Source organism: Molossus molossus, unplaced genomic scaffold (assembly GCF_014108415.1).
Source record: "Molossus molossus isolate mMolMol1 unplaced genomic scaffold, mMolMol1.p scaffold_m16_p_1, whole genome shotgun sequence".
NCBI classification, from domain to species: Eukaryota; Metazoa; Chordata; class Mammalia; order Chiroptera; family Molossidae; genus Molossus; species Molossus molossus.
The window spans coordinates 146337808-146481168 of NW_023425344.1; the positions used below are offsets into that span (position 1 = coordinate 146337808).

Below are 143361 nucleotides of genomic sequence, written 5' to 3' on the forward strand. Positions count from 1 at the left end.
TAGCATAGTCTGAATAATGAAGAGGAAGGCTTTTTGTGAAAGCAGTCTCCAGGTGACAGATCTGCACACAAGGGTCAAGAGGCTGACAGGACAAAGGTTACAGGTTAGATCTATAGCAGGACAGTCATAATTACTCTTTAAAGGGCCACAGACTACATTCCAAATCCTGTCAAACTCTTAAAATCAAGGTATTATGGGTGGAAAAGTATGCATTTATCAAAACTCCTGATAATACACTAAAAAAAATCTATCTATCATCTATCTATCTATCTATCTATCTATCTATCTATCTATCTATCTATCATCTATCTATCGAGAGATGTATGAATATATGTATATATCATTAGTGGTGAGATTATAGTTTTTTTCTCTGAAAGCTCATGTTCATGGTATTATTATAACTCATGATATAATAATCTTTGTTTCTGATTAGAATAATGAGAAAAGTAAATATAGCTTGAAAGTGTGCATTGAATTAGAATCAATTACTAGAATGAATGCTATTTTGGTAATAATGAGTAAGTCCCTTAATCACTTGGAATGCCAGTATATTCATCAAAAAAATAGGGATAATACTTGTACTATAAACATCATAGTGTTATTGTAGTCATGAGTCCCAGGGCTTGGGATAGTCCTAAGCACCTCTAGACACACTTGGACAAGCGTGCCATGGTAGTCTGTAAATCAAGTTCCCAGGCCACAGCTTTTAGATCAGTGAGCTAGATGATGCCAAACAAGGTGGCCAGTGTGCTGTAATGACAGGTTCCTGAGACTGTGAGGGCCATGCAGAGGATTACAAGGTTTAGCCCCAGCTACTCCAGCCTCCCATTGCTCCTGAAATAGGGATGTGGGTTCATCTGGATTCCAGCTGTGGCCAAAGCATTTAGGGAGTTAGAGGTCTGCTAACTATATAGCAGCTTGACTCATCACCATAGGCAATCCGAGCCCCTGTGCAAACTTTTCAAGCAAATTGTCACTAATGAAAGCCAACTCACTCATAACAAAGTAAAAACTGCTTGTTTGGGGTTACAGCTAACACTGTTTAAGTGTTTGCTATGTGCCAGGCAGTAAGCTAAGTGCTTTATATACATTATCTTATTTAAACACCAATACAACCTATAAAAGTGGGTGCTATTATTATCCAATTTACAGATAAGAAAAACGGAAGCTTAGAGAAATGAATTTACTCACCCAGGGTCACACAGTTTGTAAATGTTGAGCATGTATTTAAACTCAGGTAGAAGGACCTCAGAGCCTGCTTTCTTTTTTTTTTATGCCACCTCTCCAGTGTAGATCCACCTCCATGAAGTGGTGGTCTTAATTCATCAGACTCATACTTAGAAACTCATACACGTGGGAGCAATTAAAGGATGTAAATGGCATCAGAGGCTTAGAGATATGGTCTTGAGGAGTCTAACATCCAACTGCTATAACATACTAGCTGTGAATTTCAAAGAAGCTCATACAGAGCAAGGGGTTCTTCTTTCCAATAGTTTTTCTTTATTAGACTATGTTGAGCCAGGGGTTGTTATGAATATGATACATGAGGTAAACTTTTTAAATGAATGATCTTGACTGGCCCCTCTACTCTATGAGTATCATCTGATCTTACGGCAGACTCGGGACCAGTCTCTTGCTCCATTCAGGGCTTATTAAATTATCTACCTTATTTTCTTCTGCAGCCTAGCATTACACAGCTCAGCAATAGCAGAACAGGATGTAAACACAGATTGGTTGGACTCCAGAGTGCATACTTAACTACTAGGCTATATTATACCATCTCTACTCCCATTTTAGATTACTCTAACATGGTGGCCAAGTATTCCAGTCCTCCTGGGACTATCCTAATCTACATGGTTTGTTTCATTAGTCCCACCAGCCATTAAAATGTTCCCAAGACTACTATTTTGATATACAAAGTTTACTTTGAAATGTCCTGTCCACCCAAGAGGCAGCACTCAAATCCTATGTGATAGCAGGTACCTTGATCATGTTTCTAGTATGATTACTTTTTTGACATAAGTCTGTACTCCTTAGGAAGACCCTATCTTCCAAGACTTGTGAACTATTGACATTCTTTTTATGTGTTCATGAAAAAGGCCTCCAGGGCAACAGCTCATTTTAACAGTGGCTTTCTGTAGGCAATAATGTTTAACCCCGCCCCCCCCCCAAAAAAAACCCCAAAGGAAACAGGTACTACTGTGGCCACACACTACACAATGCGAATCAAGAGGCTTATGTTCTAGTCCTAGATCCATCTCTGACTGGCTGTTCAACCTGGGCAAGTCATTTGAACACTTTGGACTAACTGTCCAGTGAGAAATGAATGAGCAGGTAGTAGAGTGATAACAGCTATTTGTCTCCAACTGCTAAAATGTGACTAGAAAACTATGGGCAGGATTCTTCAGGCTCTGTTTAGAGCCTTTCAGAATCATTAGTCCACAGAATAGAGCTCCTCTTCTTAGGACCCCACAAGAGGCAGTGCTAAGAGATTATCTGTAAATATGTGTTCTAGTCCCTCCTCTATTGACCAGTTTGACTTTCTCTTCATGAATTTTCTAAAAGCTAAAGTAACAACACCAGCCCCTCATCACCTAAATGACTGCATAGGTCCAGCAGGTCTCACAGCAGCCTCCAGACTGTACCTAAGGAAGGGAGCTCAGAGAGCAGGGCTCTGACAATGAGGTTGGCTAGAATGCCTGGCTAGTAACTTGTGCAGTTAATTTAGGTAAATTTCTATTGTGGCTACAAATCTTGAATGTTGCCACCCAAAATGGCCTCTGACCACTTTGTCTGTTCAAATATGTTGTATTTGCTAACATGCAACAAGCAAGTGCTGGAGTTACTTATTGACTGAGTTTTAGACAGCAAGGGTTATTATGTCAAGAAGGTATGAAAGTCAATATTAAAATTTTATGCAAAAGACAGAAGAATATATGGGAATGATATATTAAAACTGTTCATTGTCTTGTGTCAAGAGCTCTTCCCAATACCTCTGTAGACTGAAGAACAGGGCCGTTTCTCTGGGTATGAAGACCAGATATTAGGACACAAAGGTGGTCAAGAGTCCTGAACCTTGTATATCATCACAGTGTTTCTTCTTACTTGTTGACCCTAACCTGGGGCTGTACAGCTATTAGGGAAATGTAACTTCACTGCATACATCCTAGGAGTTGGTTTGGATGTTAATTAATTTGACAAAACCAATTAATAAATATTTGTTGAATGAATGATGAGGTAGTATAATCAGTTTCATGGATACGAGTCTCCTTGTCCAGATACATTTGTGACATAGGTTGGTATCTATTTCAGCTAACCCACCTCCCAAAATGAGCAATTCCACTACATGTAACTATTGCACAGGACCAATGTGTTAGGAATTCGGTGACTTAAAATGTTTAAGGAGAGTAAGATGACAGCAATGTAACCTGATGTAAATTAGCGTTAAACATTGCAGGTCTGGTGTGACAGTTATCTAATGCTGCATAACAAACCGCCCCAAGATTTAGTGACTTAAAACAAGAGCCATTTTACTGTACAGGGTTCAGGTAGATGATTCTTTTGTTTCATGTTCATTGATGAAAATTATTTGGTTGTACTGAGCTGGTAGATGGCCTGGTCTGGAGGGCCCAAGACAGCTATGTTCATATGTCTGAAGCCCTGGTGGGGATGGCTGGAAAGCTGAGCTCAGCTGAGACTGTAAACTGAAGCACCTATATGTGATCTCTTCAGCATGGCAATCTAAGTAGTTGAACTTACTTGGCAACTCAGGGCTCTCAGAGGAGTTTTCTAGCGTCCTGGGTAGAAGGTTCAAGAAGCTCCTTTGATTTACCCTCGGAAGTCCCAGAATGTCACTTCTGCCACAAATATTGGTTAAGCAAGTCACTAGGTCAGTCCTGTTTCAAGAAATGAGAAATCAGACTTCACTTTTCAATGGGAAGAGAAGAAAAGAATTTGTGACCTGCTTTAATCTACCACATCTGGTAAAAGAGACTAGTCAGGAAAGACATGGCTCACAGAGGAACATAACCCTTGAAGGGAGGTGAAAGGAGAAGTTAGTAAATGTCAACAGGCCAGAGAACAAATACAGGGTTGTTTTGAGCCAGAGGAGTCAGAAGGGAGAAGACCTTAAAGTTCATGTAACATGCTCATTGGCTTCTTGGGTTTTCAGATGGCCCAGAGGGCTCTTCTAGATGTCAAGTACTACTGAGTAAGTATCACAAATTGTGCAATGCTCTGAAGTTAGCAGTGGTTAGACTGAACAAAAATACAAGCTGTGAATCTAAACGTAATTATTCACAAAGGGGAGACAACTCTGGTGCAACCAATGGCATTTATATTCCCTCTCTCCTCTCCACTTTCTATCAGAAGCCTGCCCTTCCCAGTTCAAAGTCTACCTCTCAGGAAGTTGCTCAGGATCCCTCCCTCACATAACCCAGTAGTTTCTTCCTTAGTGGAATATAGCACTTCCTAGAACCCATCTTGTATTTTTGTGACTTCTACATATGCCTGTCTCCTTCATGAGACCATGAAGACTTCAGCAAGAGGCATGTTTTATACATTCAACACACTGTCCTTCACATTTGATAGGTACTTAACAGATGTTTGTGGAATCAAAGTGTGTAATAAACTGACTAGAAGAGGTGAGCAATTTTAATCAGCAGTAGGGACCTCAATAAAGGAGCCTCTAAGGGCTGAGGGGATGGCACTCCTTAGCCCTAGAAAGGAACCAGTCTGAACACTACACTCATCAGTCGGACATTGCAGCTCAATGCCACTGATCAACGATTAGGGGTGTAGGCTGTATATGGAGGAGAAAGCGAGTTTAATAACTTGGAAATAAGAAAAATAAGCTCCAGGACAGTTACTTCAGTGGGGAACAGGATGTCTCCTCGACTCTGGTATAGTTATTTGATTGGCAAAACTCCCTGATTGACTCATGACAGTAATCTTTAGAAAGGTTGCTTCAACTCAAGAGAGTGGCTAGTTTAGAAAAGAAGGATTAAAAGGAACAAATATTGGCAATGCACCTTTAGCACTGTCCATGGGAAAGAAAAGCTGACTTTGGACTTTGTAAACATCTTGCCAGTAGAGAGATTTTCTGTTGCAAGGCAAAGATAGTTTATCTGGCTCCCTTAAAATCCAACTGAAATATTCTTTAGGGATGTCCACATAAGAACACCCAAACCTGTAAAAAATTTTTATAAGGTTTTGTTTGAGCCAAACTAATGACAATGCCAGAAATCAAGACCTCAAATGCTCCTGAGAGTTTTATACATCTGGAATTAAGGAGGGTAGTAAGGGAGATTATATGAAAGTTGAGGAAAGCAGAGTATTGGATAGTTAACAATATTATGTGCTCTATTGAGGGTGGTTACCCCTTCAGGGGGTCTGGAAAAAGAAGATTACTCTGACATTTCAAAGGCATGTTAACCTAAATGCACAAGAACAATGAACAGGGATTGCTTAAGGCAAAGATAAATCTTTTATTGAAGAAGAGTCCAGGCTTTAGATCTAATTTCCAGTTTCAGGAAATACATGAGGTAGAAGAACACGCTGAAGACACTGAAGAGGCAATTAGGCAAATCCAAAGGTGGAGCATTTTATAAGACAATGGCAAGGCAATGTCATTAAAAGAGGACTGTTTAATTTGAAAAAATATATGCATCCCTGTGTTCATTGCAGCATTATTTACAGTAGCCAAAATATGGAAGCAACCCAAGTGTTCATCAGTAGACAACTGGATAAAAAAGTTGTGGTGCATATATACAATGGACTATTACTCGGCCAGGAAAAATGAGATTTTACCATTTGCAACAGCATGGATGGATCTAGAGAGTATCATGCAAAGTGAAATAAGTCTGAGAAAAAGACAAATACCATTGGATTTCACTTATATGTGGAATCTAAAGAACACAATATACAAACAAACAAATAGAAGTAGACTCATAGCTACAGCGACTGATGGCTGGGTGTTGGGTGAAAAAAGTGAAAGGATTAAAAAGTACTAATTGGTAGTAGTTACAAAACAATCATGGGGATGTGGAGGACAGCATGGGGAGTATGGTCAATAATATTGCAATAACTGTATAGTGCCAGGTGGGTACTTGAAATATTGGGGGGAGGGAATCAACTCTGTAAAATGTATGATTATCTGGCCACTATGCCATATACCTGAAACTAATACAAAATAGTGTTGAATGTAAACTAGTGACTGAAAAATAAAATTTTTAAATAAGAATTAAATTTTTAAAAAGTTGGGGCGTGACCACCCACCATGTCCACTTAGAAATTTATGATCAAATCACTTTGTGAGGTTACTTGCAGTTAGATTTATTTTGTCTACAGAGATTAGTCAGTGGTTCTCTGACTGGAATAAGATCTCTGGAATTGGGCCCAATTATTTATATAGATACATATATGAAATTGAGGTGTGGCAGGGGCATTCTTTATTAAACTGCAGTGGGGTAGGTAGTTACCGTCTGTCTGGGGGATCATTCTAGACCAGTGGTTTCAAAATGTCCCCAGATCAGAGGACAGAATCACCATTATCATGAATGAAATGCAACTACTTTGAATATCAAGGGATGATCATAACTTGTTTTGTTAGAAAATCTGCCAAAAATTATTTATCATTTTGGAAAATCATGCCAAATGAGCATCTATCTAATCTAGTCATGGTATTTAAATGACCATCATAACACCCCTGTATCATGCTACCTTTTCTTCACCTTTTCATCCATTCCCCCAACCCCTTTCCCAACTGGCAACCAACAAAATATTCTCTGTATCTATGAGAATGTTCCTGTTCTTCCTGTTCATTTTGTTTGTAGATTCCATTGTTGATAGATATGTATTCATTGCCATTTTGTTTGTTCCTACATTTTATCTTTTTCTTTAAAAGACCCTTCATCATTTCATATAATAACGGTTTGGTAGTAATGAACTCCTTAGCTTTTTCTTGTCTGGGAAAGTTTTTATATGTCCATCGATTCTAAAATGACAGCTTTGCAGGATAGAGTAATTTTGGTTGAAGGTTCTTGGTTTTCATCACTCTGAATATTTCTTGCCACTCCCTTCTGGCCTGCAAAGTTTCTTTTGAGAAATCAGCTGACAGCCTAATGGGAACTCCCTTGTAGGTAACTAGCTGCCTTCTCTTGCTGCTTTTAGGATTCTCTCTTGTCTTGAACCTTTTGCATTTTGATGATGATGTGTCTTGGTGTGGGCCTCTTGGGGTTCATCTTGTTGGGACTCTCTGTGCTTCCTGACTTGTATGTCTGTTTCCTTCACCAAGTTAGGAAAGTTTTCTGCCATTATTGTTTCAAACAGGTTTCGATTTCTTGTTCTCTCTCTTCTCCTTCCGGCACCCCCAAGATGCGAATGTTGGCACGCTTGAAGTTGTCCCAGAGGCTCCTTACACTATCCTCATTTTTTTGGATTCTTTTTTCTTTTTGCTGTTCTGGTTGGGCGTTTTTTGCTTCCTCATATTCCAAATCGATGGTTTGCTCCTTGGATTTACGTACTCTATTATTGAAGCTATGTAAATTATTCTTTATTCAGTTAAAGCCTCCTTCGTTCTAACTGTGCAGCGATCGTTTCTGACTGGTACTTTTTATGCTCTTGAGGCCCTCACTGAGTTCATTGAGCATCCTTATAAGCAGTATTTTGAACTCAGCATCTGTTAGGTTGCTTATCTCCATTTCGCTTAGTTCTTTTCTTGGGGTTTGTTCTGTTCTTTCATTTGGGACCTGTTTCTTTGTATCCTCATTTTGCTGGCCTCCCTGTGTTTGTTTCTGTGTAGTACTTAACGAGAGGTATGGGGCTCGCTGAGACCCGATCTGCTCGTTTGAAAGAATTTAGAAAAACCTGAAGCAGGATCCAAGACAGGCCAATCCTATGGTTAAGCAAGTAGCAACAGCTTGGGTGAGCCTAAAAGTTGGGGGGGGCGGGGCCTCAGGGAGTCAGCAGGGCGGGGCTACCAGTGTGAGCCAGGTTGCTGGAGTCCCAGATATGGCCACTGTCTGCCGCCCCAGGGAAGGGCTCACCAAAGAAACAAAGGCCTCTGACAGCACGTTTGTCCCCGAGAAAAGCACCCTCTCCAGCCTCGCTCCAGTGCCAAACAGCTCAGTTCCTCCCTGTATTTCTCTGGTGCCCCTGGAGCTGCCTCCCCTCCGAGCTTAGAGGGAGAGAGTCCGACAAGTCCGTGCGCGGGCCCTTTAAGGAGCTGCCTGTGGCTCCAGCCAGGTCAGCTTCCCTGAGCCTCAGTTCCCGCTGGTTTTTCCAGCCAGAAGTTATGGGGACTTCTCTTCCTGGCACTGGAAACCTGAGCGGAGCACCTGGTGTGGGACGGGGACCCCTCAGTCCTCAGGAAGGACCTTCCCAGCCTCGGGAGCCTCCTGATTTTTATCCGCCACACTTGGGTGTGGGACCAGCCCGTCGTGCCGCCGCCGTGCCGCTGCCGCCACCCCTCGCGCCGCCGCCCCTCCTACCAGTCTGGATGTAGCTGCCTTTTTTTTTTTAATTCCGTAGTTGTAGGACTTCCATTCAGCTTGATTTCAGGCGGTTTTGGATGATGGTTGTTCTGTAGTTTTGTTGTAACTTGGATGTGGTTGTGGGAGAACGCGATACTGCGATTCCCTACGCCGCCATCTTGACCGGAAGCTCTATCATGCTACCTTTATAACTGTAACTTTTGAAGTAGTTCTCTATAGAGATGCGTTCATCTGAGTACCACATGGTGTCCTCGTTAATGTCATGCCCAAATATTTACATATCTAAACACATAGTATTTTATAATAAATAACCTTCCTTTTACAATTCATTTCTATCTCTTTAGGATATTATATTATTTTTAAAAATTGTATGTATAGGTAAATTATATTATTTATGAACTGTAGTTCAGGAGGATAAAGAGTACATAAAAAGGGAGTGTTGGGACTGATTGGGTGGGTAGTAAGGGAGGCATCTAAGGAAGGAAGGTGGAATCTGGCTCAATACATTGTGAAGATAGGATGGCCCTAATTCTGAGCTTCAGCTCAGTTGTCACCTGAGAATGAAGGGTACCTTCCTAAGCAAAGGGATATTTCTCAGATGACAGATAATGTTTTACACGAGGTAAGCACATTTCTCCTGCTACTCTCTGTTTGGCCCTGCTCTTTATGGAATAGCACTAGCATTGCCATCCTATAGGTCACTTGTCTCTTTCCTGAACCTGGTTCCACCTTCTGGGAAACAGTTCGCATTAGCCAATCAGGATGACTCCAAATAGAGTCTTTGTCACCCACGGCCCTCCTCCAGATGGACTGGGGCTGCAGTTCACCCTGCCATAATTATTCCATATTCCGTCTCCTTTCATTTCTATTTTCACGAAGTTAACTTTTCGATGAATTAAGAGTGCAAATATCTTTGAAACTAGGAAACGAGTGTCCGTCCAGACAGGCAGCGAACATGTCAAAATATTTTTCAAGAAACAGTGTTCGAAGATATAACAGGAGAAGGGAGAGGAAATTTAGCAAAAGAGGGGACCTTGGTACAGGAGGAAGACTGACCAGAAAGGGAAAGGGCGGGGGGAGGGAGCAAACCCGGGCCCCAGAAAAGGCTGCAAAGTCCTCGGTGCCTCCGCACCGCCAGCCGGGCACCTGCCCTTCGGGCGGGCGGCGCCGGCTCCGGGCTCCCGGCTCCCGACTCCCGGCTCGAGGGCCCCTCCCGGCCCCTCCCCGCCCGGCCCGGCCCCTCCCCCCACTCCCATTTTTCCGCCCCGCAGAGCAGAGAGCCCGCCTCCTGCTTCCTGCTGCCGAGAACCCAGAGGACCGGCTTCTGCAGCCCCGGGTGGCTCCGGGGACGGTCCGAGCCCAGGTAGAAGCCGCCCTGGCCCGCGGTCTGGGTGCGGGGGGCTCGGCACCGAGAGCCGGTGGGAAGGGCCGAGCGCGGCCCAGACCCGGGTGCGGCGACGCCGGTGGGTGCGTGTGCCCGCGGCTCGGGGCAGCGCCGGAAGGGTGTGTGCGAGGGTGGCAGGGCCTGGGAGACGCGCCGCAGGGAGGCCCCGGGGAGGCCGAGGGCCGGGAGGGGCCGGGTGCAGAGGGGCGCAGCAGAGGGAGGAGGAGCCCCAGTGGAGCGAGTGGTCCTTGGCTGGAGAGTCGCTGCCACAGACCAGCTGGTATGAGCACTGTTTGCAATAACAGAAATGCGGCCGTGCTTGGACAGGATAAAGTATCATACGGCCAACTTTTGTAAAAGCGAAGTGGGTGTTAATGTGTTACCATAACAAGGTCTCCAAGACAAACCGAGTGCAGAATAGTATCTAAAGTATGACCCTCTTTGTGTAAAGCAAAGAGATAAAGGGGGTGGGTGGAGGAGGCATGTGCATATATTTCTATATGCAAAGAAAGTGTCTGAAACTAATTATATAAACTTTAGCAGTGGTTATCCCTGGAGAATGGAACTACAGGTGGGGTTGGGGCAGGGACTTTTCATTTATAGTTCACAGCTGAATCTCCCTTCACCAGCTCCAAGGTGCAAACAATATTTAACTGTATTTTTCTGTTAATTTTGTTTTGAGACTTAAAAAAAAATTCTTGAGGTAATTTTTAGATTCCTCTCACTCCTTTCCCTGGGAGCTTCTATGAGGGACGTGAACAGGGCACAGAGGCCATCATTCTGATGTAATTTGCCCACACTGTTCAGTGAGCCATTCATTGTCCTTTCTGGTCCTGGATTGTTTGTCCATTCAAATCTTCCTGGAAGTATTCTATGTTCCTGTCCGTAAGCTCTTGCATTTTAAGGTTTAAGTGATTGACTTAATAACATACTTATTCTTAAAATACTTAAATGTAAATTGGAGATAAGCATTTGTCCAAATAAGTAAATACATTCCTAATAATATAAGTTCAAGCATTCTGTCAAGCAAAGATTCTTAATTTGCAGTTAATGGAGAGTCTAAGAGATCCACGGATGAGCTCTGAAAATTGACTGCAAAACAGTATACATTCATGTTTTTTCTGAGAAAAATCTCCATAGCTTTCACCAGCTTGTCAAAAGTCTCAGAATCCCACTGACTAGGGCATTGTAGAAACAAAGGCTAAAAGGGTCTTTGCTCTCAGGAATTTATAATCTGGTAGGATGAAAGACAAACAGGCAATGATAATACAGAGGATATGTTCCATGATAGAGGAGGTACGATGTTGTGAAAACATAGGGCCACCTAAGACTGGAGCTGGGGGGTCAGCAAAGTCTCCTTGGAGGAACTATTAAATTGAAGCCTGCAGCCCTGGCCAGTTTGGCTCAGCGGTTAGAGCGTTGGCCTGCGGTCTGGAGAGACCCGGGTTCGGTTCCCGCTAAGGGCACGTACCTCGGTTGCAGTTTGTCCCCGGCCCTGGTTGGTCATGCGGGTGGCAGCCACTCGATGTGTCCCTTTCACATTGATGTTTCTCTCTCTCTCTCTCTCTTCCTCTCTCTCCCTCTACTCTATCTGTACAAAAAATGGAAAAATGTCCTCGGGTGAGGATAAAAAAAAATAAAATAAAATAAAAATAAATTGAAGCCTGCAGAGTGAGAGGAAATTACAGTTTGGCCTGGTAAAGGAGGGATTGGGGAAAGGGTGGTCTTAGTAGAAGGAAGAGTGTTCCAAGCATATGCCCGAGTAAAAGTCTAGAGTCAAGAGATAACTTGGTGATTTGATAAGCTAAAAAGAGTTTGTATGGTTGAAGCTTTGAGTTAGATGGGAGTAGGAGCAGTAAGAGATGAGGCTAGGAGATGATCAGAAGCCAGATTATATGTGTGATGTTGGACATGCAGAGGCAAAGAAGACAAAGGAATCCTCAGGGAGTTCTATTGTAGTAAGAAAAAACAGAGAACAAATAGGCACATAAACAAACAAGATAATATTTTACCATGATAAAATAAACAAAGCGATGTAGTGAACAGTGGCTGGGGGATGTATTGGTTAGCTCTTTACACAGATTACATACTGAGTGCCACATGGATTGCAGGGTTTCAACAAAGGTGGTGGCAGGCAGAATATAGAGAACTGGATGGATTTGAGAGATACTGAGGGAGTAGAATCAATGGGATTTGGTAGTTCCTGGGTGAAAATAACAATAGATTCCATTTAATGGACACTTACTAAGCATTGCTCTAAGTCAGCGGTTCTGAACCTATGGGTCACGACCCCTTTGGGGGTCGAACAACCCCTTCACAAGGATTGCCTAAGACATAACAGTAGCAAATTACAGTTATGAAGTAGCAACAAAAATAATTTTATGGTTGGGGGTCACCACAACATGAGGAACTGTATTAAAGGGTCACGGCATTAGGAAGGTTGAAAACCATTGCTCTAAGTGCTTAATATACTTTTTCTCACTTATTCCTATAACAACTCTGTGGCAGAAACATCTTAATTTTGTAGATGATGAAACTAAGGCACAAAGAGTGTAAGTAAGCCCAAGGTCCCAAGTGGATTCAAGGTCCCATAAGGATTTAAACTCGAGTCTGTTCCACTCCAAACCTCTATAAGTAGAGGTGGCAAAGGAGGGGGATGGATTTGGAGAAGAGGTAGGAATGGGAGAAAGTAGATACATTTGGGATCTGTGGAGCTTTGCTCCCAAGTGGGGATGTCTAATAGTCAAATGGGTAAAATGAGTATAAAGTTCGGACGAGATCTAGGTCAAGAAATAAATCTGTGAGTTGCCAGCATAGAAATGTTATTTGGAGACACAGAATAGGTGAGAGAATGTTGGGAAAGGATACAGAATGATTAGAACTCTAAGGAGCATTAACATTCAAGGAAAGGCAGAGAAGGAACCCCCAAGAAGGTGCGGTTAGAGTTGGAAGAGAAAAACCAGGACAGTAATACCATGGAGACCAAACGAAGAGTTTCAATGAGAAAGGGATCAACAGTATCATACTGTACTTGAGAGTTGAAGTAAGATAAGTTCCCAGATGTGTCTGTTCTTGTGTAACAGGAATTCCATTAGTTACCTAGGAGGACAGCCTTGCAGAATAGTGGGGACAGAATCCCATTTAGTTGGTTGAAGAATGAGTAGGAGGCAAGGAAGTTGAGATGTGAATGTAGATAACTTGATCAAAGTGTTTGTTTCTCTGGAGCTAAGAATCCAGAGTCCAGAATACAAGTGTGGACCCTGTACTAAGTTGAGATCATACCAATGGCCTGGTGGATCTCTTCAGACTTGTTCTTTTTTAAAAAACCAAAAACTTCCTGCTTTCAAGCCTCTGCCTTACCTTTCCCTACTGTTCTCCCTTAGAATACTCCCTGTATTCTCTCTGTAGAACACTCCCTGAGTACACCGTATAATGAACCCAGTCCTGGAAAAAGAAATATTGGTTATTTTCTGCCTGAATATCACTGGCATTACCAGGAGGGCTATAGGAAACATATATTCCCAGTGCAGTCTGGTGTTCATCACCTGTCTTTCTCTCCTTCTAGGATATACTGGTTGGGATCCAGCCATGGAGAAACTTTATAGGCATGTGTCTGCCCAACCCGACATCCTTTCCTTGGAGAACCAATGCCTGGCCATGCTCCCTGATTTGCAGCCCACGGAGAAACCACGTGGGCATATGTCCACCCATCTAGACATCCTCTCCTTGGAGAACCGGTGCTTGACCACACTTCCTGACCTGAAGACCATGGAGAAATCACATGGGCATGTGTCTGCCCACCCAGACATCCTCTCCCTGGAGAACCGGTGCCTGGCCACACTTCCCGAGCTGAAGACCTTGGAGAAACCACATGGGCACGTATCTGCCCACCCAGACATCCTCTCTTTGGAGAACCGGTGCCTGGCCACACTTCCTGAGCTGAAGACCATAGAGAAACCACATGGGCATGTGTCTGCCCACCCAGACATCCTCTCCGTGGAGAACCGGTGCCTGGCTACACTCCCCATTCTAAAGAACACTATGTCTGCCAGCCCCTTGCTCCACCATATCCAGACGTCTCAGCTGGTGCCAGTTGATCTGTGCAGTCTGAACACCAGCAACCACCTGCTCTCTCAGCCTCCAACCTGGAGGCTGTCTGAGGGACTAGGCCTTCTGACCTGCACCAGGGCTCTGAACTCCATCTCTGATGCACAGAGAGCTCAGGAAGCAGCTTTGGTAATAGCCCCAGGCACCCGGCTTGCTGCAGCCATGTCTGTTGGATGCTCCAGTCCCTAGCTTTCACTGCCATCGTGCCTCTCTGCTGCTCCATGTCTGTGTACCTTATCTCCTCAAAGCCTCTTCCTGAGGAGGCCTTTACCCCCGGGCTGTCTACATCAGCACCATTACCCTCATTACATATCTAGTTCAGACATTCTGGACAATAGAGCAAAAACAGGCCCTGTCTTTAGAAAGCCTCTGATTAGGAAGGGAGCCACCATGATGTTGCAGTGACATAGTCAATTGAGTGCTTTTAAGATCCTGTATCAGGCATGAAACACATCTGCTGTATGTCCTGTATGTGCACGTACAAACACATCTCCACTTATACATGTATATATGAATACATTTAGTATACAGGTCAGAATCAGTATACAAATACATATTCTTCTGTATACCCTTGGGATTTGGACTAAGGGAGACTAATCTGAGCCCTGTACTGTCTCTGCCTATGACAAGACCAACCTTGGGCAAGACCCTTAACCTTCTGAAGCTTTAATTTCATCACCTTTAAAATGAGGTCAAGCCCTGATGGATGTGGCTCAGTGGTTAGAGTGTCGGCCTGTGGACTGAAGGGTCTCAGGTTTGATTCCCAGTCAAGGGCACCTACCTAGGTTGCAGGTTTGATTTCTGGGGTTGGGAGGCAACCCATCTATGTGTCTCTCTCTCACATTGATGTTTCTCTCTCCCTCCCTCCCTTCCACTCTATCTAAAAATCATTGGAAAATATCCTCGGGTGAGAATTAACAAAAAATAAGGTCGGTGAAAATCTACCTCGCAGGGTCATTATCAGAATCACTACTACTGCCCTCTTGCATTTATTTAGGGCTTTGCAATTTGCTAAGAGTCATTCATGCATGTTCCCATTTAATCTAACGGCCCCATCAGGTAGGTGGTAGGGGATAAGGAAGCTGAGATTCAGAGGATAAGCAGCCCAAGGTTGCTGGGGGATTGACCTGGGATGTGGCCCTTTTTCTTCCGACTCTAAAATACTTTATTTATTTATTTATTTTTTATCCTCACCCGAGGATATTTTTCCATTTTTTGTACAGATAGAGTGGGAGGGAGAGAGAGGAAGGGAGAGAGAGAGAGAAACATCGACGTGAAGGGACACATCGAGTGGCTGCCACCCGCACGACCAACCAGGGCCGGGGACAAACTGCAACCGAAGTACGTGCCCTTGCGGGAACCGAACCCGGGTCTCTCCGGACCGCAGGCCGACGCTCTAACCGCTGAGCCAAACTGGCCAGGGCCGACTCTAAAATACTTTAATAGCATCATAGGAGGTATGTTGCAGTGGGGTCCAGGCTCCTAGGCTGTGACATCAATAACGAGGTAAAAGGGTGATCATGAAGCACCTGAGCAAAGGCCCAAAAGGTTGAGTCAGGAAAGGTGGTGTGTGTGTGACAGTGAGAGGTCTCTACCTTAGGACAGACTGGTGCTGGGTGTGAAGGGAGAGGAGTTGAGGGGCTAGAAGATTCACGTGGACGTTTCCTATCCCTGGGAGCTGCCTTCAGATCTGTGTTTGAGGGAGGGGCTATGATTAATAACTGCCACTATTCCCAGGGTCGTTCATCTTCAGAAAAGAAAAACCCAGAAGAGAAATTGGCAGAGGCTCCAATGCCTTTTTATAGTCTAAGCTTGGGAAAGGAGGAGGAGGTGGAGGAGCTGGCCTTGAAGCTCACCGCTGGGGACTCTGAATCTTGGTCTGAGCCCACTGACCAGGTTCTTCAGGAAAAGAAGGTAAACATTCCAGAATGGGGAAGAAGTTAATGGTGATGGAGGAAAAGGGTGTGGGGTAGGTAGAAGGAGTGGTGCCCAAAGACTGAACCAAATCTCCTCCATAAATAGAAGAGGAGGGAGGGGGCATCGCCTAGTTCTTATTTCTCATGTCCTCATCACTTTTTCTAACCTCTTGGTTGAACAAATATCTTCTGAACCTGGGGTCCATTCTCTCTGTACATGATTTTGTAAGTTGGCCTAAGGGATGCTTAAGTTGGTCTTATTACCTTTTTCCTCTTTCCTTCCCTCCTTCTCAATTCCCAGATGGCTCTAATGAGCTTGCTGTGCTCCACTGTGGCATCAAAGGTGAACATGAAAGATGCAGCTGACCCTACCAAGACTTCCCTCCTTGAAATCTGTGGTGAACTTGCCCCCTTGGAGCCCGAGTTTATCCTTAAGGTACTGTGTGAGAGAGTGGGTGGGAGTGGGACGCTGGGAGCTAGAGAGTGTGCTTCTGGTGTGTGAGGGGGTGCTGACCACGTTTGTGCTGTGGGTGGAAGGAGCTTCACTTAGAAATGGAATAGGATCTCTGGGTGAGTCTGTGGCCTGGTCCTTGGGGTTCTCTAAGGAATAGGGAAGGTGGGATTGGGAAGGAGTGTGCTAAGGTTCATTTGTTTAGGAAGTACACAGGTTAAGCATGCAGTGTCTTGAGGGTCATAGCCACAGAATGAAACACAATCTGGCTGTTAAGGATCTTATGGTATTGTTAGGTCAGCAAAACACTCCCAAATATGTAAATGAAAATGATGTAGTAGATAAGTGACTGTTTCAGAAGTAGAGAAAAGGGGGAAATGTTTTCTGTGAGACTTTGGAAGATGTCAAGTTTAATCAGCACTTTGAACCTGGGATAAGTCTTTGAAAGACATTGACGATGGGAGGTCTTCCAAAGAGGGAAAGGGCCTGGTTGACTCCAGAGGTGATCGGTAGACCCAGGAGAAGACATGCTGCAAAGGTGGATATGGACTAGATTACAGAGGACTTAGGATGCAAAGCTAAGAGGCTTGAACTTAGTATTTTGTAGACAGTATGGAGGGCTCAGGAAAGGTTTTATGCAGATAGATTAAATATGCAAGTTAGTTTAGGGCATGCAGCTGTAGGAGAAGTAGCTGAGATGCCAACCCTCCCCACCCTGTTCCCTAGGCATCTCTGTATGCCAGGCAGCAGCTGAACATCCGGGATGTGGCCAATCAAGTCTTGGCCATTGCTGCCTTCCTTCCAGTCTGCCGTCCCCACCTGCGACGATATTTCTGTGCCATTGTCCAGCTGCCATCTGATTGGATCCAGGTAGCTGAGTTCTACCAGGTATGACGCTCACGTCCCTGAACTTTGGCCTTCATGTGGCCTCTCTTGCTCATTGTATCCCTGGACAAAGTTCTCAGACAGTTTGTGCTCCCCTCTGCTGTCCTCAACCTTGGTGCCCAGACAGGACAGCATCTCCCTGTACCAGGCTGGGTTGCCCAAAAGGGAGAATATAATTGAAAAGGGCTGGACCACAGTTTGAGAAAAATTGGTCTTATTCTGGACCTTGTATTTACGCTGAAGAGAACAAGACCCTTAGAAGTTTGCTGACTGGCCCAGTACCACAGAAACTAATTTTAGAGCTGCGCTGAGATATGCATTCAGTCCTGTGAAGGGTCTTATTTTGTTTTGAAGGGTTTATTTGGGTCTCACTCCTGGTGGTCTCTTCTCTCACTGACAGAGCCTGGCCGAAGGAGAGGGGAACAAGCTGGTGCCTCTGCCTGCGTGCCTGCGTGCTGCTATGACGGACAAATTCACCCAGTTTGATGAGTACCAGCTGGCTAAGTACAACCCTCGGAAGCACCGGGCCAAGAGACGCCCCCTCCGACCCCCCCACCCTCCGGTCAGTCCCTGTCTCACCCCTGGTCATTCACAGCCCAGGTCCCTTTTCTCTGGAAAAGGAAGGATGAAGGAACATGTTGACCCTGGAGGATCCCACACTAAGTATCTGGCATGTTCCTACCACCAGGAACAAACAGTCCAAAAAATGCAGAGGAGCTGGGTAGAGCTCAGGGGGCAGAGAGGGCAGGACCTGCTTCTTTCTGTGCTGGCTCCCTTTTTGGTAGAGATAGGCCTTTGAGGCGACTGGAATGCTTCTCTGCAAGGACAGCCTCCATTTCCCTTTTTGAAACTGCTTTTCCTGTCCCTACAGAAGGTGAAGCGTCCATTTTCTAAGACACAGCAATATTTGCCAAAGTACCTTAAGCCTCTTGAAGATGAACAGGTGAAGGTGAGTGCCTTGTTCTGGGGTGCTATATGTGCATGTACAACCTTTCCTCAATTGGTATTTAGAAATGGGATTCCATTTGGTTTAGAAACACTCATAGTGGGTGTGGTAAGCACATGCCAATGCCCTACCTGGGGAATTCTCAGCAGTGGTTATGGGGTCAGGTTTTGAGAGCAGTGGGAAAGGCATCTTTTTTCCCCCCATTTCTTTACTGACAGGTGGCATGTCCAACTGGATAAATTAGTTAAAGACATGAAATATTTGCCTTCCATATGGAGTTTTAGAAACAAACCAAACAAATTTTTTTCGCATTAATGACAAATAAGTCATTGCACTTAGTGGTTAAAAGCACAGAATCTGGATTCTGACCTGGGTTTGAATCACACCGTTACCAGCACTTTGTGATTCCTGACTTTGGCCAAATGATTCACCCTCTCTTGCCTCAGTTTCCTCAGATATAAAGTGGGGATAATGCCCTGGCCGGTTTGGCTCAGCGGTTAGAGCGTCGGCCTGCGGTCCAGAGCGACCCGGGTTCGGTTCCCGCTAAGGGCATGTACCTCGGTTGCAGTTTGTCCCCGGCCCTGGTTGGGTTGTGTGGGTGGCAGCCACTCGATGTGCCCCTTTCACGTCGATGTTTCTCTCTCTCTTCCTCTCTTTCCCTTCTACTCTATGTGAACAAAAAAATGGAAAAATGTCCTTGGGTGAGGATAAAAAATAAATAAATAAATAAATAAAAGAAATGGGGATAATAGTAGTAGTACCTACTTCATTGGGTTGTTGTGAGTATTCAATCAGTTACTGTATTTCCAGTATTTCTAATGACACCTGGCACAAATAAGTGTGAGCTATCACCATCATCATCATTAAAACAGAATATTAGGAAAATGTGAGCTTTATGAGAAAACACCATTCTCAGTTGGTCAGCTGGTCTTTTCTCTTCATGCTATTAATACATCCCAAACTTACTTATTCCACCATAGAAGGCTCTGAAAGGCAACTTCTTTCAGTGTTTTGATTCCTCACAGTCTGCATTGTTCTGATGCCTCCATTTACCTGTTCCAAGTCTCAGTGATTTAGAGAAGAGCTGCTTTTCTCCCTCCTCCCTCGAGAGTAAGGTGCTCTCTGTTCTATCCCCATCTTGCTTTTCACAATCCAGCCACGCCTTTTACCACTGATAGTTCAATCTCGTGTAAATAAGACATAGTGACCCGAAAACACTGCTATTTTGTTGCTAGAGATTTTTACCCCCTATTCCTACTTTTGCCCAAATCTGCTTTGGAGATGGCCTTAGGCTCTGCTTTCTGAGGAAAGCAACCATGGTTATAGATTAAATGACCCCTGTGGGATTTGGGGATATTTCCACAGTTTGAGGAGAGCTACAATGCAGTGCCAGAGAAGAAGAATCCACCAAGGTTCACCCTGAAGAAGTTGGTACAGCAACTGCACATCCAGGAGCCTGCTCAGCATGTACACGCCCTGCTGGGTTACAGGTGACAAGATATACCCAGAATGTACATTCCATCTGGGTGACCCTGTGACTTTTCAACATCCATGGCCCCAGTTCCTGTAGTTCTGACTCTAGCACCATTAGTTTGGGCAGACATGGCCTGTAAACATGACTGACTATCTTTGACTGGTTCGCCTTTCCTTCCCTGAGTTATTTTCAGCTGGCTTTTGAAATGATAAGCTTTTCCTCCTCTGTTCCAGATACCCCTCCAACCTACAGGCCTTTTCTCGAAGTCGCCTTCCTGGGCCATGGGATTCTAGCCGAGCTGGGAAACGGATGAAGCTATCTCGGCCTGAGACCTGGGAACGGGAGCTGAGTTTGCGGGGGAACAAAGCTTCTGTCTGGGAGGAACTCATCGGTACAGTAACATTGACCATCACCCCCTTCCCACTCTTCCCCATTTATGCCTCTCCATTTTGGCCTAGAGGATTTGCATGGCATGATGCATTTATTCTGTTGCTTGGTAGTTGCATCACTGAAAATAACTGTCATTATAAGGTCTGCCGTTGACCATACCCAAGTGGACAGGGGTGTCTGCTTTGAGTAACATTGGCATTGTAGGTAGATCATTATTCCAGATGTGGTTAGGTGATATACAAGTCTTTATCAACACTTGACAGAAGTGGTACCTTCTTTCTCATTTCACTTGTATCAACATCTGTGTAAAACATCCAAATAAGGTAGAGCTTTCTGGCACAGGGCATAGTGGAATCTCCACAGAAACTCATATTTAGGACATGGACGTTTTAGGTAATTTGCCCAATTTGATTTAAAATGCTTCAAATCAGGGAGGGCCAAGTTCCTCTCAATCTTCTTTTTCTGTTTCTTTTTTATTTTTTTGTTTTGTTTGCGGGGCAACAAAGCTTCTGTCTGGGAGGAACTCATTGGTACAGTTTATTTATTTATTTAGTTAGTTATTTAATTTATTTTTTTATCCTCACTCGAGGACATTTTTCCATTTTTTGTCCAGAAATAGTGGGAGGGAGTGAGAAGGAGAGAGAGAGAGAAACATTGACGTGAAAGAGACACATTGAGTGGCTGCCACCCGCACAGGCCGGGGACAAACTGCAACTAAGCAAGGTACATGCCCTTAGCGGGAACCGAACCTGGGTCTCTCCGGACTGCAGGCCAACCGCTCTTACTGCTGAACCAAATAGGCCAGGGTGGTACAGTTTATTTTTAACTGTAGAAATCTCTTTCTATTCTATTTTGTTTTCTTTAACTTCCTCTTTTATAGTTCAAAATTTAAAGTCAACTTCTTTCTGTTGAGAAATATCTAAGTAAACCTTTTGTCTGCTTGAGTTTTGTAGACCTCACGTTTTAGAGCGTTAGAAGTTCAAGCTGGCTTTCACCTAAGTATTTCTCCATGAACTGCTGTTTATATGTTATACTCAGGGCAGCCGAATTGCCCAGCTGTTTCACATTCTTCTCTCTCTGGTCTTCACTCCTGTGTACGCATCAGAATTACACGGGAATCAAAGCACACATGCACACACATGCCTGACAACCTCTTCCCCAGTACTGATTAAACTTTGGGTGGAGTAGAATAAGGAGGCCTGGATGGCAGCCATTATGTGTGGATGATTCTTGTATCATCTCAACCTCCATTCTCTACCTCTGAAAATCAAAACTCATTATCCTTGTTTGAGACAAATGCCTATAGACTAACCCACTGGTATCCAGAGTTTTTTTTTAATCATATATTGTAAAAAAAGTTTTGGAATACAGCATAATATATGTATATATAGAGGGTGGGGCAAAAGGAGGCTTGCAGTTGTGAGTATGAAAAACAGTTTATTCTTGTATTAGTATTTAGCAATTATTGTATTATTTGCCATATGAAAAACTGTAAACCTACTTTTGCCCCAACCTGTATTTATAAAAATTTTGTACATGTACTAATAAAATGTACTTTAATAATATGTAAAATATAATTATTTTAAATAAAATATGAAAATAAATATCAGTAAATAAAAGAAAATATTGCCCAGCCGATGTAGCTCAGTGGTTGAGCATTGACCCATGCATCAATAGATCGCCAGTTTAATTCCCAGTCATGGCACATGCCCAGGTTGTGGGCCAAATTCCCAGTAAGGGGCATGCAGGGGACGGCTAATTGATGTTCTCTCATCAATGTTTCTATCTCTCTCTCCCTCTCCCTTTCTTTCTTTCTAAAATCAATAAAGAAGAAAAGAAAATATTAAAATATATAAACATAAGTATAAAATATAAAGTAAAATGTAATTAGCTGTACAGACCCCTCTTTGGAGATCATTAACTGGTTCATTAACAATAATTTCTTTAGAATGAAATCAGTAAATTTCTCAGTCTATAGGATAAATACTCAATTTATTTTCTAGCATCTTAAATATATATTGGACTTAAATTCTTACCAAAATGATCTAGAAAACCTTTCATACATAGCAACAGTTGAGAACAATTGACTTTACAAAGGATACAATAGTTCATCAGCTGTCACACATCACTTACACTGTATGTACAACCTTATCTTCCTGTTCTCCTGATGAAAGCTGCTGAGAAGTGTACACGAGAGCACAGGATGTGGGTTTGGGGCGGACAGGCCTGGTCTCTAAAGTGGGGGTACCCAGGAAAGATCTCACACTTCCTACTTATGTTTACCTTTATATAAAAGATAGAAGGATGCCCTGGCCCGTTTGGCTCAGCGGTTAGAGAGATGGTCCACAGACCAAAAGACTGCAGGTTCGATTCCCAGTCAGGGGCTCGCACCTAGGTTGCAGGTTTGATTCCCCGGTCCTGACCAGGTCCTATGGGAGGCAGTCAATCATGTATCTCTCTCACATGGATGTTCTCTCTCTCTACCCCTCCCTTCCTTCTACACTATCTAAAAATCAGTGGAAAAATATTCTCAGGTGAGGATTAAAAATAGAAAATGGAATAAATTTTTCTCATATTGACTATACTAGTCACTTAGTTCATATGGTGTATGGTTATGCTATGTATGATGGTTGAAGTTTGTTGAAGAGGAGGAGTTCCACAATATGAGGGCATTGATGGCGCCTTTTCACTGTTTCTGGTTTCTACATAATGTGACGTCACAACTTATCTTTGAATCATAAATGGTTTAGAATTATTATTCATTATTAACCAAACCAACTCTCTAACATTGACATGTATATTAAAAAGGTTATTATTAAGAAAGTATGACTTGAAGATAATACTAATATCACAGGGACGAGTGAACAATAAGAGAGTGAGAGGTGAAATTCTGCTTCATTGCAAGTCTTTGTCACCTTTACGTAAGTGAAAAATAATTACTATTTAGTCAGTTCTTACAAAAAGTTTGCCAGAAAACTTAAGAAGTATCCAGAAGACTATCTGAAATAGGGGTTTACACTCACTATCATGATGATGAACCTTACCCTAAGTGTATACTACTGTATACAATTTATAAATAAACTTACACTAGGAAATTTCTCTTTTAGCTATCTAAGAAGTTTGGAAATCATTACTCTTTAAATTTTTTTTTTCTTTATTGATTTTAGAGAGAGGAAGGGAGAGATAGAAACATTGATGAGAGAGAACCTTGATCGTCCGCCTCCTGTACAGCCACAACCTGGGCATGTGCCCTGATGGGGAATTGAACCAGTGACCTTTTGGTTCATGGGTCAGGTCAACATTCAACCACTGAGCCATACCCACTGGGCTGAAATCATTACTCTTGATTAGAGAATATATTTTGCCAGTTGAGCTCAGTATCAGGGCTGGAGCCAACAGACAAAGTGATAACATAAGTTTTTTATTGAAACAGCCATCCCATAGACAGTGTTGTATAATTTTGCTCCAAACTTCAGGCCAACCATGGTATTTTTTTCTACGCAGACATTTTGAGTAGGATAGATCGTATTTTAATACCTTACTCCCGCCATTCTGAATTTTCTACATGGCTCTGAACTTCCTGCTCTGGTCTCTGACTTCTCTCACTTATCCTTTGTTTTTCTCGCCCTATGCCTGACCTTCCACAGACAATGGGAAGCTTCCCTTCATGGCCATGCTTCGGAATCTGTGCAACCTGCTGCGGGTTGGGATCAGTGCCCACCACCATGAACTTGTCCTGCAGAGACTCCAGCACACGGTATTTGTGAGAGTCAGGGAACCTGGTGGCCCAGCCACCAGAGGTGGGTGTGGAGATGGTGCTACAGCTTTGGAAACTGGGCTTTTCTTAGTGGCTGGGGACGGTCATGGCCGCCAAGCTATTTCCATGTGGGCTGAAAGCAGGTATGGAGATACAAAGAGGTTGGGGGAGATAGGTCTGGGGGTTCATCAACCCTTAGAGAAATTACAGCAGAAGAACTTCCCTTTTTCTCTGGCTGGGTAACTTAGTTGGTTAGAGTATCATCCTTGTATGCCAAGGTTGTGGGTACGATCTTCAGTCAGGGCACATACAAGAATCAACCAATGAATACATAAATTAGTGCAACAATAAATCAATGCCCCTCTCTCTCTACTCCCTGCTTCCTCTCTCTAAAATAAAAAGAAAAAATTTTTTTAAAGAACTTTCCTTTTTATTTTCTGAGACCAGTGACTTACCAGGAGGAGGCACTTCTGTGATTTTAGTGACTTCAGAAGGAGTCTGATATAAAACAAAGAGAGCTCCTTCTGTTACTTCCTTACCTTTCTTCTTTACCTCTTCTCATATTCTCACATAATGATTTTTATTTGTCTTTAATCCCCCCCCCCCTTTCTCTGTATCTCTTTTCTAATATTCATCTTGTCTTTCCTCACCTTCCCACAAGTCTAGAGTGGTTATCTCAAGTCCTTGGTCCCTAAGGCCCCTAATGCTTCCCATATTGATGACCCTTCCCTTGCTTTGCAGAAGTCTGTGATCCATAGTCGGCAGTTTCCATTCAGATTCCTTAATGCCCATGATTCCATCAATGCCCTTGAGGCTCAACTAAAAATGAAAGGTATTCTCTCTCTTATTCTAATTCCTGTTTGTCTCTCCTGTCTGAGAATAGATGAGGCAGCAGCACTGGTGTTTTTCAGCCTCTTGCCTTCTAATCTCAGGGTTTGGTGTGGACAGCTTGCCAGCCCCAAGTGTTGGGGCGCAGGACAGATATTGATGGAAAGACAAGATGAGGGAATAGAAACTGCCTGACTCAGATACTTACCTGTTACCCCACAGCTTTGCCATTTCCTTCTAACACACAACTGATGAAGAAGATAATGATTAGAAACTCAAGAAATGTCCAGAGGCATGCCTGTCGGAGGAAGCTTTGCAACCTAAGTCACCAGGAACTTCGGACAGCAATGATGATGCCTGTGTTGTATGAGCAACTCAAGCGAGAGAAGCTGAAAATACACAGGACCAGGTGTGTGTGTGTGTGTGTGTGTCTGTGTGTTATGTAGAAGCAAAGGTGGTTAACAAAAGGTACCCTAACAAGACTTGAGAGTCATCTGGGAACCCCAACTTTTATTCTGTAAAGACATGCTTGTCAGTCATCCCAATGGCTTAGACTTGTCTGGTTCCAGTTGTCTCTTGCACAGCAAAACTTGTCTTTAACGTTGTCCTATGGAGAGATCATGAAACAAAATTTATGTCCGGGCCTCTGCTCTATTCTTTGTGATTGTTTCATTGGTTTCCATGGATTTTGTGAGTCTGTAGCAATCTCCCTTTCTCTTTGTGCATGCTAGTGTCTCCTCTGCTTCTGCACTTGTTCATGGTTTTCTTTCTTTTTCTTCTCTGTGATATCTGTTTGTTTTTCTTTTTGTTTGTGTGTATTTTCTGATCCATTTGCTTTCCCTTTTCTCTTGACACATATATTATTATCATTAAACAGGCTCAAATACAGACATGAAACCTGTTCAAAGTTTCAGCACTCTGTTCTTTCAGATACTTCAATAGTGTCTTCATTCACTTTCATTCAAGGCAAAGGCAGGGATCATTTAACTTTCTGGTAGAACTCAGTGGCCAGGAATATCCTGAATCAGTGACCAGTGGTTGAACACAGTTCATTAGGAATAAGCCTAGTGTATAGTCTGAACAGTATAACTTTGCTGGCCATTAAGGTAGCCACTAGCCACATGTGGCTTTAGAGCACTTGAAATGTGGCGTTCTGGAACTGAGATGTGCTGGATTTTAAGGACAGTACAACAAAAGGGATGTTAAATATTTTACTCATAATTTTTGTATTAATTGCGGGTTGAAATGAAAATATTTTTATATATTAGGGTAAAGATAATATTAAATTAATCTCTTCTGTTTCTTTTTTTTTTTTAATCCTTACCCGAGGATATTTTTTTTTTCCATTTATCTTCAGATAGAGTGGGAGGGAGGGAGTAAGAGACAGAAACATCGATGTAAGAGAGACACATCAACTGGTTGCCTCCCACACGACCCCAACCAGGGCCGGAGACCAAACCGCAACCAAGGTACGTGCCCTTGACTAGAAATGAACCCATGACTCTTTGGTCCACAGGCCAACACTCTAACCACTGAGACAAACTGGCCAGGGCGCTTCTGTTTCTTTTTTAATATGACTACTAGAAAATTTAAAATTACATGTGTAATTTTAATTTAATTTCATTACTTGTAAATTAATTGTATTGGATAATACTGATAGAAACTACTGAATTCTATAGATTAAAAAAATTATTATGAAAAATTTAAATGTACACAAATAAGGAGAGTAGTATATGGACTCCTATAAAACTATTGGCCATAATCATTCATTATCTACATTTTACCACAGTTCCTTTTCCTGATCCCTCTCTTCTTTTTCTTTTTCCATTTTTTTGGAAGATTTAAAAAAAATGTCAAATAATATGATGCATTTTATTTCACCCTTCCATATTTCTCATGTGTCTCTTAAAGCAGACATTTTCTTATATACCCAGAATGTCATTAATATACTTATCAAAACTAAAAAAAAAATGTCCTTGGTATTGTCATTTACTATCTAGTCCATATTAAGATTTTTCACTTGTCTCAAAAATATTTCACAGACCTGGATGGTGTGCTCAGTGGTTAGAGCATTGGCCCCAGCATTGAAGAAGGGTTATGGGTTTGATTCCCAGTCCAGGGCACATACCTAGGTTGCAGGTTCAATCCCTGACCTTGGTCAGGGTGCATGCAAGAGGTAACCAATCGATGTGTCTCTCTCACATTGATGTTTCTTTCTCTCCCTCCCTCTCTCCTTTCCACTCCTTCTAAAAAACAAACAAATAAATTTTCATAGTGTTATTCAAATCAGGATCCAAACAAGGCATAACCAGGTTCAGGGGACCCATGGAATGTTCCACATTCTAGATTTTTGTACTTCCTTGTGATGTCACTTAACTTGTTCCTCTATTGCATGCACTCTAGCCATTAACTCCAAAGGCTTGAATAATTCAGATTTAACCTTTTTTTAAAAAAAAAAAAAATATTTCATAGGTGATCCTTTGTATACTATATGATAAGACCGTCAGACTTAAAAAAAAAAAAAAGACCATCAGACTTTTTTGCTTCCTAATAGGATACAGGATCTGGAGGCACAAAAAGTCTGGTGGTCCCAGTCATAGTGATGCTAAGATTGACCAGTGCTCTTAGGTGATGATAGTCTGGTCTCTCCACTTTGAAGTTAATGGTTCATCCATTGATGATTTTTACCTGAACCAATTGTTTCATTAGCAGTTGCAAATGGAGGTTTTCTGTCATTTCTTATATTTATTAGTTGGAATTCAAAAAAGAACCTCCCTCATCAACTTAAGGTATTTAGTTATCCTGTAATAGAGATTGCATTGGAAAGGTGGAATGAGTGCTCAATTCTTTCCTCTTTAGCTGCCAGTTTTCAGAGTAAGGAAGTAGTATTTGTTCTTTAAAATGCAATTTAAAAATACGTAGCAGTTAAATCTTGCCTCATGATGCCACTATGAATTGGTGTGTTAAGTGTGGCAAGTGATTTCAGAGAGTGGGTCTATAGATGTCTTCTCTGCAGCCATGAGAATGGATTAGGAGGGTCCTGTAGAATGTGAGCAGAGGGAAGCTCTGTCTGTCTTCTACTGGCAGAGGATGTGAGCTCTGGAAGGTGTGGGTGGGAAGACTCAGTACTTTGGCAAGTTCTCATCTTCCCATTTGCCTTAAAGTGGCAAACAAAATCCCCTGAGTCCTCCTGTTTGTGCCTTTCCTGCCTGCAGACAGTGGAAATATGACAGCGAGATGCTGGTTCGGTATCGACGGGCCCTGGAGACAGCCATGAACATCTCCGTGAAGCACAGCCTGCCCCCGCTTCCAGGCCGCACCCTCCTGGTTTATCTGACAGATGCTGATGCAGACAAGCTCTGTCCCAAGAGCAACCCACAAGGGGTAAAAACATTTAAAAAGGGGTTAATAGCATGCTGGGACTCCTGAGAAGTATCCTGTTTGCAGACCTGGTTCTCACATGCAAGCATGCATAAGCATGCAAGCAACTGAAATAAATGACTTGCATTTGCTTCCCAGTGTCAGACATTGGTCTCGGGGACAGTTCCTAGAATGTAGTCTCAAGCCATGTGGTCTCAAGCCTGTTCATGGATTATAATACTAACCTTTCACATTTGACTGGTACATAATTTCTAAATTTCTGCCACCAAAATATTCAGTTTTACCTCTACATCCGAGTGCTGGATCTGGGCAGGGATCCTGGCCTCTCTCCACTTCCTTCCCCGACAGCTCTTTCTGAGGGTTGCAGAAGCAGTCCCCTCCTAACCTGGGGATTTTGTCCCTTTCCCCAAGCAGTGGAAGTGTTTGGCCTTCAGGACTGAATAGACAAAGAGTGGATCTGAAAGTAGGGGAGCCTTATTTCACCCTGACGCTTGTCCTGTCAGCCTCCCCTGAACTATGTGTTGCTGTTGATTGGCATGATGATTGCGCGGGCGGAGCACGCCGATCTGCTGCTGTGCGGAGGAGGCGCTGTGAAGACTGCTGTGATAAATGCAGAAGATGGGATCCTGAAGACTGCGGTGGAACTCCAGGCTCAAGTCCAGGTCAGTCCCCAACCTCCACCGTGTAAAAATATATGAATGGACACAGGCCTGGGATAAACCTGCACAGTTAAGAAAGGCCTGGATATGCACAGTTCTGAAGATTTCCCAAGCCGACTATGGTGTTTGTTGCTTGCTGATCATTTCCCAGGCAACCAGGTAACATGAGCCTTTTTCCTTCAGGAGTTAGGTGGCGTGTATGAATGGTCCCTGCATACTCTTGGGAAATACCTGCTGTCTCTGGCTGCCCAGAGGGTTCCTGTGAGTACTGCCCAGTCTCTGAGAAACCCTCCCCACCCGCACATTTCCCTCCACAACTGATGTATCTCATTCCTCAAAGGTAACCTTTCAAACTATGTGCAGTACCCAGATCAGCTCTCTGCTGGCTGCAACCCCCTAGTCAGTGGTATGCTGGTGAATGTTGACAACCAGCAATCTGGGGAAATAAGTGTTTAGTAGCGTTTGCTAATTTCCATGGTGTAAATACTCCTTCCATAGCTGATTTTAAGCTGATTTCATGTCAATGGACTCAGAGTTGGGAAGAAATGGTAGGCATCACACCATTGTGTAGTTTTTCTACAATACAGATAAAATACATGTAAATAAGATCAAGATTAGATCATGGTAAGATGTAGTAAAATAATTAGGAAGTGATGAGTTTTTATTTATTTTTGTTTTTAATATAATTTACTTAATTGTAAGTTCATATCATTTAATATTTAATAGTGGCCATGTTTTACAGCTGGCTCACAAAATTCCTAAATATTTGGCAATCGGCTCTTGGGAACCTGAATGAACCAGCTACCTCACACCACTGCCCCTCCCCCAACCTCCACTTGGATCCCCGCCCAGTCAGGGTATAATGGCTACCTGGTCCTAAGTGCTCTCAGGAGAGGCAGTTTCCTTTCATGCTCAGAATTCTCCTGATTCCCCTGCTGCTCAGAGATCTCTTGATATCCTGAACTCTTTGACCTGTCTTCTGTTCCTTTGTTCCTTGATCTCACTCCCTCCCCTTTTATCTTACAGTTGGACAGGGTCATCGTCTTCGGCCAAACTATGAATGAGACACTGATAAATAAGGCGAAACAACTTTTCTGGCAGCATGTGAATTCCAAGTGCCTGTTTGTTGGTGTTCTCCTAAGAAGGACATGTTACATGTAAGGGTGCTCACACTCATTGCCCAGTGCTAGAAGATAGTGATCCCTATTTCATCTTCACTGTAATAAGTTTAGGACCCACCCACTCGCAGGCACCTCCCTAGATCTTCCTCTTTGTCTGTTGTACTTAAGGTATGAGAACCAGCTCTGAAGTTTTCAGCCTAGCTCATACCCTTTTGTGAGGGTCCACCCTATCCCCAGCCTAGCACATAACCCTATTAAAAGTACAGAGGTGGGGTATCTGTCCTGGGGTGTTAGGGGGCAGTGACTGTGTTTCTAGCCCTGTTTCTGACAGGTAGTGGCTTCTTCTTTCTTTACCAGATTACAAAATTTGAATCCCAATGACGTGACACTCTCAGGCTGTACTGACGGGATACTGAAGTGAGTACAGGATGGGCACTGAAGGGGTTGGGGATTTGTTAGAGCATTTTTCAGAGATATCTGTGGTCTCTACTGTATTTACTTCTTTTTTTCAAGTTAGATAGTAGTGTATTCCTCTTTTGCAGCTGTCTAGGTATAGCAGCAACACAGCGTTACAGAGACCCGGGCACCTTCTGTCTTAACACTCCACCATTATCAAATACTCTGCTTCCACCTCATGATACAAAATGACTGATCCAGCTCCATTTTTGTATTATATCCAGTAGGAAAGAGGAAAAGGGGACATGGGAAATTGCACTGTTTGCTTTTAAGGGAACAACTCAAGAGTTGGTCACATCACTTCTGTTTGTTCCTTTCTTGATCCAGAGGAAATCCCATGCTAAAGTTATTTATTTATGACAAATTTACAGAAATCTTTTTACTTTGTGTTTTTTTCTCCATGCTTAGCCTTCTCATTTACATGTTTTCTTCTCTGCCTTTTCCTTTGGATGCCAGCCATTGCCCCAACTCCTATTCTTTCTACCTTCACACAGCCCAGTTTCCCCTGGCCCAACAGAAAGCCTATGATAATCATGCACAACAGGAGAGGCTAGAACTGGGTTTTTCTCTTTTCCTTCATTCTTGTTGGTTCTGCACCCTCATTTATTTAAGTCTACATTCACTGCTTACGGTCCTCTTCTTAAGGAGCTCCAGTGAACTGGGAGAACTAACCTAGCCATATCTTTGTCCTTTGTTACCTTAGAAGACCTTACTGATTCTGACTGTGGTGTTCCGCCCTCATTTTGTGGGTCACCATTCATTTCAGGTTCATTGCAGAGCGTGGGGCCTCCCGTCTTCTAGAACATGTGGGCCAAATGGACAAAATATTCAAGATTCCACCTCCCCCAGGAAAGACAGAAGCCCTGTCTCTCCGGCCACTGGAAGAGAATACTCTAAGTCCTTTGTCTCCTATTTCCCAGCCTGGGTCAGTCTATATCTTTTTGCCTTTTTGAATTGGGAAGGGCTGCCTTCAAAACCTGAAGAGGCTCAGGTGACTGAAATTCTGGCTGTTGAGATGCTACTTGCTCTACTCCCTGATGTGGCTGCTTTCCCAGGCAGGGGTTGCTCTAACATGGAACTGACAGGTTGTGAGCATGCCCATTTCTCTACTGGTGAAAGGGACTCAGAATGTGGTCTGGGCAGCATACAGCCCCGGCTCAGGCAGAGGGCTTAGGAACTTGGTTTCTGGCTTTCTCATCCTGGCTTTGCCAAATAGTAGCTTGAATCTTGGGCTTGTTGCTTAATTTTTTAAGCTTCAGTTTCTTGACCAGTAAACCAGAGATAATGATTGTTCTTCCCTCACCGTGTTGTCATGAGCCTTCCCTGGGGAGATAGTAAGTGCATAATAATTATTATCTGACAAAGTAGAGGTGCATGAGAAATGGCAAGTGAGGTTTAATTTCCAGGGCTCTGAAGCTGGGGCTATGAGCAGCTTATTCTCTGGAGGCCTGCTGGGCACACCCCTGCTGTCTGTTGCACCTGGCTTGTGCTCTCTGCTGAAGGGTGATCATAGCTGTGTGTGGGGAATGGGGTTGTGGGGCTGGTCCCTAGATCGAGCCCAGCCCTCTGCTTACCCCCAGATGGCGCAGAATCCGGCTTTTCATTTCCTCCACTTTCCGGGACATGCACGGGGAGCGGGACCTGCTGCTGAGGTCTGTGCTACCAGCATTGCAGGCCCGAGCGGCCCCCCACCACATTAGCCTTCACGCCATTGACCTGCGCTGGGGTATCACTGAGGAGGAGACCCGCAGAAACAGGTGTGGAGACCGCAGAGAAGAGGGTCAGGGTGAAACAAGTGGGCAGGCTTGGGGCTACAAGGAGGCCCGAGGCTGAGAGCAGTGGATTGCTCCTTGAATTCCAGCAGGAGCAGCCTGCCTTCATGTGCTCAGTTGTGAGCCAGGGCCCCGGCTCCCCATTTGTGCCTGTGTTCTCTGATATGACACCCCATAACCATGCCTGCAGACAACTGGAAGTGTGCCTCGGGGAAGTGGAGAATTCACAGCTGTTCATGGGGATTCTGGGCTCCCGCTATGGCTATGTTCCCTCCACCTACAGTCTCCCTGACCATCCTCACTTCCTCTGGGTAAGGCAGACAAGGTTGGAGCAGGGTCTGGGGAGGAAGCAAAGGTTGGGGCTGGAGTGGGGAGAAACCTTGGTTTGTCAAGAACCCTGGGATTACGCATAGGCAGGTCCTTGAGACTTGAAGTGAAACACAGGCAGAAGGTCTATGAGTGGCCAAGTCCTGGATAAAGGAATTCCTTTGAGAAGTACCTCTGGGTTGACTATGGGATGCAAACCTAAGAGGGCAGGTTTGTTTAGGTTTTGCCGTCAGATAGATCTGGGTTCTGATCTCCCCTCAGTCATTGTGTGGCTTTGTGGGAAATACCATATCCTAATCTGGCCTAGGTTCCCCATTTACTAAAGAGAAACAGTGACATCCACATTGCAGTGTTACTATGAGAATAAGAAATCTATAAAAAATACTCAATATATTTTGGGCATTCAATAAACATTAGCTGTTAGTTATATTTTATTGGCTTTTGTCTGGAGGGAGGGAGGAACGTTCCTGAGGTGAAGGAGCTCTGGGGTCTTGGCAGGTCTCAAGGGAGCGTTTCGTGTGATGTTGAACTGGACCCGCCTGTTCTCTTCCCTCTCCCTCAGGCCCAGCAGTATCCTCCAGGTCGCTCTGTAACAGAGATGGAGGTGATGCAGTTCCTGAATCGGGGCCTCCGCCTGCAGCCCTCTGCCCAAGTGCTTATCTATTTCCGGGATCCCAGCTTCCTCAGGTGCTTTCTTTGGTCTCCAGGCCTTGGTCTTCACAGAAGGCCAGACAGGCTTGGTGGTCATGTCTTTTCTTCCCATAGGCAGTAGAGGAGGGGGAGTTAGAAGAGAGAGAACCAGGGCTCGGAGGGCTTGCCTTTGCAGCGCCAGATCAACCTTGGAGCTGAAGTCAGGAGAGCTCCACTGGAGACCTTTCAGGGACCCGCAGCCAGATCTGATGCATAGGGGTGGAGAGAGGCTGGGGTCTGAGTCCAGGAGCATTCTTGGGGTTTCTTTGGTCAGCTCTGTGCCAGATGCGTGGAAACCTGACTTTGCTGCTGAGTCTGAAGAGGCTGCACATCGGATCTCAGAACTGAAGAGCTACCTGAGCAAACATAACGGGGTTACCTGTCGCAGGTGAGCTGGGGGAGGTAGAGCCCCTGCCCAGTGAGATGTAGTGAGGGGCCTGCTCTAGCTGCCTGTGCTTGCTTTGCCTGTAGATACCCCTGTGAGTGGGGCGGTGTGGCAGCCGGCCGGCCCTATGTCGGGGGGCTGGAGGAGTTTGGGCAGTTGGTTCTGCAGGATGTATGGAGTATGATCCAGAAGATTTACCTACAGGTCAGCAGGAGCACTGGTGGCCAGGGGAGTGGATAGGGGCTAGGGTGGTCTGGATACTCCTGAGGGGAAGTAACTTTGTGGGAGCTCTGTGAGTTTTAGGCCTGGGTCCTGAGGAGCATGGAGATAGTCACTGCCCCGTGTACCCTCAGCCTGGGGCGCAGCTGGAGCAGCCAGTACCCATCCCAGATGATGACTTGGTCCAGGCCACCTTTCAGCAGCTGCAGAACCCACCGAGTTCTGCCCGACCTCGCCTTCTTCGGGACACGGTGCAGCAGCTGCTACTGCGTGGAGGGAGGCTGAGCCTGGTGACCGGGCAGTCAGGACAGGGCAAGACCGCTTTCCTGGTACAGTCTCAGAGGCCTGGGTAGGAGGGAGGGAGGGCCGTGTGGGCCAAGGAGGGCCAGAGCAGTGGGGCCAGGGAGCTTTTCATGTAAAATGTGACCATGTTTTGTGTTCCCTTCCTACACAGGCGTCCCTCGTGTCTGCCTTGCAGGTTCCTGATGGGGCCAAGGTGGCCCCCTTAGTCTTCTTCCACTTCTCAGGAGCCCGCCCTGACCAGGGTCTTGCCCTCACCCTGCTTAGACGCCTCTGTGCCTATCTGCACAGCCAACTGCAAGAGCCCAGTGCCCTCCCCAGTACCTATCGGTGTGTATCTTCCCCATTAGCCCTGCCTTGTTGATGCCGCATGACACCACCCCCGCATCTCCATCTCCGGCTGACCCTGGTTCTTCCCCTCCACATAAGGGGCCTGGTGTGGGAGCTGCAGCAGAGGCTCCTGCCCAAGTCTGCTCAGTCCCTGCAGTCTGGCCAGACCCTGGTGCTGATCGTCGATGGGGCTGACAGGTTGGTGGACCAGCATGGGCAGCTGATCTCAGACTGGATCCCAAAGACCCTTCCCCGGGTGAGTGTGAGAATGAGGGGGGATGGGATGCAGGAGGGAGGAAGAGGCCTATCCAACTTTGTTCTCCTCTTCCTTCTACCTCCATACCCTTTTGCCAAAACTTCACAGCGGGTGCACCTGGTGCTGAGTGTGTCTAGTGATGCGAACCTGGGGGAGACCCTTGAGCAGCGCCAAGGTGCCCATGTGGTGGCCTTGGGGCCTCTGGAGCCATCTGCCCGGGCCCAGCTGGTGAGAGAGGAGCTGGCTCTGTACGGGAAGCGGCTGGAGGAGACACCTTTTAACAACCAGGTTGGCTGAGGCCAGGGCTGGTGGGCGTGTGGGGGAATCTGGGAACTGTGAGGACCAGGGTGCTGAGGCAGCCAGCTGCCCCACACAGGCCAGCTGCTTCTTCGTGTTCTCAGGAACTCTGTGCCAGGGGAAGTTGTTAGTGAGAGAACTGATTTCCCCAGCGTTTGCCCTGGTGAATGGTCTCTCCGGGGTCCATCCGGGTGAAGGGAAGAGTGAAGCTGTGGTTATTGGGTGGGGTCGACAGGGAATTCCCAGAAAAGGGGCTGGCTGGGCAGAGCAGCGTAGGGAAGGGATGGCTGTGTCCCGAGGTGATGCTGTGGATCTTCCCACTGCTGGGGATTCCCAGAGGAGGAGCTCCCTTGCAGTGGGCTCTGTGCTGGACCAGAGAGCCGGGGGTGGAGGAGTGGCCGTGGGCAGGCTCTCTGGTCCTCACATTGAGTCCTCTGAGTCTCATCAGATGCGGCTGCTGCTGGTGAAGCGGGGGTCAGCCCTGCCCCTCTACCTGCGCTTGGTCACCGATCACCTGAGGCTCTTCACACTCTACGAGCAGGTTGGTTGAGGGTGTAAACCCCCAATCCTCATCCTCTAAGTCCTAATCACACCTCTTAGTCTCCATTCAGCTTTTTTCGTTCCCGTCCCTTGCCTTCTCGCACCCTCATCTGTTGCCCTCTTCGCTCACTCATTCCCCGTCCTCACGTCATCCCAACCCTGCTTTTCTCCCACCTGTTTTTCTTTCCTTTTCATCCCTTCCCATGGTTTCTCCTGCTGCCCCCTTCGCTCCCTACAACCAAAGCTCCCTCTCCCTTCACTCATGGAAGCCTGTCTCTTTCCTCTCCCAGGTGTCTGAGAGACTTCGGGCCCTGCCCGCCACTGTCCCCCTGCTGCTGCAGCACATCCTGGGCACCCTGGAGCAAGAGCATGGCCCTGATGTCCTTTCCCAAGCCTTGGCCACCCTTGGGGTCACACGTAGTGGTCAGTGCTTGGGGTGGTGTGGGAGGCTGAGGTCTTAGAGGTTGGATGACCTTGGTTCAGCTGGCGTCTTCGTGAGCAGTGCAAGGAGGGACTAGGTTTCCTGGGGATGGGTACACTGTGTGGTTGGGTGGGGGCCTCAGAGAGCTTGCGTTTTCAGGTCTCACTGTGGACCAGCTGCATGGAGTGCTGAGTGCATGGCAGGTTCTTCCCAGAGGGACCAAGACCTGGGAAGAAGCAGTGGCTGCTGGTAACAGTAGGGATCCCTTCCCCATGGGCCGGTTTGCCTACCTCGTCCAGAGTCTGCGCAGGTACAGGTGCCCCCAGCTGACTTCCTGTGTCTTCCCGTCTTTGAACCAGGGCCCTATGTGATCTTCTCTTCACCCAACCCTTCCTCTGCTTAGCCACTGACACCTGTCTCCCAGACCCTCTGGCCCTCTAGGCTCCAGACCCTGAATGGCTGCCACTTAACTTGCCGCTATTTGAGGTGGGAATGGGAGCCCACAGCTGTGCCAGGATCCTCACTGATGGGACTCCTCCCTCTCTTCTTCCTTCTCTCTCTCTCACGAGCACAGTTTGCTAGGGGAGGGCCCCCTGGAGCGGCCCGGTGCCCGGCTCTGCCTCCCTGACGGGCCCCTGAGGACTGTAGCTAAATGTCGATACGGGAAGAGGCTGGAGCTGGAGAGCACAGCACATGTCCTCATAGTAGGTAACTGTAGCCCAAGTCAGCCCAGGGCACTGAGTGTGGGCCTGAGCCCGAACATCAGCGGGCCTGCGGGATGTGGTCTTCGGAAAGGCTTCAGGGTTGAATCCATCTCAGTATCTGTTCCTCTGACCCATACTTCCAGCTCAGCTCTGGAAGACCTGTGACCCTGATGCCTCAGGCACCTTCCGAAGTTGCCCCCCTGAGGCTCTGGAAGACCTGCCTTACCACCTGGTCAGTCCCCACATCCCACAGGCACTTTCTCCAAGCACTTCTTTGACTGTTCTGAGACCCCTCTCTCCCTTGACCACCCGTTGCCACTGCTATTGCCCTTCTCAAACCCCCTCTGTTTTTCTCCTTTTGGTTTTCCTGTCCTCCTTTTTCAGGTCCTTTGTCCCAGCTCCTAGGTCTAGGTTCCAGCTGCACAGGCAGGTCTAAGACTAGATAGTCCCTCCTCACCAGCCTCTTCACATCCCTGACGAATCCACTCTGGCCCTCTCAGCTCCAGAGCGGGAACCGCAGCCTTCTGGCAAAGTTCCTCACCAGTCTCCATGTCCTGGCTGCACACCTGGAACTGGGCTTGATCTCTCGGCTTCTGGAAGCCCATGCCCTTTATGGTGAGATGAGTCACTGGGCGGCTTCGTCTTTGACAGGGGCTCCTGGGTGTGTTCACGGTGGGCCTGCTCAGAGGGAGGTGTGATGGAAAGAGCAGTCTAGTTTCCCTTCCAAGCTGGAAATGCCAAGAGGGCAAGCAAATGAGTCTCAAGAGACTTTTGCCTAGATCTCTTAGATTAGAGGTTCTCAAACTTTATTTACTGGGTATAAAATTACCTGGGAAACTTGTTCAGATTGAAGAACTCTGGGTCCACAGAATCTGGTTGACTAATTCTGGAGTGGGGTCCAGAGATTTGTACTTTTTTCCCCCTTTTCCAGTGATTTTTAGAGAGAGTGGAAGAGAGGTGGGGTGAGGGGGGCAGAGAAAGAGACATCGATATGAGAGAGACGCATTGATTAGTTGCCTCCTGGGATTGAACATGCAACCCAGGTACATGCCCTTGACTGGGAATTGAACCTGAAACCCTTTGGTCTGCAGGCCGATGCTCTAACCACTGAGCAATGCCGGCCAGGGCAAGAGATTTGTACTTTTATTTTTTTATTTTTATTTTTTTTATCCTCAGCCGAGGACATTTTTTTGTTTGTTTTTTGTTCAGATAGAGTGGGAGGGAGAGAGAGGAAGAGAGAAACATCAATGTGAAAGGGACACATCGAGTGGTTGCCACCCGCATGACCCAACCAGGGCTGGGGACAAACTGCAACCGAGGTATGTGCCCTTAGTGGAAACCGAACCCGGGTCTCTCTGGACCACAGGCCGATGCTCTAACTGCTGAGCCAAACCGGCCAGGGCGAGACTTGTACTTTTAACAGATGTTCCTGATGTGGGGCCAGAGGGCCACATTTTGAGACTTAACCATTTTAGATACACACATTGGTGCTGGGGTTCATGGGGTCCAGGCTGGCAACCTAGTGACCCTCTGCATCTCTTCCATAGCTTCCTCAGTCTCTGAAGAGGAACAAAAGCTTCCTGAGGCTGACATTGCTGTGTTTCACACCTTCCTGAAGCAGCAAGCTCCAGTCCTCAGTCAGTACCCCCTGCTCCTGCCTCAGCAGGCAGCCAACCAGCCTCTGGACTCGCCTCTTTGCCGCCAGGCCCCCCAGCTCTGCCAGCGATGGCACCTCCAGCACATGTTACGATGGCTTAATAAACCCCACACCATGAGGGGCCAGCAAAGGTAAGATACTTAATCCCAGGCCCTGGCAAGCCCACCAAAGAGTAAGCTGTAGCCCTTCCTGAAACTGAAGAATAAAGGAGAAATCAGACAGAGTCACCGTGGAGAGGGGAATTCAGGCATAGAAATGCAGAAATGAATTCCCATTTGCTTTCTTCTCTTCCATTCCTAATTTTCTCCCTTTCTTCTTGCTCTTTCTCTAGCTCCAGTCTGTCCCTGGCAGTTTCCTCGTCCCCCACAGCCGTGGCCTTCTCCCCCAGTGGGCAAAGAGCCGCTGTGGGCACTGCCAGTGGGACAGTTCACCTGTTGGACCTGAGAACCTGGCAGGTATGACCCTCAAGGTGGGGCATTTTTCCTTCAGAAAAGCCACACAGACTGCCCTAGACGGGCCAAGCCCACCTGCTGTCATTCTGTTTGATTCAGTAATTTTACTTCCTTGCCATCAGATCAAAAGGGCTTGGGCAGAAATCAGTCACACAGCAAATATTTGCCACATACCTTCCTTATAAGTGCTTGCCACTTACAAGCACTGCCAGGAACACAGGGCTTAGGGCATTGTCTTTGCCTGCCAAGTGGTCAGTTTTATTGAAAGACGAGACGAAGCGGGTAAAAAGGAACCCAAACATAGCCATGTCTCATAGATCAGAGCTGAGTAAATTGTAGAGTGACTGTAGGAATCAGGACAGAGAAGGGCAGGCCTTCAGGTGAGTGAGGAGGTGTTTTGGCAGAGACATGGGAGAAGAAGGTTTCCTGTAAATTGCTAGAGTGATTGCAGCAGAGGTACTTAAAGGCTGGAGAGGTGGATCTCATCTTTCTACCCGTATCATACCTCCCATATGTATGCATGCATGTAACCTCATTCCCTACGCAGACCCATCAAAGTCCTCTCTGATTTGGGGATATGTATGGGATTTGGAATGGGGGACAAGGTGTGACCCCACTTGGATCACAAGGCCCTACTTGGATCTTAGCTTGGCCTAGTGCTGGAGTGGGCCCAAAGCTTTGTACCTCTAACCGGTATTCCTGATGTGGGGCCAGAGAGCCACACTTGGAGACTGATGCAGAGAATGTAGAGAGCCAGGGGTTCCAGCCCTCTTGCTATGGCCTCTTTTTTGCTTGGGGCTTAGAGGGGCTGAACATGGCGGGGTCAAGGGAGTGTTCTGAGCACGCCTCCTGCTCGCCTTTACAGGAGGAGAAGTCCGTGGTGAGTGGCTGTGATGGGGTCTCCTCGTGTTCGTTCCTCTCGGACAATGCCCTCTTTCTTACTGCCTCTGATGGGCTCCTGGAGCTCTGGGACCTGCAGCATGGTTGTCGGTAAGGGGTCTCCCATGTTTCCGAGTGAGGGTCGTCCCTATCTGAGAAGCCCAGGGAGAGGAGAATGAGGGGAAGCCTGGAGCCAGAGAGCCCCGGGGGCCTGTCTCTGTATCTCTGGGATAGGGTGCTCCAGACCAAGGCTCACCAGTACCAAATCACCGGCTGCTGCTTGAGCCCAGACCGCCGGCTGCTGGCCACTGTGTGCCTAGGGGGATGCTTAAAGGTAATGACTGGGGTCTGTGAAAGTTAAAGTTGCCCTAAGCATCAAGTCAGCCTGGGAGGTTGTTTTGTTAGTATGGCAGAGGCTGCTAATTGCTTGGCTTGGGGGTGCCGTCCCTGCTGAGGATGGGGCCTGGACAAGGTGGTCCCTGGAGCTGTGGAACCGAGGGGCTCAGGCATCTGTCTCCAGCACTGATTCCTCTTGTTGTCTCTCCTCCAGCTGTGGGACACAGTCCACGGGCAGCTGGCCTTCCAGCACACCTCTCCCAGGCCTGTGAACTGTGTTGCTTTCCACCCAGAGGGGCAGGTGATAGCCATAGGCAGCTGGGCTGGCAGCTTCAGCTTCTTGACAGTGGATGGACTCGAAGTCACCAAGGTGAGAAGGTCCTGTGTAGCCCTGGGTGGGAGTGGAAGGTGGGGAATGCAGGATGCCCACATTTTGTATCACTTTGGGCTGTGTTGAGAGCAGGCCCTGACATTTCCATTTCTACTTCCCCGTGTAGGAACTGGGAGCTCCTGGAGCCTCTGTCTGTACCTTGGCCTTCAATGTGCCTGGGCGGGTTGTGGCCGTGGGCCGGCTGGATAGGATGGTGGAGCTGTGGGCTTGGCAGGAGGGGGCACGGCTGGCTGCCTTCCCTGCCCACCATGGCTTTGTGGCTACTGCCCTCTTCCTGCGTGCTGGGCGCCAGTTATTGACGGCTGGAGAGGATGGCAAGGTCAGGTGACAGGGAGCTGGTACCTGGGTGAGGGTGGGCCTCTGTTGAGGGGACTGTGGAGATAACTGGGCTGGGGTGAGCTTCAGGAAGAAGGGTGCGGGTGTGCGTACAGGCAGCTCTTGGGAGAAGTGTCTGGAAGGAGGACTTGAACAGGGTGGCTATAACTCTGGGGTGGAAGTGAGGTAACTTTAAGCCCCTTTATTGGCCCTCAGGTTCAGGTGTGGTCCGGGTCTCTGGGTCGGCCCCGTGGGTGCCTAGGTTCCCTTTCTCTCTCTCCTGCCCTCTCCGTGGCTCTCAGCCCAGATGGTGATCGGGTGGCTGTTGGGTACCGAGCCGATGGCATCAGGATCTACAGAATAACTTCAGGTACAAAGAGAGAAAGGATGGGTTGTTTGAGGCTTTGGGAAGAGGCCACCTCCTTTGTAAGTGTCTTCCTCTTGTCTCCTGTCATTCTCCAGGCTCCCAGGGGGCCCAGTGTCAGGCACTAGATGTGGCAGTGTCCGCAGTGGCCTGGCTGAGCCCTACGGTGTTGGTGAGCGGTGCAGAGGATGGGTCCCTGCAGGGCTGGGCACTCCAGGAAAGCTCCCTTCAGTCCCTCTGGCTCCTGTCCAGACACCAGAAACCCGTGCTGGGCCTGGCCGTCTCCCAGGAACTCTTGGCATCTGCCTCAGGTACTGCTGGGCTGTGGGTAGGGTTGTGAATCATCGAAAATTCACACACATAAACATTTTCTTTAGAACTTTAAAAGTTCTTTTAAATGCATTTATCTTGCACAATTATTCTAGACTGTTTCTTCTTGTTCTGTAAGTCTGATTCTGGGACCTCTTTGCAATTCCTATGATCCTTTGAGTTTCTGCCCAGTGGGAGACTTTGCTGTGTACAGGGATGGGCCTCTCTCAGGTGAGAAAGATATGGAGGTGAAAATGCAGAGTGGCCTCAGTCCTCTCTAGGAAGGAGGCTTGGTCCAAAGGACACTGGGCACTTGGGAAGGGAAGGGTCTGGGTGCGATAGGGAGTTAGAGAGACAGCTGCAGAGGCGGGCTGGGAGTGCCTGGCATCCTGTCCTGTGTACTCAAGTGATAACTGATCCTTGTCCAGGGCCTCTTCACAGCCTGTGACTTACTGCTTCCCTCCCTTGGAGCTGGGCCCTTAGACCTCGCCCTCAGCCCATGATTGCCTTTGTCTCTGGCCTTGGAGTCTGTCTCGCTTCCTCTCTCAGGGAATCTTCCTCTCTCTCTATTTCCAATGTAGAGGATTTCACAGTGAGGCTATGGCCAAAGCCATTGCTGACACTGCCACAAAAGGCAGAAGACCTTCCCTGTGGCACTGAACTCAGGGGACATATGGGCCCCGTAAACTGCTGCAGCTTCAGCACTGATGGATGCAGACTGGCCACCGGGGGCCGGGATCGGGTGAGCTGCAGAAGGATGCAACCCTGGGCCTTCCTTCCGCTGGGTCCCCAGCCCCTCTGCCTCCTAGATTCCTGAACAGCCCAATTCCTGTTGCTTCCTCTGGCTTTTTGCTTTGCCAAACCTATGCTACATCTGCCCACCGTCCCTTCCTTGATACTCCCCTTCCTTGAAACTTCTTTCCTGTAAAGACCCTGGTGTTCCTCCCTCCCTCCCATGGACCTAACTCCTGCGTCTTTTGGGACCTATCCAGAGTCTCCTCTGCTGGGATGTGAGGACACCCACAGCCCCTGTTCTGATTTGCTCCTTCTCTGCCTGCCACCGTGACTGGGTCACTGGCTGTGCCTGGACCAAAGACAGCCTACTGGTGAGTGAAGAGTAGGAGTTGTGCAGAGCTCAGCTGGGTTCCTGGGGGAGGCCACACTCCCTACTGATTCTTTCCTGACACCCCTTATAATAGTAATAGCTAACATTTATTGAGCAGTGAGTATGTGCCAGGCACTGGTCTAAGCTCTTTGCATATATTGTCTCATTTAATATTTACAACGCCCTGTAAAGTAGCTACTGCTATCTTTTCTGTTTCAAAGACAAGGACATTGAGCTCAGATAGATTGAAGAACATTTCCAAGGCCATGTAGGTGATAAAGCTGAGCCAGTAAACTTTCTGATAAGAAAGCTAATGCTCTTGACAGGAGCACAGAACTGTCTCCCAAGGGCTGGGGATGCCCCATCCCTGCAGGAAAGGGTACTCCCATTATTTCTTTGTTCTAAGGCAAAAATGAGTCTCATGTTATGCCCTCAAGGTTGGTGAGGCCTAGTTTTCCACTGGATCGTCCCCACTTGTTCTCAAAAAGAGAGGTGAGAAAGGAGCGAGAGTTAGTTGAATAGACTTGTCATAGTTTGTCCTTCCCCTGCCTTCTAGGCAGCAGATCTTTCCTTGGCACTGCAGACTTACCAACTTTGTCTGGGTTTGTTGACTGACATTATATTAAGAACAAGGACAATAGCTACTGCCAGTACTCACTGCATACCGGCAGCTGTGCTAAATCCTTTATCCATAGATGCATCAGCCCCGCAGCAGCCACGTCAGACAGGTGCACTGTCATTTTCCTGGTTGAATAGAAACCTAAGGCTCAGAGAGATGGACTTGCCCCAGGTCACAAAGTAATGCATGGTGGAGTGAGGATTTGAACCTGGGCCAGCCATGCTGGCAGTCACAAAGCATACTGCCCTGCATTATAAGCATATAAAAATGCTGGTGGGCCCCGGACGGTGTAGCTCACTGGTTGAGCGTCGACCCATGCACCAGGAAGCTGCCAGTTTGGTTCCTGGTCGGGGCACATGCCCAGGTTGTGGCACATGCTCAGGTTGTGTGCCCAATCCCCAGTGGGGGGCATGCAGGAGGCAGCCAGTCAATGTCTTCTCTCATCAATATTTCTATCTCTCTCTCTAAAAATAAAGAAAAAATATTTTTAAAAAAATGCTGGAGGAGTGCTGATAATGCCACTCCTCTGACCTCTGACTCTGCAGATCTCCTGCTCCACTGATGGCTCTGTGGGGCTGTGGGACCCAGGGCTGGGACAGCAGCTTGATCAGTTCCTGGGTCATCAGAGTGCCGTGAGCGCCGTGGTGGCCGTGGTGAGAAGGCGACACAGAGTTCGCCGGGGGTCTCTGGGAAGGCTAGGGTGCTTTGGGAGACTGGACGCACTGGGTATCTAATCCCAAAGGCAAAGAGGTGAACTGCTTGGGTCTGGATTAGAGTAGGTTTAGGGTGTTGAGGCTGAGGGTTGGTGTGAAGGGAAAACACAGCATCTTAGATTTATGAACTCATGGGAGGATTGCAACCCCGAGCCCCCGGCATTGTGTCCCCAGTTCTCCTTACTCTTTAACATCTTCTGAGCCCCTGATGCTTAGCCCACAGCGCTGTGGTGGGAGTTGTGCTTCTCATGTCTTGCTTTGTGTGACTGCTCTGGGCAGGAGGAGCACGTGGTGTCTGTGGGTCGGGATGGAACCTTGAAAGTGTGGGACCTTCAGGGTGTGGAGCTGACCAGCATCCCTGCTCACTCAGGGCCCATCAGCCATTGTGCAGCTGTCCTGGAGCCCCGTGCAGGTGATGAGACATCAGCCCCCTTCCCCGCTACCTCTTTCCTTCTCGCCGCTTCTCTTCTTCTCACTCGTTCTCTGTGTCTTATCAGCTGGCCAGCCTGGGTCAGAGCTTCTGGTGGTGACCGTTGGACTGGATGGGGTCACACGGTTGTGGCATCCACTTTTGGTGAGTTTCCTGAAAGGATGGGGTAGGGAGGTGGAAAGGCACAGTGAGATAACCTTCTGTGTGTCAACCCCCATTGTCCCATCGCCATCCTTTCTTCCCAGGTGTTTCAAACACACACCCTCCTGGGACACAGTGGCCCAGTCAGTGCAGCTGCTGTTTCAGAGGCCTCAGGCCTCCTGCTGACCTCCTCAGAGGATGGTTCCATACGGCTCTGGCAGGTACCTAAGGAAGCAGGTGAGTGAGGTGTGGAGAGAGGCAAAGTGTGAAAGGTTGTGTAACTGGGACCAAGAAGGTCAAGGGTAGCCCAATATCTCCTCTTGTATCCCCGCAGTGGTCCAGCTCCTAACGAATATCACTTCTCTCTTCTCCAGATGAGACAGATATACCCAGGAGTCCTGCGGCCATCACAGCTGTGGCCTGGGCCCCAGATGGTTCTGTGGCAGTGTCTGGGAATCAAGCTGGGGAACTAACCTTATGGCAGGAAGCTAAGGCGGTGTCCACAGTACAGGTGAGTTGGGCACCCTCAGTTCCTTGTCTATGCAAATTCTGCCTCGGCTGTGTAATTAATGGTATGTGCCGGGGTTGGAGGTTGCATAGAGACGCCTGGGAGAGGAAAGAGGGTTAATCCTGGTTTCTCAGAAATACTGAAATGAACTTTTCTGCACCAGACTCCAGGCCGCATCAGTGCTCTCATCTGGTACTCAGCACACACCTTGGTTGTTGTCAATGCTGATGAAAAAGTCAGTGAGTGGCAAGTGGAACTACAGAAGGATTCAACACCCCAAAATTTCAGGTGAAATGAAGCAGCTGGGTTAACGTGATAGGAACGGTAGTCTCCTTACAGCCAGGATTTTACTCAAATCACTGCACCTCTACTTCTGAACTAGGTCAATAAGATGTTAGTTACTAGGCAGAAAAAAGTCCTTGGGGAACTGTTTTCTGCTCCTTGTCATCTCAATTTAAAGAATTATCAAGTGTCTGCTCTGTGCCAAGCTCTGGGTCAAGCAGTGTGAAGTTACTGTTGGTTAAGAGAGCTCACAGTAGAGGAATGTGCACATAAGGACACTGTCAACAGTATTCAGAGTGATTAGTGCCACAATAAAGATACATATATAAAATTCCCAGGGCTGCAGAATTTGAGAAATTTACAGTTTACAAAAGAGGTGCTATTTGAGGTTGAGCTTAAAGGATGAGGCGTTTTCTGGACCAGTCAGGGAAGGGAGTGGAGTTGCGGGAAGAGGAAGTAGCATTAAGGAATGGCATGCGGCATGAGCGTGCATGCTGCATCCTGAGTACATGCAGCCAAGACTTTGGGTTCTTGGTGGGAAGTGGGGGTGGGGAATTAGATTGAAAAGATAAACTGGGGCCGGCCTTGTGAGGGCACAGTGCTAAGAATTTTGAGCAGAAAATTTATCTGGATTTTAGAAAGAAAACTTGAGGGAAGGAAGGGGGATGGATAGCAGTAGAGAGATTCTAAAAGTAGGGAGACCACTTTTCTAGCTGTTGCTATAGTCAGGGAAGACATAATGTGAGTGCTGACCAGGACAGTGGGGAAGAGAGGGGAGAGGCAGACTTAGGCATGTGTTGCAAGTAGGCTCCGTAGTGCTTATGGATCAGTTGGAGGTCAGGAGAGAAGGAAAAGACAAGAATATTAGAGATTCCTATTTTGGGCAAGTAAGGGGATGATGATGATGATGAATACTGATATAAGAAAAACAGAAGGAGGAACAAAATTTGTAGGGAAGGTAATACATTTTGTTTTCTACTTCACTCCTGAGGAATTCATGGGGGACTGGGGAGCCTAAGAGAGGTGGACTAAAGTAGGATCTTTCTCTGCCCATGTATCTTTTTTGACCTACAGTCTTCACCTGAACCGAGTGTTGCAGGAGGACTTGGGGTTCCTGACAGATATGGGCCTGGCCCCTGATGGTCACTCCCTCATCTTGGCCAAGGCGGATTTCCAGTTACTGCACTTGAAGCCAGGGGATGCTCCCTCTGTAATCTGGTAAGATCCAAAATGTGGTTTCCTCTCAGGCTGCTTACCCTGAGGTTGGGTCTGACTGAGAACAAGCACTGGAGTCTTACAGATATGTGTTCCTGGGCTCAACCTCTTCCTTTCTTGTAAACCAGGGATAGCTATGCAGAACATCCCATGATGTTGTCCACCCACCAAGACTATGGTGTGTTTTCCCTGCAGCCAATGGCCCCTGGAATTCTATCTGTCTTAGTAAGTCCTGTTTGGGTGTGTGTTTAAGATTTGTCCAGAACCGCCCTGGCCGGTTTGGCTCAGCGGTTAGAGCGTCGGCCTGTGGTCCCGAGAGACCGGGGTTCGGTTCCCGCTAAGGGCACGTACCTTGGTTGCAGTTTGTCCCCGGCCCTGGTTGGTCGTGCGGGTGGCAGCCACTCGATGTGTCCCTTTCGCGTCGATGTTTCTCTCTCTCTTCCTCTCTCCCCCTCCCACTCTACCTGAACAAAAAATAGAAAAATGTCCTTGGGTGAGGATAAAAAAATAAATAAAAATAAAAATAAAAATAAAAAAAGATTTGTCCAGAACCAATATTTTAAAACCTTGGGGCCGTGATGGAGGATAAGAAAAAGGGAAAGGCAGTTAGTCCCAGATCTCCTTCTCTTCCTTCAATTAGAGCAGCTATACTTAAGAGCATTTATATATTGAGTTACTCTCTAAGATTTCACTGATACAAAAAAAGTGTTTAAGAAAATCATGGGAAATCATAAATTCAGGTATATTCTTAATTGTATGGTTTTCCACTGTGTTAGTGGTCTCTTGTTTTAACCACTGTGTTAGTGTCTGGAACAATACAGACATATCTCATAGACATTATGTTGGGCAAATGAAGCCAGACATAGAATAGTACATATTGCATGACTTCACTTAAATAAAGTTTAAGAAGAAGCAAAACTGCCCAGCCATTGTGGCTCAGCATATTGAGCGTTGTCCCATGGACTGAGAGGTCCCAGTTTGATTCCCTGTCAGGGCACATGCCCAGTAGGGGGCATGCAGGAAGCAACCAATTGATGTTTCACATCAATATTTCTATCTCTCCCTTCCTCTCTCTCTAAAAAATCAATAAACGCATATTTAAATTTTCAAAAAGAACAAGCAAAAGTAATTTATAGTGACAGAAGTCAGAATATTGCTAGCTCTGGGGGTAGAGGTCTCTGGTATTGACTGGGAAGGGGCATGAAGGCAACTTTCCAGGGTGATGGAATGTTCTACATCTTGATCTGGGCAATGATCGTATGGATGTATACATGTGTAAAACTTCATCGAGATGCATAGTTAAGATTTGTACACTTGACTGTGTCCGGGTTACAGTTTTTATTTTATTTTATTTTATTATTTTATTTTATTTTATTTTTTGGGTCACATTTAAAAAAAAAAAATCCTGACCAGTCCAGAAGATAAAAGAGTTGCTTTTGTCTGGGCAGGGTTAAGAGCTACGAGTAGTCTAAACAAAATGATTTATCTTTTCACAGAGGCAAAAGGAATCTGGAGAGCTTGAAAAGTGCCTGGACTTTGATCTGAACTTAGCGAATCCTAGTGGGACACTAATATCAATAACTCAGGCCAAACCTGAATCTGGTGAGTGTTGATGGGACGACCCAAGGAATCCAGAGGTGGCCTAGGGGAGGGTGGTGGATCCTTCAAAGCCTGAGACCTGACTCTAACTCCGCCCTTGACATGGCAGAGTCCTCATTTTTGTGTGCCAGCTCTGATGGGGTGCTGTGGAACCTAGCCAAATGCACCCTGGAAGGAGAATGGATCACAGGTAACATTTGGCGGAAAACAGTACAAATGCCTGAAACCCAGACTGCAGAAACAGACCCATCTATGCCTAGTGACATGGAGAGTTGGCCAACAAACCCACAGCTAAGGACACGGCAGCGTAGAAAGGTGAGTTTGAGGGAAGGGTCACAAATATGGGTCTGACCCTGATGCTTTCTTGACTAAGGAGGGCCCACGGGAACTTACCAAACATTTCCCCTTCCTCTCTGAGATTCACTCGGGCTCAGTCACAGCCCTCCATGTGCTGCCTGGGTTGCTGGTGACAGCCTCAAAGGACAGAGATGTTAAGCTGTGGGAGAGACCCAGTATGCAACTGGTAAGTGTATGTATGTGCAAGGAGGGCTGGAGGGCTGTCACAAGAGAGCAAACTTGGGATAAGAAAGTTCAAAAGATCAAAATTCTGTTTTCTTCTGTCCTTGCAATAATGTGCGACGGACTTGTTCTAAATAAAAAAAAAAACATTAATATGAGAGAAAAATAAGTTACTAAGGAGGCCTTAGGCTTGTAGCCCTCATCTCCCTCTTCTTTGTTCCCACTGCAGCTGGGTCTGTTCCGGTGCGAAGGGGCAGTGAGCTGCCTGGAACCTTGGCTGGGCCCTGACTCCACCCTGCAGCTCGCAGTGGGCGACACACAGGGCAATGTCTACTTCCTGGCCTGGGAGTGAAGATGCCGTTTGTGCTAGAGGTGTAAGCCTGAAGACACCAGTGGCGACTTTCTGGATAAAATTATAAAAATAAAGTGTCAGGAAATCTTAAGTGCATGTGGATTTGGACCAACAGGGAAGAAAATCGAAGTTACAATGTTTCTTTTCTGATGTAATATTCGTTTTTACTATAAAAGCAAAAAAGTGAACCAGATCTTTAGTAGATATTCTTTGAAACTAGGTTTTAAAATACTCAGCCCTGGCCAGTTTGGCTCTATGGTTAGAGCATCGACCCAGGGACCGAAGGGTCTCGGGTTCGATTAGGTAAAGGGCACATACCTGGGTTGCAGGTTTCCCCAGCCATGACCAGGGTGGTGTGGGAGGCAACCAATAAATGAGTCTCTCTCATATTGATGTTTTTCTCTTTCCTTCCCTTCCCTCCCTTCCACTCTGAGGATTAACAACAACAACAACAAAGTAATAAAATTCTCAGGACATTTGCTGGGCCTAAGATACCTCTCCTGCCGGGAGGAGGAATGAAAGTGATGTTGGCCAGCACTTAATCTGAATGGAGAACTGCAGATCTCTTAACTTGGTCAAGAAAGGATAAGGGAACTAAGAGTGAGTCAATGATGCCCCCAGTTAGGGCCTTTAGAAAGAACTGGGATAGAAGTAGAAAAACACTGGGTTCCTCTTAGAGAAGCAGTCCCACCTACTCAGAACTATCCACCCAGATGGCTTTCACAGCCTCTGCTGGAGCAGCAGCACCACTTGGCTGGCAAGCGTGTCAGTCTAGTCCAGTGGTTCTCAACCTTCCTAATGCTGTGACCCTTTAATACGGTTCCTCATGTTGTGGTGACCCCCAACCATAAAATTATTTTTGTTGCTACTTTATAACTGTAATTTTGCTACGGTTATGTCTTAGGTGACCCCTGTGAAAGGGTCGTTCGATCCCCAAAGGGGTCGTGACCCAAAGGTTGAGAACCGCTGGTCTAGTCATTTGCATTCTTGCAAGAGATCACAAAAGTGTATCTTTCTCTCTCTCTCTGTTTGGTTAATCCTTACCCAAAGACATTTTCCATTGATTTTTAGAGAGGAAAGGAGAGAGAGGGAGAGATTGGTTGTTTCCCGCATGCACCCTGACCAGGGCTGGGGATCAAACCCGCAACCCAGGTACGTACCCTAGACCAGGAATCAAACCTGAGACCCCTCAGTCCACTGGCTGATGTTCTAACCACTGAGCAACACTGGGCAGGGCAAAAGTGTATCTTTCAAATTAAAGTTCATAAAGGTTAAAATAAGTTGAAAGGGTGAAGACTTTTACTTACAGACTTACCATGGGCTGTGAGCCTCTTAAATAAAAGTTCTAGAACCTTCTTACTTTCCTGTAATTCTATCTGATGGGAGAGGAAATTACCTGAGGCTCTTTCTTTCTTTGGATGAAAGAAGGGTTAAGGGTCTTCTGTGTCCAAGAATTCAAGTACTTGTATGTGATAAGTCAGGGTTGTTACAGGATGTTGTCCTGGGTTGTTAGGGTTCTCTCAGAGAAATTCCACTGCACTCTAGTCTAGAAATGAGTTTCAAGGATTTGGGGAGTTGAGCAGGAGAGTTTTGTTCTTACTTCACCCTGATTCCAGATTTTACATGGAGAAACCACATGAGGGACTTTACCTTATTCCTACCCATGCCTCATGGTCTTCCTCACCCAGAGGATAAAGACATAAGGAACATTGTATAGACATTTTTTAATTCTCTTGGTTATATACTTAGGAGTGGAATTGGTATGTCACATGGTAACTCTAACTATTTGAGAAATTGCCAAACTATTCTTCAAAGCGGCTACACCATTCTACATTCTCATGTAATGTATGAGGGTTCTAATTTGTCCGCATATTGACCAATACTTGTTATTGTTGGTCTTTACTATTATTATAGCCCTGCTAATGGGTGTCAAGTGGTATCTCACTGTGGTTTTGATTTGCGTTTCCCTAATATCTAATGATGTTGAGCATCATTTCATGTGCTTATTGGAATTTGTATTTCTGTTTTGGAGAAATATCTAAATATTTTACTTGGTTTTCATTTGGATTACTTGTCTTTATTGTTGAATTTTAAGAATTCTTTATCTCATTTTGGCTGTCTCCCTGTGTTTGTATGTATTAGGTAGAGTTGCTATGTCTCCTAGGCTTCCTAGGGTGGCCTGTTGTAGTAAGTGTCCTGTAGGGTCCAGTGGCACAGCCTCCCTGATCACCCCAGCTGGGCCCTCAAGGTGCACCCCTCGTGTAGACTTCACACCATTTTGTTGTAATTGAGTCTTGATTGCTGTTGGCACATCAATGGGAGGGATTTACTCAGGCTGATCAGCTGCAAGGACTGGCTGTGCCCACTGACCACCGACCTCTGACTACCTTGGATGATCAGCTGTGCAGGGGCCCACCACACAGAGCAAGACTTGCTTCAGCAGAGCTCTGGTACCCACTGAGTCCATTCCTTGAGTGTGTCACTTGTGCAGGTGGTTGGGTGGTGGTGCTTCCGCTTCAACGTTGTCTGAAGCTGTCCACTGGGTGTGCTGGCTCCGGGGCCAGGTCAGCCACTGCCTGTGTTCTACCTGGAGTCACCAGGCATAAGCTACAAAGTGATCTGCCGAGGGCTGCCTCTCGTGTTGGGCTTGGAGGTGTCCAGGCAAAGCCGAGCTGTGAACCAAGGCTGGCTGCTTCTCAGTGGTTCTCAACCTTCCTAATGCCGCGACCCTTTAATACAGTTCCTCATGTTGTATGTGGGTATATCTGCATAAGGGCGGACGCGCCTGGAGACAGAGGAGTGGTGTCTCGGTTTCCGATGGTCTTAGGCGAACCCTGTGAAAGGGTCATCTGACCCCCAAAGGGGTCGTGACCCACAGGTTGAGAACTGCTGCTCTAGAGCCAGGCCTGGGACTACTTAGTGAGAGGTATGGGGCTCACCGAGTCCTGATGCTGCTTATCTAAGAGAAATCTGAAGCAGGAGCCCAAACAGGGCCAATCCTATGGTAAAGCCACTGGAAACAGCTTTGATGGGCCCGGAAATTGGGTGGGGCAGGGCCCGATGGAATCATCAGGGTAGGGAAAACTGTGAGCCAGGTTGCTGGAGTCCCAGATATGGTGCCCGTCTGCAGGTTCTGTGGGAGAAGGGCTCACCAAAGGAACAATGGCCTCCAATAGCAGGTCTGTCTGGGAGAAAGCTGCCTCTCCAGCCCTTGCCCTGATGCCAAACAACTGTTCTTCCCCGTTTCTGGTGCCTTTCAAGCTGCCTCCCCAACGCTGGAGCCCAGAAGGAACAAGTCCGAGTAAGTCTGTATGCGGGCCCTTTAAGAGGAGCTGCCTGGGACTCCAGCAGCCTCAGCCTCCCTCAGCCTCAGTTCACGCTGGTTTTATAGTCAGAAGTTATGGGGACTTCTCTTCCTGGCACTGGAACCTGAACTGGAAACCCAGTATAGGACGAGGACTCTCTGCTTCTCAGGGAGGACTTTACCAGTCGAGGTATCCTCCTGACTTCTATCCACCACACGTGCGTGTGGGACCAGCCCATCTGTGCCTCCACACCTCCTACCAGTCTCCATGTGGCTTCTTATTTAATTTCGTAGTTGTAGGCCTTCCATTTAGCTTGATTTCAGGTGGTTCTGAAGGATGTTTTTTCTGTAGTTTAGTTGTAATTTTGATGTGGTTGTGGGAGGAGGCGATAAGGCGTTCACCTACGCTGCCATCTTGACCGGAAGTCCAATGTACTATAGTTTCAGTGTACAAGTTTTGCGCTTCTTTGGTTAAATCTATTTCTAATTGTTTTTATATTTTGATGGTATTGTAGGGGAATTATTTTCTTAATTCCCTTTGCAAATTATTCATTGTGGGTATAGAAATAAAATAGATTTTTATATACTTACTTTGTGTCCCACAACCTTGTTGAATTTATTACCTCTAATTTCTTTTTCTGTATGTGTTCCTTAGGGCTTCTTATATATATTAAATCATATAATATTCAAATATATAGTTTTATCTCTTCTTCAACCTGAATACCTATTTATTCTCTTTTTCTTATCTAATTACAATGGCTAGAACCCCATACAACATTGACTGGAAGTGGTGAGTGCAGACATTTTGGTCTTGTTCCTCAGTAGCCTGTAGCTAGCTCGCTGTGGGATACAAACAACAGTTATATTTTCTGTCCTAGAAATGAAGATCTACCAACATCAGAAGAAATATGTGCTTACAGAAATAAAGCACAAAGAAGCCAGTGGTAGATTTTTACTATTTTTATTACATAAAATACGAGAAAGTTCAAAAGTACAACATTGCCTATATTCTTGCTTGAAGATATCTTCTCTGGTCTATTTAATAGCAACGTTACCACAGCTGCAGGAAATTAAATTGAACCTTTAGAAGGTATCGCATACGGACCTGATTAGGGTTATAGACAATAAATTCATTGTAGTTGAGGGTATAACCCTCTGGATTCAGAACTCCTGTGTCATGTGCTGGTCCTAAGGGCACTGTGCTCCCATTCCTGCCAAATGGAGGAAAGTATGTCAACATCTGCCTCTGATTCAGAAGTTGGAGTAGAGAAAGTAGGATCATACCTAGCCATAAGGAGTTTTCTGGTCCTCCAAGCTCAGAGTACTTACAGAGTGATGAAGCTTGCAGGATTGGGAGCCATCTTGCCCAGCCCTTTGGTGCTGTGTTTGCCCTGAAGTAATCCTTCTGCCTCTGGGTTGGCCTCTAGTAGCTCATTACACTGACCTAGAGCTACCTGCAAAGCAAAAGATCAATGAACACCCACATCCTACTGAGAGTTGGATGGCTCTGAAGCCAACAGAAAATCCCACCAGTACTTTATTTCCCTATAGCAGAGGAATCTAAAGCAATGGAATTTGTACTTGGCTTCCCTCTCAAGTTCTCTAGTGGTCCAACTTCTCTTTGGAAAAATAGGGATAATAAACTAGAGATCATAGATGTGTTCCTGCCTTACCTCTGATAGGAGCAGCAGTCCGGTGTCCTTTAGGCGAGAGGCAAAGCAGTAATTGGCACTCTTGGAAGACATGTCGGCAAAGTAGATTCCTTTACCAAACTGGAATATGTGAATAAACACCAAGGTCAGCTGCTTAACCTACTGTGTTAGAAGGGAGGCTCATACCACTGACCCCGTGTTTCTATAAACTTAAACATAATAAAGACCCTTTTCCATTTCCCCTCACAGTTATGTTTCAGAGAAGCTAGAAGCATTGGTGAATCTCGGTTTTCTGGGGGAAAGGATGGATATATTTAGGAATTTAAATAAAGAGGAACATAGTAAAAAGTGAGCTGGGCCCTGGCCAGTGTGGCTCAATTGGTTGGAGCGTCATCCTATGCACCAAAAGGTGGCGGGTTGGATTCCCAGTCAGGGCACATACCCAGGTTGTGGTTTTGATCCCATCGGGGCACGTGCAGGAGGCAACTGATCAATGTTTCTCTCTCACATCAATGCTTCTCTCTAAAAAAAAAAAGTGAGCTGGTTCAATTCTTAGAAAGGGCACCACTAGTCACAATCTAGGAAAAACAGGACTGAGAAAATTATGGTATCCTTTTCCCTTGTTCCTCCTTCTAGGGTTATATTTCTACTTACCATATAACCTGTGATGGGAGCCTCAGGTGGGGCAATTTGAAGCCCATGGTTCAGGATTCCTACCCAGTTACTCAGCCTGGAACCATGCCACAGCAGCATCCTAAGGAAAAGCCATTATTATTGTAGTCTCTGGGTCTCCTGCAGACATAGGCTATAAGCACAAAGCCAACAGCTGTCTCTGCCATCCTTCTCTTAAGTTCCATAACTGCACTTCAGGCAAGGGGATGTCTTTTCAAATCCAAAGCTAAACTGAGACCTGTTATGAAGGTCTTCTCTGAAGGCTTCTTTCTCACCCTCCTTCTCCACTTCAAAAACATCCAGCAAGGTCATGGTATAGTCACTGTGTGTAGGAGCATGGGTAGACTGCAGGTACTGGGAAATTACCTGTGAAAAAGAAGAAGAAATAGCCACTGTGGACTCTATAAGAGACCAGGCTAAGCTGAAGAACTTCAGGGCCTCTGGTATAAATTGACAGACCTTTCTGCTCTCAAATGGTCTCACAAGGCAGTTAGAAAGAGCTCTATCTTCTCAAATTTCTAGTTAATAGAAATTCTGCACTATAGGAAAGTTTGCTCTTAACCAGAAGTAGCCACAGAACAGTGGGGTGGGGAAGGGTAGGTCTTAAAGATATGAAAATAAATGATAATTTTTCTTACTTTGAACTCATAACTTTTATGGTCTAAGGGGTGCAAGGCACAATGTAGTTTTCTATAGTGTTGGTCCAGTGGATGTTCTGGGCTTTGCAGCTCCGTCTTTACCAGCTTAATGGCAATTTCAATATCTCCCAAAGCCTGACAAGATGAGATACAGAATCAATATGGGAAGGACCTGGGACAAGAGATTTAATACTTCCCAATCCACACATCTCTCACCTCTAGTAGTTGTACTTTGTCTGACAGTTCTTTCTCTGTCCGGATTAATGGAGGAGTACGGAGTCTAAGGATAGAGATATAACCCATAATAAGTCTCTGATCTGTGGCACATAACTAAAAATAACAGACTAAAGATAGATCCTTTAGAAAACTGGGGTTTTGAGGAGGGGGGTAGAAATAGATCCTTAAAGAGATTTTAACTTCCAAATATACAGAGATATGATGTATACACTCTGAGTAGGATAAACAAACATACAGATTCTGACATTTCACACTAGAGTTGAAATTCTTTTTTATGGGTTACTTTTTAAAAAATGACATTGCCATCAATAAGAAACATTTAGGTATAGCCCTGACTACAAGCAGAAGTAGTAGACCACTCAGGGTTATTTCTACTTCACAGAGCTCTATAAAACAATAGAAGGAATAAAATAAGCACAAGAATACACTCAACAAAGATAAGTGAATTTATATATCTAATATTCAAATTCACAGAAATGGTGTTAATGTGGTTATAGTCACCTTAAAAAACAGATAATAGGGAGTGATATGCCTGAAGGTGTTTTAGTTGTTGGTTGGATAGCTAAATCCATTCTCTCCTGAGTTGGTAACTTCCACTTGGTCAGAGAATATGGTTGTAATCAGGCCAGGAGACTACATTCCATACCCATAAGCTGATTAACTAGGCTATCTAAAAATCATTTTGGTTCTGTATCTGTTCAAGATGATCATTTCCTTAGAAACAAAAGATTACAGTTGTTGGAGTGATGTAGGAGATATAATTGGGTAGCAGACCAAAATTAAGTAACAGCACAGGTCTTACCCAAAGTCATGTGGGATCCTGGTGTAGAATTCATTGCATGCGTCCACGAGAGCTCGTCCTTGTTGGCCAGCCCGAATACAGTCCTCAATCTTCTTAAGAGATTGGTACCCTGCCTTGATTTGTGCCACTGTCAGCTTCCCTGCAGACCCAACAAGAGATCAGACTCCACAACCACAGTTCCATCTGTAAATTGTATTTATGTCCTGCCCAACGCAGACTCTCTCTTTTCAACTTTCAAAATAGTCCCTCCTGCCTCCACACAACCCCTCACCCCAAATCTCTTTCTTCATTAATATCAGCAAGCTTTCAATCATGATGGTGATGAAAGATCCCTTAAAGAATTAGGAAATATGAAGAGAGAATATAGGACAGAATCTGAAGTCCTACCAAGTGGGGCTTTCTTGGTGTCATATTTCATTTCTATCATCATCTCTTCCATGGCCTGGACATTACAGATCAACTTTATCAGGTCCTGCACACGAAGATCTAGCTGTGACTCTGGTTTCAAGGAGGATTTAAGAGATTCCTCTTTTTCTGTTTCCTCTTCATTCTATAACCAAAAAATAAATAATAAAATTGGAAAGGATCTATTTTAAGGTCCCTGCAAGGGCTGGCTCTACAATATCCCTGGCAAGCTGATATCAGCCTCTGCTTGAACACGGGCTCATGCCATTACTACCCTAGTTAGAGTACTCAATATGACTCCACCTTCTAGTCCCACTCTGCCTCCTACAATTAAACACTCAGAATAAGGCGAAAAGGCCCTCCTGATATAGTATCATTAAGTATGTAAAGATAGTTATTGTCTTAAACCTTCTATCGTAAGACTAAGATTTCTCCAGGTCAGTTTTCAGCATCCTGACTGCACTTCAGTTTGTCTAGATCGTCTGTATTGTGGTGTACAAGACAGGCAAAAGTAGGTTTACAGTTGTGAGTACATAAAACAGTTTATTCTTGTATTATTTCCATTAATTATTGTATTATTTTCCATACGAACACCTATATACCCACTTTTGCCCCACCCTGTATAACCAGAAGTGAAGATAACTTTAAATGTAGCTTTATATGTTTGACTATTTATTACTCCTCCTTTATTCATAACATTAAACTTCTAGAAATAGAACCCCAGATTTTATAAGAAACTTAGTAAGTAACAGAGACTAGATAAGCACATTTATCCTCATTTTACAGCCCCTTGAAGATTACAAAGATGAGTGAAAGTTACTTCTGAGGGAACTGTAATCTTTTCTTAGGTAGGAAACAGTAAGACTCAAGATATTCTGGCCTGTTCTGGCCTAGGACCTGATCTAAATCATTCCATTAGACTTCACCCTGGTTAAGAGGAAGCAGTTTTTTCCCTAAACATACAGTCAGTTTACCTGAGTATTGGTGGTATAGTCCATTTGTAACATATCATATTTTCCAGGCACCTTCTTAAACTTCTCACGATCCTCCCAATTGTTTTTTGTTTTGTCAAGGAATCTGTGAGTAAGGTAGTGAGGAAAATCTTACAAATAATGGTCTACTAGTAGAGATAGACTTACAATTGTTTCCTTAGAACATCACCAAACTTTATTTCCCACAACAGAGCTTTTTACACATTAGCTTTCCATAAATCTAAATTCTAAATTAAGACCCTAAATAAACAGTAAAGCTCTGGAGATAAAGGGAACAAAAAATGGGGAAAAAAGGACCCCTGGGTTCCCCAAAGGCCTCAGAACACCACAAAAGTCATTGGAAATTTAAGACAAAAGATCCCTATACAATCCCTTTCTCAGAAAGAAACCTTTCTAGAGGCTCCAGAAAGTTCTTCATCCATCATAGTATAAGTATTTTTAAACTCTGGCTATATTCATCCCACTTTTGCCAAATTTCCTAAATTGTTGGTTATATGCTAAATACATTAGAGCTTCTGTTTTTAGTCAATTTCGAAGTTCCTGGTGATGTAATCACTCACTAAGGATGCAGTTTGGTGTTCTAATCACAGCATGTCATAGTGGAAAGACATTAACATTTAGGCCAATTTATAAAATTCTTTAAAACGATACATCCAAGAAGAAGAAGGGTATTTTCTTATACTAATTTCTTTTTTTTTTTTTTAATCCTCACCAGAGGACATTTTTCCATTTTTTGTTGAGATAGAGTGGAAGAGAGAGAGAGGAAAAAAAAAATCGACATGAAAGGGACACCAGGGACAAACTGCAACCGAGGTACGTGGTCTTAGCAGGGACCAAACCCGGGTCTCTCTGGACCACAGGCCGATGCTCTAACCGCTGAGCAGACCAGGGCTTGTGTACTAATTTCTTAGCACTCACTTCTTCTGAAAGATTTCCTTGGCCTTGTTGAGGTCCCCTGAACAAGCCACCAAGTTGTGCTGCCCCATTTTCCCAACTGCAAAGTAAATACCATACATAGGATTAGTCCCATAACCCAAGAAGAGTTCTCTAATAGTAACAAGCCAGCTCACTAAGGTCTCTGCTTACACCTAACAAATGGGCAGGAAGGGGAGAAGGAGAAGGAAAAGGAAAAGGTGAAAGGACTTTGGGAATCTAGCTTGTTGATAATACTTACCTGCTAACAGCCATAGTCCATGAGCAGCACTAGCAGACCAACCACAGAGAGTTCTGACAGGGTGCTCATAGTTCTTCCAGTGAGAACTTCCTAATGCCTACCATTGCCAAATCACAAAAAGTACAATTTGACTCCTAGGCCCCTTCCAGGTTACAGAGGCTCCATTCCACCAATTTAAACCTAGAGGACTGTTGGCTACTCACTAAGTTGCTTCTGGCTTTCTGAATGAGAATTCAGAAAATCCATAATAAAAATCATTACCTCGGCCCCATCTCATCCAAACACTGAAGTTCCTCTGGGCATCATCCTCTAACAGTTGAAGCACATAATACTTGTTGTTGTTGAACTGGAGATTGGTCTATGATGAGTAAGACAAATAGGAAAATAAAAGAACAGAGGTTTGCAAATAGAAGCTGCATAAACCAATGCCTCTTCCTTGGTCAGAGGTGCCAGTAACTGCCATAAAGAAAAGAATAGCATGAAGCAAGGCAATCAGATTCCTGTAAGAGTAAGCATTTAAGAAAGGATAAGGGTTTCTATATTAAATTTTGGATTCCTAGGAATTAAAACTGGAGCCTGGGAGCTTTCTTAAACTGTCTAACCATCCATAAATATCCCATATTGATTGGCTCCTTCTGTTTTTCCCTCTCTCAGTTCCCTCCATAGATGCCTCCGAGGCCATATGTGTTTTCCAGCTCCCAATCTATTCCCAATAATTAGTTTTCAAATAAAAACAACTGTGATGCCTCAAAGGTCTGTAACTATCATACTTGTTTGTTTAGACAATTTACTGTTTAATAGTTCCAATTAAAGCTTTGTTTTTCAGCTGCAGCAATTTGACAGTAAGCTGAGAGCAGGCAGAAACCACTGCCACATCGGTCCCATAACTAAACTGACATGACTTGGAGACATTCATAGAGAATGTGACTAGTATCTTTAAAGAGGCAGGTATACTGTAAGTAACTTACTCAGAGTGAAGACGGGGAGTAGTGCATGCTAAGGAATAGCAGCTTTGCTCTAAGGTCGAGTCCTGCTTATCCAGGCACTCTTCTTTGTTAAGTATGCTGCCCCTTCCTACCTTCTACCTGTTCATTATAAAGTCATAGGATGTTAGCCCTGGCTGGTTTGGCTCAGCGGTTGGAGCGTCGGCCTGCGGACCATAGAGTCCAGGGTTCAGTTCCTGCTAGGCCCTAGCTACTAGGGGCACATACCAAAAAAATAAAATAAAATAAAATGAAGTCATAGGATGTTAGAACAAAAAGGGGCCTTAAGATCTTTTGTATCTGCTCATATTTTATGTGAAAGAAGCAGTGACAAAGGAATACTAGAAAGCTGTTAAAATTATATATGATGGATCAGTAAGTTCAAATATGAAGATATATAAATAGAATATATATTTTAATTAGGCAAATGTATTATCTATTTGAAACAACAAAAATAAAGAGGAAAAGATTAATTAATAAGAAAAATTTTATAAATTTAACATAAAAATTTTAAATTGCAATAAGGGCAAAGAGTATACCATGAAGAAAATCAAAAGGCAAATGACAAATTTGGAAAACATATATGCGATTTGTATTATAGCAGTGATTTTCAATCAGTGTGCCGCAAGAATTTTTAAAACATGCTACCCGACCATTTAGTCAGGGACACTGACCTCTTTTCCCTTAGATTGTCAAATTAAAAAATGACAGCCAACAACACAGTAGCAACCCAGTATAAATAAATCAAAATTATACCTATTTTTTTGTCAGATCGACAAAAAATATAATATTTTTTTTGATATGCCACAGAATTTTAGTAGTTTATGTGTGCCATAGGATAAAAAGGTTGAAAATCGCTGTTATAGACAAGACCATTTTTCATATTATATAAAATTCCTTGAAGCCAGTAAGAAAAAGACCAAAAACCTGTCAGAAAATGTGCAAAATAAAATGAACAGAGAGTTCAGAGGTTCAATAAAAGACAAAAAATCTTCTTATCAGGACTCCACCATCAGGTAAACTGTGCTGGGGAGAATGTGCCTATCATAAGGGACTCCAGAATTAAAGATCTGGGTATTGGGACACTGTCATCAATAATTATCAAGAAGAAATTCCCATAAATAGAGTGGCTTCTCCCCTTACTTGATTTAGCATGACATCATACACATCATTCCCTTCACAGTAGATGTGGGCCTAGAAAGAAAAACAAAACAAAACATTTGTATAGTCTTGATGAGATCCTAAGTGAGGCCTTATGCCTTAAAATGTGTCATTCTCCAGCACTACCAACATCCATTTTTCAGAGAAATAAATGCAGAAGTATGTTCTTTCACACATAAACTGTCATTCCTGTAATAAAAACATGTTGCCTTTTTGTAATTACAGAAATACAAATGATTTTAACTCAGTTAAAGAAAACCTGCTCTTTTGTATTCTTCAAATCCTTTCCTATTCTCAGTAACTCATGACATATCAGGGCATAGTTTCTCATTTCTTCCTTAATAATGATATAATTTTCTAACCGATAAAGAGAATGAGGTATGGGAAGCTGATAACAACGCCAGAAGTTAACCATGTTGAAAACACCCTGATTATTAATCCTTAACCCCACCACTCCCATCTCTTAGCCCTGCAGAAAATTAATCACTAGTAATATTTTGGCGAGGATTCGTAAAATAAATACTAGCAATGCTCCAGATGAGAATCCCAATAACAACAGAACACTGCTCTCTGAGCAATCAATGGGTTGAGGAGTCTCTCACCTTCCCCACCTTCGAAGTGCACTCTGGATCCACAGGAGCTTTGCCTTTTAACAGCAAGGTCTTCACAGACTCTGAGGAAAGACAGGTATGTACCATGTCTACTTGTATGGGAATCAAACAGGTTAGAAAGAAACTTGTCATAATTAACTTTGCCCTTCCCAAGCAATCTTGATCTACCCAGGCCTCAGTCTGTCTCAACTCATGAAACTGAAGTCCCATAAAATGGTACACCCAAAGATAGAAAGCTGTTGTGTCTTGAAGAAATAAGAGTTGAATGATTAAGGTTTCCTCCACCCTTCCCCTTCCCAGAGACTTCCTTGCTGACCCATGTCCTTCCTGGCATACCACAGGAGGCTGACCTTGGTTATTTTCTGTTCTATCCTTATCAGTCTTTCCTTCAGCCTCAGGCTCCTTTTTCACTCCCTGGCTCTGGCATCTTCGAGTTCTTTTGGCAGGAGGAGGGTCTTCTGTAACTGTATTGTCTGTTTCGTTTGATGCTTTAGAAGCTAAGGGCAAGAATGGACGGACAAAGAAGCAGAACAAAGGATGAATGAATACACAGTGAACATACTCCTACTTGGAAAAGAAACACCGAGTTTTTAAAGAAACAGTTTAGGATAGTTTTGTAAGTCTACAAATAAATAACTGTTGATAACAGTCTGAGTAATTGCTTCCTAAATTGTTATTCTAGCCGTATTAGAAAGAAATTAAGAAAGAAAGAAAGAAAGAAAGAAAGAAAGAAAGAAAGAAAGAAAGAAAGAAAGAAAGAAAGAAAAAGAAAAGAAAAAAGGCTCTTTGCAGCTGCAGCGGAGCTCCACCCCACCCTCTCCTGCCTCTGACTCACCACTGTTCCATCGATCGAACCGAGGAACAAGTCCACCAGAAGCCGCACTGCAGCCATGGCTTTGAAAGATTTCAGAATTAGAATTACTCTAACCAGCCCCAGTGCAAAGTCTTTGGAGAAGGTGTGTGCTGACTTGATCAGAAGAGCAAAGGAAAAGTATCTCTAAATGAAAGGACCAGTCATTCAGTTGCCTACCAAGGCTCTAAGAATCACTACAAGAAAGACTCCCTGTGGGGAGGGTTCTAAGACATGGGATGGGCTTCAGATGCGGATCCACAAAGGACTCGCTGACTTGCACTGCTCTTCTGAGACTGTTAAACAAATTACTTACATCAGTATTGAGCCAGGAGTCGAGGTTGAAGTCACCACGTTTTAAATATATTGACTACCAGTTGTTAAAAATAAATAAATAAAGTAAAAGGGAGCCTTGGGGTTCTTGTGAGTTCATAGCCTGAGGCATGAGTCTCAAAGCCCGCTTATCTGTTCCGTTCCCTTGTGTCCCAACCCCACCCAAATACCTATCATTAAACTAGAATGAGGTCACGGTGAGTGGAGTGCTCTGGGGTCGGGGTAGAGCTTAGAGCCCAGCTCGCTCATAGCTGTGGAACCTGGCAGAAGACAGTTCATCTCTGTACCTCAGTTGCTCCAACTGTAAACCCCACAGGATGACAATACCGAACCTGTGAACAGACCTGTGCACTTAAGACCATGTCACAGAGAAGAGCTCTCATCAGTTCGAGGCCTTGCATCTTACAGTGGGTGACATAAAAACAACGAGCTGTGTTTTAACTGGAAGCGTTTTCCCTCTCTTAGTGGTACACAAAGTAATGATGAACCTGAAAATTAAGTTATTTTAACTGGAAAACATTAGATATCTACAAAGTGCTGGCACTATGCTAGTTGTCACAGGTCCACAATTCTGTAATCCAAAAAGCTCGGAGAAACCGAAACCTTCTGTTTATTATCAAAACTAGTTTGACAGTCAAGTCAGGAGGCGACGGAAGGGGCTAGAGTAGGAGGCGCCCTTCCTTTCCCGACTTTCCGCCCCCAGCATTCTGCCCCCCGTAATGATCTCCAAACCTCGCGTGGAGCTGCTGCCAGGCCCCCGCCGCCGCGCCGCCATAGAACCTGAGCGTTGACGTCATCAACTCTCTCCCAGGATTCGCCCGCGTGCAGTCAAAAGGCGGGAACACGCAGGCAAGAAGATGCAGGCAAGGAACAGGGAAAGCACACTCAACTACATTTGCATGTCGCTATGCACTGTGGGAAATCACCCTAACTGTTAAAGGGCTGTAGGTGCTGGAGCCTTATATAATCCGTGGAAAGCAGCTTCTCCCCCAGGGCGGAGGAAGCTCATCGGTGGGGCTACGAACTGAGTGCGCCTCGTCACTCTACCCCATGTCCCTTGGGAAGGTCTGAGACTAGGGCCAACAGCGGCCCTAACAGGGCCCTCCCTGATGTCCGGGGAGGTGAGTTCCCAGAGAACGGGTCTCCGCGCGAGGGCAGACTGGGCAGGAGATGCCAAGGACCCCGCCCCCGGGAGGGGCCTGGCGGATGCCTCCTTAAGCGGAGCTTGGAACAGACTCACGGCCAGCTAAGCGAGTTCAATGGCTGAGGTGAGGCACTCCGTGGTGAGGCCTCATAACCCAATTCAGACTACTCTCCCCCGCCTTCTTTTGGGACAAAGTATTTACAGTTGGAAGTTGCGTTTTACATTTTACTAGGTGAGAAAGAGTCAGGAAACTGCAGGATGCAAGTGGCAAGGGACCTAGAAGAATGAATGCGTAGCAACTCAGGAGCCTTTGAAGACAGAGAAACCTGGTCATCTGGATTTTAGAATGGTACTTGGTAACATTAGGTCAGGGGTTCTTAAATGTTTGGGTGTCACCAACTCATGGAGGGTTGGGACAGCGCACTTAATAAGCAGAACTTTGATTTCCCATCCTAGAACCTCTGAATCAAAACAGACTATATTTTCAATAAGAACACTAGATAACTTTGATATTAGTATTTTCATTATATAGATAAATATAGATGTGTTTGTGTTCATTACTTCAACAAACATTTATTGGACACTGGAATAGAATAGTCTAGCCAAAATAGAGAGCTTATAGTTGAGCTTGGGACAGACATTAATCAAGTAATCACACAAACAAAAGTAAAGCTGCTATTAGGAGAAGCATATAGTATGTACAGTTCTAATGGGAAAGAAAATTGGGGAACTCATCACTAGAGAAATGACAGAAGTTGAGCTGTATTAGAAGAATCAGTAAATGAAGAAGGGAGACACGATGGCTGGAGCAATAAGAACAGCAGAAAGTGTGTGAGGTGAACTGGAGAAGCAGCCAGTGCCCCATAGCAAGCCATGCTTTCCAGGTCAAGGCTAGAGATTGTGCTTTCTCCTAATAGGGATATATGTGTGTATGAAGGACTAAGTCAGGGTGAGACCTAAAGAGTAGGGGCTCAGGTAGCTGGCACCCTTTTTTTCAGGTGCAAAAATAAAACCTGAAAACTTTAGACAGAAAATACACATAAATATCTTTAGACCTTGAGGTAGGTTTTTTAAGAGACAAAAGTCATTGAGTATAAGAGAATACATTGATATTTGATTATATTAAAATTTTTTGTTAATCGAAACATGAACTTCAGAAAGAAGAAAACAGAATTCTCATTATTTGCATGGGATTTGATTATGAATATGAACAAATCCAGAAAAAACTGCTGGATACATTTTTTTAACTTGATAAGAAAGTTTAGGAAGGCTGATAGAAAATAACAGACAAGGATAAACTGCATCTTTATAAAAGAGCTTCAAACAAGTAGAAATAAAATTTTTAGAAAAGATACCATTTATAATAACATCAAAGTATGTCAAGTACTTGGGAATAAATCTGACCAAATGTAGGTGCTCAACAAATGTTCGTTGGATTGGATAGGACTGATTCATCTGTTTTAGTGGTAAATCAAAGCCTGTTGCATCTGATGTAAATATGGCACAAGTAAGCTGGATTGGTCTAAAGGGCATTAATTGGAGATAGAAAAATATAACAAAATGGAAAACTTTCTTTAAAATATTTAATACTTGAGCTTTTTTGTGTATTAGACACTGAACTAGGTGCCTTATTTTACATGCATAAACTCATTTAATCTTCATAAGGATAATAGCTACAATTTATTTACTGCTTACTATATTAATTCTCACAACACCCCTTCGGGGTAGGTGTTACTATTATCTTCATTTTACATCTGTGGAAATTGAGCTTTAGGAAAACTTAAGTAACTTATTCAAGGTTACACTATGTATTAGTTTGCTAGGACTGCCATAACTAAGTACCATCTACTGGGTGACTCAAACAACAGAAATATACCAACAGAAATGTAAAGACTAGAAAGCCAAGATAAAGGTGTTGGCAGAGTTGATTTTTTTTTCAAGACCTCTCTCCTTGGATGATAAATAGCTGTCTGTCTTCTTCCTCTATTTTCCCACACATGGTCTTCTCTTTGTGTCCGTTTCCTAATCTCCTCTTTTTATAAGGACACTAGTGACCTTATAAGGACACTTATATGACCTACTGTACCTTAATTATGTCTTTAATGACACTATCTCCAAATACAATCACATTCTGAGGTACTGGGGTTAAAACTTCAGCATATGCATTTTGAGGGGGTGCACAATTCAGGCCATAATACAGTTTCTAAGAGGCAGGGTCAAATCTGGGTTAACTCCAGATTTCATTGTTATCCTCTAGGCTAAGGTATTCTTCAGTTTCACAACAGTAATTACCATCCCACATGCATTTAAAATTTTATTTTTTTAGTTTTTTTCTTCTCTTTGTTGTATTTATGGTGATCAGAGTGGAAATTACTGATAATATATTTGAAGATATGACTTTTTTTTATAGTCAGATACAAAATAAGTATACCTAAAATAGTGTTAAAACATATCATCAGTTTCCAGAAGGAGCTATTTAACAAATGTATAGTGATTGATAATTTTCATAGGTTTTATTTAAACAAAGCAAGAAAACAGAGGAAAATACCATATTTGACTATTCTTTAAAAAGAAAATGAAAGAATTTGAGACAAAGCCCAAAGGAAAGCTGAGGAGGGTTTAAAAGTTGAATTAAATGTGCTTAACATATAGAGAGCTGTCTCAAAGTCATAAGAAAAATAGAAACCTCTGTAGATAAGTGGACAAAAGATATGAGTAAACAGTTTGCATTATAATATGCAAATACATGGAAAAATGTTCAGCTCACATAGTATAAAAGTGCTAATTCACATTCCACAGGACCACTTTCCTACTCTCTCCCATAAGATATTGTTTTAAGAAAAAAAATAATAAGGTTAGCACTGTTTTAGATTAAAAGAGACTTTTGAGGTATTATAACCAAATGCAGTGTTTGATATTTGGATACTGGTTTAAATAAGCCAGCATTAAAAGACCATTTGGGAGCAACTGGGGATATGTAGATATAGACTGAGTATTAGATGATTTTAAGGAATTATTTATTAGATGTGATAATGGTATTGTAGTTAGGATTTTAAAATACTCTTAAAAAAGCCCTGGCCAGTTTGGCTCAGCGGTTAGAGCGTCGGCCTGCGGTCTGGAGAGACCCGGGTTCGGTTCCCGCTAAGGGCATGTACCTTGGTTGCAGTTTGTCCCCGGCCCTGGTTGGTCGTGCGGGTGGCAGCCACTCGATGTGTCCCTTCACGTCGATGTTTCTCACTCTCTCTCCCTTCCTCTCTCTCCCTCCCATTCTATCTGTACCAAAAATGGGAAAAATATCCTCGGGTGAGGATAAAAAAAAAAAAAAAAAAATAAAATAAAATAAAATACTCTTAAAAATGTATGTCATTATATCTGGAATTTGCTTTAAAACACTTCAGCCAAAATATCAAATATGGCAAAATATAGACAATTGGTAAATCTAGGTAATAAGCACACGGATATCCATTATATTCTTTTCTCTGGTTTTGTTTTTCTGTATGCTTATAATTGTCATAATAAATTGAAAACTATCAAGGATAAATGATCAATTAGTCAAAATAATTATAACTAAAGAGAAGAATTAACTGCAAATCAAGATTTCATATTCTAATAAGTGAACATTTTAGGTGATATCACCGATTATAATGCGGTATTCCTAAGATGTATTTAAATTTCTATTTTATCTGTATTCTAGATCAGCATATTAAAATGACAGGAAAATGGATTAATCAAACTAAAATACAAGTACATAATTACTGGGAAAGTGTTCACATTTCAAAAAGTAAAACCTATGGTAAATGGGAATTTGTGAGGCCAACATTAAACAAATAGGTCTTTAAAATAGGTACTCTTCCTAATTACTGTCCGATAGCTTGGGGACTGGCGCCAGGCAAACTATTCAGCCATTACCTCGCTTACCCAACCTAAACTCCCACCCTGTTTCAGGAACTGTTTGCCCCGGACTCATGGATCAACTCCTGCCCTAGTCCAGGGACAATAGACTCACATTCCAGAGGCTCCCATGTGTAGCCCCGCAGGGCCTAACCCTAAGGAACAAATCCCAGCTGCCACAGGCAGATATAAAAATCACAAACCCCAGCATCGGGCACGGCTTCTAGGACTCGACCCCGGAGTCTGTGAACCTGCCCGGAGTGTACCCAATAAAGCCTGATTTCTGCTTATTTGGTTGTTTGGCTCTTCGGTTTCTTTCTACCTCTCACCGGCGGCGCCTGGCTACCTTACAATTACCAGTTGTTTGGCCTTGTATCACATCTGACTAAGCAACTAGCACCTATGTCCTGATAAAGAATCATTTAGTGCATACATAAGATTGCAAGCAGCTGAAGCAATCTATAAATAGATGAGTTGTTTTCTTTATATGGGTCCCAAAAAAGTATACAAATATTTTCTAGTAAAATTTCTAAAATCTGATAATATATACAATAAAATGAGGGAAAATAGCAGGAGCAGAAGGAAAATGAGAAAGAGAGGAGGAAGAAGAGAAAGAGGAAAAAGAAGAGATAAAAATGTAAACAGTAGTATTTTGTTGTTGACATAAAAAACATCCAAACTTGTAGAGAATTTTTATTAGTTTACTGGAGGTAAACTGACAACATATGCCAGAGAGCAAGCTCTCAGAAACTGAAGAATGGCAGTTTTGCAGCTTCTTTTATACATTAGAATCAAAGGAGAAGACATAAAGAAGGTACATGAAATCCATTGTTGGTAGATTAAGGTGGGGGGGGCGGCGGAGAAAGCATAGCAGGAAAATTTCTAGGACTGGATGAAAGGCAATAGAGAAACACATACTTCTTTTTACATCAGTGGGTACAGGATAGCTAATAATTAACATTTGCAGCACATAGCTATAGTATGCAGGGAACAAGATAACAGTGAGGTGTTATGTGGTCTCATAATCTGGTGGTCTTGTGTCTGACGACTGTGGTTGTGACTTTGAGGAAAATAAAATTACTGTGATATTTCAAAGGTTTGTCGTCCTAGATGCATAAGAACCATGGACAGAGCTCTTTTAAGGTAGAGATTGACCTTCACTAAGGAAGCTATAGGCCCAGGATGTGACTACCTGCCATGACCTGCCCAGTTAGGAAACTTGTCAGATCATCCTGTGTGGTTACGTTTGGTCACTGAACTTGTCGGGCCTGCCATGTGGCCCCTGAGCTTGTCAGGTTTATTGCACAGCCCCTTTATCTTTCACAATTTGTAGAGTGTAAATGTGAGTTTACTGCTTGGTCTTGTAATCATTATGTTTGTATGTTTTTTAAGGAGCTTAAATCATTAGGAAAAAATATGATATTTTAAATTTGTTATTATAATAAAATATTTAAAATTTTGAGTATTTATAATTGATAAAGCACATTAAACAAGATACAAGTTCTATAGAAGTACTCATATTGCTGTGGCATTATAAATTTGTTCAACTTTTATTTTTTTTTTTTATTTATTATTATTTTTTTTTAATCCTCATCCGAGGACATTTTTCCATTTTTTTGTACAGACAGAGTAGGAGGGAGAGAGAGGAAGAGAGAGAGAGGGAAACATCGATGTGAAAGGGACACATCGAGTGGCTGCCACCCGCACGACCAACCAGGGCCGGGGACAAACCGCAACCGAGGCACATGCCCTCAGTGGGAACCGAACCCGGGTCTCTCCGGACCGCAGGTGGACGCTCTAACCGCTGAGCCAAACCGGCCAGGGCTTGTTCAACTTTTAGAAAGCCAAATAGTAGCCAAGTTTCAGGAGATCCCCAGTGCCTGATGATATCAGCACTGGTACTGGTGGGATACGGTGGGAAGGGGAAGGAATTATAGATCCAGAGAAATGGGAAGGAATTAGCCAAAAAGCCCAGTGAAGAAGGATTGTGATTAAAGTAAAGGGGCTTAGAACTGATCCCAGGTATTTCAAGGTCAGTGACTATATGCAGTGAGATGAGCCCTAGGGAAGAATGGAAATAGAATAGAGATAAAGAGAAATATAAGTGCAGGAGCAGCAGAGATGAACAGAGTGGCTGTCACAGGAAGTGATTAGAGAAAGGGGTGAGAATAGAAGTTTCTGAGAGGGTGTTTTTTAAAAAAATATGTTCTTATTGATTTTTTTAGAGAAAAGAAGGGAGAGGGAGAAAGATATAGAAACATTGGTCCACTGCCTTCTGCTCACTCCCTTCTGGGAGTTGGGCCTGAAACCTGGGCATGTGCCCTGACTAGAGTGACCTCTTGGCGTATGGGACAACACGCAACCAACTGAGCCACACCGGCTGGGCTACATCATGTGTTTTCTGATTGCTGGGAGCAACTGAACTTTTAATGGTTGCCTGACCCAGTGATCAAGCTGTTGGGGTTGTGAGCTGAGAACAATGGGTAATATATAATTAAGCATTCACCAAGTCCTAACTTCAGCCCAGACATGTAGAATGAAAAGGTTGTCTTTGATCACACAATTATAGAATAAAGAATATATTTAACAATAATGTAACGAGTATAATTTATCAAACAGTATAATCAGCATGGGGGGGGAGGGGTTGCTGCTGGCTCTGCAGGCAGTTCCAAAGCCCAAAAGGACAAAGTTATGCTCTTTAAGCAACTTCAGAGCTCAAGCTACAAAAATCCAAACTTTGGGCCACAATTTATGATATTAAAGTTCTTACAAGTCCTCAATAGGTATTACTATCACTATGTTACAGAGGAGAAAATTCTCAGAGATTTTAAGAAATGTATTCCAGATTGTGCAGCTAGATAGCATCTGGAAATGATAACAATTTACGTAAAACACATTCCAGAATATCCTTGTACAGCACCTTAAAATAAAGGTTTTTCCTTGCTACTGTAAGGGAGAAGAAAGTTTTTCTCAATCCCTTTACAGTTTCTGGCTGGGCTTAAAAATTAAACTGACGAAGACAGATTAACAGGAGAAAAGCATACAAATTTTATTGAATTTTTACATGGACATGGGAGACTTCACAAGAGAATAAAGACCCAAGGAAGTGTCTAGAGCAGGAAGCTTTTATACTTTTTAGACTACAATGAATTTGTAAAGAATTGACAAGTCAAATGGATTTGAGATATGGGTAGTAAATGGTGAAACAGTAACTAGAAAGAAGAGAGTTAATTTAACAAGGTTTGTTTAGACAGCTAAGTTTTACTTCAAAACCTAAATCTTTAACCACCCCTCTTTTATCCACTAAGCCTGTTAACTTAAATGTTACCCTGAAGGTAAGATCCAACTTGAACAGATTTAGACTCTTTATAATGAAACCTTGCATAAATTAACCATGTTGAGGTCACAAAGGATAGAAAACTATCCTAAAGGAATGAAAATTGTTTGCAGTAAGCCCATCTAAACAAGAATGTATAGAAATAGCCTTAATTAGCCCATGTTTGCTTGTGCTAGGTACATGAACTCAAAAGGAAACTTGGTTTAAAAAGTTCAGCCTGAAACAGTGCAGGTAGCATCATTGGTTCATTAAGACATAAGCTGTGAAGGAGGAAGTTGTGTTATTTCAGTACCTTTTAAGGTAGGGGAGGAGGGAATCTGCCTTTAACTAATTAGCCAATGAGGCTCTGAGGCCACTTCTTAAAGCCACTTCCTGTCTCTCCACTTTCTCTCCAGTTGGTGGTGGGCTGGTAAGTGTGCACTTAGTCTTGTCCTCTAATTGTTTTGAATTTCTCTTCCATTTGGTTCACATATCCCAGTGGCAGGCCTTTATTTCAAGTCAGCATTGGAGTGTGTGTGTGAGTCATAAAGCGATTAAGTTTGGCTGGTAGAGATTGGAGGAAGGCAGTGAGATGGAAATGCTCTGCCTCGCTTGTTTCCACGTGGGCTTCTGCAGTACTGGGTCTGTCTTCCTTCCCGAGACCTGGTAACCTGGGAACAGTAGACTCAGCTTTATGGGTGCAGTGCATGTGTCCCTGGAAAACACCTGGATTCATTTTACTTGATGGCAAAGGTATTGTTATTAGCCTTGGGCTGTTTTAAATTATATCTCCCTGGCAGAGAGGGTAGATCTTGGGAGAGTTCAGGCCATTTTAATTCTGTATCTGCCGGGCCCAGGTCCTTACTGGGTTTGTGGGAGCTGCAGTGGCTGTGTTTGCTCTGGTCTTTGCTCAGAGCCTTTCAGTTTTCTTAGTGAGACTAAGCAGCAAACTCTGAAGTCAGATGACTTGAGTGAGCTGTAAGAGGAGCTCCCAGTTTAATGTCTTCACTGAGGGTGAGGGTGCCCTAAAAAGCTTAAGATATACTAAAAAAGATCAGGGATCTTAGCTTAGTGCAAGACTAAGTCAAATTCCAGTGCCACAGTTTCCCATTCCAGTGACCTTTGGTGAGTCAGTGAACTATTCTGAGGCTGTTTACTTTAAAAAAAATTTTTTTTTAAGTTGATTTTAGAGAGGAAAGGAGAGAGAGAGAGAGAGAGAGAGAGAGAGAAACAGAAACAGAGAAACATCCAGTTGTTGTTCCACTTATTTGTCTTCATTGGTTGATTCTTGCATGTGCCCTTATCAAACTCACAACCTTGGGCTATCCGGATGACACACTAACCAACTGTGCTGCCACCCAGCCAGGGCCTGAGGCTGAGCTTTTGAGGATCAAAATATATGAAGGCCAGGTACTAGTCAGTGTATAAGAAATGTTAGGTAACTTTTAGAAGTAAGCAATACATTTATTTAGTATATCTTTTTTCTCATAAAAAGTTTTGTCTAGTGACCTTGAGTATAAGTTCACTTGATTCCCATTTTTCTCTTTAATGTACATTAGTACATTAAATCTATATTTTTATCCTTATAGGCAGAAGGTGTGAGAAAGACAAACTAGTAGATGGAATGTAGTGATAGTCAGTGGTAGACCTCCCAACATTTTTATCTTTCTGAAGCTTCATTAAATTAATGTTATTTTTTTGAATAGCTAATACATTCATATGGTTCAAAATTCAAAAGGAATCAAAGTATATACAATGAAGTCTCCGAAGCCAGTTGATTCCACTTCCCAATAACAGTGTTAGCAGTTTCTTGTGTATCCTTCCTGAGAGATAAACATTTAAAAAAATTTTTTTCTTTATTGATTTTAGAGAGAGAGAAAGAGAGAGGGAGAGAGAGATAGAAACAGCGCTGAGAGAGAACATGGATTGGCCACCTCCTGCATGCCCCCCACTGGGGATTTGGCCAACAACCTGGGCGATTGCCCTGGCCTGGAATCGAACCAGGGACCTCTTGGTGTATGGGTTGATTGTCAACCACTGAGCTACACCAGCTGGGCCTTCCTGAGATATTTCATGCAGATATAAGCAAATATATGTACTTACACTCCCCTTTTCTCTCTCTATATATAATGTACCATGTATCTTCTGCCTCGGATTTCTAAATGAGTAAATAAAGAGTGATCACATTCTATATAATGGTTATATAGTAATCTAATATATGTGCATAACTAATTTATTTCATTTTTATTGTTGGACATTTAAGTCATTTAGGTACTTTGCAGTCTCATTATTTCCTCCAAAATGAGTAAACTTGTATACAGAATGTTGTCACATAGGACATTTCAGTTGGGTTTTGATATGTACATGTTTATAAGGACTCTCAATATGCATGCTTCCTGTTATTTATATTTATTTTGTGCAAATAGTGATGACTAGAAACCAACCAACACCATAAATATTTTGATTGAGCAATAAAGAATTTTGTATTAGAAGGAACACTGTGCTGATGGCTTTTATGTGAGTACATTTTCAGTTTAAGGGATCTAATGTTGAGAAGGAATGCCAACATTAAGCAGACACCACACAGTCTGTATTCATAAGGGCAAAAGAAGCATGCTTGCAGTGTTTACTTAGCAAAATGCGTGTTGGATATATTCCTGAAATTATGATGTTGAGTGACTAAATTCTATCTTAGCATTAAGTTAGGAAAAATGGAAATGCTGCTTTTGGGGATATAAACATGCAAAATAAAAAAGGAAGCCTCTGGGAATTTCTCTAAAGCTTTTTTAAGTCTTAGAAGACTAAGATCATGTCTTGTGAAACATCTAGTCTTCCAGTTAGGAGGCTCTGCTGGTTGGGAAAAAAGTTAGTTTCTTTCCAATGAAAGTATGGTTTTGTTGTTGAATAACTTTACATAGACTACACTGGAGTCTTCACTCTTAAGGTAGGGAATGAGGGGAAGGGGGAAGTAAATTCTTTCTTAAAAGATGCCAAATCCTGGATTTGGAAGGGACCTTATGGGTATATCAGTAACCTTTTCCTGGCTTCAAGATTGTTATGAAAAGTGTGGATTTTTTAGGCAGAATATCTTCATTTCTACTCATTAAGGTGGTTGAGCTAGGACGTTTAATAGAAACAACATATTTAACATTAAAGCATTTTATATTTTACCCCCTTAATCTTCACAACAGTTATAAGAGGTAAGTGGTATTTGTCCTCATTTTACAGAAAAGGAATCTAAGACTGAAGGAAGTTGCATAATTTGCCCAAGGTCATAGCAAATAGGGTAGGGGACTTAAAATTCAAATCCAGTTCTGTCCAACTTAAATCCATTATCTTAACCACTAAGCTAAGTTACCTGCCATTTAATCTCTCCAACCTTGCTTACATTATTTATAAAATGGAGGTTACATAGTATTTGCAAAATGAGGTAATATATGAAAAGTTTTTTATATATTCTAAGATTGGCAAAGTATGAAATAGATGCAATATCAAGTTAATAGAGTAGAAGGCTTTACTTCTTCTTGCATTCTGATTTGAAGTTATTTCTTCCTGCTGTTTTGACCCGAAGCTCTCAGGTTCTATATTTTCATTTGCTCCACCAGCGTAGGACTGGCTGAAATGGTAGTCTCTTGGGATAAACCACATGTTTAGTCATGTTTCTGATCTCACTGCTTTTACTTCATATATGCTCCGAGTAGATTACTCCTGCAATGAGAGGTGGTAACAATCACCGTTCTTGGCTGAAATAGCTGACAGCGGGTAGGGAACAAAACTTGGAAGTCTGTTCTGAAAGTAATACCCTACAGAGCTATCTCTGAAAGAGAACTGTGCCAAGCAACCAATTTAGCATATACTTCCTCTACAAAGTTTTGTATTTTCCTTTGCTTCAGGTTAAAGATGGAATCCACTGAAGAAGAAAGACCTGGGTCTTCAGCACCCTGTGTGCCGGCCCAGAAGTGGCACTGTGAAAGCCTCTATTACTACATCCGCTGTGGACCCCCTGAAAATCAAGTGGGCTTGGATTTGGACATTCTCAGTAGAAATGGTTACAGGCTGATGGGACCATAAAGGCAAGTGCTTTAATTCTGACCAAGATATGATGCCTTAAAATGTTCTCTGTCACATGTATATGTGTCTTTTCTATAAAAAAAATAAAAATTAAATAAGTTAAATAAATAAAAATGGGAGGTTGTTTGAGTTACTGTAGTAGCCCAAATTCCTAGATACACAGTAGGCATTGAATGAAATTGATTGGTAGTATAATAAATAAAACAAACATCAGTTGATTTAGTATTAACCAGTTTTAGTTTATATTAGGCCTTCATGATATATCCATTCACATTGGCCATGAGCTCCAGTACTTTGAAGCACTTACTTCTCACAGGGAACAAAATGACTAGGCCATTGATTGTTCATGAAGTATTTACAAAATATTTACTTTATACTAAGTAAATACTCAGTAAATATGAAGTGGTTTTCACGTGGTAGAGTGGCACTTGCTGACGCATGACTAGAATCCTGCAGGGAATGTCACACTTTGGGAAAGGCATCACACATTTAACATCAGGAATTATGTGCTAGGCTTTATGGCATGGGCTAAGACCAAAGACCTGGCCCTTTGCAATCTGGGTTTTGTTTGTGAGATGAGACAGAGAAGTTGCACCTTTAAATCTATAATTATTCTGTAAGATATATTTGAATCATGGTGTTTTGAGGTAGACATTAAAACTATAGAAACCTCTGACTGTCCTGCTCCCTATCTACATTCCTTTAGTTAATCTCAAATGCTGCTGATCTGAAAACATTTTACATAATTAAGGCATTCAAGTACAGGACAACAAAGGAGTAACACTTTGAGATACTTAACAAACACCTCAGTTTCTTTTTTTTTTTTTAATTTTTTCTTTATTGATTTTAGAGAGAGAGGAAGGGAGAGGGAGAGAGAGATAGAAACATCAATTGGCTGCCTCCTGCATGCCCCCCACTGGGGATTGGTCCCACAACCTGGGTATGTGCCCTGACCAGGAATCGAACTGATGACCTCTTGGTGCATGGGTCGATGCTCAACCACTGAGACATACCAGCCAGGCACACCTCAGTTTCTTTTCAATGAGTATATTCTCATTAGGTTCTAAAGCAAACCATCTCCTGTACCTCTGCTTCTTATTTCATGCAGGTGGTGGCATGTTGAATTGCAAATAGGGAGTTTTGACAAAACTGGATTTATTTTTAAAATATGTTTTTATTGATTTTAGAAAGAGAGAGAAAGAAACATCAGTGTGAAAGAGACATGTATCGGCTGCCTCCTGCATGCCCCCTACAGGGTATGGAGCCTGAATCCTGAACATATGCCCTGAGAATTGAATGGGGACCTTTCAGTTCATGGGACAATGCTTGGTCTACTGAGCCACACTGGCCGGACCAGTGCAGCATTATTTTAAGTGCACTTTAAAGGCTCATTCAAGACCTACCTTTTTCTTCATGAAGTCTTCCTTGCCCAATGATTATTTCCTAACATTATCTACTCTCTCTACCACTTATTTGGTACTTATTATGGACATAATTTTCATGAGTCTTGCCTTTCCAACTAGATTATATTTGAGGCTATGAAGTTTTAAATCTCCACAATGCTGCATGAAAAGGAACATGATAAAAATATAATTGTAATATTTCTAGTTAATAAGTTGTAAGTGATTATTAAATGTAAGAGAAAAAAAATTTCTAGTTAGTAATTAGGTGAAGAATAGGGACTGAAGGTTGAAGGTCTGAAGGTTGCCAGTAATGATGAACTTTGTGTCCAGTCTGTTCCATCTGAAAATTCAGATTAACAGACTCTGGAAGAGGACATTAAAATTTCTTATATTGCCATCTTGTGGTCAACTTGAGCTCCAAGTGATGCAAATTCAATTTTGCTATGTCAAGGAAAGGTTTTCTTTAGTTAACTGATAAAAAGTTTACCGATAGTAATGGTTAAATATAATTGGTATTGGCTCAACTGAAATTGAAACATGCCTTGAAAAAGCTATTTTGCATTTCCTTCTCGTTTATGTGAATCTTAGCTTCTTTCCTTTTTTTGTTTGGTAAGAATTTTTGAGAATTTAATGACTGGTTACATGTGTTCTGCAGTCACACACACCTGGCAGTAACCTATGCCATTTGTGCCTTATCTCCCTGCATTTCCCCGCATGGCTGCCAAGCTCTGCAGCCAGCCATGGCTCTTTCCTTTTGCATACCTGTTCTCTTATTGTGAGATTGTTGACTGTTATAACCTTTCAGAGGATGGTTAGACTTAGTGTATAGTTTTACCCAAACTTGTAAATTTATATTAGAAGCTGAGCTTGTGTAGAAGTTTTGCCCTAATCTAAAACTGAGTTTTAGCATTTGATACAAATTTGCAAATAGGTGGGTCAATTTATATTACTGAATGGAGATTTAAATAATGCGCAATTTTCCTTGTTGTTAATTTTCCTTGAGGCTCTATGGGTATGACTTGGTGTGGAGTAGGCTGGTGTACATTCAAGTCTTGTAATTGTAACCTTTGTGTATTTTTTAATTTTTAATTTTCCAGAGATTATGCTAGGCAGTTGATAGATCCTATCTACAGTTCAACTTCATTCCTAGATAGAAGCTAGATTCATCTGATATCCGAGGTAAGTGTGAAAGAAAAACCTTTACTTCATTTGGATTTCCAATCACTTAGCAAATTGTGGATCTCAGTATTCTTAGTGGCTGAAATTTGGTAGCTGAAAAAGCCTTAGTTCTAAACTTAACAGGGTTTTCCAGGTTTAGGGACTAGGAGCTGGTGTTGGTTTGCCCATCAACAGTCATTCACAGTTTGCCATGATGAAATGCATGTTAAGTCCGTGTTTCAGCTGATTATCCTGATTAAACACATGCTCTGAGCAGACTAAAGCTAAGACAAACACCTGGAATTGAATTCTGCTTCTTGGAATACTACTTATCTCTCCCCCCCTCAACCCCCCTCTTCTGAGGCTTGTCAGTCTGTACCCCACCTCTGTGTCTCTGGGTTAATTTTGTTCAGCAGTTTGTTTAGTTCATTATATTCCACACAGGTTTACCTTTCTTGAAATGGAAGGGTATTTATAATACATTAAGTTTAAAACAAGTTATAATCCCTTTTCTGCTTAAATGTTTGTACGTACTTATTTACTTGAGAAATCATCTGAAATGATGTACTCAAATAACTAGAGATTATTGTCTCTAGAATTGGGTTCTATGGGTGATCTTTATAACCTGTATTTTCTGACTTTGTTATATCCATGTATTGTATAATTTAGAAAGGTATTTTTAAGCAACCTATACGGGACAGGCTTGTATTTTTATTTTTTAACCTATGCCTGCATGTTTTAGCAGAGAGTGGGGGTACATATACAGGGTAAAATACAGGAAATACAAATAATTCAAAGTAACATCAGCACTTTCAATACTTTTTAGCTTTTGGCTATGTCTTTTGCAGAAATGAAGTTTCAGGAGACCAAAGTCAGATCTGAGTTTCTTTCTAGAAACTTCTTTCCCAGCCTTGAAACTCTTGGGTGCTATGAGCCCAGGATATACAATAGATGATGACAACATTTTACTTTTATGGTAAGGCTTATGTTGAAATTGAGAAGCTTTGACATACATGTGAATCTTTGAAAAGTCAGCTTTGTTGACATGGCTAGTTCTGCTAAGGTGCTACAAATGTAATTTTTTAAAAAGTCAATTAAAGATGTTGAGAGGTAGCATACATAGTAGTTATACATGGGTTCTGGCATGAGAATGGATTCAAACCCTTCTGTCACTTAACCAGCTATGTAACCTTGGCAAGTTTCTTAACATCTCAGTGTCTTAGTGTCTTTACATCTTAGAAGATAATACTAGTATCTGACTCAAAGGAATACTGCTTAACTTTAAAGATTAGATAATAAATGTGTGGGGCTTGGAACATTGTTAAGCATGTAGTAAATGCTCAGTAGATGCTAGCTATTTTATCAGTGTCCATGTGTATATTCTTAGACTTTGCACTACCTGGCAATTTCTTATATCTGCGTTATAGATTGTCAGAGATTCTCTGTTGATTGTTTATGCATCTTCCAATTAGCCTGTCCCTCATTATCTTTTACCCTAAAGCCTAGTTTAATTCTAGAATTAGGCAAAATATGGTAATAAGAACCATGATGTAGTGATTCCTATAAAGGTCACTTGATGTCTTTAATAAATACTTCTCAGACCATTTATTAAAATTTCTGTTAAAATGTTTGGAGATAAACTTTGATGGTTGTTCCTCTCACTGCTTGGAGCCTTAGGTAGTGGGATTTTAGTCCATCATATATCAAAGCTGACTTGTCTTCACTCAGAGCACCATGGGGATGGATTGGCTATCCATTAGTGCCTTCTGATTTTTGCGGAGTCAGACAATTACAAAGCAGGTAGTAATGCTAGATTAGGAAAATTTACCTGTGATTTAAAAAACTTACTTAATTTTAAAACATGAGAATATAGTCTATAGAGAACCCTTTGACTGCAATAGTATTTGAATAGCACTGATCTAGGGCTGTGTAAGAAAGAGCTCTAGTGAATAACTGAAACATACTGTTCTGAAGTCATTTATGTTTAAATTTTAAATGGTTTACTCAGTTTTCTACTGAGTGTTTACATATTCAGGGCAATATTAAAAATACTTTTTCTTTGCAGTATGAAGGTATAGATGACTCTTCAAATTAAAGATGGAAGCGGACTTTTCTCACCAGAAATGGTTATCGAATCAACCTGCAAAAATATGAGGCAGCAAACAAAGGAAAATATTTTCTTTTATCATCTTTATATTCTTTGCTAGATTGTAAACTCCACAAAAGCAGGATATCTCCCTTATCCTTAATGCCTGGCTTAGAATAAATGCTCAAAAAATATTTGAAGTGAATTTAAATCTCCATTGATCTTATTATTTTTTTAATCCCTGGGAAATGGCAATCATTTAATGAAATTTCAACAAGACATTTAAATGGAATATCTTGGGTTTAAATTTTGACTCTGATATAAAATGTATATATAGGTGCATTAAACTATGGATACCAGTGAGTCTACTTAAAACTCTTTAAAAAATTTTTTTATTTGATTTTTAGAGAGGGAGGAAGGGAGAGAAACAGAGAGAGAGAGAGAAACAATTTGTTGTTCCACTTATTTATACATTCATTGGTTTATTTATTTTTATTTTTTTATCCTCATCCGAGGACATTTTTTTGATATTTTGTTCAGATAGAGTGGGAGGGAGGGAGAGAGAGAGAGAAACATCGATGTGAAAGGGACACATCGAGTGGTCGCCACCCACACGACCCAACCGGGGCCAGGAACAAACTGCAACCGAGGTACGTGCCCTTAGTGGGAACCGAACCTGGGTCTCTCCTGACCGCAGGACGACGCTCTAACCACTGAGCCAAACCTGCCAGGGCTGGTTGATTCTTATATGTGCCCTGATTAGGTATCAAACCCACAACTTGGCACATTGGGACAATACTCTAAGTTGGCCAGGGCCTAAAACTCTTAATAACTGATTATGATGTTTGATCCTTTAAGAGGCAATAAAGAATGGCTATGAAAGCAATCTATGTATGTGAGGAATAGATATATAGATATATAAAACATATAAATAGATATATAAAAGCTTACTGATATTTATTCATTTATTTTTCCCAGAGCCCCCTCTGCTGTCCAGAGGATGCCACTGCCTGCCCGGGTCCCAGCCCACCTTAAAAATTTCATTTCTTTTATTTTTTATTTAAAACATTTTTTTCTTTATTAATTTTAGAGAGAGAGGAAGAAAAAGAGATAGAAACATCGATGAAAGAGAACATTGATTGGCCGCCTCCTGCATGCCCCACACTGGGAATTTGGCCCACAACCTGGACATGTGCCCTGACCAGGATTTGAACCATGCATGGGTCGATACTCAACCACTGAGCCACACCGGCCAGGCAAGCTAACCGATATTTAATAGGAAATCTTTTATTATGAACATTTTATAGCCTAATTGGATATTTATCATTGGTTTAAATTGCACATACCAGTCAAGTATGGTTAAAAATCATTATTTCTGCTTGATATTTAATGTTGAAATATTCTCCATTGTTTTGGCTAAATTATAGTATAAGGAATTTTTTGACCCATATACTGTACTTATATCCATGAGGATGCAAAGTGTGTAAAATACATATCAAAGTATTAGAAGTCTGGTATACTTCACTGTGTTTTGGAATGAAATTTAATACTCATGCTTATACCAGAATCACACAAATGGTATGCAGCTGTTAGACCATGAAATCTATTCAAGATTCTTCTATTAAAATTATCAAATTAGTTTTATAGATGACGCTGTTTAATATTCAAAAACTATAGAAAAGCAAAGAATATGACATTGGAATGGACATAAGCACAAAAAAGGAGAAAGATTGATAAATTTGAGTATAGTAAATTCAAACTTATGTTTGTGTACCAACATAACTGACAAAGGATTCCATATAAATCAAGGAAATGACCAAAGAATATGAATGAGCAAGTCACAGTGAGGATCCCTGAGTATTCATTCACATAAAAAGATGTTTAATTTCACTGGTAATCAAAGAGTTACAATTAAAACAACATTGAGATACCGTTTCACTGCCGTCAAATGGGCAAAAATTAAAACAAAAACCTGACACTTCTACATGCCAATGGGTCTGGAGCAATGAGCTCTTGTCTTTCCTGGTGGCAGTGAAGTTTAAGTTATACTTTGGAGAGTGGTTTGGCAACAACTAATTTACTTGAAGATGCTTGTTCACTAACCCAGTCTCTGGGTATTACATTCTGCAGGAATTCTTTGCATGTGTACTCAAGGAGACATACACTGAAAGTTCATTTCAGTATTGTTTTTTATCGTAATAACTTGGAACCAATGTCCATTAGAAAATGGATAAAAATTGTGGTATATTTGTAGTATTTGGCTATTAAAATGAATTAATACAAAGTATGTGTATTAACTTGACTACATCTCAAAAACAATGAGTTAAAATGGCCAAGTGATTTGTGCTGTGTGATAAGATTTAATCATTTTAGAACATGAAAACAAAAATTGATGTGTATTCATATACTAAAAACATGTATGAGAGTGATAAACACCAAAATATGGCTTGTTTTACATCTGGAGAGGTAGGAGGAAAATGGGGTTGAGATGTACACAGGGGAACCTTCAATTGTATTTGCAATGTGTTCATTAAAATACATCAAATGTGAGAAAAGTTTGGGTTTATTAAAGCTGAGTGGTCATACATTTTTTTTTTTTAATCCTCACACGAGAATGTATTTTTCCATTTATTTTCAGACAGAGTGGGGAAGAGAGAAAGAGGACAAAGGAGAGAAACATTGATGTGAGAGAGACACATCAATTGGTTGCCTCCCACATGACCCCGACGAGGGCTGGGGACCGAACCACAACCGAGGTACGTGCCCTTGACTAGACCCAAACCTGTGACTCTTTGGTCCGAGGGCTGACACTAAACGCTGAGCCAAGCCAGTCAGGGCCATACATTTTGATATGCTTGATATCTAATAATAAAAACCAGCCACGCCAGTATGGCTCAGTGGTTCAGCAGTCGACCCATGCACCACGAGGTCAGCAGTTCGATTCCTGGTCACGGCACATGCCCAGGTTGAGGGTCCAATCCCCAGTGGGGGGCATGCAGGAGGCAGGCAGTCGATGTTCTCTCTCATTGATGTTTCTATCTCCCTCTCCCTTCTTTTCTCTCTAAAATCAATAAAAGAAAAAAATAAATAAAAACCAATATTTAAAAACTTTGGTTGCTCTGACCAGTGTGGCACAGTTGGTTGGGCATCATCCCATTTACTGAGAGGCTGCTGGTTCAATTCCTGGTCAGGGCGCATGCCCTGGTAGGGGGCATACAGGAGGAAGCCCATTGATGTTTCCCTCTTACATTGGTGTTTCCTTTTCTTTCTCTCTTCAAAAATCAATAAAAATATTTTTTAAAAAACTTTGAGAAATGAGTCTTTGTATCTCAGCCTTGATTTCAGTACTATCATCTCCAAGAGCACTCTAGATAAACCTCAAGGAAGGGTTTATCTATGCTATGAGAGAACATGCCACCAAGAAGCAGGTTAATTCATGGTATTTCCGACTACTGCGATATTAAGACTTTGTAGCTCTCCCACTTTATATAGAGGATGTGTAAAAGCTGGAAAGTATTTCAAAATGGACAGAAACTATAATGGCAGGAATATAGTAATTCCTACAAAGCTTTTAGCCAAATGGGTTGGAAATTGGAAACAGAAAGTGGTGAGGGGGGACACTAGGTTTTGGGAATCAGTGTGGTGATTTTAATGAAGAAGTAGGGATACTATAGGACAAAGGTAACTTGGCTAGGCTCACAAAGTTAGATACTTGTACTGGTAGAATTTGCTTTATGTTTTATAATTTTAAATGATGTATCCTTTTGTACTTTAATATTTATTTTTTTATCCTCACCTGAGGCCTTTTTTGCATTTATCTTCAGATAGAGCGGGAGGGAGAGAGGGAAGAAAAAGAGAGAAAGAAACATTGATGTGAGAGAGTCACACTGGTTGCCACCTGCATGACCCCAACTGGGGCCGGGGACAAACTGCAACCGAGGTACATGCCCTTGGCCAAAATCAAACCCGGGACTCCCTGGTGCACAGGCCGATGCTCTAACCACTAAGCCAAACTGGCCAGGGCTGTACTTTACTATTTCTACATTTGGCATAGTCAAATCCAGAAAATGCACAAAAGGCTCAGATTGCCAAAATAGATGTTAAGGATTACGTTTTACACTTGAACCTCCATTTTTTTTTTTTTGCATCCAATTATACCACTAGAATTAAGTTACCTCTCTAAATTCTCAGAAGATAGATATGATCCTTTCTAATCATTGTGAACAAGTTGCAAAACAACAACCTCCCCACCCCAAAGAAACAAAAAACCCTAGTAGAAAGTTTTTTAATTAGGATAGGTTTCTGTTTGAAGAACGGTTTAGTATTACATATTCACAAGTCATAAAGAGTTTGTTTGCAGGGCATGGTATCCATTATGTTGCTGATTCATTGGATTGTGTCTTACAAATTCATACGGGAGTCATCATGTGGAAAGGTGGCTACAAAAGAGCATTAAGGCTTATATCTGGAGGATCCCTCAAGCCCTTGGCAGCTTCATTTCTAATAAATTTTTTAAAAACAAAAACACCTTTATTTTCTTCGATATTCTTTTCCCCCCCAAGATAAACATGATTAACTTAAAAGTGGCATTTACAATGTCTCTTCAAAGCATTCCCCTTTAACGGGAAACTTGGCTTCACAGAATCCAGGCATTGAAAAGATTTTTTAAAATTATAGTTTTTTGTCATTATAAGACAAAACAGAATCTATCGTGGGGAATCAAATGAATCCATTCATACTTCAGGTCCTTCTCCTCCAGGTACCAGCATTGTTATATTATTTCCATTTAGCAAAATCTGGTATAATTTACTAATCCTTCCTTCTGATGTGATTTCAAAAGTCATCAAATCCTAGAAGCGTGCCAACAATTTCCTTATCATTCGTCATCATAATGAATTCTTGATCCTATGCACTTGTCCACAAGCTCTAGAGATAGCAGCTGAGACGGGTTAGTGGTAGCGTTGGCTGCCATGGCGACGCTGGAAGTGGTCTCTCCAATAGGAATTCTAATAGACTCACTGAGCAAAAAATCATACAGTTAGTATAGATCAGAAAAGAAAGTTACAGGTTAAAAACATTAGGGTCAAACGGGTGCAACCATTTAAACAATCACAAGCAGGCCCAGGGCAGATCAGTAGTACCAGATCCTACTGCTTCATTTCAATCGTGATGAATGTTCATAATGCAGCCTCTCAATCAAGAGAAGTTCTGTTTTCTTTAAATCTATATAGAGGAGGTGTAAAAGCTGGAAAGAGCCTATTTCAAAATGGACAAAAAATAAAATGGCAGAATCTACCTCAACACGGAAGCGGGAGTTGTCCAATTTTAGGTATCACACAATTTGGGGGATCTTTTTTTCTTAAACTAAGAAGGCCTGTGCTGCCTAGCCCCTATTCCCCCCATTTTCCCAGGACAAACACCTGCGTGTACTCGGAGGCAGCTTTGTGAGCTTCTCAACTGGCCCTCTCTGCTCTTACCCTCAGGAGGCTGACATCAAAGGTCACCCCATTTACGCTAGTATGGTACTGCTGTGCTGGTCGGGGGCAGAAAGGGCACTCAGTGGCAGTCTCTGCGGAGCTCCCACGCGGGAAACCTAGGCTCAGGCGGATTCGCGTCCTCACAGCGCCTGAGACACGTGTGCAGGGCGAGTGTGCGGACCAAGTCCAGGCGCCGCAGCCGGCAGGTCCCAGCATCCTGAGCGGCTGGAACTCCGGCTCCGGGGCGACCGTGCGCATGCGCTCTCTGACGTAGTGGCGACGCGCGCAACGAATCCTTTCTTGTGGTGGAATGGTGGAGGGAACCGCATTTTTCCGCGCTTTTTTCCTTTTTCTTTTCGGCGCCTTAAGTTAGGTATGTAATCAGACTTATTTTCTCTGTCCAGCGCGGAAAGCAGGCTGCGAGTTTCTGTGACTAAGTCTCAAAAAATGTGGCGCTTGATCACTTGTACCGCTCACTAAATGGGCTGTCTCCCCCCTCCCCTCCCCGTTCTCGTGGAAAATTTGGAATTAGCTGCATCTCTCGCTCTTCCTGAGGAGAGGCTCAGCTTCAAAACGGCAGCTTTTTTGCTTCTCCTTTGCTCATTACCCTACAGGAGGTAAAATAGGCCTCGTAACTCAGGCTGCAAATGGAGATTGTGGGAACATTTGGGGTAAAGATGTCAGGGCGTCTTTGTGGACCCCTGTGCCCAACGCAGCATTCTTGACAGAATTTGTTAGTTGAAAAATGTGAACATTTTTTTTCTTGGTGGCGAATCGGTATATCACCATTATTAATTAATTAAAAAAATGTTTTTACAATGTATGACTTATTTTAGTATATCCAGAAGATTGCTACCTGGTTCAGATTAATAAAATTCCAATGAGAGTGGACACTATACTGTAAAGTAACTTACGAGTATATTTAGTTTTACAAATGTTTTAAATAGAAGCACAGCATTGAGTAGTATTTATATTAACAGATGAATTATTGATCTCATGATTTTAAAAAAATCTGCTTTATTACAGATTTTCGTGCTCCATTATGGTCAATTACTTGGATGAGTTAGGTTAGATTTCATTTAATACTATCAGGTTACTACCTCTTTGTAGGTAAAGAATCTGAGAAGTCATGAAAAACCTTAAAATACTTGAACTAAAAAATGGCAGAAATCAGTTCCTAGACTTTTATATCTACCATGTGAGAAGTAATACTAAAATATTCTAGCAAACTGAATGGGTAATAAATTTGGATTTTTGTTTATGTATTAAGGAATGACAAAAAGCACTAATTTAATATTATTTTTGTGCTTTGTAAACTTCCCCCCATGTACATATTATTTTTGGTGTTACTAAGATTTGGAATCAGGTGTTTTTAACTTTTTCATTAAATTTTTTTCCAGAACTTTGTAGTGGTTTGCACAAACGAGCACAATTAATACAGTTGAGTGATTAAAGTCAATATATGTTAATTATAGTAAATGCAAAAAAACAATGTTCATTATTATATAATTAAAACATATTTTCTTTATTATTTATTTCATTTTCTCTGCAATTTGATTTATTCAACCTTTGCATTTACTCCATATTAGGATTCATTTCAGAATCGTGGACCTCACTATATATTATGTCTTTATGTGAAGACATGCTGCTTTGTAATTATCGAAAGTGTCGCATCAAACTGTCTGGTTATGCGTGGGTCACTGCCTGCTCTCACATTTTCTGTGATCAGCATGGCAGCGGTGAGTTTAGTCGTTCACCAGCTATCTGCCCTGCCTGCACCAGTACCCTTTCTGGAAAGCTAGATATCGTCCGCACAGAACTCAGTCCATCAGAGGAATATAAAGCCATGGTACTGGCAGGACTTCGACCAGAGATTGTGTTGGACATTAGTTCCCGAGCACTGGCCTTCTGGACATATCAGGTTAGTGCTTAGGCTACTTTCTTTGGAAAGTATTATTTGAGGCATATGTAGAAGTTTCTAATATGTTTCCTTCACTTGTGTTGGTATTTATTTATGATTATTTTTTTTTATTTTTTGAAGTTTATTTATTTATTTATTTTTGTTACAGATATTTCTTTTTCCCCCATTGACACCCTCCTCCCAATCCCCCCCCAGCATTATTGTCTATGTCCATGTTTACGCATACATGCATATAAGTTCTGTGGTTTATCTCTTCCCTTCCCTCCCACCCCCTTTTCTGAGGTTTGTCAGTCTGCACCCTACTTCCATGTCTTTGGGTCTGTTTTGTTCATCAGCTTCCACAAATAAGTGAGATCATGAGATATTTGTCTTTCTCTGATTGGCTTGTTTCGCTTAGTATAATACTTTCCAGGATCCTCCATGTCATGTCAAAGGATAAGAGATCTTTCTTTCTTACAGCTGCAGAGTACCCCATTGTGCATATGTACCACATCTTTTTGATCTGTTTGTCTCCTGATGGACATTTGGGCTGTTTCCAGATCTTAGCTATTGTAAATGGTGCTGCTATGAACATGGGGGTACATATATTCTTTCTGATTGGTGTTTCAGGCTTCTTAGGGTATATGCCCAGAAGTGGAATCACTGGGTCAAATGGAAGTTCAATTTTTAATTTTTTGAGGTAATACCATAGTGTTTTCCATAGTGGCTGCACCAGTCTGCATTCCCACCAGCAGTGTACTAGAGTTCCTTTTTCTCCACACCCTCGCCAACACTTATTGTTTGATGATTTGTGATGGCAGCCATTCTGGCAGGTGTGAGTTGTTTTAATTGTATTTATTTTTTAAAGTAAGCATTCTATAAGCATAATTTTAGTGGTTGCATTGTATCATAATTTGTTTCCAAGTTATTAAAAATGCTGTGATGAGCATTATTAATACCAAGTTTATATTCTTAATTACTTGCTAAGTAAGATTAAGTTACTGAAGATAGATAAATACATTTAAATGTTTTTTTTTTTATCCTCACCTGAGGATATTTTTCCATTTTTTGTACAGATAGAGTGGGAGGGAGAGAGAGGAAGGGAGAGAGAGAGAGAAACATCGACATGAAGGGACACATCGAGTGGCTGCCACCCGCACGACCAACCAGGGCTGGGGACAAACTGCAACTGAAGTACATGCCCTTAGCGGGAACCGAACCTGGGTCTCTCCGGACCGCAGGCCAATGCTCTAACCGCTGAGCCAAACTGGCCAGGGCCATTTAAATGTTTTTTAAATGGCAATATTTTTTAATTGCCCTCAGGTTAGGTTCTATCAGTTTGTGTTCCCTTAAGAAGTATATGAGGGTGCTTGGTTCTCCACACTTTCTTTTTTTTAATAAGTATATTTTTATTGATTTTTTTTTAGATAGGAAGGGAGAGGGGGAGAGAGATAGAAACATTGATTAGAGAGAAACATTGGCCCTGGCTGGTTTGGCTCAGTGGTTAGAGCGTCGGCCTGCGGTCCAGAGAGACCCGGGTTCGGTTCTTGCTAAGGGCATGTACCTCGGTTGCAGTTTGTCCCCGGCCCTGGTTGGGTTGTGAGGGTGGCAACCACTCTATGTGTCCCGTTCACGTCCATGTTTCTCTCTCTCTCTCTCCCCCCCCCAACTCTATCTGAACAAAATATCAAAAAAGAAAAGAAAAGAGAGAAACATTGATTGGCTGCCTTCTGCACGTCCCCAGGCAGTTCTCTATACTTTTTATTTACCAATTAGATGTGGGTAAAATAGAATCTCATGGCTTTATAAATATACATTTCTTATATGACTTTTAGATGGACATATTTTGTATTTTTTCATGCATTTTTCTTTTGTAAAGTGCCTTTCAGTTTGCTTATTTCAGTTGCTGTAGTTTTTTTCCCCTGTTGTTTTAAAATAATTCTCTCTGTATATATGCTTAACTCAGATGTTTCAAGCAATTTTCTGTTTTTTCACTTTACTGATTTTTTTGGCATACGGAAGTTGAAAATTTTTGGGTAATCATAATTGCATTATATCATAATTTTTCTAGGTTATTAAAAAATGCTGTGTTGGCATTTTTGTCATCACGTCTCTAACTTTCCCTTTATGATTTCTGCCTTTGCTGCCCTCTTAGAAAAACTTCCTGCCCTGGCTGGTTTGGCTCAGTGGTTAGAGCATTGGCCCTCTGGAGGAACAAACTTAAATTTAGACAAATGTATAATGACATGTATCTTACCATGATAGTATCATATGGAGTAGTTTCACTGCCTTAAAAATCCTCCATCACCTATTCATCCCTTCTTACCCTCAACCACTGATCTCTCGTTAATATCTCCATAGTTTTGCCTTTTCCAAACTGTCATATAATTGGAATCATATAGTTGGTAGCCTTTTCAGATTGGCTTCTTTTACTTAGTAATATGCATTTAAGTTTGTTCCTCCAGCTTTCTTTCATAGTGTGATAGATCATTTCTTTTTAGTGTTGAATAATTTTCCATTGCACCACAGTTTATTTATTCATTCATCTATTAAGGACTTTTTGGTTGCTTCTGAGTTTTGGTAATTATGAATAAAATTCCTGTAAACATTGGTGTACAAGACATATGGTTTATACTCCTTTGGGTAAATACCAAGGAACACGATTGCTGGATTGTATGATAAAACAGCCAAACTGTCTTCCAAAGTGGCTGTAACATTTGCATTCCTCCCAGCAATGAATGAGAGTTCCTTTGGCTCCACATTTTTGTCAGCATTTGGTGTTGTCAGTGTTCTGGATTTTGGCCATTGTAATAGGTATGTAGTGGTATCTCACTGTTGTTTTAATTTGCATTTCCCTGATGACATAGGATGTGTAGTATCTTTTCATTTTCTTATTTGCCATCTGTGCCTCTTAATTGTATTGTTTGTATTTTTACTGTTGAGTTTTTAAAATTCTTTGTATATTTGGATAATAGTCTTTTACCAGATATGCCTTTTGCAAGTATTTTCTATTAGTCTGTGTGTTGTCTTTTATTCTCTTGACATTTATTCTCTTTTATTCTCTTGACATTTATTCTCTTTTATAGATCAGAACATTTTAATTTTAATGAAGTGTAGCTTATCAGTTCTTTCATAGATTGTATCTTTGATGTTGTATATAAAAAGTCACCACCAAACCCAAGGTCATTTAGATTTTCTCCTATGTTATCTTGTAGGAATTTTATAGTTTTTAAAATATTCAGGTCTGTGATCCATTTTTGAGTTAATTTTGTGAAGAGTGTAAAATCCATAAATAGATTCATTGTGACCTCAGTATTTTGCTGACTGTTGCCTAGAATCTGCTCTCAGCTACTTGCCTTGTTGGCCTTCCCCATATGGCCGTATGCTTCCACAAAGCCAGCAAGAGAGAGAGTGTGCTAATAAGACAGATCTTATATTTTTTTGTAATGTACTCATCTTGTCATTTTTTTATGTGTTTTAGTTACTGTTCTGTCCATGCTCAAGGAGGGAATATAAGTACCAAGAGGCAGGGGTAATTGGGACTATTTTATAATCTGTTTTTCATACTATGGTTTACTTGAAACATAGGATTGTATTTCTTAAAAACGTTTGAGCTACATGTCATTTGTTAAGGTTAGACAAATACTTCTTCTGTTGGTGTAATAGTACTGGTTTGAGAGGATTCCTCCAAAAATTTTTTTATACATTTAGTGACATTATTTTCTATAATAAGCATTCTATTGTATATTCTGATTGCTTCTGAACCTGGTTCTAAATGTTAGTAACATTCCAGGATAAATGTCTTTCTTTTCTTTTAGCATTTGTGTAAAATTTTACAATATATAAGTTGTATTTATTACCTTAAAATCTTTTTTTCCTCTCTTGGGACAGGTACATCAGGAGCGTCTCTATCAAGAATACAAATTCAGCAAGGCTGAAGGCCATCTAAAGCAGATGGAGAAGATATATACTCAGCAAATACAGAGCAAGGATGTAGAATTAACCTCTATGAAAGGGGAGGTCACCTCCATGAAGAAAGTACTAGAAGAATACAAGAAAAAGTTCAGTGACATCTCTGAGAAACTTATGGAGCGAAATCGTCAGTATCAAAAGCTCCAAGGTCTCTATGATAGCCTTAGGCTCCGAAACATCACTATTGCTAACCAAGAAGGTACCCTTGAGCCATCGATGATATCACAGTCTGGTATTTTTGGCTTCCCATTGGGTAAGGAAGGACTGTAATTATCTAATATCTGTCCTTTAAATCAGTGATTTTTTATATTGTGTTCTTCACGGTTCTAAGTAGTCAGTGGAGGCTCCAATGGTGGTAGGCTGTAGATTCTTCATCCATGTCTCATTCTGTACATCATTGCTTTTATCTATTTGTATTTGCTTATGTTTAAGTTACAGCTTCAATTTGAACAGAGAGTTAATATCTTCAATAAAAAATTGCAAATTGCTACTTTAAATGAAAAGCTATTTAGTTGCAGTAATAATAATATTAGCTACCATTTATTAATTTCTTACCAAGTGCTAGGCATTGCTATAATTCTATATGTATTTATGTTATTTTAAAAACTTTATAAGGTAGGTGTTATTGTTATTCCTATTTTACAGGTAAAAAAATGAGTCACAGAAAGTTTAAGTAAATTGGTCAATGTCACAGAGCTATCTTTAGAGCCCACACACTTAACTATTTGCTATCCACCAAGAAAGCCATGTTTCACTTTCTTTCACATGGTAATGCTGATTGCATAGTTCTTATGTTATTGTGGGTTGTTGGGTTGGTTCTTTTGTTTAGTCATTCATTCATCAAATATGTTTCATGTGCCAGGTTGCTAGGCCTAATCATAGACAATGAGGATATAAAGATTATGCAGATAGGATTTGTGCCCTCTGAAAGTGTGAAATCTAGAATGTACTAGGTCTTTTCTGCTTGTTAGGTGCCTTGGCAGATTCAGTGAATCAAATGCTATTGTATATCCCTGGCTGGTTTTCCTCAGTGGTTGGAGCGTCAGCCTGTGGATCAGAGAGTCCTGGGTTCGGTTCCCGCTAGGGGCATGTACCAAAAAAAAAAAAAAAGTTATTGTATATTTGTACTATAGATGTTTTTATTTTTTCCTTGTCCCTATCCATATTTATTTTGATTTCTTTAACATTCGCCAGTTCTTTCCTTTTCCTCTTTTGTGCTCACTTAACTTTTTACTTTTACCTTTTACTACCATTTTTGGCTTGAAGCAGATATAGTCAGCATTCTCCTTTAGTTATGTGTTCTCTTTAAAACTTGTAGAAGCCCAAGTAGGGTCCAGTGGAAGTTATTAAATGCTTATTTAATCAGATCTAGTGTATGATTTTTCTTTTTTTAAATTCTCACCTGAGGATATTTTTCCATTTATCTTCAGATAGAGTGGGAGGGAGGGTGGGGGGAGGAGAGGGAGGAAGGGAGGAAGGGAGAGAGAGAGAGAGAGACACAGAGAGAGAGACAGAGAGAGAGAGAGACAGAGAGAGAGACAGAGAGAGACATCGACTGGTTGCCTCCTGCACGAGCCCAGCAGAACCGCAACTGAGGTACGTGCCCTTGACCGGAATCGAACCCGTGACTCTTTGGTCCACAGGCTGATGCTCTAACTGCTAGGCGAAACCAGCCAGGGCTATTTATGGCAATCTTTAAAAAAATTTATTCTTGAACCTGGGACAAAATATTTTGTATATATACATACATATATATAATATTTCTTTGAAGTAGATTATATAACAAATGAATAAAATAATAATATAAATTCTAGCTCTATTAAGACTATATTTTTAAAAATTATTGATTTTAGAGGGAGAGGAAGGGGGGAGATAGAGGGAAAGAGATATGGATGTGAGAGAGATATATCGATTAGTTGCCTCTTGTATGCAACTGAACTGGGGATTGAACCCACAACCTAGGTATATGTCTTGACTGGGAACCCATGATCTTTTGGTGCACAGGACAATGCTCCAACCAACTGAGCCACACTGGCCAGGGCTGAAATGTGTTTCATTGTGTCACATTACTTTTGGTGATGAGGTCATGGCTGTAATTGGAAACTGAATCACAGAAGAAGGTACAGTATATGCTGTGGTCAGAGGGAGGGGTTAGGGGCGATCATGGTCCTTTTCTTCATCCAACATTAGGTTTATATTTTATTTGTTTTCTATGAGTTGAGTTTTGTTGAAATATTTATTGCATGAATTTTGTCTTTTTGGTCCTAAAGATCTGTAAGTATACAGATGCTTAAGTTTTTCCCTTTTTTCCCCCCTAGGGAACAAATCCAAGTTTCCTTTGGACAGTACACCAGTTCAAAATCGAGGCGGTGGAGACGGAGATTTTCAGTTCAGACCATTTTTTGTGGGTTCTCCAACAGTACCTGAACCCAGCAACAACTTTTTTAGTTTTGCATCCCCAACTTGTGAATTAGAGCAGCAGCAGCAGCAAGTCTCTAGAAGGGCCTTTAAAGTAAAAAGAATTTAATGCACTTCACAGAATGTTTCTGTTTACTTTCAGTGATTTCATTTAGCAAATAATGTTTATTCTAGATAGTAGTCACCAACCTCCCTGTGCTATTAAGTCTTTGAAGTTGTCTTCACATTTTCAATTTATAGCAAACTCAGTGGCAGTGAGGAGTGACTGTAGAGTCTGGTTTCTTCTTATGTTTTCATTATTTAAAGAATGAGCATTTTATTAAACTCAATTTTATTGCAAAAAAAGAACTGTTAAATTCTTACCTGTAGTGGGAAGGTTACAATATTATTGTGTTTGTAGATCACAGTTTGTTTCTGTCTGGGCTGTTTTTGACTGAGCTGTATGTTTATGCATATGTATAAAAGCACCTGTGTTGTATGTCTACATGTCACTTTGGGTTTTGGTATTTATGCATATATATGTATGTTTGTTGATATTTTGCTGTATTTACCAGTATATTTTTAAGAAGATTTTGGTCTCAGAAAATGGTAAGGTATGCCTGTAGTTTGTTATTTGGGTATGTACATTATTTCTATATATTTATATATTTGCCTTTGTATTAACTTGTTTAGAGTATATGTGCTCATGTCAGTGAATGAGAGTACAATTTGATGTACACATGATCAGTACTTATTTCTATTTAAAAATAATTTACATTGATAAAGTTATTTTGTAAAGTTGATTTTGTACCATTTATTTAAAAATAAAATTACTCTTTCTTTACTGTTTTGCAAGTTGTTGTCTTGGGTTTACTATTTAGGAATGTACCTCTATTGTAGAAACTTACAATATTTTAGTGATCTCAAGAGGTTATATTAATTAAAATACTTAAATTAAAAAGATTGATTTTAGAGAGAGGAAGGGAGGCAGAGTGTGTGTGTGTGTGAAAGACAGCGAGAAATCGATATGAGAGAGAAACATCTATTGGTTGCCTCTAGCATGTGTCCTGATTGGGGATCAAACCCACAACCTGGGTATGTGCCCTTACTTGGAATTGAACTCATCATCTTTTGGTGCATGGAGTGAGGCTCCAATCAACAGAGCCACACCAGCCAGAGCTAATGCTTTTAAAGATTATTCACTGTTTTCCTTTATTAAATAGTGAGCATGTAGGACAGATAACTTTTTATTTTATTTTTTTCATTCTCACCTGAGGACTTTTTTTCATTTTGATGCTCAGAGTGGAAGGGGGAGAGAGAGAGAGAGAGAAACATCGACGTGAAAGGGACACATCGAGTGGCTGCCACCCGCACAACCCAACCAGGGCTGGGGACAAACTGCAACCAAGGTATATGCCCTTAGTGGGAACCGAAGCCAGGTCTCTCAGGACTGACTGCAGGCCAACGCTCTAACCGCTGAGCCAAACCGGCCAGGGACAGATGATAACTTTTTAAAAGTATAGAGCCATAAAAGAAATTTGAAGGATATTTTCAATAACTTTATATCCTATTAGAGGCAAGACTTGAAATCATATTGGTTGGGGAGATAGAACATCTGGGTTCTAATTATGGCTTTTTTGGTTTTGCAAGTTTGAGTTTAAACTTTCTGGGCTATTGTTTCTATATTTGTAAAATGGGGGATTCAATTTATTCAGTAAGCCTTTTGTAACTCTTAAATTTTATTATTTATTTTTATTGGGTTGGGAGAAATTATAATGGAATTATCCTAAATGTCAAATCCCATTGTTTTTTAGGTAATAAAATCGTACTGAAATAATGAGGATTTTAAAAATATTTAGTCATTGTAGAAAGGTGAATGAATACCCTTGCTTTACATAATTAAATAGCAAGCAAACAATATTTTCTTTCGGAGTATAGACTATAAAATCTCAAAAACATTTTATTAAAGTTAGTTGGCATACAATAGTATATTAGTTTCAGATGTACAAACAATGATTTGACATTTATATATCTTAGGATGTGCTCACCACACTAAGTCTAGTAACTGTCTGTCACTGTGAAAAGTGATCACAATGTTCCTCCAACCCCCTACCCTGAACTGTGTGGACCTTGAAAAAGAAAATACCTACTAAGAAGGGCTCCTAGTGGCTAACTGGGTTCAAATTTTTAAAATACAGAACCTAGCAGCCATTTAGGGGCATCTCATGCAAACTGCATTTAAGGGAGAAGCCTGCACTGAAATACTTAACCTCTGCACTAAACTGCTTGCTTGTACTGTAGTGTTTCTGCCATCTGAGCCAGCCTTTGTAAAGGAATTCCTAGAATTCTATTTCAACTGATAGGACTGAAGCTTTCCCCATCCTATTGGAGTTGTGCAACTATTTTGCCATCAGCTTCTTCACTGACCAATCAGAGTGGCTCCATTTTGACCAATCAGGACAGTGACTTTTGGACCAATCAAACTGTGAGTATTTGGAGTCCTCATTTGCATGAGGACAGACCAATCAGGGACCAGGGAGAGGCTTCTGTCTATATAAATCAGCTCCCATCTAGCTCTCAAGTGCACTTTCCCTTTCCACCTAAGAGTGAAGACTTTAGCTCCAGTTGTTCTCCCTGGCTGGAGCTGAAGCATAAGATGTCTTTACAGAGCAGAGTGCAGTCGACCAGCACAGGCCAGAGCAGACCAATGATTAGGAGCAGAGGTGATTAGGAGCAGAGCAGAGCTGTGTAGCTAGAGAGGGAGCTGGCCCCAGGGCTACCTCACAGCTGTGCTGTTTTCAGGAGGTGCTGTGATCTGAATAAAGTTTCCTTCTTTACTGCACTCCAAATTAGGAATTTTTCTTGATGTTGAATATGTGCCAAAGATCATTAGATGACATGTCTGAGAAAGAGGATTAAAAATTCTGACTTAAAAGTTTTAAGCCCTGGCTGGGTAGCTCAGTTGGTTAGAACATCATCCCACTATGCCAAGGTTGTGGGTTCGATCCCTGGCCAGAACACATACAAGAATCAACGAATGAATTCATAAATAAGTGGAACAACAAATCTCTCTTTCTCTCAAATCAATCAATAAAAAAAGCTTTAAAACATCCATCCCTATTTCATAGTAATTACACAGATTTTATAGATTACCATACAAAGTATTTTTCTTCCCTACACAGTTTTAAATGTTGGAAAATGCTTTGAAGAAATAATTTTATGTATTTTTTTATTTTATTTTATTTTATTTTATTTTATTTTATCTTTTTTTTTTTTTTTTTATCCTCACCCGAGGACACTTTTTCGTTTTTTGCTCAGATAGAGTGGGAGGGAGAGAGAGGAGGAGAGAGAGAGAGAAACATCGACGTGAAGGGACACATCGAGTGGCTGCCACCCGCACGACCAACCAGGGCCGGGGACAAACTGCAGCTGAGGTACGTGCCCTTAGCGGGAACTGAACCCGGGTCTCTCTGGACCACAGGCCGACGCTCTAACCGCTGAGCCAAACTGGCCAGGGCTTATGTATATTTTTTATTTCTGCCTTGAACTTTTGTTTCTTCCTTTAATCCACAGAATCAGTCTGGAGTACAAGTAAGATATAATTAAAACTAAAAAGTAAAGAGAAAGTTTGTTAGGACTATTATATGCTACTTTTTAAAAAGTTACTTATTGAAGAGTTTAATATAGTTACATGGTACAAATTAAAAAGGTACAGAAAAGGCACCTGTCTCCCAGTCACTCACTTCCCCTTTCTGGAAGCAGTTACTGTTGCTAGTGTTTTGTGGCTCTTTCAGAGATAGTCTATGTAGAAGTAATTTTTTTATATAAAAATTATGCTTATTTTTTCAGCAGCTAATAACATGTACATGATAATAAATTCAAAAGTATACACAGTAAAAATTTTCTTTGCCTACCAACAACTCTCAGTTCCCGTTTTCTTCTCCAGGATGTATCTGTGTTACACACACACACACACACACACACACACACACACATTCTGTCAATAGCATTATTACTGTACTAATATACTATTAGTGTATTAGTGTACTATTGATGGCTTTCATAATACCATCCTAAATGCTGTAGGTTTATTAGGATAGTGTGTTCACATATGCCTTATACATAGAAAATCACTGTAAAGTTTGGAAATTATTCAGACAAATTCCCTTACCATTGTACTACATTTCCTTCAAACCTGTCTTCTTTTTTGGGTATTATAATCTTGGTATAAATAAGTAGAAAAATATGAGACAAAAATATACATGCAATTGAGCTGAGAACACTTTGTTTCTAGGATTTGGGAAATAAAGAAAAGTGATTATAGAGCATCCATCTCCTTTGATCTTTGGGCATTGGGTTAAGTTGGTTTGGAGCGAAATCCTTCCTTGAAAACCAGCTCCTCTACTTAGGTGCAAGGTAACCTCCAGCGCCCTAGATGTCGCTGTGGCTCCATGATGAGAGCCGGTTTGAGTCCCTCTGGTTATAGAGTTGGGGGCGGAGTAGCCGAGAGTGGCCGGGAAATGATGGCTGATGAGGAGGAAGACGTGAAACAGATCTTGCAGAAATTGCAGGTGGGGCTATAGGTTAAAACCTGTATGTGCTGTCGTTATCGGGAAGAAGCAAGGAGCCCAGTGTGTGCAGTGCCTGCGAATTCCTTGGCACCGACGGGACGCTGGTGTGTCGCTGTGGTTACTGTAACAACTTCCGACGGTGCAGCCGCCGCCGGCCGGGGAGCCTCCGGGGCCGGAGAGGGGCGCAGCCCCCGGCTGGGGGCCCCCTGCTGCTACCCGGACTTAATTTCATTCCTGTATGGAAGAAGATGTATTGCTCTTAACTTTATTCCTGCACATTCTTATGAAGTATTTTTCCCTCGATGCACCCATAACAAATAGCATACACATGTTTACGGCGGATCTCCAGGAGTTGTTTTGATTCCCCACAAAGGCCGTTTCTTTCACACCTCTCTGCTATGAAATTGGCAGTAATCACACCAATGGCTTGCACGGCATGTATGCTGGTTACTCCCCTTAGGACTTACCAGTTTGCCGTATTTTTGCACAGTGCAAGATCCCAGTTTGGGATCTGATGGCAGAAGGGACCAGGTTCCACTCAGTTCACAGTTGATTGCAGTTTTGACTAGGACTAGTCTTTTGTACTTGGTAGGTAGGAGCTAACTCCTTGGCTTGGCTCTTTATGTTTCTTTCAATGACCCAAGATTTTTTATTAAATCCCAGAAAAGCAGTTCTTTGTGTTCTAAGCCTGGGATTTAAACATTAGACTTGTGACAAGCTTGTAACTTGCTTAAAGGCTTCTAATGTAAAAGTTTAAGTATTGCTGAGATTTTGTTGTTTTTTGAGCAGATTAAAATAACACTTTAGAGTGAGTTGTCACTTCCAGTAGACTTAGATTAACTTCATTTTATTTCCTAGTGTGACTGGCTGAACTGTAGAAATATTGTTAGTGTGTTGTATATATGTTTGTGTATATATAGTTATATGTACACACATATGTGTATATAAATATATATGTATCTTATATACATATGTATTTTTAATATATGTCATGTGTGTGTATATGTGTGTGTGTGTATGTATGTATATGTATACTAAATAGTGGTTATCCCTGAGGTTGTTGAGGTGATGAGGAATTTTTTACTTTGTATTTGTGACACGTACCTATTTGAGTTTAACAACATCTATCTATCTATCTATCTATCTATCTATTTACCTATCTATTTTGCCATGAGAAAAAAGTTATTAAAAATACTCCAGCAAACTAACAACACCAAACAATGTCTTGCATGTTTGCTTTAACAACTAAAAGCAAACAAATAGTAAAACCCTCTCTGAAACTCCTAATTTGCAGCCATGCTGATTGTATGGGAAAAGGAAATGAATTGTAATTTTTGCTGAGAATGGTCTTTTCCTGGGCTCACTGTGGTACATGTACTAAACATCTATCAGGGGTAGGGAACATCCGGCCCGCAGACTGTATTAGGCCAGAGAAATCAATACCAGGTAACATTATATGCCTCACCAAATTAGCCTGACCAAATATAGCAGGCTAGTATTTAAATTGATAATTTTGTATGGCCCACGAATGATGTGTTATATATCCAAATGGCCCTTGGCAGAAAAAAGTTCCCCACCTCTGATAGATAGAGGATGCTTGGAGTGATTGGGGAAGGTGCAGGAATGAATGGGGGAATGAAATAGAGGAGAGGAAAAGGATAGTGATGTTGCTATCCATGGGGATGGTGGCAAGCTTTGATGTCCTTCTTATAGACATCTTAGGGTACAAGGAATGGATAAAAGCATATTTCTGCAAGTGTGTTTGTGTTTTACAGACCATTTTTTATTACAGTAATCTATAGAGTGCTTGTTAAAATGCAGAATTTTGAGTTTGCTACAGTTACTAAAATCAGAATCTCTGCAGGTTGGGTCCTGGAAATAATATGCACAATAAAATTTGAAAAGCATTGCTGCAGAGGGTGCTAGGCCATTCTCTTCGTTCTGGGTAGGAATTTAAATTAATTATAGAGACGGGGATCATTCATTAATTCATTCAATTAGTATATTTAATGAAAGCCTGTCGTGTCCTAAGCCTTGTTGTAGTGCTCAGGTATAGCTCTAAACTAAACAGATGTATCTCTCCCATTATAGAGTTTACATTTCCAGTGGTGGTGACAGATAATAGACAGTTAATGAATAGGCCACATAATTTCAAATGCTAAGTACTATGAAGAAAAATAAGAGCATGATTTGACAGTGGACAGAGGAGGAAGGGGTCAGCTAGTTTGGGTAGTCAGGGAAAGCCTCTTTGAGTAGTTGATGTATGAACTGAGTTCTAAATGGTGATGACAAATGAGCCCTGCAAAGATCTGAGGAAAGAGTGGCCAGGCAGAGGGAAGAGCATGTGTAAAGACCCCAAAGTGGGATTGAGCTTGATGGATTGGAGAAACTGAATAAAAGTCAGTATGGCTTGAGTTTTGTAGAAGGGAGAGTGGTAAGAAGTGAAGTTTATAGCAAGGTGAGTAGTGGGAGCTCAGCTCATACAATCTAGTAATTGGAGGAGACTTAGATTTTGTTCTGTCTACAGTGGGAAACTATCTGAAGGTTTGTGATATGATAAACATTTTTGTAAGCCTATTCTCACTGCAGTGAGGATATTAGGAGAGAGGAGAGGCAAGTGACCAGGTAAGAAGTTGTTGCCGTGGTTCAGGCAAATAATGATGCTGATTTAGTCCAGGATGGTCATAGTAGAATGGAAACAGGTAGATGGATTTAGGATGTGCTGTGGAGGTAGTTAAGACTTGGTGGAACAGTATTATATATTTCTGTTGCTATTCAGTTTTAGGAAATAATGGATAATGGAAAACCTTTGACTGGTATAGCAGAAAGACTCAGAGATAGAAGTATTTAATAGAGAACATTTTCTTGGAAAGAATGCAAGAGAGCCAGAAGGTGACTTGACCAAAACAAAACAATGAAAACCAGAAGTATTTCACAAAACAAAACCCTGCAAAAATACCAAGGTTATCAAGCTTAAATTGGTCTGTTTGTCACTGGAAAACAACCACTCTCACTCACATGTTTACCAAGTTCACAGAGGTCAGATACCAGCATTGGAAATAAGAGGGATGAGAATGTTATTATGAGAAATCCAGTTTTAAGGGTACATTCCTTTTGTTTGTACATTAACTTTTGTTTTCTCTCAAGTTGCAAAGTGTTTGACTGTGGTGTGTGAAGTGCTTAGTCATGGTACAGAGACTGGCCTGGGACATTGTGAGAGGGAGCCTGGGACACTGGCTGTTTTCCTTTATGATCTGTGGCATTTTTTTTTTTTTTTAATTCTCACCCAGGGACATTTTCCCATTATTTGTTCAGGTAGAGTGGGAGGGAGAAAGAGAGAAAGAGAGAGAAACATCGATGTGAAAGGGACACATCGAGTGGCTGCCACCCGCACGACCAACCAGGGCCGGGGACAAACTGCAACTGAGGTACGTGCCCTTAGCAGTAACCGAACCTGGGTCTCTTGGGACCGCAGGCCGATGCTCTAACTGCTGAGCCAAACCGGCCAGGGCTGATCTGTGGCATTTTGATAGACCTATCTATTTGCCTCTTGTGTTATTCCTAGGTGAGACAGAGAATCAGTATTTCTAGGCAAAGAGTTGGTATGGCTAGCCAGTCTTAAATTTTCTTGTCTGGTGTTCTCTCCACTTAACAGTACCATCCTTATGCTTCCTAGGAACTGGTGGATCAACTCTATTCATTTCGAGAGTGCTATTTCGAGACACATAGTGTTGAGGATGCTGGGAGGAAGCAGCAGGATGTGCGGGAGGAGATGGAGAAGACCCTGCAGCAGATGAAGGAAGTTGTGGGTATGAGTTCCAAAAGAGCATGCGAGCCTATGGCCATCACTGAAATGCAGTTGTCTCCCTCTCTGTGTATACTGTTTGGTGTCCTATCTGTGGCTGCTGCAGTATGATACAACAGAACAGTTCTTCCAGGGGCCCCTTTGCAGGATGGCAAGCTTCAGTCCTCTAAATTAATTTTCCTAAAGTTTGATTATAGCAAATGCCATGAAATAAAAGAACATACTTGTGGCTTGAACTGTTACAGTGATCTTTTTAACTGACCTTTCTGTCTCTCATTTCTGTTACTTCTTAATCAACTTAGTTAATGAGTATGGTCATTATCATTCTAAATCATTACTTTAAGCACTTAATCTTATCCTTTTGTCTGCCTTTTGCTCAAGTGTCTTCAAAGATTGCTATTATCTAGTAGTTGAAGTTTAAATCCTTTAACCTGGTATGTAAGTGTCCATTTTCTGACTCTTGTTTTTCTACCCTTATCTTTGACTGCATACCTACAGAGGAAGTCTTTTTTCTTATCCTCACCCCAGGACATTTTTGCATGTATCTTCAGAGATAGCGGAGGGAGAGAGGGAGGAAGAGAGAGAGAAACATCCATGTGAGAGAGAGACATCGAGTGGTTGCCACCCACTTGACCCCAACCAGGGCTGGGGACAGACGGCAACCGAGGTACGTGCCCTTAACAGGAACCAAACCTGGGACTTTCTGGTCCGCAGGCCAACGCTCTAACCACTGAGCCAAACCGGCCAGGGCCAGAGGAAGTTTTTATTTCATTCTGGTTTGATCATGCATTCTCCCAGAAACATGCCACTTGCTTCCTGCCTCTTTTTTTGTTTACATCATTTTCCTACCTGGAGAGTCTTGTCTTTTTTTCCTTCTCACTTTTTATTATTATTTTTTAAAATATTTTTTCTTTATTGATTTTACAGAGAGAGGAAGGGAGAAGGAGAGAGAGATAGAAACATCAATGAGAGAGAACATTGATTGGCCACCTCCTGCATGCCCCGCACTGGGAATCAGGCCCACAACCTGGGCATGTGCCCTGGCGACCTCTTGGTGCATGGGTTGATGCTCAACCACTGAGCCACAACGGCCGGGCACCCTTCTCACTTTTTAAAGCCCATTCGTTGGCCATATGCTTCTTTTCATTGTTGTTTTAATTTTCCACGTAGTGTACATGCTCTATCCTCTCCACTAGATTGTAAGCTCCTCAAAGGTAGGAATAATACTTTCTTTATTACCCCATTATATAACATAGTTCTCTGCCTATGACAGGCTTTCAATAGTAGTTTGTTCATAAAGATTTCCCTCAAATATTTTATTTGTAGACCTGACATGGGGTTATTCCTTGAGAGCAAGTGTTCTGGTCTTACCTGTGAGACTGCCTGGGTTTTTCCACTTTCCTGTATCTTTTTCCCTTTCTCCTAGGCTCTGCCCAGGGCAAGGCACAGGTTCTGATGCTAACTGGGAAAGCACTGAATGTGACTCCTGACTATAGCCCTAAGGCTGAGGAGCTTTTGTCAAAGGCTGTGAAGCTGGAGCCCAACCTGGTGGAAGCCTGGAACCAGTTGGGGGAGGTTTACTGGAAGAAAGGGGATGTTGCAGCTGCCCACACCTGCTTCTCAGGAGCCCTCATCCATGTGAGCTGACCACTATCCCCTCAGAATACACAGACGGGAAGGATGGGGTTTCTTTGATTCTGTGTATTTCCCTAGGATGTGAACACCAGAGTAGAACTGTATTGGAACTAGGAGAAAAGCATCAGAAGGGAGGAAGAGTAGGGGGAACAGACCTGGACGAGGAAAACAGGGATAGGGGACTGAAAGATGAAGAAGATGATGGGGTCAGGTTCAGGGGTAGATGAAAAGTTAGCAACCAAGTTGATCCTTGTAGATGTGGGTCTAAGATACACGTGGCAGTAAGAATTACTAAGATGACAAATCAGATTTAGAAGTTATGGGGATAGAATAGATCTGGAAAGGGAAATAGAATCAGGAAGGTTGAGCATATGTCTTCTCCATTTGCAGTGCAAGAACAAAGTCTCCCTTCAAAACCTGTCAATGGTGCTTCGCCAGCTGCGGACTGACTCTGAAGATGAGCATTCTCGCCATGTCATGGACAGTGTCCGACAGGCTAAATTGGCCGTGCAGATGGATGTCCATGATGGCCGCTCCTGGTGTGAGTGCTCTCAGATTTCTCCAGCCAGTTTCTAGAGCAGTGGTTCTCAACCATGGCTGCACACCAGAGTCATGTCTGCCTCTAACTGGGAAGCCAGGGCATTTTTGTTTTGAAGGAGCCCGAAAGGTATTTTGTTGAACTACTATTCTAGGAACTCTTGGATCTTTACATTCAAGAGAAGGAGCTTACGTTTCCACATTAGCAAGGCAGGGCTTTTGTGGAGTCTGTTCAACTTTCTCCTTTGGTTCCAGGTTTGCCTCTTTATCCCAGTGGAATGTGGGGTATACTAAATATAGTGTCATCACTAGTTTGTGTCAGGCCTTCTTCTTTTTTTTAAATCCTTACCTGAGGACATGCTTAGAGAGAGAATGGAGAGAGAGAGAGAGAAACAATGTGAGAGAGAAACATCCATCGGTTGCCTGCCTTTTGTACGTTCCCCGACTGGGGATCAAGCCCAAAACCCAGGTGTATGCCCTGACCGGGAATTGAACCAGCAACTCTGGGGTGCACAGGATGATGCTCAACCAACTGAGCCATGCTGGCCGGGCTGTCAGGCCTTCTAATAACTTCTCAGGGTGACCCAGACAGGTCATGTCTTGAACTCAGGCTCTGAGATGCTCCACCGCTGCTTCAGTTTCAGTCCCTTAGGTGGGACAGGATGGCTAGAGTGGGGTGGAGTTGGGTATCTCCCTTCTTCAGGTCGATTTTGTTCTGGGTGACTAGTTTCTCCTGAGGGCAGGCCTGTTCACTGTTGTTAAGAACAGAAATGCTCTGGCATATTTCAGGATGTTCCTTTTTTTACTCCTTCTGCTAGAAGCACGAGGGATTTTTTTCTCAGGTATTTGCTGTGGGAATTTGGTTGTGCTCCTGGAGGATCTCACAATATTGTGGGGTCCCCCTTATGACTGGGACCCCTGCAGTTTTTAACTTCCAGACTTGTGCACGCTGAGCTTCCAGTACTGCATCAGTGACAGTTCAGGTTTTCCTACCCTAGCGTTGTTTCCTGCACCAGCTCGTGAGTTTCTGTTCTGATAAGCCCTAACTCCCTGTAGTCACCTGTCTTTCCATTTTGGGGGGCAGTGCTTTGCCCGATGTTGTCCCTTCTGTAATGCATCCTGGAAGAGCTGTGATTTTTTACATCTTTTCAGTTTTTACTCACTATGATTGAGTGGCCACTTCCAAGTTCCTTACGTGCATAATGTAAACCCTGTGTTTCTTTTGCAGATATTCTGGGGAATGCATACCTTTCTCTTTATTTCAATACTGGCCAGAACCCTAAGATCTCCCAGCAAGCCCTCGGTGCCTATGCCCAAGCAGTAAGTATGGTCACCCTGGCCAGATGAATAGAGGTAGCAATAGAAACGAGTGTCGTTCAGTCTTCCTTGTGGCTTTTTAGCTAGCAGGGTGCGCAGTGTTTGCTGGCATCCAATGTGTGTGGTTTTACCTCTCTGTCTACAGAGGTGACATTTCGTCTTATCACTTGAGTATTAGCAACCACTTGCAGTATGTGGTCTCTGTGCTAGACATTTTCTTGAACTGTCTAGATTGTTTATAGGCATGTATCCAAATCACAGAGCCCATACCAACATATTCATCTTTTTAAATGAGGAAAAAAGTATATATTAAAATAATGCCTATTGATATTAGTGTGCATATTTTAAGAAAAATGAAAACTAATACTTAAGTATAAATTAAGTGTTATCCCCAGATTAACCATTACATTCTATGGCTCTGTATTTCCCACAGGCTAAAATAGAAAACGGCATGTAACCCATTCTGCATCACTTCCGGGGAATCATTTCCCTGGAGCTCAAGCTTTGCTTAGGCTTTCACACCATGTTTGTATCAGTGGCCACCTGCACTGGGGTTCCTTCAGGCCTTGAATGCCTGGTAGTTGCTCATTATTAAAAGGTTCACATTGGCCTTCTGAGCACTGTTATTTAGGCCTTATATTCACCTTTCTTCATTTGCTTTCTTGCTTTTCTTGACACAGAATTGCTTTTTAACTCGCTTTTGTATAGCAGAATAAAGAGTAAAACTACTGTATATTTATATTTGCAGGTTAGGGACTTTCCTTTTTTCAGTCAGGGAACTTTTAGGCAGAGGAATTATATTTTACTCTAGTTTCTTAATTTGGTTAATGTTTAGATTTTAAAGAATAATATGCTGTATGTACTTCCTTTAAAACTTTATATTTGGCGTCTGCTAAATAGTTGCTTTTAACTCTTCATTTCTCCACCGAAACTTGCATTTTAAAACCTATTTGGATCAAGCATTTAAACAATTTTAATTCACATTGTTTGTGCTTTGCAATGTGCCAGGCAATGAATAGAGTTTAATAAATAAATAAATAAAATGAACCCTGACCAGGAGGCTCAGTTGGTTGGAGCATTGTCTCGTACACCAAAAATTTGTGGGTTTGATTCCCAGTCAGGGCACATGCCTAGGTTGCAGCTGTGTACGGGAGGCAACAGCTGGATGTTCTCTTTCACATCCACGTTTCTCTCTCTCTCTTCCTCTCTCTAAAATCAACAAACAGATCCTTGGGTAAGGATTAAAAATAAAAATAATAATAATAATAAAATAAAATGAACTTAGTCATAAACATCAGCAGCAGTTTCTTCAGAGCACATTTGTCTGCACTGTTGTGTGGTTTAAGAGTCTCATGCTCTACCGACTGAGCTAGCCGGGCACTGCACTGTTGTGTGGTTTAAACTGGCCATCTGTTCAAGTCAGAGAATCAGAATTTGTCTTTCACTGTACTTTAAGGGGGCTTGGATTTATAAACATGATTCTGTGTACATCTGGAGCTGGGCTCACGGGCAAAGGAAAAGCATTAAATTCACATAATTTCTTTCCTAGGCTTCCCTCATTTATACCATCATCTCACTATTAAATTTTTTTATCACCATATTTCACATATTTTTTCTCTGTTTATACTATTGTGTGGATAAATTATAGTCACATTTTAATGTTTCATGCATATGCAAAACCCTTAGTGTCCTTGCAGTTTCAGGGACTACGTAATGTACCACACAAACAATGACTATATCAGTGTGGGTATAGGTAACATTTTGACAAGGAAGAAACTTGAATTTTTTAGGAGAGGAGGTTTAGGACACGTTGGGCATGGCCATCCTTAAGACTGAGACAGGAGCCCTGGCCGGTTTGGCTCAGCGGTTAGAGCGTCGACCTGTGGTCCAGAGAGACCTGGGTTCGGTTTCCGCTAAGGGCACGTACCTTGGTTGCAGTTTGTCCCCGGCCCTGGTTGGTCATGCCGGTGGCAGCCACTTGATGTGTCCCTTTCATGTCGATGTTTCTCTCTCTCTCTCTCTCCCTCCCACTCTGTCTGAACAAAAAATGGAAAAGTGTCCTCGGGTGAGGGTGAAGAAAAAAAAAAGACTGAGACAGGATTCACTGATGATCTTTCTATCCCACTAGGAGAAGGTTGACAGGACAGCTTCCAGCAATCCTGATCTCCATCTGAACAGGGCAACGGTAAGACCCGTGGGGTGTGGTCATCTGAAAGTCAAGTACATTTAGGTCTTAGCCTGTGAGGGTAACTGAGTATTTATAGGGACAAGGTTGGGTACAGACTGCAAGAGAAAAGTAAAATTATTATAGGAAGAGCTAGCTCAGTTTAACTCAGTATCTGGTGGAGCCACTGGAGGGAAAGGAGAAGGGGTTGAGGGTGTGGGAGGGTACAGAGGGGATGGGGGCACTGTTTAGAAGACTTTTCTGAAATGCTCATTATAAATATAAAAATAGTATGACCCAATATATACAACCTAACTATCTTAGAGTTTGGAAGTTAGGTTTTTTGAAATGACTCCATCTTTGGAGTTGTGATCACCGTGGTCAGGAAAAAGAATGTTAAGGTGTTACCACCTGTTCAAGATGTTTGTTGTAGGACAGGAAAACAACCGGGTAGGAAAACAATTTATTTCTCTAGATTTCTAATCCACTGTACCATTAACCCCCCTGTCCCCTGGCATAGTTTGTGTTAAATATACTTACATGTGGGAGGTTTTTTGTTACTTATACAGTTACATAAATATGAAGAGAATTATGGAGAGGCCTTGGAGGGCTTCTCTCGGGCTGCAGCACTGGACCCTGCCTGGCCAGAGCCCCGACAACGAGAGCAACAACTCCTGGAATTCCTGAATAGATTAACCAGCCTCCTAGAGAGCAAGGTAAAGGTGTCTAAAGGCTGAATCCTACTTTTTTGTTCTGTTGTATGTCAATAAAATAAGAACAGAATAGGCTTTGGTAGTGATGAATCTTATAGAAGTGAGTAGGTGGGAGGGAAGGATTAGACTCTCAAGAAAAGCGACTAGTTCTTAGCTTCTTATCTATTTCCCTTTCCTTTGCAGGGAAAGGTGAAGGCCAAAAAGTTGCAGAGCATGCTGGGAAGCTTGCGCCCAGCCCATCTAGGCCCTTGTGGTGATGGGCGCTATCAGTCAGCCTCTGGGCAGAAGGTGACCCTGGAGCTCAAGCCGCTGAGTGTACTACAGCCTGGTGTGAACAGTGGTGCTGTGGTCCTGGGAAAGGTGGTGTTCAGCCTCACCACAGAGGAGAAAGTCCCCTTGTGAGCTTCTCTTGCCTATCCTTTGAACGAATGCTCTCATTTACTGGCCTTTCTCTGGCAGTTGAGACAATTAGTGGTCACAGATTAGTGAATTCTGCTTCTCTTTTGTGACTGTCCCATGAGCAGGTATTGTCTAGGTGATGTCTCACAATCTCTGTAGATTCTGTACTCCTATTTTTTCCCTGTTTTAACAAATATTTATTGAACATCTGCTATATGTATTGTAGGGAGTTAAAAAAAAGAGAGAGAGAAATATGAAGGACTCAAGGAAGGGTGCTTATAGTCGAATAACAGAGGAAATTAGTTAAGAATTTCATTTAGGAAATGTTTAACTATTGAAAAATTAGGGTTTTATCAGTGCTGCCACTCCTTGGTCCTTTACTCACTTCCAAGAAGTTCTCTTATGTTCCTTCCCAGTCCTCCCCTGTTCTTGTCCCCTCCACTGAGGACTCGTTTTCCTGTTTTCTCCCAGCTATTTTTCATTCCTTTAAGATACAGTCTCTTCAAGAAAACCTTTCCTGCTTTTTGATTTAGGCATTTCTACTCTGGGTTTTATGCCCAACCTCTGACTTTACTGAATTCAGCACAAGGAAAAAGTTATTCCAGCACCTATCACAGTTGTGCTGTAAGTGATGGTTTAACTGTCTGACACCTGCTAGACTATTAGCTCATTCATGTCTGGATTGGTGTCTTACTACTAAGCACAGTGCTTGACACATACTGTTCAGTAAAAGTTTGTGGAATTAAATTGACAGTGTGGTTAGAGAATTTGATGAAGGTTGTGATAGTTAAATTGATAGCTCAGGAATAATGTTTCAGCTGCAACATTTTGAGCTAGTTCATTATTAATAATTGTTGAATGGTCTCAGTGTGCCTGTGTCCTGATTCTCAGCAAAGTGACGGATGAGTCATATGCCTAGTCTCTAAAGATATTATATAGCTAAGATAAATGAGGACTCAGATGTCCATAGTGGATCATGGTACCTGTCATAGGTTTTCTAAATAAGTTATTAAGAAAGTACTTGCTTATTTTACTGGTATTTTAAAACCACTGTTTCTTTCTTTCTTGCCCACTTTTCTTTGTGTTTTTTTCCTCCTTTCTTAACGCACTTTAACCTGGCAGTACGTTTGGCCTGGTGGATTCAGATGGACCGTGCTATGCAGTGATGGTGTACAACATGGTGCAGAGTTGGGGAGTGCTCATCGGAGACTCTGTAGCCATCCCTGAGCCCAGCCTTCGTCATCACCAAGTCCAGCACAAGGGAAAGGTGAGTGATGGCTGGGTTTCTTTCTCAATGTATGGGCTCTGAAAGTGGGACCAAGTTTATCTCTTTTAAAAAATATATAGAGGAATGCAGTTATGTGTGCGTGTGGGATACACACACACACACACACACACACTCATATACCTATATATGTAATTTTAATTAAAAGGGAAACTGCTGATAAACAGAAGGAATGAAAAAAAATGGACTGAACAGATGAAAAACACTGTATGATATCACTTATATTTGGAATCTAAAAAAGGCAGACTTGTAGAACACAGAGAATGGTGGTTACTGTGGGGGACTGTAGTTTTAGAGCACAAACTTGCAACTAGTAGGTAAATGAGTCCTGGAAATCCAGTGCACAGCTCAGTGATTATAGAAAAAAATAGTGTTGTAAACTTCAAAGTTGCTAAGAGACTAGATCTTCACTGTTCCTACCACAAAATAGAAGAGATAATTCTTGATGTGATAGAGGTGATAGCTAACACCAGGGCAGTAATCATATTACAATATATGAATTATCAGATCAACGTGTTGTACACCTTACACTTACACAATGTTATAAGTCATTTATCTCAATGAAATAAAATTTTAAAAAATGGACTAAAATATTGTTACTGAGATGTTATTACTGTTAACTGATATGTATACCTCCAGTCTTTTTCCTTTTCATAAATATATACACACATGTTTATATATGTAGGTTTAATCATGAATAGAATATTATATGCAAATGTTTGTGTGTATTTCCTGTGTTTTTATATTTTCTTTTTTTTTTTTTTTTTTTTTTTTATCCTCACTCGAGGACATTTTTCCATTCTTGTTCAGGTAGAGTGGGAGGGAGAGAGAGGAACAGAGAGAGAGAGAGAGAAACATCGATGTGAAGGGACACATCGAGTGGCTGCCACCCGCACGACTGACCAGAGCCGGGGACAAACTGCAACCAAGGTACATGCCCTTAGCGGGAACCGAACTCGGGTCTCTCCGGACCGCAGGCTGGCGCTCTAACCGCTGAGCCAAACCGGCCAGGGCTGTTTTTATATTTTCTACAACATTGGCCTGAATTGACACATAGAGGTGGTAAAGATGATGATGATGATGATGGTTAAAATTTACTGAACACTTAACTGACTGCTAGACACTGTACTAACTTTTACTTCCTGAGGCTCATATAATCCTCATAAAAACTTTGAGAGTAGGTATTTAACCACTTTTTACCACTTAGATCAGGGATGGGCAACCCATAGCCCACTGACCATATCTGGCTCACTGCCTGTTTTTGTATGGCCTAGGAGTCAAGAATAACTTTTATATTTTTAAATCAAAAGAAGAAGAAGAATTTTTGATATGTGAAACTTACAGGAAATTCGAATGGCAGTGTTCATAAGTAAATTTTTCTAAACAAGGTCACACTCATTTGTTTCCTGTGGCTGCTTTTATGCTGGTGTCAAGTTGACTAGTTCTGTGATTTAGAGCGTGTGGCCCAGAAAGCCTGGAATACTTATTATTTGGCCCTTCACAGAAAATATTTGCTGACCCCAGATCTAGATTATTTCCAACTTTTTTACTGTTACAAAAGCACTGTAGTAAGTATTTTTATATCTTCCCATATCCACGATTATTTCCTGAAATGAATTTCTAAGGTAGAATCCTGCCTCTGAAGAGTATGTAGAATTCTAAGATTCTTGATATGTATTGGCAAATAATTTTGTGGAGGGTTGTACCAGTCATTGCCAAAAGTGGATGCGAATAATCGTTTCCCTGCAGTTCACAACTTTGTGTAGAAACCTTTGAAAAATTATTTGCTGATTTTACATGAAAAATACAGCATCACTATTGTTTGGATTTGGTTTCTTGATCATTGGTGAGGTTGAACATTTTATCATGTTTATTGACTATTTCTTTTTATTTAAAATTTTTTTATTGATTGATTTTAGAGAGAGAGAAGAAGGGAGAGAGAAACATTGATTTGTTGTTCCACTTATTTATGCATTCATAGGTTGATTCTTGTATGTGCCTTGACTGGGGATCGATTCTCCAACCTTGGTATATCAGGATGATGCTCTAACCAACTGAGCTATCCTATTTATATCCATTTTCTTTGGTCACTTGCCCATGTTACTGTTAGGATATTTAAATAAATTGATTTGTGAGAACTCTTTAAATAACCTCTTTAGTTTGAGTTAAACTCTCAGTGGGACAATACTTTTTAGATGAAGATTTAAAAAAATTGTTTTACAACTTTAAGTACATATGAACTGAGGAGATGAGCTGATATCTTTTATGTTATTAGGAGAATATCTAAACCACACATTCTGTTTCTTCCTCCTGATATAAAGGAAGAAGTAACTTTAATTTATGTCTGGCCAGTTAATTTAGGACCTTACAAATACTTGGACTGAGAGTTTTGCAGAATTTCCACCTGCCTGGCTGCTGTGCGTATCTAGTTATAGTTGTCAGCAAACACTGTGGGAGGGGCAGATTCTGTGAGAGCTGGTGGCACCCTTATGTTAGGCAGTGCCAGGAACCTGTCTTGTTTGAATCAGAGAATTGTCTCACTCTTTATTTTATTTTATTTTATATTTGCTACAGATGTTTCTCCTTTTCCCCCTGTTGACAGACACCCTCCTCCACTTCCCTCCCTGCCCTGTCCCCAGCTTTGTTGTCCATGTCCATTGTTCATGCATACATGCATATAAGTTCTGTGGTTTATCTCTCACCCCCCTAACCCCCTGTTCTGGGGATTGTCAGTCTGTACCCTACTTCCACGTCTCTGGGACTTCCCTGTTCTTCAGACTGTTAATGTTCATTATATTCCACAGATAAGTGAGATCATATGATACTTGTCTTTCTCTGCTTGGCTTGTTTCATGTAGGATAATACTTTCCAGGTCCCTCTATGTTGGATAAGAGATCTTTCTTTCTTACAGCTTCATAGTACTCCATTGTGTATATGTACCATAGCCTTTTTATCCATTTATCTACTGATGGACATTTGGGCTGTTTCCAGATCTTAGCTATTGTAAATGGTGCTGCTACGAACATGGGGGTACATATATTCTTTCTGATTGGTGTTTCAGGTCTCTTAGGGTATATTCCTAGAAGTGGGATCACTTGGTCAAATGGAAGTTCAATTTTTAATTTTTTGAGGAAACCCCATACTGTCTTCCATAGTGGCTGCACCAGTCCGCATTCCCACCAGCAGTGTACCAGAGTCCCCTTTTCTCCGCACCCTCACCAACACTTGTTTGATGATTTGTTGATGGTGGCCATTCTGACAGGTGTGAGGTGATACCTCATTGTTGTTTTAATTTGCATCTCTGTGATGATTAGTGATGTTGAGCATTTCTTCATATGTCTCTTGGCCATTTGTATGTCCTGTTTAGAGAGGTGTCTGTTTAGCTCCTCTGCTCATTTTTTAATTGGGTTCTTTGTCTTCCTTTTGTTGAGTTGTATGAGTACTCTATATATTTCAGAAATTAACTCTCTTCTGATGTATCATTGGCAATTATGCTCTTCCATACAGTGGGTTCCCATTCCATTTAGGTGGTTGTTTCTTTTGCTGTACAGAAGCTTTTGAGTTTGATGTAGTCCCATGTGTTCATTTTCCACTTTGTTTTGTTGCGTTAGGTGATGTATCAGTGAAAATTCTGCTGCATATGATGTCTGAAATTTTGTTGTCTACATTTTCTTCTAGGATTTTTATGGATTCACGAGTCACATTTAAGTCTTTTATCTGTTTTGAGTTTATTCTTGTGTATAGTGTAAGTTGATGGTCTAGTTTCATTTTGTTGCATGTAGCTGTTCAATTTTTCCAACACCATTTATTAAGGAGACTGTCTTTACTCCATTGTATGCTGTTGCCACCTTTGTTGAATACTAATTGAGCATAGTGCCTTGGGTCCATTTCTGGGTTCTCTGTTCTATTTCATTGATCTATGTGCCTATTCTTGTGCCAGTACCTGGCTGTTTTGACTACAGTAGCTTTGTAGTATAACTTGATATTTGATATTGTGATCCCACCTACTTTGTCCTTTTTTTTCAAGATTGCTGTGGCTATTCAGGGTCATTGTTGGTTCCATATGAACTTTTGAAGTATTTGCTCTAGTTCTGTAAAGTATGTCATTGGTATTTTGATGGGGATTGCATTGTATCTATAGATTGCTTTGGGGATTATGGACACTTTAATGATGTTAATTCTTCCAATCCATGAATAAGGTATGTGCTTCCACTTTCTGATATCTTCCTCTATTTCTTTTTTCAATGTCTTGTAGTTTTCTGCAAATAGGTCCTTTACTTCTTTGGTTAAATTTATTCCTAGATATCTTAATTTTTTTGCTGTGATGGTAAATGGGATTGTTTTTTTAGTTTCTCTTTCTGTGAGCTTATCATTGGTGTATACGAATGCCGTCGATTTCTTGTCATTAATTTTGTATCCGGCTACTTTGCCAAATACATTTATTAAATCTAGCAGATTTTTGATGAAGTCTTTAGGGTTTTCTATGTATAATATTATGTCATCTGCAAATAATGACTGTTTCAGTTTCTCCTTTCCAATGTGGATTCCTTTTATTTTTTCTTCATGTCTGATTGCTGTGGCTAAGACTTCCAGTTCTATGTTAAATAAGAGTGGTGGAAGTGGGCATCCTTGTCTTGTTCCTGTTCTTAAGGGAAATGCTTTTCGTTTTTGTGCATTGAGTATGATGTTGGCTGTAGGTGTTTTATATATGGCCTTTATTATGTCAAGATATGATCCCTCTATTCCCACATTGCTGAGTGTTTTTATCAGAAACGAGTGCTGGGTTTTGTCGAATACTTTTTCAGCGTCTATTGGTATGATCATATGGTTTTTATCATTTATTTTGTTTATGTGGTGTATCACATTTATTGATTTGCGAATATTGTACCAGCCTTGCATCCCTGGGATGAATCCCACTTGATCATGGTGAATAATTTTTTTGATGTATTACTGGATCCGATATGCTAGTATTTTGTTCAAGATTTTGGCATTTATGTTTATTAGGGATATTGGCCTGTAGTGTTTTTTCTTTGTAGTGTCTTTTTCTGGTTTTGGAATTAGAATTATGTTGGCCTCATAAAACGAGTTTGGATTTTTCTTCTTGAATTTTTTGAAATAGTTTGAGGAGAATGGGTATTAGTTCTTCTTTGAATGCTTGGTAAAACTCTCCCATGAAGCCATCGGGCCTGGGCTTTTGTTTGCTGGGAGAGTCTTGATTACATCTTCAATTTTCTTTGTTATTATTGGTCTGTTCAAGTTTTTTATCTCTTCCCGGTTCAGTTTTTGGAGACTATGTGTCTAGAAATCTGTCCATTTTTCTTAGATTGTCAAATTTGTTGCCGTATAATTGTTCATAATATTTGTTAACAATCCTTTGTATTTCTGTGGTGTCAATTATTATTTCTCCTCTTTCATTTCTGATTTTGTGTATTTGGGTTCTCTCTCTTTGAGTCTAGCTAAGGGTCCATCAATCTCGTTTATCTTTTCGAAAAACCCGCTCTTTGTTTTATTGATCCTTTGAATTGTTTTTTGGTCTCCATGTAATTTATTTCTGCTCTTATCTTTACTATTTCCATCCTTCTACTTGCTCTGGGGCTTTCTTTTTGTTTGCTTTCTAATTCTTTAAGTTGTGAGGTTAGGTAGTCAATTAGAAATTTTTGTTTCTTGAGGTAGGCCTGTAGTGCTATGAACTTCCCTCTGAGAACTGCTTTCGCTGAATCCCATAGATTTTGTGTTGTTGTGTGTTCATTTTCATTGGTTTCTGGGAAGTTTCTAATTTCTTCCTTGATCTCCATGGTAACCCATTCATTATTCAATGACATGCTATTTAGCTTCCATGTTTTCAAATGTCTTTGATGTTCTTGTTGCAATTGATTTCTAGTTTCATGCCTTTGTGATCTGAGAAGATGCTTGATATGATTTCAGTCTTGAACTTGTATAGACTTAATTTGTGCCCTAGCATGTGGTCTATCTTTGAGAATGTCTTATGTGCACTTGAGAAGAATGTGAATTCTGCAGTTTTTGGGTATAATTCTCTGTAGACATCTTTTAAATCCATTTGATCTAGTGCTTTATTTAGAGTCTGTGTTTCTTTGTTAATTTTTTGTCTAGATGATCTATCCAGTGATGACAGTGGGGTGTTGAAGTCCCTTGCTATGATTATATTGCTGTCAGTTTCTCCTTTGAAGTCCTCCAGAAGATTTTTAATATATTTTGGTGCTCTTGTATTGGGTGCATATATGTTTATCAAGATTATATCTTCTTGTTGGATAAATGCTTTTAATATTATGTGGTGGCCTTCTTTGTCGCTAGTTATGGCCTTTATTTTGAAATCTACTTTATCATATATGAGTACTGCTACCCCAGCTCTTTTTTCCTTTTTGTTTGCTTGGATGATTTTTTTCCATCCCTTTACTTTCAACCTATGTGAGTCTTTTGTTGTGAGGTGGGTCTCTTGTGAACAACATATATGTGAGTCATGCTTTCTTATCCAGTCAGCTACTCTGTGTCTTTTTATCATAGCATTCAAACCATTTACATTTAAGGTGATTATTGATATGTACTTATTTATTGCCATTTTTCTTTAGTGTGGTTATATTTTTCTTCCTATTTCTTCTACTAATTACAGCAGTCCTTTTATCATTTCTTACAGTGCTGGTTTGATGCTAATATATTCCCTTAGCCTTTTTTTTTGTCTGGGAAGCTCCTTATTTGACCTTCTATTTTGAATGATAGCCTTGCTGGATAGAGTAGTCTTGAATTCAGATCCTTGTTTTTCATAACCTTGATTACTTTGTGCCGTTCCCTTCTGGCCTGTAGTGTTTCTGTTGAGAAGTCAGATGATAACCTGCTTATCTCTTGCTGCCTTTAGTATTCTGTCTCTGTCTTTAATTTTTTGCATTTAATTATGTGTCTTGGTGTCGGCCTGTTTGGGTTCTTCTTACTTGGGGTTCTCTGTGCTTCTTGAACTTGAATGCGTTCTTCCATCAGTAAATTAGGGAAGTTTTCTGTCATGATTTCTTCAAATATATTCCCTAACCATTGCTCATTTTCTTCTTCTGGGACTCTTATGATGCAAATATTATTACATTTCCAGTTGTCCCACAGTTCTCTTAAGCTATCTTCCTGCTTTTTAATTGTTTTTTTCCTTTTGTTTTTCAGATGGGTTGATTTTTTTCTACCCTGTTTTCTAATGTACTGATCTGGTCCTCAGCTTCCTCTACTCTGCTGGTTAGTCCTTCCAATGTCTTCTTTATTTCTGCTATGTCATTCTTTATTTCCACTTGGTTGGTTTTCAGTGTTTCTATATCTTTACTCATGCTATTGAGCTTCCTCAAGATCATGGCTCTGAACTCTACCTCTGATAATTTGCTTAACTGCATTTTATTCATCTCATCTTTGATAGAGTTCTCTTGTTCTTTCATTTGGGATTTGTTTCTTTGGTTTACTATTTTGGCTATCTCAGTGGGTTTTGGAGCCTGCCAAATTTTCCCTGTTGGTGTTGGTGTTCTACTTACTCTACTGGGTTTAAATGAGCATGGGAGGACCCACGTTAAACACCACTGTCAAGTCTTACTTTCCTGGGTAGATTTGCAAGCCCAGGAAAGGTTCAGTTATCCTCTAGCTTTTTTCCTGGAGGCTATTAGTCTCAGTTACTCAAGGCTTTGGAATGTAGCCCTGGTGTTCTGTGGAAGAGGATTTCAAGCCGGTGGGAGAGATGCTGGTTGTTAATGAGTCTCAATTTGCATTTCTTTGCCTCACCTAGAGGAGCCTAAATCTTTGAGGGAGGGGCTGCTGCTCTTCCCCACAGCTGTGGGAAGGAGCAAGCTGGTTACCGTCCTTTGTGGCTGTGAGTCAGCAAAGACTCTGAGCGCCCTCCAGTCTCGGGTGTCCCCACATAGTTCCAGTCTAGTCTGCCCTCCCTGTGCTGGATCCCCAAGTGAGTGGCTGTAGCCAATCCAGTACTCTGTTGCGGCCTTCTGCGCTGTGGAGCAGCCTTGGTCTTTTATCCCTGAGGGCACTGCTCATAGCTAAGACTGCTGCTGTCTGTGGGCTCCCAGCCCGCCACCCTCTCGTGCCTCCGCAGATCCTACCAGTGTCCCTGGTTATATGGTCCTGACCCACTTCTTTTCTGTTGCTTTTTCCCACGATTTGTCTTTATTTTAGTTGTAATTCCTTTTTGGTCCCAGGAGATCGTCTGTAGCTTCCATTCACTCCGCTGCCATTTTTGCATCCTTGTCTCACTCTTTTAGTGACACCACTGGCACCCTCCCTGCCCCAGATTTTCCTTCTGGAGATTGAAAACTTTGGGAACATTAAACCCTCTTCGTTAGCTCGGCTTTGTTGAATGGGATGAAGGTAAGGGGTGTATGTACTGGAGAGGAGAAAGGAGGAGACAGTCTCAGGTGGTATATCAGCCATGTTTGGGTTTGTTCCATCTTAGGATCTGTAATAAACCTCTGTGTTTTATCTTTTCTAGGACTATTCCTTTTCCAGTGTTCGTGTGGAGACACCCCTCCTGCTCGTGGTGAATGGGAAGCCGCAGGGCTCCAGTAGCCAGGCTGCTGCTACAGTGGCATCACGGCCACAGTGTGAATGAGCTCACTTACCCTGCCTGCTAAAGAGGGAGTAGAGGCACAGAGACCGCTCAAGGGCACTCGTCAGCTGGACCAGCCCCCGTGACTCAGCTGGAATGGGGGGATGTTTTAGATGACGGCCTGTTTTTCCTCTGCCCTGTAAGACGCTGTGTGTCTTTTCTTTCTCTCCTGTTACCATGTTCTAGCTCTTTCTGGGGCCACACATTCCCCTGGTATATCTCTCCTGCCTCTTTCATTGCTCTGCTGTGTTTTAGGCAAAGGGCATGGAATTGGTAGAAGTGCTGGGATCTTGCCATGGGACAGAGTCCCCAAGGTTCCTGTTCTTGCCTCCTTCCTGAGCCTCGTGTGTATATATTATTTCAGTATTTATTGCTAAGGGAGGGGGCTTAAATTTATAATGGCTTGGATTTTGAGCAATTTTTATTTTATTTTTATTTTTAAAATTTAGGTTTATCCCCTTCTTTGGGGCTGGAACAGAATTAAATTTGTTTGGAAAAAAAATAATACTGTGTTGTTTGGCCTGCTTCTTTCTCTCCAGGCTTGGATTCTTGGTTTTTAGGATCACTTCATCCATTAGAGTAATACCCCACCACCCTTTTCCCCTTTATACAGAATAGCTCATTTCTCTTCCAGTTAAAAGAGCTCTGGCAGTAGGCAGCCCAGAGCAGGAGTGGCAGCTCCATGAAGTCGCTGGGAACTAGCTTCCTTCCATTCCCGCCATTCTGTCATCCCAAGCGGTGGTCATCATCGTCATGGTCCAAGATGACTCTTCTAATAGTAGCACTAGACTGAAAGACTAGGTATTCAGTTTTTTTAAGATGCTAGTGATACATTTTATAACAGTTTCTCTTAATATCCTTGTGGAAAATGTGAAAATGTGAGGAAGGATTATAGCCAACTAAATGGTACATTATTGGATACAGATGAACTTGGTAGAAAAACTTCTAGTGACATGGCTCAGGTCTTTGTCCTTGGTCCAGTCCTGTTCAACTCTTTTGTTTTTGGTATGTGCCCCTAGCGGAAACCAAACTCGGGACTCTCTGGTCCGCAGGCCGACGCTCTAACCACTGAGCCAAACCGGCCAGGGCAGTCCTGTTCAACTCTTAAAAAATTTTTTAAAATTTTATTCCTGTTCAACTCTTGATTAGTGACTTGGATATCACTGATGACTCATTCAATTTATAAAGAATGTAAAATGCAGAGGACTTCTCATAATGGATGATAGAATAAGCACTTTGCTACCTAAAGAAGTTGTACAAGGGCTGAATCTAGGATACATTTTTGAAGTCCACTCTTTTGGTCCATAAAGCCAAAAGAGGCATATTTATGAGGCATATCTTTAACATCATGTTTGAAAAAGTACTAGGAGTTTTAGTAGGTAAGATAAAGTCAGTATGAATAATCAGTATACTGTCATTGCGAAAACTCTTTTTAGACTGCACTGTGAATCTAGTAGCCGGAGAGAGTTTTCAGTGAACTGTCTGTCAGACCACAGGTGGAGCCTTGTATTCAGTTCTGGTTGTTGATTTTGAGGACTGCAGTCATGAAGAGTGATGAGGAATTTCAGGGGATGTATCACGTCTTGATAAGTGGTTGAAAACAACCGGTGGGGGTGATGTTTACCACTAGACTCAGTAGAAAGATGAGAACCAATACCTTCCCCTTTACTCAAGTCCTGAGATGATTTGACATACTCTGTGTTGGGCCAGACAATAGAAAAGTGGCTAGTAGGTGGTAGAAGCACAACTTACAAGATTTTATAATGAAATACATGAACAAACGAGGATGCAAAATATGTAGCTACAGTTTTTTTAGAATACCTGCAAAAATGTTCACCTGGCTTAAAAACTAGAACATTACTAGTATCTTAGAAGTCCTGTGTGCCCCTTCATGACCTCAGTTGTTTTCATAACTCTAATATCTCATTGTATGATTATGCCAGTATTCATCCTACTGTTGAAGGGTATTTGGGGTTTGTTTTTCATTTTTCCTATCAATGCAATACATTATCAATATTCTGTGCATATCCTGGTGTGTAAGTACAAGCGTTCTTTTTATAGTAGTGGTTCTCAGAGCATCAGCACTATGTGGAACTTCTTAAAAATGCAAATTTGTAGGCCCCAATCTCTGAATTAGAAACTCTCTGAGGAAGAGTCCAGCAATCTGTGTTTAACAAACCCTCCCAGTGATTCTGATGCTCACTAATATGTGAGAACCATTGTTTCAGAATATTGGTACAAGTGTGGGATTGCAGGGTTATAGAGTATACACATGTTCAATTTCTCGAGAAATACCAAACATTTCCAAAGTGGTTGTACCAATTTATGTCTTCATTATCTATGGATGAGTCTTCCCAATGCTCCTCATCCTCATCTAATGTTGGTGCTTACTTTTAAGGGGTTGCAAATATAGGAGTTAGAATGATACCTCCTGTGACCTTAATATGCATTAATCTCGCTGTTAATGGGCTTAAGCATCTTTTTGTATATGTACAGCCCACTAATATTTTCTCATGGTAAAAATGACTCTGTGTCTTTGCCCACTCTGTATTGGAATTCAGATAGACTGGTAGGACTTATTTATGTATTCCCTGTACTACTCTTTTGTCATTTTACGTGCTGCAAACATCTAACAGTTTTTAGCTTGTCTTATTACTCTCTGAATTTAGTCTTTTGTTGAACAGAGTTTTACATTTCTTTTTTTTCTCTTATCTTTATTGTTGTAAGTATTACCTCCTTTTTACCCCCAGTGACACCCTCCTCCCTGCTCCTGTCCTCCCCTGCCTTTACCACCCGGTTAGCTGTGACCACTGGTTATATATGAATACATGTAAGTTCTTTGGTTTATCTCTTCTGGCTCCCTCCTCACACCTTTGAGGTTTGTCAGTCTGTCCCCTACTTCCATGTGTCTGGATCTATTTTGTTCCTCAATATTTTTGAGCAGAGTTCTTAATTTCAGTGTTACCAAATTCGCAATTTTTTCTTTTATGTTTAATGCTGTTTATGTTTTTTTTTTTTTAATCTTCACCCATTTATCTTTAGAGTGGGAGGGAAAAAGAGAGATTGAGAATCATCAGTGTGAGAGAGACACATTGAGTGGCTGCCATCCACATGACCCCAACTGGGGCCGGGGACAAACCGAGGCACGTGCCCTTAGCAGGAACCGAACCCAGGCCTCTCTGGTCCACGGGCCGACGCTCTAACTGCTGAGCCAAACCAGGGCAATGCTGTTTATGTTTTAAGAAGTCCTTCTCTATTCTGAAGTTATAAAGACACTTCTTTTGTTTTATGAATTTTTATTATTTTGTTTTATTCTTTCATTATGACTTTTCTTTATTGAAAAGTTAAACTCAGTAGTGTGGTACATTGGTGTGCGGGCATGCTAAATAGCAATCCCAGATGGTGAATAAAGAAAACATTGAATTTATTTAAAGAAAAAGGGGGTGTGGGATGGGGCATGGGGATACGCAAAAGTAAGGGCTATACATCACCAGCTATAGGTATTGGGTCAATGATGGCAGCCCGTAGGAGCTGGAGTTTCATCCTTATATGTGTCCACTGGCAGGAAGCTTTTGTCAGTCAGTGGGTTTTGGGGTATTGGTTGGTGGGTTTGGGCCGTGGGATTGGGTCTACAGGAATGCGCATATGCGATTGGATGCTTCTTTGGCAGTTTTAGTTTTTTATATGGTTTGATTCCTGGTGTACTGCCAGTCTTCCTGGTCTTTGTTCTCCTGTGGTGGGGAAACTTACAACATGGCTGTTAAGAATGATACTGTTGTGTAAGTCCTAACATTTATGTTGTGGTATAGGTAAATATATATTTTCTCTTAATGAATAATTAATTGACCCATCACCTTTTATTAAAGAATCCATTCTTTAACCATTGATCTTTAAAGCCCAATGTGTCTTAAACCAACTTTCCATATATATATGTAAGGCTGTTTCTGAGTTATATATTCCCATATATTGTGGTCTGTTTATTTCTATACCAGTACCACATTGTCTTACCGTTTTGAGGGGGACAATGGGGGGAAAAAGGGAGACATCTGTAATACTCTCAACAATAAAGATTTTAAAAAGTCAGTATCTGCTTAGACAAGTTGTTTTCATGTCTTTCCTAACAAGTGGTCCATTTATATTTTAGAATTAGCTTGCAAATTTTCATGAAAAACTCCTCTGGGATTTTATTGGGATCATATTCAATTTATAGATCAATTTAGGAGGAGTAGACATCTTTATAACTTTGAATCTTCTTATCCATGATATTTTATTAGGTGTTTTTCAATGTATTTTAATATAATTATATACTTTGTCCAAAAGTCTTATATATCTTTTATTAGATTTATTCCCAAGTACTTTATAGTGTTGATGCTATTGTATAATTTTTAAAATTACATTTGATAACTGTGCTTGGGAATATAAATATAATTGACATATATATGTCAATGTCAATTGTATTTTTATATATATACGTATATACATATACATACATATATATGTACATATAAATTTGTATCTGTGACTTTTTTAGAATTCTCTCATTCTTATAATTTATCTATTGATTTCCTTGGGGTTTCTATGAACCAAGAGTATTTTTTGTCTTCTTTTTCAATTCTTTTATGTTTTATTTTGTTTTCTGCACTAGTTAGGACCTCTGCTATGCTGAATGCAAGTGATGATAGCAAGTATTCTTGTCTTGTACTTAATGGAAATATTTTAAATATTTCAATATTGCATAAGATTATTACATGGTTTTTACATACACATGCTCTTACATTCCAAGCCTGTTTTGAGTTTTTATCATGAAAAGGTATTAAATTTTATCATCAATGTTTCTATCTCTCTCTCCCTTCCCTCTCACTAAAACAATCAACAAAAACATTTTAAAAAAAGAAAAATTAAAACAATAAAATAAAAATACTCATTAGCTACTTATGGATTTGGTGTGATATGTAAAAGAGGGAGTCTAAGACAAAACTGTATTAAGAAAAAAAATATTAGGGAGATACGTTTAGGACATGATACAGCACTCTGTACATTCTATATTATATGGCATGTTTTATTATATTCTAATTACTTGATTGTATGGTTTGAACTCTTGAAGGACAGACACTAATTTTTTTTTTATCCTCACCCGAGGACATTTTTTGATATTTTGTTCAGATAGAGTGGGAGGGAGAGAGAGAGAGACATCGACCTGAAAGGGACACATCGAGTGTTTGCCACCCACACGACCCAACCAGGGCTGGGGGACAAACTACAACTGAGGTACGTGCCCTTAATGGGAACAGAACCCAGGTCTCTTTGGACCGCAGGCTAACTCTCTTAACTGCTGAGCCAAACTGGCCAGGGTGACAGATACTAATTCATCTTTGAGTTCTAGACATTATCACATATGTCTGTGAGTGTCGGGCATTGCCTGACTCACTAACAAATGGCTAACTGGCTTGATAGATGGTGGGTTAGGAAAATAGGATGTATTAGTCTAATATAGAGGGTATTGACACCTTGTATGCAGAATAATAATGGTTTTGAAACTTCTATTGGCTTGAAGAGCCTGTGGAACAGAGCTCCTGCTCTGGTAGTTGTTTCTTTTACAGGTCAGTGTGGTCTCCAGCCTTTCAGAGAAACTTTGGAATTTGTGCTGTTTATCAAAGATGAGGCATGGAGATCAGAATAAGGGGACAGGATGGAATATGTCAATTATGGTTCAATCAGGGGAGCGGAATCTTTATAAGTCACGGGATAAGGGATTTATTATACAAATTAGACCTTACACAATTGTCAGAGGAGCTGAGGGAGTGAAGGTCCAAGAGGAAGTCAGGAGCCACCAGCCAGTCAATTTGAGAAGCCAGGCACTGAATGGGACCGCAGAGGGACAGCTTGTAGGGAGGGCCGTGGGAGGCTCTGCCTCTGTGCGAACACAGCCTCTGTGGTCTGCCGCCAAGTGTCTGCAGTGGACCTGCAGCCACCGTTGGCCAGCCAGGTCAGCAGGGAAGACGAGCGGGACAGAGTGGAGGGGACTGAGGACAAGCTGGACAAGTTGGCACCTCTGTCACCACCTCTCACCACAGTGATGTTCAGATTAATGGCTACTGATTCATTTCTACCTTCCAGGTCTTGTGAAAATCCCTTTTTGGCCAACTCTTACCTAGACTGCAGGGAAGAGGATTCTTGGAAATGTCCTTCCAGCTTAGCAGGTTGATACAGTGAAAACCCAACACAGAACTTGTAGGAGAATACTGCAAGAGTAGAGAGAAGTTCAGGGTTACAACTAGGTTCCACAGGGGGAGAAAAAGAGGCCTAATTACAGCGATTAGGGGAAGAACTGAAGGGAGGAAAACTGGGGTGTTGAATCTGAGAGTGTAACCACGAACGCAGTGAACTCAGGTAAGTGCCAAAGCACGAACTGTTTCTGACCTGTGGGCATGGTGATCGTAGCCCTAGCGAAGAAGTCAGAATCTGGAGCCCTACTTGCTATACAGACACTTCTTCATCCCACTCTTAAAGGATGGTGGCCTCAGGAGTTCTCCTCATGGCCTGCTGCTTTTCTTTCTCAAAATATTTCCCTTGGACCATTTCATTCATATCCTGTGTTTAACGATCAAACTAAGTACCAATTTCCTAAATCTGTATTTCAAGATCTTGTGGTACATATACACAATGGAGTACTATGCAGCTGTAAGAAAGAAAGATCTCTTGTCCTTTGAGACGACATGGAGGGACCTGGAAAGTATTATCCTAAGTGAAAGAAGCCAAGCAGAAAAAGACAAATACCACATGATCTCACTTATATATGGAATATAATGAACATAACAGTCTGAGGAATACAGTAGACACAGAAACATGGAAGTAGGGCACAGACTGACATCCCTCAGAAGAGGGAGTGGGGGTGGGTGGGAAGAGATAAACCACAGAACTTATATGCATGTATGCATGACCAATGGACATGGACAACTAAGCCAGGGACGGAGTGGGGGTGGGGTGGGGAGGGGGGAGCCAATGGGGTAAAAAAGGAGAAATATCTGTAACAAAAAAATAAATAAAAAATTAAAAAAAAGAATAATACAATAACAAATACAAGAATAAAATCTCATACTCACAAATGTAAAAAAAAAAAAATCTTGTTCCTTAGCACTAGTGCTAAGTTTATACCAGTTTACTAGGCTGTGTGTGCCATAGACTATTTAAATCCAACATTTGCACCTTATCTAAAATAGAACTCATAATCTCTAGCAGTCACTATTGTTGTATCCATATTAGCAGCTGACATCAATGTGTATCTAGTTGTCCAAGCCAGAAACCTCGGAAGTCACCTCTGACATTCTTCATTTTCAGTATCCAGTCTGTCATTGGATGTGTTGATCACGTCTCCTAAATGTCTCTTCATTTATTTAAACATTTTAAAATTTAATTTTAGAGATAGAGGAAGGGAAAGGGAGAGAGATATAGAAACATCAATGAGAGAGAACATTGATTGGCCGCCTCCTAAATGCCCCTCACTGGGGATTTGGCCCACAAGCTGGATGTGTGCCCTTGACTGGGAATCGAACTGGCAACCTCTTGGTGTGTGGGTTGACGCTCAATCACTGAGCCACTCTGGCCAGGCTTATTATTTTTTTTCCCATTCATATTGTCTTAGTTCAGTAGTTTATCATTTCTTGTCTTGCTGTTAACAATGTTGTTATTTTTATTTTCTATCACTGAAATCTTCTCCATGTTTTCACCTTTTAATAATAATGACCATAATATTAGTATTGTCCAAATTTATAAGCTAGAAAGTAGCAGAGTCAGGATTTGAAATCTTAACTGGTACTGATTCAAAGGCTCTGAGCAAGTTCCTTACCTCTGAGATTCCGTGTCCCCATCTGTAAAATGGAGTTGATATTACTACTTACCTTGGAGGATTGTTGTGAGGATTAAATGAACTAGCACATATCCTACATGTGGTATAGGACAAGAAGAAACAAGCAGTACAGCACTCAATTATGCTGGGATTATTGTAGCTGGAATCTGAACCCAACCATTCCAACTCTAGAGCCCCATACTCTTATCCATTATGCTAATATCTCTTCTGCTGTTTCAGAAGTGGAAAATGTTGCCAACATTTTCACCTTTCCCAAACACAAATCTGATCAGATTATTTTCTTGTTTAAAATCACTTAGGAATTCTATAATTTCATTAGGACACTCCTTCACATGGGCCATGACCTTCATGTGTTGGTCTGCTTAACTGTATTAGCTCATTTCTGCACTCTTCTCCTTGTAATCCTAATGCGTGGCAACCCCAACATTTTTAATATTGAGAAAGTTCCATGCTCTTTCATATTTCAGTATTTTTGCACATGTGATTCCTTCTGCTTGAAATTTGTTGTCCTCACTCCTGGAGAGCTCCTAATTTGTCCTTCGAGACTCAGCTTAAATGTTACCTCTTTTGTAAAATCTTCCTGAGCATGCTCAAGGTAGATTTTGATGTCTGTGTCTCTCTGGACCGCAGGCCGATGCTCTAACCGCTGAGCCCAACCGGCCAGGGCTGATGTCTGTGTCTAAGAGTACCTATGACATTGTCTTTTAAATATTTTCCAGTTTCCTTAGGCTATGAGCTTACAGGAGGTACTCATCTTTGTGGTCTTAGATCCTGCCTTAGTACCTGACACATGCGCACAGTAAATTTACATGGAATTAATGAATGGACTTTAAAAGAATATTTATGCTGTTCCTGTGGTAGTTTCCTATTTTAGTCCATGGCATTGGCTGCCCCTTGGTGTTAGTACTCTGCTGGCACTTTTTCTATTTACTGGTCTACCTACATCTGTGATTTGAGGCATGGAGTATCTGTGTTGAGAGTGACCTGAGAGGCAATTTCTCCTAACACCCTATCAGTTTAACTTTATATAATTATCCCTAGACGTGTGTAGTCACATTTCCCATGGTCATATATCCTTTCATCTTTCTTCTTGTGGGAGTCTGTGTTTCTGTGTCAGGCCAAGAGATCTCCCTTGCTATCCAGGAGAGGAGGTTTTCTCCCTCTGTCAGTGACCTGCCATCCCCCTGAGTATTGGGGAAACCACAGTCCCTGGTACTGGCAGGTTCTGTGACCTCTCCTTTCTCACCTTGGTCCTTTAAGCTGGAGTGTCAGCTTAGTCTTCTATACTCTTCAAATGTCGGAACAAAAGTGCTATTTTTTCCAAATGAAATTTATTAATATGAAGATGTAAAAATCAGAATACATATAAATCAGAATCACATTTTCAATTTCTATGTCACTTGGTTTTCAGCACACCCAGCTCCTGGCAGATTTGCACGCAGTGGGCAATCATGGGAAGTTCTCACAGAACATGTGTATATGTGGGTGGAGAAGATGGAATGGGTCAATGTGGGAAGATACAGGAGAAAGAAAACTGCTCTGGCCGCTTGCCCAACACGGGAGGCAGCATTATACAGTGGTAGAAAGAACTGGATTGTGGTTTTCTGCTCCCTAATTATAACTTTCTTTTTTTAATTTAATTTCAGGAAGTTGTATATACAGTAGTGTAACATAAAAAAGTTTCAAAAACAGTAACTGAAAAGCTTCATTTCCACTCCTGACTCCAGTTCCCATGTAGTTAGTGTCCACTCCATTTTCCTTTCTTCCAGAGATATTCTGTGTATATATAAACACAGTGGCATATCACTTAAAAATATACAAATAATACTGCCTGTATGATCTTAGGCAAATTCCCTGAACTTCAACATTAACTTATTTAATATTCTAGATGCAAACAAAACGCACATACCTGACAAAACGCACAAGGATTTTGTGACAACCATTGAAGTAGTACTTGTGAACATGCTTTGAAAGTCAGCAAATATTTTACAAGTACAGGATGGAGGGGACGGGAGTCTTGGAAGTAGCGTTGTTCTTCACAAAGGACAATGAATCACATGTGATCTAAGCTGACAAGAGCAATTCTGATCTGGTAGCAGGGCTGTTGTTATCAGTAACCTAACTCTATTGGGTGTGTTTCCTAGCCTAACTCTATTGGGTGTGTTTCCCAGCCTACAGGTCCTGTCTCTCACGGCATGTTTTTGGGGTTTTCTAAATGGCTAATCAAGCGATAACACTAGCACCTTAATTGTCAGGTGTGTATGCATTTGGGATAAGAAGTGGAAGCATGCCAGAACTTGGGACACCCCTGCCTCCCTCCCTCACTTGTCCCCTTTGCTCCCTCTTCATGATCAGGGAGTTGATAGTGGAACTTGGCTGATGAAACAGTTCGAGTCATGGTCCCTTGGTGCTGTGGGATCCATTTACTTTTTATTGGTAGTTGCTGAAATTATTTCCCCCTCCTTCACCCTGACTTCCTTTTCTAATTTACTCTCAGGAGCTTTCAATGCTTGCTTTAATCAACCAAGGGGGAGCTGCTGCAGAGTCACAAACTGGCACCTGGGGACCCCAGGTTGTTCTCCACGACTCTTCAACTTTTTTTTTCTAATCTGTTAAAACAACTTTGTCTTTGAATTAGGCCTCAGGGATAGGGATCCTTTGGGCATTGTTTTCACAGAGGCATCTTGAATGGTGCCAACTTCTAGGCTTGACTGAAGCATTTTGTTACTGATAGCAAGGAGGGGAGAAGAAGATATCTAGTGGAGGTGTCCAAAGGGCCTAGTGAATGATGGAGAAGCAAACTTACCACTTGAGCAACGTTAGCCTTGATCTTATGGACCACAGACTGCTTCTCTGTTAGCAAAAGCCTTGTGGAAAACTTACTTTGTCTACTTTTGTTTGTCACTGCCCAAAGACACTAGTGGTGCAGCTTTGACTAATAATCATTGTTAGATAACATTTAAAAAATTCTTTAAATAGACTTTATTTTTTAGAGTGGTTTTACAGCAAAATTGAATGGAATTCTTTATAGTGGAAAGTATAGAGTTTCCATATGTACTGTCTGCCTTCATTTTTTAAATTTATTTTTATTTTTTTTATCCTCACCCGAGGACATTTTTCCATTTTTTGTACAGATAGAGTGGGAGGGAGAGAGAGGAAGAGAGAGAGAGGGAAACATCGATGTGAAAGGGACACATCGAGTGGCTGCCACCCGCACGACCAACCAGGGCTGGGGACAAACTGCAACCGAGGTATATGCCCTTAGCGGGAACCGAACCCGAGTCTCTCCGGACCTCAGGTGGACGCTCTAACCACTGAGCCAAACCGGCCAGGGCATGTACTGTCTGCCTTCAGACAGACACTTAACTGTCACCATCCTGCATCGGTGGTACATTTGTTACAGTGAACTTACATAGACACATCATCACCCAAAGCCCATAGTTGACATTAGTTCACTCTTGGAATTGTACATTCTGTGGGTTTTGACAAATGTATAATGACTTGTATCCACCATTATAATATTATACACAGCAGTTTCAGTGCCCTAAAATCCTCTGTACGCCACCTATTCATCCCTCCCTTTTCCTCTAGCCCCTGGCAACCACTGATGTTTTTATTATTTATTTTTTTTCATAGATACTTTTAAATTTTTTATTTTTCAATTGCTGTTTACACTTAATATTATTTTGTGTTAGTTTCAGGTGTACAGCATAGTGGTTAGAAGGTCATATACTTTACAAAGTGATCCCCCTGATATATCAAGTACCGACCTGGCACCACATATACTTATTACAATATTATTGACAATATTCCCTATGCTGTACTTTATATCTATGTGACTATTTTGCAATTACAAATTTGTAGTTCTTAATCCCTTCACCTTTTTCACCCACTCCCCCAACCCCCACCCCTCTGGCAATTATTAGTCTGTTCTCTGTATCCATGTCTCTCTTTCTATTTTGTTTGCTCATTTATTTTGTTCTTTAGATTCCACATGTAAGTGAAATTATATGGTATTTGTCTTACTCTTTCTGACTTGCTTCACTTAGCATACTACTCTCTAGGTCCATCCATGCTGTTGCATATCAACCACTGATGTTTTTGCTGTCTCCATAGTTTTGCCTTTTCCAGAATGTACTGTAGTTAGAATCATAGAGCATGTAGTCTTTTCATGTTGGCTTCTTGGGCTATATTTTAAAATGACATTTAGAAATATTTTTTAGTATGATTTTAAAGCTATGATAAAGAGTAAATATAGCCCTGGCCGGTTTGGCTCAGGGGTTAGAGCGTCAGCCTGCGGTCAACAGAGACCCGGGTTCCCGCTAAGGGCATGTACCTTGGCTGCAGTTGGTCCCCGGCCCTGGTTGGGTCGTGTGGGTGGCGGCCACTCGATGTGTCCCTTTCACACCGATGTTTCTCTCTCTTCCTCTCTCTCCTTCCCACTCTATCTGAGTAAAAAATGGAAAAATGTCCTCGGGTGAGGATAAAAAAAAAAAAGAGTAAATTATCTCCTTCTAGCATACAAAAGCACATTTGTGTGATATCTTTTTGGACAAATGGATACTACTAAAGGATATTGTCCTGGTACCAGTTCACCCTTCTAGAAGCAATGTAGTAGGCTTGACTTTGAGTGTCTTATAACCTCTACTCTTTGGTCAGGTCATGGTCAAGGTCCAGGACAGAAAACACTGAGAACTGAATTGCAACCTTTTTACTAAATAATGGGGTAGTACTAGGCTACAGATAAACTTGCTTACAAGGCTGTCTTGGGTTAAGACCAAGAAAGACACACAAATCTCTGGTTTCATGTGTTCATTGAGAACTGCATTTTAGATTAAGCAACCATATGTACATATTTTTATTACTATGTAATATGTAAGTGATTTGTAAATTATTATAAATATCTCCCAAAAGATCGTGATCTCTTGTAGGTAGGATATACAGTAGTCCCTCGTTTACTGTGGTTAATCCGTTCTAGACTCTAGTGGTTGCACCTGGCTTTGAAGGATTCCTGGGGTGCTCGAATACATAGGCCTACAGTCCATACATACAGTAATTTTCATTTTAATTGTAATACAAGGGTGTATAATTGACTCAGACAACTGAGCGCGTGCTGTATCATTTTCACTGTCTCGATCAACTTTTTAATGAATATATTTGAAAGAAAAGCGATAGAGTGAAGCCACGAAAGTTGAAGCGCGAAGTGGCGAGGGATGACTGTATGTCTTTCTAAAATGTGTTCCTAACTCTAGCATAGTGTCTGTTTATAGCACACAATAAATATTGAATGAATAAACATTATTCTGTTGTTAATTACAATTTTTAGAACACATGTTTTATATTTTCTTTCTGTTCTTACCTTAGATTTAGAAGGTCAGGTTTTCACATATTTTTTTTCATGTATTTTACATGTTTGTATTGACAGAGAAGGTAAATAAAAATGGCTACATGGTCCTGCTTATCTTTGCTCAGAGCAGGATGTCTGTAGATGAGGGTATACCGGAATTTCATCAGATGACTGTAGAAGTAAATCCAAGGTACTGGGATTTTAGCGCATGGCCCCACTAGATGCAAGAGTACATGGTTTACCAGTGTGGTCAGGGAAAACTATGTTTCCCAGGAGATAAGGAATCCCAGTGAGGGTCAAAGCCTACCAGTCCTTTAGCCTTGTCTAGCTTTGCTTCTCTTCGTGCTCCTTTGGTGGCCCAGTCATTTCCCCTTTGCCTGCCAGGTGGCTGAAAAATTGGAGGGAGGACTAGAAACGTTCTTTTATCTACTTGCCTGTTGCTGTAGCCCAATCGATAAGTTGACAGGCAAAGAGGAGAGCTTTTTCTCTTCACTGGTTCCTCCAAGACTTGGTTCCTGATAAAATTTATAACTGTTGATTGAGTACCAACTTTAGTATTGGATACAGCAGTATGAGAGTTTTAAGATGAATAAGATGATAAAGCTAGTTACTGGTAAGCCTGGGCTTAAATCTGGGTCTCCAAGTGTAGTGCTTTGACACTTATACGGGGCTGTTTTATGGGGTTCTTATGTCAAAGTAAGAAAATAAAAGAAATTATGGATTCTTATTTAAAACCACAAAAAGATAATGCAGGACTAAAATTCTAATAGTTGAGATTAGTCTGTATAGCCCTGGCTGGGTTGCTCAATTGTTGAGAGTGATGTCCCACTATGTTAGCGGGTTTGATCCCCATCAGGGCACATATAAGAATCAATAAATGGAAACTTCCGGTCAAGAAGGTGACGTAGGTAAACGAGGTATCGTGTCCTCCCACAACCACATCAAAGTTACAACTAAACTACAGAACAACCATCATTCAAAACCGTCTGAAATCAAGCTGAATGGAAGTCCTACAACTATGAAATTAAAGCAGCAGCCACATTGAGACTGGTAGGAGGGGCGGAGGCAGATGGGCTGGTCCCACACCCACGTGTGGCGGATAAAAATCAGGAGGACACCTTGGCTGGGAAGGTCCTCCCCGAGGACTGAGGGGTCCCGGTCCCACACCAGGTGCCCTGCTCAGGGTTCAAGTGCCAGGAAGAGAACTCACCATAACTTCTGGCTGTAAAACCAGCGGGAACTGAGGCTCAGGGAGGCTGAGGATCCTGGAGCCCCAGGCAGCTCCTCTTAAAGGGCCCATGTGTGGACTTATTGGACTCACTCCCTCTCAGCTTGGAGGGGAGGCAGCTTGTGGGGCACCAGAGACATACAGGGAAGAACTGAGCTGTTTGGCATTGGAGCGAGGGCTGGAGAGGGGGCTTTCTCCGGGACAGATGTGCTGTCAGAGGCCTTTGTTCCTATGGTGAGCCCTTCCCTGGGGCGGCAGACAGCTGCCATATCTGGGACCCCAGCAACTTGGCTCAAACAGGTTGCCTCGCCCTGGTGATTCCCTGAGGCCCCGCCCCACCCAACCTTCAGGCCCACCCAAGCTGTTGCCAGTTGCTTAACCATAGGATTGGCCTGTCTTGGATCCTGCTTCAGGTTTTCCTGAATTCTTTCAAACAAGCAGCATCTGGTCTCAGCTAGCCCCATACCTCCCATTAAGTAATACATAGAAACAAATACAGGGAGGCAGCCAAAATGAGGAAACAAAGAAACAGGTCCCAAATGAAAGAACAGAGCAAAATCCCAGGAAAAGAACTAAGCGAAATGGAGATACGCAACCTAACAGATGCTGAGTTCAAAATACTACTTATAAAGATGCTCAATGAACTTAGTGAGAACCTCAGTGAAATTAGTGAGGGCCTCAAGAGCATAAAAAAGGACCAGTCAGAAATGAAGGAGGCATTAACTGAAATAAAGAATAATTGACACAGATTCAATAGTAGAGTAGGTAAAGCCAACAAGCAAACCATTGATTTGGAATATAAGGAAGCAAAAAACACCCAATCAGAACAGCAAAAAGAAAAAAGAATCCCCAAAAATGAAGATAGTGGAAGGAGCCTCTGGGACAACTTTAAGGGTGCCAACATTCGCATCTTGGGGGTGCCAGAAGGAGAAGAGAGAGAACAAGAAATTGAACACCTATTTGAAACAATAATGGCAGAAACCTCCCTAACTTGGTGAAGAAAACAGACATACAAGTCCAGGAAGCACAGAGAGTCCCAAGCAAGATGAACCCCAAGAGGCCCACACCAAGACACATCATCATCAAAATGCAAAAGGTTCAAGACAAAGAAAGAATCTTAAAAGCAGCAAGAGAAAAGCAGTTAGTTACCTACTAGGGAGTTTCCATAAGACTGTCAGCTGATTTCTCAAAAGCAACTTTGCAGGCCAGAAGGGAGTGGCAAGAAATATTCAGAGTGATGAAAACCAAGAACCTAAAACCAAGATTACTCTATTATGCAAAGCTGTCATTTAGAATCGATGGCCATATAAAGAGTTGCCCAGACAAGGAAAAGCTAAAGGAGTTCATCACCACCAAACCATTATTATATGAAATGTTGAAGGGTCTTCTTGAAGAAAAAGATAAAAAATATGAACGAACAAAATGGCAATGAATACATAGCTATCAACAATTAAATCTACAAACAAAATCAACAGGCAGAACAGAAACATTCTCATAGATATAGAGAACATTTTGTTGGTTGCCAGATGGGAGGAGGGATAGGGGAATGGGTGAAAAAGTTGAAGGGATTAAGAAGTACAAATTGGTTGCTAGACTGACAAACCTCAAAGGGAAGGGGTTGGGGAGTGGGAAGAAATAAACCAAAGAACTTATATGCATATATGCATAGCCAATAGACACAGACAACTGTGGGGAGGATGGGGTACAGGGGGGAAAATGAGGAACACTGTAATACATTCAATAATAAAGATAAAAAAAGAAAAAGGAAAAAAAGAATAAATGAATGCATAAATAAATGGAACAGCAAATTAATGTTTTTCTCTTTCAAATCGATCAATAAATTAAAAATGTAAGTAGATTAGTATGTATGGTACCCAATTCTCCTTAGATATTTAGATTTAATTTTTAAAAGTAGTTTTTCATATATTTAATATTTAGGCTTGCCTGTTTTATAAAAATGTATAAGTGAAGATAAAACCATGTTAATCTAACCTTTCAATCTGTTGGATGTCTGGTTGCTCATATACAAGGACATAATCGGTGTGATAATTTGTGTTAATATTAATTCTCTTCCCAGTGTCTAGAAAGAAATAAGCACCCAAAGTCAAACTTAAAAATGCCAGCAATGTTATTTAAAACATATGAAAAAAACAGTTTATTAAGCCAAGAAGAGCATTGAGTTGGTTGTGGTATATACTATTATGAAGGATAAAGATGGCTGCCTGGGGACAGTATGTTTGGAGAACTGAGGAGAGAAAAGAATCAGTACAATTTTGACAAGTTGTATTGATGTAGAATCAATTTCCCAAGAGTTCATAAAGCTTTAAAGCTATAAATATTTTCATCTTCAAGAACAGTTCTGGGAGGAGGAACTAGTAACTTAATTCCTCCAAGGTATTATGGAGGATTAAATGAAGAGATTTGCTGTCCCTTAAGGCAATGGTACACCAAAAAATAAAAATTAAAAAAATAATGTTTGTCTGACATAGTGGAATAAACTTGAAGAAATTTGGAGGCATCTCTATATATTTTGGTGAAGAAAAATATTTTTATGTTCTAAGAAATATTTGCATAATATTAAAGTTTATAACATATTAAAATGGAGGGTGTGCCTGCCTGGTGTGGCTTAGCCGGTTGAGCATTGTCCATGCACTGAAAGGTTGCCAGTTCTATTCCCAGTCAGGGCACTTGCCCAAGTTACAGGCCCTATCCCTGGTAGAGGGTGTGCAGGAGTCAGCCAATCAATGTTTCACTCATATTGATGTTTCTCTCTTTCTCTCCCTCTCCCTTTCTCTCACTCTGAAAATCAATAAAAATATTATTTTTAAAAAAGCTGAGGGTATAACATTAAAATGTCCAATGGTGCAGAGTTTGCACTTTAACTAAGGTATTAGTTACATATACATATGTATAAGTATTATTTGGCAACAAAGGTTTGTATGAGCATAGTGAAAATCTTATAGAGTAACTGGCAAAGTATCCATGGTAAGATTTGAAAGCTAGGAAGAAGACAGGAACAAAGGTGCTGAGAAACTTGTATGTCTTTTACTGTGCTATAATTCTTACATAAATTGTTTTATTTAATCCTATGCCATTGTTACAAGATATATTATGTACTCATTTTACAAAATAAGACCCTAACACTGTGTTAATTATCTTTCTCAAGTTGCACAGCAGTAGATGAAGTGAGGTGCTCTCAGGGTTTAAAGAGCAGCCTAAGCAAAAGTGTGGAGATGATAGAGAGTGGAGTAGTTAAGTTACTAGCCTGACTAGAGTTAAGAGTTCATATTGGGAAGTGATGGAAAACAAAGTAGGTTTAATAGGGCCATTTAATGAAAGATGTTGAATGCCAGACAAGAATTTAGATATGTTGACTCTGAGGAGCAGAGTGAATGATTGGTGGGGATACGAGTGAAGATGGGCGATCCATCATCTTCATACACTTCTTCATTGCTTGACTTTGTACAACCAATATATATTGCTTTTGTAAGTAAAAAATTTGAGATAAAAATATTTAACAAACATTTTGAGCTCTTACTATATGCTAAGTATTATACTACTGTTGATTCCTAATCATGCAAAGACCATCAGGAACACACGTGTGGTTGAATAAAGATGGCTTTATTGGCTTCTTGCAATGAGGGAGAACATATACCATGAGGAACATGGGACGTCTCAGTAGGAAAATGTTAGAAAGGATTTATTATATGATTTGGGCTTGTGTTAATCGACTTTGGGGAGAATTTAAGGAAGTATAGGTTTTCTCTGAATGCTGTCAGAAAGTGGAGGACAATTCCATAGTTGGGTATCTTAATTTCTATCTAGAAGGCAGTTGGGCTAAAGCTATGCTTGGTAAAGAGGCAGCAGTCACTCATATTTGCCTAAAAAAGGTGACATTTGGTCATTTATATGTGGTTGGAATAGTGTTCTTGATTTGATCTATACTCAGACATTATTATAGAGTGGTCTTGTTTTGTCTTGATCCATTGTGGTCAAAGAGTGGCCTTGTCTGATGTTGGCATTCTGTGAAATTGTTTATGTTCAACAGGATTACACCATGGCCTCATTGTGAATGCCAGGAGCTGCTGGGTAGCACCAAGACCTACTGATAATGCCAGGCCAGTTCCCAACTACCAGGAGCTGCTTTCCTCTCTGTCACTGTGTGTTGGGGATCTAGAAATGAAAAAGGCAATTCCCTTTCAGGGGACGTACACATAAATAAATTACACTACAATGTGGTATGTGTAATAATATAAATATTAAAAGGAACTTTGAAAAATTATTATTTAGCGTGTGTCCAAGTTTTATTTTAAACTTACCATAAAGGAACTATATCTCTAAGAAAATTTGTTGAAAGAGTTCCTTCTGATCAAGAGATACATATTTTTTTTTTCTCATAATAGAAAGTGTGCTTACATAAGATTGCTAGACTAGGTATAAGAAAGGAATGTCTGTTAAAGATTATAGAAAGGCCTCATGGCTAGTTAAAAGCCACTGCACCTTTAATGTACATTTAAAAAGTGTAGTCTTTTTGTATAGCAATTATACCTAAATAAAACTTTTTAAGTCACTGCACCTTCAACTACAGGTATCTCATGCTTTTTGAAAGTTTGCATTCTGCCATTTCGCTTTTATGAAAGACCTACATTAGTACCTGTTTTTGCTTACTAAAAGAAATCCAAAGAAGATTTTTGTTTTTAAAGTAATGGTAATTACTTCTTCTGCTTATATCATAGCCTTAAGAAAGATTTCATAAGAATGCTCTACTTTCGGATAGTGAGGAATACCTGTAGTTGGTAAAGGTCATTAGACTTGTCCTAAAACTAATGATAAGTCTTTCAGGAAAATCTAATTTCCCTCATATAGGATCCAATTTGTCCATTAAAGACAGCCTTTAAAAAAATTTCACTTCATGTTGCAGTCTAGTGAATTAAGAGTTTTGTAGTCAGCATAGGTATTTAAGCTGGGTACTCTACCAGAAAAAAATGTATGGCCTCTTACTACTCAGAGTGAGGCCATTGAGAGAACTTATACATCTCCACCTTATTATTTATTAGAACTTGGAAGAAAGGCACATATTTGGCTCATGAATTTTGACTAATTCTCATTCTGAATAGAACATTTCTCAGAGCAAATTTTATGTCCTTATTTCGAAGATGACAGATCAGGAGATTAAAGAGGGGAGTCATTATTGATTATACCATTGTATAATGCATCAAAGTTGGGATGACATAAATAGGGCTCACATGCATTACTATGACTGTCCCATAGACAAGAGATACCACAGATAAATGAGAACCACAGGTGGAAAAGGCCTTTCTATGGCCAGCTGCAGAAGGTACCTGAGAAACAGCTCTGAGCAATACCAGGAAGACACATTTTGTTGTGCCAAGGGAAAAGAAGAAATAGAACTGGAGGAAGCAGCCAGAAAATGAGATGGTCTTGGTTTTGGAATAAATGTTGGTTAGAATATTAGGAATAGTGGAGGAAACAGATCTCAAGGAAGGCAAAACTTCCCAGCAGAAAGTATATGGGGGTGTGTAGTCATGGGTCCCATCTCACTGAACAGATAATGGCTCTATTCCTCAGCAAGGTCAAGACATAAATCACCAGAAACAATGAGAAGAGGAAAATCTGTATCTCCTAGCAACCATGGACTTTGAGGAGAACAAACTCAGTCACGATGTGTGTTGCTGACCTGTTTATGGGTCTTAAATCTATGAAGAAGAAAGACATGAGTGTAAATCCAAATTGCTTTGCTTCCTACATATCTTAAGGACTTTACTGAGAAGGTAACTTAAACTCTACAGGAAAATATATGTATCATAGGGGTATCAGAAGGAGAAGATCAGAGCAAGGAATAAAGAAAGAACCTGTTTGAAGAAATAATGATAGAAAACTTTCTTAACCTGGTGAAGGAAAAAGTCACACAAGTCCAGGAAATACAGAGTCCCAATCAAGAAGAACTCCAAAAGGCACACATCATAATGAAAATGGCAAATGTTAAAGAAAAATAAAGAATTTTAAAGGCAGCAAGAGAGAGACCAAAATTACCTACAAGGGAGCTCCCATTAGACTGCTGATTTTTCAATAGAAACACTTCAGACCAGAAGAGAGTGGCATGAAGTATACAAGGTATTGAAAAACAAGGGTCTGAATCCAAGACTACTCTACCCAGCAAAGTTATCATTCAAAATTGCAGGTGAAATAAAGATCTTTCAGACAAGAAAGGGCTAAAGGAATTTATTAGCCCTCAGTGGTTGAGCATCTACCTGTGCACCAAGAGGTCACAGGTTCAATTTCTGGTCAGAGCACATGCCCAGGTTGTGGGCCCAATCCCTAGTGGGGAGCACGCAGGAGGCGGCCAATCCATGTTCTCTCTCATCGATGATTCTATCTCTCTCTCCTTCTCCCTTCCTCTCTTTCTAAAATCAATAAAGACAAAAAAGAATATACATATGTATACATATATATATTCTTGTATATATATTTATCCTCAACTGAGGACATTTTTGCATTTATCTTCAGACAGAGTGGGAGGGAGAGAGAGAGAGAGAGAGAGAGAGGGAAACATTGATGTGAGACAGGCATAACCACTGGTTGCCACTCACATGATCCCAATCAGGGCTGGGGACAAACTGCCCTTAGCGGGAACCAAACCCAGGTTTCTCTGGTCTCCGGGCTGGCGCTCTAACCACTGAGCAAAACTGGCCAGGGCAAGACAAAAAAACAATATTAAAAAAAAGAGAATAAATATGGAAATAAATAAGTACTTATCAATAATAACCTTACATGTAAATAGCTTAAATGCTCCAATCAAAAGACATAGGTAGCTGAATGGATAAGAAGACATGACCCATATATATGCTGTCTATAAAAGATACAGGATAAAAGTAAAGGGATGGAAAAAATTTTCCATGCAAATGGAAATGAAAATATTCATATCTGTCAAAATAGACTTCAAAATGAAAGCCATAACAAGAGACAGTGAAGACCTCTACATAGTACTAAAGGGATCGATACAACAAGAGAATATAACCCTGGTAAACATATATGCACCCTATACAGAAACACCCAAATATATATATAAAAAAACTTCTGGAGTACTTTGAGGGAGATATTGGCAGCAATACAATCATAGTAGGGGATTTTAACACCCTACTGACTTCACTGGATAGATCTTCCAGACAAAAAATCAACAAGGAATCAGTGACCCTAAACGACACACTAGATAAAAAAAAAAATGGACTTAATTGACATTAACAGAGCATTTCACCCCAAAGCTGCAGAATATACATTCTTCTCAAGTGCACATGGGACATCCTCAAAGGTAGACCACATGTTAGGACACAAAATAAATCTCTACAAGTTCAAGAAGATTGAAATCATATCAAGCATCTCCCTGGATTACAATGGCATGATACTGAAACTACAATAAAAACACTCAAAAACATTCAAACACATGAAGGTTAAATAGCATGTTATTAAATAATGACTGGGTTACCAAGGAGATCAAGGAAGAAATAAAAAACTTACTGGAAACAAATCAAAATGAACACACAACAACACAAAATCTATGGGATGCAGTGAAAGCAGTTCTGAGAGGGAAGTTCATAGCACTATAGGCCTACCTCAAGAAGCAAGAAAAATTTCTAATGAACTGTCTAATCCTACAACCTAAAGAATCAGAAATAGAACAACAATAAAAGCCCACAGTAAGTATAAGGAAGGAAATAGTAAAGATCAGAGCAGAAATAAATGACATAGAGTGACCTGGAGAGTATTATTTTAAGCGAAATAAGGCAGTCAGAGAAAGACAAGTATCACAGGATTTCACTTATATGTGGAATCTAATTAACAAATTAAACTGACAAATGAAATAGATCCAGAGACATGGAAGTAGGGAACAGGATAACAAACCTCAGAGGGAAAGGGGAGGGAGGGAGGGAGGGAAAAAATAAAATAAAGAACTTATATACATATATGCATAACCAATGGACACAGACAATAGTGTGGTGAAGGGGGGGATGGGAGTTGGGGTGGGCCAATGGGGAAAAAAGGGGAGACAGCTGTAATACTTTCAACAATAAAGATACATTTAATAATTAAATAAATACATAAATAAAAAAAATTAGACTGATTTTTTATTTATTCCTCACCTGAGGACGTTTTTGCATTCATCTTCAGATAGAGCAGGAAGGAGAGAGGGAGGAAGAAAGAGAGAGAAACATCGATGTGAGAGAGAGAGACACATGGAGTGGTTGCCACCCACACAACCCCAACCGGGGCCAGGGACAAACTGCAACCTAAGTACGTGCGGTTAGCAGGAACTGAACCGGGCTCTCTGGTCTGCAGGCTGATGATCTAATTGCTGAGCCAAACCGGCCAGGGCAAAAATTAGACTGATTTGTAGATGTAAAATTAGGAAGCTGACTATATTTGCAAGCAGCTATTTCAAATGGTTGAGAAGTAGACTAAATTTTAAGGTGCAGTTTGATTTGTCTTAGAAACTGATCGAGTCAAGTTTGTAAACATTGCTAGATATTTAGGAAAATTTACTTATCAAAATGAATATTAATTGAATTTTAAAAATGATTGCACCTATGTAAAGTACCTAAGCTAGTTAAACACATAGAAGCAGAGAACAGAATAGTGGTTGACAGTGGCTGGGGTTGGAGAAATGGGGAGTTGTTCATTGGATACAATAGTTCAGTTAGGTTAGAAGAATAAATTCTAGAGATATGCTGTATAACATCGTGTCTATGGTTAAAAAGAAGGTATGGTGCACCTCAGAATTTGTTAAGAAGGTAGATCTCATATGTGTTCTTACAAAGAAAATTAAAAAATGGAACACGAGGAAACTTTGGAAGGTATTGGATATGTCTATTACCTTGATTGTGGTGATGGTATCACAGGTGTTTGCTTATGTCCAAACTCATCTAATGGTATACATTAAATATATGTAGTTCTTTGTATATCAATCATACCTTAATAAAGTTTGATTAAAAACAAATACCCCAAATTAAGGTATTTAATGATAACCCACATTACTATATTTATTATTAAATATACCAGATTATAAACTGTTTTTAGATGTTTAAAGAAAAGTATATTTTTATTTTTAATTTCTTTCCTTTTATTGATTTTAGAGAAAGAAGAAGTGAGACGGAGAGAGAGATACAAATATCGATGAGAGAGAACATTGACTGGCTGCCTCCTGTGTACTCCCCCTTGGAGATCAGACCTACAACCTAGGCTTGTGTTCTGGCTGGGAATCAAACCGGTGACCTATTGGTGCATGGGTGGATGCACAACCACTGAGCCACACCAACCAGATGAGGAAAGTATATTTTTTAAAATTTGTAGACTGAAGAAATTGAGCACTAAAGAAAATACAATCATAAAGGGTCTTTACCAAATACAGATGCCACATTTCTCTCAGTACCAAAATCTCAAGCAACGAATATGTAGAGGACCTGAGAAAATCCTCAAACAATGATACACATGTGTAGATGAAAGATAATTTCTTGTCTATAAATGGTTTATTTTTCTTCACAGCCCCCCACCCGACAAAGCCCTTTCCTGAATAGAATGTAAAAGAAAATCAACAGAAAAGCTAGACTTGGTATAGAAAATAAATGACTTCAAGAATTTTTCAAGGAAATATTCCTTCTCTTTAGGAAAAAAGTGCTTAGTCTCTCAGGATTCTCAGTCTTTATCTACAAATGGTGAGAGATGTTTGGAAGTGTGGCTTATGGAATCTTTTATTAAGGTGTGGGGGCAAGACATTTTGTTTCCTCTGGTCACTCTTTGCCCAGATAGACTTTGCTGCCAAGATCCTTGCTTAGCTCAAAATACTTCCTGGTTTCTATTCCACTAATATGACATTATTGATCTTTGAACATATTAAGAATGCATTGAACTCCAAGTTTGTTCTATTAGATACATCCTATTTTTCCATGTTCCCCCTCTTCTTTCAGCTCTCTGCTGAAAGTTTCCTTTGTCAAAAAGTTCTTCCTGGAATGTTCTACATAGAACAATCCTTTGTATCATTACTCTTTAGCTGTTCCTTTGCCCTAATCTTCTTGGTAGCATTTATATAGCCCCCGAATGCAACTATAAACTAGGGACTGTGTCTATTTGGTTTACTACTGTATACCCAGTGTTTAAAACAGTGACTGGAAAATAATAGGCACTCATTACTTATTTCCTTTTTCTTTTAAATTTTATATTTGTTTCAGATGTACAGTGTAATGATTATACAATTATATAATTTACAAAGTGATCTCCATAATAATTCTATTACCCACTTGGCACCATATATAGTTATTACAATATTATTGACTATATTCCCTAAGCTATACATTACATCCCATGACTATTTTGTAACTTTTTACTCCCTTCACGTTTGTAACCCTCCCCAACCCCTCCCATCTGGCAACTTTCAGCTTGTTCACTGTATCTGAGTCTGTTTCTGTTTTGTTTGTTTATTTTGTTCTTTAGATTTCATATATAAGTGAAATCATATAGTATTTGTCTTTCTCAGTCTGACTTACTTCACTTATCATAATACCCTTCAGGTTCATCCATGTTG

General features: G+C 41.6%; 4 protein-coding genes, 1 long non-coding RNA gene, 2 other non-coding genes and 1 pseudogene across 7 annotated transcripts; 6 read left to right on the forward strand and 2 right to left on the reverse strand.

The window, feature by feature from the left end:
• The first annotated feature begins 9764 nt into the window (after positions 1-9764).
• On the forward strand, positions 9765-48949 carry TEP1 (telomerase associated protein 1). Its single transcript, XM_036259594.1, has 55 exons — positions 9765-9855; positions 13442-14112; positions 15721-15897; positions 16201-16335; positions 17077-17238; positions 17636-17797; positions 18107-18184; positions 19547-19671; positions 19889-20046; positions 23693-23802; positions 24544-24634; positions 24853-25039; positions 27846-28014; positions 28515-28673; positions 28854-28931; positions 29697-29827; positions 30149-30208; positions 31014-31172; positions 31828-32004; positions 32210-32330; positions 32909-33033; positions 33311-33424; positions 33508-33625; positions 33775-33969; positions 34095-34270; positions 34370-34526; positions 34635-34814; positions 35272-35364; positions 35654-35786; positions 35944-36094; positions 36359-36492; positions 36632-36720; positions 36989-37103; positions 38036-38276; positions 38477-38600; positions 39463-39587; positions 39711-39810; positions 40027-40182; positions 40310-40522; positions 40735-40888; positions 40981-41193; positions 41773-41933; positions 42184-42297; positions 43461-43568; positions 43908-44040; positions 44126-44202; positions 44304-44436; positions 44574-44710; positions 44871-44995; positions 46064-46207; positions 46333-46429; positions 47701-47806; positions 47913-48118; positions 48222-48326; positions 48552-48949. The coding sequence occupies exons 2-55, from the start codon at positions 13465-13467 to the stop codon at positions 48672-48674; spliced, it is 7962 nt and encodes a 2653-aa protein (XP_036115487.1). The 5' UTR covers positions 9765-9855; positions 13442-13464; the 3' UTR covers positions 48675-48949.
• Positions 48950-52960: 4011 nt separating this feature from the next.
• Positions 52961-63301, reverse strand: PARP2 (poly(ADP-ribose) polymerase 2). The gene is made up of 16 exons (XM_036259599.1): positions 63221-63301; positions 61656-61802; positions 61297-61367; positions 60677-60727; positions 58812-58908; positions 58295-58370; positions 57359-57461; positions 56367-56529; positions 55980-56118; positions 55157-55220; positions 54941-55075; positions 54541-54668; positions 54285-54384; positions 53652-53750; positions 53308-53432; positions 52961-53189 (listed from the first exon to the last, which is right to left on the reverse strand). Exons 1-16 carry the CDS (start codon positions 63261-63263, stop codon positions 53030-53032), a joined length of 1701 nt encoding a protein of 566 aa, XP_036115492.1. The 5' UTR covers positions 63264-63301; the 3' UTR covers positions 52961-53029.
• A 14107-nt stretch (positions 63302-77408) lies between these two features.
• Positions 77409-79736, forward strand: LOC118640539. Its single transcript, XR_004961415.1, has 3 exons — positions 77409-77492; positions 78320-78447; positions 79537-79736. It is a non-coding gene; the product is annotated as an uncharacterized LOC118640539 (long non-coding RNA).
• LOC118622691 lies at positions 77675-77751 on the forward strand. The gene has a single exon (XR_004958111.1). It is a non-coding gene; the product is annotated as a small nucleolar RNA SNORD126 (small nucleolar RNA).
• LOC118622627 lies at positions 79115-79262 on the forward strand. Its single transcript, XR_004958099.1, has one exon. It is a non-coding gene; the product is annotated as a small nucleolar RNA SNORA79 (small nucleolar RNA).
• A 4352-nt stretch (positions 79737-84088) lies between the features above and the next one.
• On the reverse strand, positions 84089-85214 carry LOC118618047 (annotated as a pseudogene).
• Positions 85215-85346: 132 nt separating this feature from the next.
• CCNB1IP1 (cyclin B1 interacting protein 1) lies at positions 85347-93916 on the forward strand. Its single transcript, XM_036278023.1, has 4 exons — positions 85347-85407; positions 86624-86955; positions 90826-91159; positions 93225-93916. Exons 2-4 carry the CDS (start codon positions 86659-86661, stop codon positions 93431-93433), a joined length of 840 nt encoding a protein of 279 aa, XP_036133916.1. The 5' UTR covers positions 85347-85407; positions 86624-86658; the 3' UTR covers positions 93434-93916.
• A 3862-nt stretch (positions 93917-97778) lies between these two features.
• Positions 97779-118827, forward strand: TTC5 (tetratricopeptide repeat domain 5). Its single transcript, XM_036243303.1, has 10 exons — positions 97779-97874; positions 101551-101683; positions 103106-103317; positions 103705-103855; positions 105080-105171; positions 107297-107353; positions 107902-108048; positions 108229-108443; positions 109567-109711; positions 118209-118827. Exons 1-10 carry the CDS (start codon positions 97824-97826, stop codon positions 118326-118328), a joined length of 1323 nt encoding a protein of 440 aa, XP_036099196.1. The 5' UTR covers positions 97779-97823; the 3' UTR covers positions 118329-118827.
• The last annotated feature ends 24534 nt before the right edge of the window (positions 118828-143361 follow it).

Excerpts from the sequence above, each read along its gene's own strand:
- TEP1 (XM_036259594.1), top strand. The coding sequence starts at position 13,465 with ATGGAGAAACTTTATAGGCATGTGTCTGCCCAACCCGACATCCTTTCC. Across the intron at positions 35,787-35,943 it reads CCTTGGGGTCACACGTAGTG|GTCTCACTGTGGACCAGCTG; the intron begins GTCAGTGCTTGG and ends TTGCGTTTTCAG. Across the intron at positions 46,430-47,700 it reads CTGGAATTCTATCTGTCTTA|AGGCAAAAGGAATCTGGAGA; the intron begins GTAAGTCCTGTT and ends ATCTTTTCACAG.
- PARP2 (XM_036259599.1), bottom strand. The coding sequence starts at position 63,263 with ATGGCGGCGCGGCGGCGGGGGCCTGGCAGCAGCTCCACGCGAG. Across the intron at positions 55,076-55,156 it reads ACAAAGTACAACTACTAGAG|GCTTTGGGAGATATTGAAAT; the intron begins GTGAGAGATGTG and ends TCATCTTGTCAG. Across the intron at positions 54,385-54,540 it reads AGAGAAGACCTTCATAACAG|GATGCTGCTGTGGCATGGTT; the intron begins GTCTCAGTTTAG and ends GCTTTTCCTTAG.
- CCNB1IP1 (XM_036278023.1), top strand. The coding sequence starts at position 86,659 with ATGTCTTTATGTGAAGACATGCTGCTTTGTAATTATCGAAAGTGTCGC. Across the intron at positions 86,956-90,825 it reads TGGCCTTCTGGACATATCAG|GTACATCAGGAGCGTCTCTA; the intron begins GTTAGTGCTTAG and ends CTCTTGGGACAG. Across the intron at positions 91,160-93,224 it reads TATTTTTGGCTTCCCATTGG|GGAACAAATCCAAGTTTCCT; the intron begins GTAAGGAAGGAC and ends TTTCCCCCCTAG.
- TTC5 (XM_036243303.1), top strand. The coding sequence starts at position 97,824 with ATGATGGCTGATGAGGAGGAAGACGTGAAACAGATCTTGCAGAAATTG. Across the intron at positions 97,875-101,550 it reads AGATCTTGCAGAAATTGCAG|GAACTGGTGGATCAACTCTA; the intron begins GTGGGGCTATAG and ends TATGCTTCCTAG. Across the intron at positions 107,354-107,901 it reads TCCATCTGAACAGGGCAACG|TTACATAAATATGAAGAGAA; the intron begins GTAAGACCCGTG and ends TTACTTATACAG.